This window comes from Aethalodelphis obliquidens, unplaced genomic scaffold, assembly GCF_003676395.1.
Source record: "Aethalodelphis obliquidens isolate GAN/ISIS:26980383/991018 unplaced genomic scaffold, ASM367639v1 scaffold21, whole genome shotgun sequence".
NCBI lineage: Eukaryota > Metazoa > Chordata > Mammalia > Artiodactyla > Delphinidae > Aethalodelphis > Aethalodelphis obliquidens.
In genome coordinates this window covers 20,582,292-20,726,470 of record NW_020837965.1, presented here as the reverse complement: position 1 = coordinate 20,726,470, position 144,179 = coordinate 20,582,292, and the positions used below count along the sequence as shown (strand labels likewise).

General features: G+C 41.0%; 1 protein-coding gene across 9 annotated transcripts; it reads right to left on the bottom strand.

Moving 5' to 3' along the window:
* Positions 1 to 50,991: 50,991 nt before the first annotated feature.
* Positions 50,992 to 129,017, bottom strand: VRK1 (VRK serine/threonine kinase 1). 9 transcript variants are annotated; one of them, XM_027120524.1, is made up of 15 exons: positions 128,917 to 129,000; positions 103,209 to 103,325; positions 101,792 to 101,962; positions 96,169 to 96,333; positions 91,338 to 91,393; positions 83,288 to 83,357; positions 82,272 to 82,359; positions 77,695 to 77,803; positions 77,483 to 77,575; positions 74,907 to 75,039; positions 73,993 to 74,113; positions 73,639 to 73,697; positions 69,693 to 69,871; positions 56,533 to 56,623; positions 50,996 to 51,433 (listed from the first exon to the last, which is right to left on the bottom strand). In XM_027120524.1, the coding sequence occupies exons 3-15, from the start codon at positions 101,793 to 101,795 to the stop codon at positions 51,402 to 51,404; spliced, it is 1,200 nt and encodes a 399-aa protein (XP_026976325.1). In that variant the 5' UTR covers positions 101,796 to 101,962; positions 103,209 to 103,325; positions 128,917 to 129,000; the 3' UTR covers positions 50,996 to 51,401. The 9 variants fall into 9 exon arrangements, with proteins under 9 accessions (XP_026976328.1, XP_026976325.1, XP_026976326.1 ...); XM_027120525.1 differs by lacking the exon at positions 128,917 to 129,000 and adding an exon at positions 122,816 to 122,915; XM_027120526.1 differs by lacking the exon at positions 101,792 to 101,962.
* Positions 129,018 to 144,179: the final 15,162 nt, after the last annotated feature.

Here is a 144,179-nt window from a genome sequence, read left to right as displayed (position 1 = left end):
TCAAGTCAGTGGGTGTGGAGGGGCGTCCCCTGGATGCCTGGTGCCTCTGACTTCCCCCAGCTCCTCCACTACCCCTGTGTACTCTGAGCCCCAAGCCTTGCTTCCTGCTGTTCCGGCTTCCCCCAAACACTGCAAGGCGTTTTCAGACACCTGTGTGCTCCTCCCGGTGCCTGCAGCCTCTTACTTGATGCAGCTTCCCGGAAAGGCCATCCTTCCCTTCTGCTGTGACCAGGCTCCCGTCGTGCCTTGCACTTCCCTGGCATCAGTCTCCTTCATCTGCGCCACTTCTCATGGCCATCAGCTCCTCTCACTTCTCAGCCCTTTCCCTGCAGCATCCCCAGCGCCCCACACGACACAGGTGCTCGGTAAAGAGGTGGTTATGATAGTTGAACTAGTGCCTTTTGCACAGGTGCACACATTGGGCTGCAGTGGCCTGATGCTACTGGACACGGATTTTCTGTAAATCCCTCACTTGTTTCCATGAGCACCAAGCGACCGACCGTCTGATGACGACCCCGCAGCTCTGGCGAGCTCTGCCCACGGAGAGAGAAAACCTCGGTCATCATTCAAGAATTCCGATCCACACATTTATAATCCTCACTGCAAACTAGCAACTTGGATTCTGGCCTCGTAGAAACTGAACCAAGTACTGAGTGACTCCCTTGCAGAAAATCTACATGTGTGCCTGCTACCACCCTGTCTCCCAGGACCAATACTGAAATGGTTCTTCCTTTGTCTCCTCCCATCCCCCAGAAAGGCAGGCAAGGCGGAAAGGAGAGAAAATCTGCACTAACCTTGCGTCTCGTTCTCATCTCTTTGTAAAAGGAAAGCAGGGTTTACTGGAAAATACCGCACAAAAGAATCTCTTCCCACAGGAAAAAAAAAGTAATCATCTCTTCAGGGGAAAAAAAAACAATACAGGTCCTTAAAAACCCAGCCATACCCCACATATGGTCTGTTTAAATGCATTTTGTTAAGATTTATACCATTTAATGATGACTTAAAGAATCGCTACATAAACAATACTATTTTAGTGTAAGAGGGTTAGAATATTTCTAATTCAAGCCAGTAAAAACTCACTCCTCAGTGATTTAGGGAACTTGAGTACATTGATGTGGCAGCATTCAATTAATGTCAGGCCGTATGGATTTCAATCTGGCTTGAAATATATTTAAACAAATGAAGTAGATACAAATGTTAGCTCTTTGGCCAGCCAGAGCTGAAAAATCCATTTTCTATCCCATTTATAATAAGAACTAATTTGAATGTCATTTATCTAAAGCACAATGTTTCCTAATTTTTACATGCAACCATTACTTATAGTTTAAGTAATAGTTATATCCATGGATCTTAGTGCAGTTAATTGAAAATGCATGTTATTAAAATGCAAGACTTAATCCTTCAAAAATAAAAGCATGATCCTAAAGAATAATTGAATACTCAGATGCAGAGCCAGAGAGAACAGGGAGGGAAAAGCTTTAAAAAAAAAAAAGCACCTCCCCTTTAAATACAGCACTTCTCTCTTTTTACGTGGTATTAGAATTATGTCAGAGTGAAATTAGCCACCCTCGACCCGTTATTTCAGTTCAGATTACGACTGCCTCTCATCCGGGTGTCAGACTTGGCACCGGAGTCAAATCCGTCTGCCGAGGAGTGACATGTCAAGGGTGACAGTGACAAATTGTCACTAAGTGAGGAATAACACATGACAGGGCATGTGTCCGTAATGAGGCATATGCATGCCAGGACGCCTCGGGACGCGTGGGGCTGAGGACAGAATGCTGGGAGCGCTCCTGATGCCGCGTTCTCATTAGGGCTCCGCGCCTCCTTGGATGGGGGTTTCCATCATTACAATAAATAAATAATAAATAAGATCCTAAATGAACAACACATGGACAAAGCTCTTTTCTGTTTGTATGGGTTTTTTTTTTTTAAAGGAGATCCAAATGTTTGTAATTTTTTTTGAGGGTTGAAAATAAAATAAGACCTTTCTCTGTGACCCCTTCTTCCACATTAATGATTGGTTTCTTTATTTCTTCCTTTAACTTCACCAAGATCAAGGAAACCCACACTCTGGAATGAAATGCTTCTACCTCTGTGTGTTGGTACAAATATTTCTGTGAGCACGTTGAGAGACAGCCCAATTTCCCAAGCAGAGGCCGTCACACAGACGTTTCACAAAAGCACAGAAAGAGGAGATTTCTTATTGGTCTCCAGTGCAAATGACTGTCTTCTGACCTCAAGCAAAATGCAAACTGTGAGAGGGAGAGAGACAGCAAGCAAGCAGGTAAGAGGTATCATTATGAAAAATTAGATCAAGAGGCCACAAAAATAGGAGGCATTAAGAAAGGAAGATAGAATCCCCTATCGTTTTGTTTCTTTTTGTTGTCTTTAACTTCCCATATGGCATCTCTGGAATTGTTTGTCCTTATGCACAGTGATGTTTTTATACCCAAGTCACAGGGATGCATAAAGAAGTGCTTTTGGATTTTTTTGGGTAGATGGATGGAGGAATGGATGGATAGCTGGAGGATGGATGGATGGATGGATGGGGGAATGGATGGATGGATGGATGGGGGAATGGATGGATGGGTAGATTGATGAATGGGTGGATAGATGGATAGTGAATGGATGGTTATGTGGATGGTTGGATGGGTAGGCACAGAGGTAAGACAGGAAGTGATGAATCCACAGGTGTGACTGGGGCAGCTCCTTGAGGGAATCAAATGTCATGTAGGAGCATGGACTGTCCAAGGTGGTGAATAATTATTGGAGGCTTTCAAGTTGGGAGTGACATGGCCAGGTCTGCGTGGTGGAGAGATCACTCTGGCTTCAGTGTGTGCAGTCAATGGGGGTAGATGAGAGCAGAGGCAGGGTGACCAGGGAGGAGGCTGCCGCAGTCTTCCAGGTATGAAATAGTGAACCCCAAGATAAAGTGCTGAAAGAGATTGGAAGAAGTAGACAGATATAAGGGATGTTAGAGAGAAATGATCAACAGAAACATGTTAACTGGTTGGATTTACAAAATGGAGATAGAAATTCTAGATGATTCCAAGGTCTCTGGTAGCATGATGGAACCAGTGACCATGACAGCAGCACAGAGAAAGAGCAAGTTTTAGAAGGAAGGAATAAACTGACCGTTTGGTAAATGTTGACATCATAGCAAAAAAAAAAGTAAAAACAACTGGATGTGGGAGCCCTCAGCACACTGGTGGGAATTGAAGCTGCAAGAGCAGAAGAGATAACTGTAATCAAAGACTGTATTTTCTCAAAATTGGAAAGGACCCAAGGGGCAACATTTGCACATTTCTATAGTACACACTCTCTACATACAGATCTACATTTTTTAAGTGGGATCATACTTTGTAATCTGCTTTATTTTTCTCAACAAAAGCATCATAGACATTTTCCTTTATCCTTTTTCTTTGATCTCATTGGTAATGGCTATTCCAACTTATGTCATAAATAACTGAATACAGCCCCTCATGTTGGGCATTTAGGTTATTTCTGTGTTTTCATGATTATAGACGACCTCCTGTCAATTTTGACTCTAATATACTGATCTTCTTTGCAAGGGTTCCCCAGAGCTCCACTGTGATAAAAGGAGACAAGAGAGGCGTGGAGAAATGCAGAAAGTCTGGATGCAGAAAGCCTGGTGAGGGTGCCTGGGGACAAGGGGTCTGGTGGTGAGAGGTGATTTGGGGATCACACACCATCTGGAGTGAGGGGAAAGATGCAGATACCAGGGAGGGTCTCCTAAGAATTCTTGTCTGCATCTGCAGTTCCACAAGTTCCATGGAGCCTCACCGGGAAATTTCTTGATCAACTATTCGTTTAAAAGTCACTTATGAAATTCAGTATCCAAATATCTATGCATTGATTCTCACTGTGAATCAGATAGGCCAAAGTAAACGACCTAAATGCCTTGTGACTGAATGCAACCAAGTTTACCTTTTGCTCCTGCAAAATGTCACCAAGTCCATCATGGATCTACAGGAGATTCTGCTCAGGGACCCAGGCTGACAGGAGTTTCACCATCTGGAACATTCTGCCTCTTCAGTCACCATGGTGAAGGGAAAGAGAGGAGAGGATCCCACGTGGGCTTTCCCCTGGCTGGAAGTCACACGCACTGCCTCTGTTCACAGTCCTTGGGACAGAACGAGTCATATGACCGTGCCTACCCACACGGGGGCTGGGACACGTGGAAAGAGAAATGGAATATCAGAGGCTTTACCATCTCTGCCATATCCTACCTGTGACGACAGAATAAGGTCACTCTTCCATTAAATGCCCACTGTGTCACAGCAAAAGATGCGAGACAGCCAAAGTGTCCTTCAGTAGGAAACTGATTAAATGGATCTTACACCCATCAGTAGAACATATTTTAATTAGAAAAAAAAAAGATAAGCACTGTGTACCAATAGGAAATAATCTCAAATATATTTTGAGGTAAAGGAATTAAAATGCAGAACAGAATGTATGGAATTGTGCCATTAGGTAGAAGGGGGAGATATACACCTACCTGCATGTGGATAAAATGTCTCTGACCCAGGAAGCTGGTAACACTGGCTGTCTTTAGGAAGAGAATGAATGGCTGAGTAGCAGGCAGGCAGGACAATCTCCCAGCTCCCCTTCCCTAGCTTTTGAATGTTGAGCCATGTAAATGCATGACCTACTCACAAAATTCCTAAATCATTTTGTAAAGACCTTCGTTGAAATTGACTTCCAGCATCCCCTACTCCTTCAGGAACTTGGGCACACACACACCCCATGAGCACAGCCCGGCTCTATGAAAAGCTCCGGGCTGCCATCTCATGCCTCTGTGGGTCGCATGTGAAGCCACCACGTCACAGCTGCCAGTAGTCCCCCTAAGGAGGTCACTTTCCTCTGAGCCTCTTCCTCACGTGGTCACTGCTCACGTGCCCTGCCCTCTGGCCTCGGGGTGGAGCTGCTGCCTTGATTCCATCTGACACAGCTGATTCCAGGCTTTCGGCTATTTCAAGATGTCAGGGAAGACTTGGGCGTAACAGAGAGAACTGAGCATCTGCTTCTAGATTTGGGGGCCTCGGGGACCACAGACGCTGCCGAATGCTGCTCCCACCTCCACACCAAGGAGCCGCTCAGCCCACACCATGGGGGTGCACCCTGCACCATTGCACCACCAAGTCCAGGCCTGGCCTCCGAGGAAGACCAGAGAGGGAATTCCTCAGTGGGAAGCCCACCTCTCCAGCCCTCACTTCCTCCCCAAGGTGGGCCTCTCCGTGGAGTAACTGACCATGGGTTTAGCCACTCCCTCTGGTGGCCTTGCCCCCTGGTCCCAGTAGGCCAGGAGCCCTGAAACCATCCAACAGCTGTGTGTCTGGCCGGTGTGCAAATGCACGAAGACTTACCTAGGAGGCTCTCTCCGACTCAGAGGAAGTGCAGCAAGGAGCAGGCAGACGCATGTGACAGACCAGGGCAGCAGGAGAAACCTTGGGACTCTTGCTGTAGGCTTGCCAAACCCAGCCTTGGCAGGGGTGAGACTCCCACTGAGAGAGAGTCTCTCGAAGACTCTGGTCCACCAAATTAATTTCAAGTGTTTGGGGAAATCAGAGAAAATTTGCTGAAGACAAATCCCAGACCTCCCATTGGGCAACTGCTCCCCTTACTCATTTCTCCCTTAAGTCTAGTTCTGATGCAGATGCACACCCTGCCAGCCCCTCTCCTCCTGCCAGCCACCCCCCAACCCCGTGCTCAATCTCCCCTCCCTGCCAGGAGCATCCCCTGGAGGAGGTCTCCCCTGCCAGGCCTCAGACGTGAAAAGCATGACGGCCCCAGGCTGCCACCCTCCCCACGGGCAACAAGTGAGTTCTCATATTTCCGTGGTGTGACCAGGTGTGGGATGGGTCTCCTTGGCCTGTGTGACTGCAGGGGTCCCAGCTAGGGGAGACAAATACTGACTGCGTGCTGGACACTGTTCTGGGCACTGGGAAAAGGGCAGTGAACAGGACAAAATCCTCCCTTGTCATGGGACTGGAAGAGGAGACACACCACAGAAAACAAGTAAACAAGCAAGACTGATGAAGAGAATAATGACAAACTGTAATTCACTGAACCCTGGAGTCGCTCAAGAGGAGGCAGTGGAGGGAGTGGGCCAGAGCCTGGTCAGGTGGTGTGAGCAGAGGGCTGTTCCTGGGAGGAGATGACCTGAGGGCAGAGGGAAGGGAGGGTATACACAGGTCAGAGATGAAAATGAGCTGGAATGTTCCAGAAACTGGAACAACCCAGAGTGCCTGAGGCAGAGTGAGCCAGGAGAGGAGCCCAAGAGGCTGGAGAGGTAGGGAGGGGCCAGGGTGGGATTGCACTCTGATGGCAGTGGGGAGCCTGTGCAGGGGGGTTAGCCCAGGGACAACCTGGCCATCGGGGCAAGTGTGGGTGGAGGAAACCCAAACGGCATTCGAACTTAAAATTTCCAGTCATCAAAAATGTGAAAAGACAGGGCTTCCCTGGTGGCGCAGTGGTTGAGAGTCCACCTGCCGATGCAGGGGACGCGGGTTTGTGCCCCGGTCCGGGAAGATCCCACATGCTGCGGAGCGGCTGGGCCCCGAGAGCCATGGCTGCTGGGCCTGCGCGTCCGGAGCCTGTGCTCCGCAACGGGAGAGGCCACAACAGTGAGAGGCCCGTGTACCGCAAAAAAAAACAAAATGTGAAAAGACAGACCACAGATATCTGCATGCACATAACCAGCCAAGGCAGGGCATGATATACAAAAAGGTCTACAAGTCAGTCAAAAACGAGAAAAAACAAAACAACAGAAACAATCCAAAGAAAAGACTGTGAACAGGCTTTTCACAGAGGAAGAGACACCAGGAGACCACAAACATATACAAAGCTGTTCTGCCTTGCAAATAACTGGGAGATGCAAATTTGATGCCCATGGGTTCCAGAAGTTGTGCAGGGCCTAAAGGAAGCACACATCCCATTAGCAATCAATTGCGGTTATTTAAGAATAAAATCAGAATATATTTTTTCAATTTGTATGTATTATTTCTTTCAGATGGCTACTAAGACGTTAGGACATAAATATGCATTAGGTCGTCTGGTCCTAATACTTAATGAACAGAAGTGTGAGGTGTTTCTTTTGGTTGAGAGGTGTGTGAGAAATTCCTGAGACACTAAGGGTGCCCTGAGCTGAGAAAGGGGACTCTGGGTTAGAGAAGGTGGACCTTCCTGGAAAAAGGCCATGAGGCTGACCCCCTAGGTAAAGAGAAGGCAGGACTCTGTGAGTCAGGAAGAGGGTTCTGCTAGGGGGTGTGATGGGAAAATTCCTTGGGGGCCATAATGGTTCCTGTAATGATTCCTGCAAATGGCATCCCACCCCTTCTTCAGGAAGGTGCAGGCACAGTGTGACTGGAGGTCTGACAGGCTCAGAGGCAACGGTCCAAGTCCTGTGTAGTGAGTTGAACGAAGTCCCCCCAGAAGATATGTTCCAGTCCTAACTTCCAAAACCTATGAATGGGACCTTACTTAGAATTGGGGGCCTTCACAGATAGAATTAAGTTGAGAATCTCCATATAAGGTCATCCTGGGTTTAGGGTGGGCCCCAAAATGCAGAAGGAGATCGAAGGCCCACAGAGGCCCAGGGGAGACGGATGACGTGCAGACTGAGATTAGAGTGATGCTACCACAAGCCAAGGAATGCCAGGAGCTGCCATTCACTGGAAGAGTCAAGGAAGGTCCTCCCCGAGAGCCTTCCGAGGCAACGCAGCCTTGATGACACCTTGATTTAGGACCTCTGGCCCCCCAGAACTGGGGGAAAACAAATTCCCATTGTTTTAAGCCGCCCAGCTGGTGGTAAGTTACTGTGGCAGCCCCAGGGAAATGAACACACCCTGTTGGGACACTGCAGAGGGTCAGCCAACACAGGACCCACCTACCAGCCAAAACTGGGGAATTCAGGATGGGGCTGTTGCATCATAACTACCAGCAAACCAACCAACCGGGTCCAGCCACGTCTCACGTACCATTAGCAACTCCGGCCTTGGCATAGCGGCCTTCCAATGTGGGTTCACTTATTATTATTATTATTATTACACACAGCCTTCCTAGGTATAAGGAGACAAAGAGCAGCAGGAGGGAGCCCTGTGCTGGTTCCCATCCTACCTTCACCATTCTGGGCTGTGTGGTCACGGATCTGTTGCTTCCCTCTCTGGGGGCCCATTGGCCCATGTGCCGGTGGCCTTGCAGAGAAATGAGTTAGCAATTAGACCCTTAAAATCCATCTGCGAAGGACCCTCGTATGTGCCTGTTAGCCACAGACCACCCTGAGTCTTGTTGCCATGGTGATGGCATCTCATCCCTGGGGGAGGCAGGGTGTTTCCAGCGTGTATCAGTCAGCTAGGGCTATTGCGTTGGCCAAAAAGTTCGTTTGGGTTTTTCCATAAGATGTTATACCAAAAGCCAAATGAACTTTTTGGCCAACCCAATACCACTCATTGAAGTAAACCAAGATGCATTGTCTCACAGCTCTGGAGGCCAGGGTCTTGTTTCCTTCCAAGGATGTGAGGGAAAATCTGTTTCTGCTTCTCTCCCAGCTTCTGGAAGCTTCAAGTATTCCTTGGCTTGTAGATGGTTTTCTCCCTGGGTCTTCTCATCGTTTTCCTTCTATGGGTGTCTCTGTGTCCAGATTTCCCCCTTTATATCAGGATGAGGGGACCACCCTAAGGACCTCATTTTAACTCAGTTACCTCTGTAATGACTATCTCCAAAGAAGGTCACACTCTGAGATACTGGGGGTTAGGACTTCAACATGTCTTTTTAGGGGTGGGGGGGGGAACACGAGTCAACCCATAACCCTGGGACAGCAACAACAATGTTAAAATGTGTTGATCTAGCTCCTCCTTACATCTAACCAACTAGAGGGTGCGGATCCTTCCAGAGGTCAGCCCACCATTTACCATGGGGGGTGGGACCGGAGTAAAGAGGACTCAAGGGTGGTATTTTCGGATCATCATGATGAGTGGTCAAGTGCACAGCCACACTGTCTGGGTTTGAATTCCAAGCTTCATCCTTAAATAGCTCAGCGAACACAGGCAACTTTCCTAAACCCTGTGAACCTCGGTTCCTTCTTCCGCCACATGAGAATTAGAGTTGTGGTCTCCGTCCTATAGGGTGACTATGAGAATCTAGAGGATGCTCTAAGTGCTCAGTGCTGTGCTGGCACATGCGGCCCCCTGGATGAACCGGAACTGTTATTACTGTTTGTGTCCCCAGTTTCTGGCATACTGGGGGGTTCCATTCGTGTGTGGGGAGTGCAAGAATCAGAGAATATATAAGAGTAAACCAATACATTGGCATAATTGTTTAAATTAATTTCTATTGGAGTATAGTTGCTTTACAATGTTGTGTTAGTTTCTGCTGTCCAGCAAAGTGAATCGAAGCAGCTATACGTATACATATATCCCCTCTTGCAGAGACATGGATGGACCTAGAGACTGTCATACAGAGTGAAGTCAGAAAGAGAAAAACAAATATCGTATAACATTGCTTATATGTGGAATCTAGAAAAATGATACAGATGAACTTATTTCCAAAGCAGAAATAGAGACATTGGCATAATTTTTACAGGCTTAGAAATGACCACTCACCTTGCTGATGGAAATAACAAATGTGCCTGGTGAGCTGGAAAGATCGCCAGTTGCCGGTGTGGGTTTCCACCAGGGGAGTCTTCCAAGGGAGACGCAGCTCCACGTTTCTCCCACTGTAGAGACTGGTAAATGTTTTATACTTATTTACAAGGCAGAGCAATTATGTATAATTATTCCATAATGCAAACACATTATGAATACTTACAGCGCCCCTTTTCCCCCTCCTCCTAAGGAATCTGGCTGAACTATGTGTGAAAGATATTTTGCGTAATTGAAATTTGGAACAGGTGTAGGAAGGAAAAAAGAGCCTTCCTGATGGAGGTGAAGGGAACTGCAATAAGATCTCTCGTTAAAATTAGAAAGCTATAGTAGGAAGGATTGGGGAGGGGCTCTGTCATGGAGGAATCCCACATATGAGAGCATCAAACACGATGGGCAGAGAAGTCGAGAGCTCCAAGGAAGATGTCCTCACGGCCCCAGGCACAGCATGGTCACTCCTGAAAGTATCTTCATTTGCTCCCTTGTCCGTGGCCCACCTGCCCCACTGGAAAGGGAGAATTAGGGGCCTTGTTCACCAGTGTGTCCCTATAGCCACAGCACCCCAAAGAGGGCCGGGTACATAGTAGGCACTCAATAAATGCCTGTTAAATAAGCAAGGAAGCCATGAATACATCACTCGCTGGAGGGAAGCGGAAGGGGGAAGGAATTAGCATTAAATGAGCACTTACTGTGTGGGGCAGTTGCACGATTGGGTTCGTTCCTCACACACACTCTTGGAGTTTGGGGTTTGACTCCCAGTGCACAGGGGAGGATCCTGGGGCTGGAAAACACTAAGATCACACAGGTACAAAGCCGTGGAGACAAGAGCCTCCCTCAGGTCTGGGCTCCGCCCGCTGCAACCCGGACCCGTCTCCTACAGCTAATACCAACACCCTGAATAAAGGGGGCGTGACGTCTGGGCGCCCAGAACATCATAAACCCCCAAATGAACAGCACCGCCATGATCAAAGGAGCAGTCAGAAACAAAAGCTGTTTTCAAAAAAGAAAAGGGGATCCGAGTAGCCAGGGGAGGCCGTTCGTCAGGGGAGCTCATTTTCCCGACAGCTGCGTGGAAACTTGAACTTTGGCCTCTCAACCTGAACTTCGACTTGGCCTAATTCTATATCAAGCAACAACAGTTTGCCATCTGTCCTGGGTCTGGCCGGCAGAGGACCTCAAAGGGCAGATTTCATCTCCCCTCGCTTGGCCTTGACATTCAAATCCTGTCTGTTCTTACTTAAGAAACAATAACGGCATTTATGTCCCAGCCCCTCACAGATGGCTGGACAGCCACCTGCTCCCTCGTCTGCCCCTCCATCTGAGAGAGTCGGGAAGGGACGGTCACTTTCAACTGAGGATGAAGCCGACAAAAGCCCTCGTAGACAGAGAGCATTTTAATTAGGACGTGACAGATGAAACTCATGCACCTTTGCCCTAAGCGTCAACTGGAAAAGCCCCATGGAGAGAACATGGACTTGGGAATCAGGCTATTGTTGGACCCTGGCTCCCTCCATACTAGCTGTGTGACCCTAGACAAGATAATTTACTTCTCTGTTCAGCTGTCTTAGCTACAAAAATAACTCCTTCCCTGGAGTTACTGAAGATTTAATTTAATGGGATAATGTATGTAAATCACCTCAGATCAGACACAGAAGGAGCTTCTTAAACAGTAGGTATTATTGTTAGTAGATTACTTAGGCTCTCAGCAAATGTGTCTTAAGCCAAAGAGGTCTCCAGGAACGCAGCTGCAAATCTTTTTCTTTGTTGACCTAAGCTCTTCCCAGAACTTGTCCAGAAAGTCAGTTCATCACAGGGTTGTGAGAGACCTTAGAAGCCAGTTGATCTGCCCACTTTACAGACAGGGAAACCAAGGACCAGAGAAAAGTCTTGGCCAGGACCACCCAGTGAGACAATGGCAGAGCCAGGAGTGGAACCCCAGATCCCTGAGTTTTCCATCTTCACTTCCCCAGCTCTTTACATTCTGTATCAGTTACTGTTGCTGCATAACAAATATCTCCCAAATTTAGTGACTTAAAACAACAACTGTGGTCTTATCTGTATTCATTTGCTGGGCTGCCAAAGCAAAATGCCACAGACTGGGTGGCTTAAACGACAGAGATTTATTTTGTCATAGTTCTGGAGGATGGAAGTCCAAGATCAAGGTGTCAACAAGTTTGTTTTCTCCTGAGGCCTCTCTCCTTGTCTTGCAGATAGCCACCTTCTCGCTGTGTCCCCTTGTGTTCTTTCCTCTGTGCACACACAGCCCTGGTGTCTCTTCCTCTTCTTATTAGGACACCAGTCATACTGGAATTAGGGCCCCACCCTTATGACCTCATTTAACCTTAATCACCTCTTTAAAGGCCTGATCTCCAAATACAATCGCATTCTAAGGTACTGGGGGTTAGGACTGTAGCATATAATTTGGAGGAGGTGGACACCATTTAGCCCATGGCAGTATCTCTCACTGTTTCTTCAGGTCAGGAGTTTGGGAGGGCCCAGAGGGCAGTTCTGCTAAGGGTTTCTCATGCTATAGCGGTGAGATGGTGGCTGAGATAGAATGTTGGGGACTGGAGTATGTGGGGACTGGCAGGCATTTCTTTCTCTTCACATAGTCTCAGGGATTCTCCAGAGGGTCTCTCCAGGGGGACTAGTTAGGGTTTCCCCAGGCAGCAGGATGGTTTACATGGCAGCACAGGGCTCTGACTCAAGTGACCAGCCAACAAGCTGGCAGGTGTGCAGTCAGGCAGGGCATCACTTCCGCCCCCTTCTGTGGGTCACACGTCATGAGCTGTACCGGGTTGGAGAGTGTCCCCTCAAATCCATGTATGCCCAGAACCTCAGCATGTCACTTTATTTGGACATAGGGTCTTTGCAGGTGGTTAAAATGAGGTCCTATTGGAGTAGGGTGGGCTGTCAGTCCAGTATGATGGGTGTCTTTACAAGGAGAGGGGGATTCAGATCCAGAAACACGGAGGAGACTCAAGGGGAAAAGACCACGTGAAGACAGAGGCAGAGACTGGAAGAATACAGCCCCAAGGAACTCCAAGGATGGCCGGCCGCCACCAGAAACTAGGAAGAGGCAAAGAAGGAGTCTCCCCTAGAGCCTTCAGCGGGAGCATGGCCCTGCCAACACCTTGAGCCGTTGATGTTCCTGAATAACCAACAGGGGAATAAATTCTTGTTGTTTTAAGCCACCCAGGTTGGGTAATTTGTTACGGCAGCCCCAGGAAACCAAAGACACAAGCCCACCCAGATTCAAAGGGAAGGGAATCCGACTCCACCTCTGGAGGGAAAGTGGTGAAGTTCTAGAAGATCACAGAACTTGTAGTGATCACCTTTCAACAGTACAATCTGCCCCAGACTCTGAGTCGATTAGATGACTGTGACTTAAGTCACGGGCCTCCAGACCCACCTGAGCCAATCCAAGCTCCCTGGGGTGGACCACTCCCAGCCTAAGGAGCTCCTGAACCATTAACAGGGTGGCAAGAATAGAGGCTGGCTCAGGTGGGCAGAGAAGCTGGGGAGGAATGGCCTCTGGACCAGCATGAAACAAGCCAACTCCGTTTGAAGCCTGAAAAGGGACATTTACCAGGCGATGCCAGGAGCTTAAGGAAGACCTCATCTTTCCAGGGCTGGCTGGGGCTAAAGAGGAGGGTCTTTCTGATTCTAGAGGTGCTCTGCCCACCTGGAGCTGTTCCAGGCTGCCAGCCCAAGCTGCTGTCCTGCCCTCTTACCACCACACCCTTCACTGGGTCCAGCAGGACCTGCATTTTGATCTCAAATGCCAACCTTTAGGTTTCGGTGGCGAGGGAGACCTCCAGCTTCCTAGGGCTATGTGCTGGGACCAGTGCCCAGCGGTCTCAGCAGTAAATCCTAACCATTCAATCAGCTGGGATGCTGAGGGCTGCAATAAACCAGAGCTCTCCCTTGAGCTGCCTCGATCTCAAAGGAAATGTTTCACTTCCTAAACGTGTAAGACCAGAAGTGGGGCAAACTTCAGCCATACTGTATTCGTTAAGGAAACCCTAGTGCAAGCAAAAGCAAACTCACAAGTGATTAATGGCTCCAGGTACCACAGAGGTTTATTTCTTATTCATGTAAAGCCCAAAGCAGGATCCTGACTGGCAGGTGTCTCTTCTTCAAGGTGTGATTCAGGGACCCAGGGTCCTTCCATCCCCTGGCTTCTGTATTTTAACATGTGGCCTCCATTATCACCACGCTCAACTGCATCACTCTTGCAGAAAGGGAAAAAGTCATAAATGATAAATGATGAGCTCAAGGGTAGGGAGTTGCTTACTTCCTGTCTCCCCAACAAGAATGCAGGCTCCATGAGGGCAGAAAGTTGAGTCTGTTTTATGCTCTAATGTATCACCAGTGCCATGCAGTGCTTGGAACATTGCAGACCATCAATAAGTCTGTGTTGGACAAATGAATAAAAGGGCTACTAGGGCAATCAGGACTGCATGTCTCCTGACTCACATCCAGCAGGACAAGGAGAAGGGATTTTAAAAATAATGTTCCTCCAGCCATGGAACATAGGTTTTCCTTTTCTGGCTCTTGAATCTGGCCAGGCCAGTTTAGGAGGCATGCTACCCCAAGACTAGGATCCACCACCCTCAGTGAGTTGGCTCTTGTTTTCAAGCTGATCCCTCATGGTTGCAAGATGGCTGCCACAGCCCCAAGCATTACAACTTCACACTATAGCATCCAAAGAAAGAAATAAAAAGGAGGATTCTAGCAAAAGGAGCTCCCCATATACACCTCTCTCTTCTTGCCAGAGAAGAAAATCTTTCCCAGAAGCTTTCCTGTGCACCTCATAATCCAGAATAGGAAGACGTGACCTTCCCTAGCTGCAAGGGAGCTGGGCAAAGGGAATATCAGGATTTTTGAGCCTCCAGCATGGAATGTGGGCAAGGGTGAGGGGTAGACAGCCAGTAGGGTTTGCCACACAGCCTTAATGCAAGACCAGCTCAAAGTGTGGCCCTGTAGAAGCTGCATGGAGGAGGTATCCAGGCTATCCTGGGACAGGTGTCAGGCAAGGTCAGAACCAGCACAAGCCACACAACATTCCTAGTTAATTAACTGGGAAAGAGATGGGTTCTGTGCCCGAGTCTCCACCGCCCAGCCCAGCATCCTCCCCCTAGCTCCAGTAAGCCCCACTCACTCCATGGGAAGTGAGCAGGAAGGTCCTGGGAACAGCCCATGAGCAGGCTCAGAGGTACACCCCTCCCATAAGAAGAAGCACAAGAATGGAGATAAAACACTTTGCTGCTTTTGATCAAACCCTGCACACTGTAATGGCTCCAAGGCAGAAACGCCAAACATCACTGCTCACACACCTCATGGTATCCCTATGTCCTCCTGAAGCTGTTTTCCTCCTATTTAATTTCTCCCTCTTGGGGCCACTATAATATACAGTACAATATATTTTTTCCTGGAAAGGACAGCTATTCTGTCAGCATTACAAAGGCACCTTCAATTCGAATTCAACTTGTAACCACAGCTGAGGACGATCTCACTTTTAGTCACTATTATGTGGAATGTTATTCATTACTTCTTCTTACTTCCAGCAATATATTTTCTATTAATGTATATCTTTTGTGACTCTTTTTCTTTTAACACGATTGAATTCTTCTCTACCGCACTATTACGTGAGGAGAACACAGGGGCTGAACTCCAGAGTGTCTTTGACTTCTTGGGAAAGAAAAAGCAAAACGTTATTGAATTGAGGCTCTTTTCCCTGGGCCCGTCCTCAGGACTGCCGAGACCCCGCTTCCTTCACCCCCTGACCTGCCTAATGAGTGCGGGGCTCCGAGGGGCCACAGGGCAGGGTTGGTCTTCCTGAGCGTCCCGAGCTTTGGGGCTCAGTGGGCCATGCAAGTACAAGTCTAAGACAGAGAGGAGTTTGGTGACCCTGGACACACCCCCATGGGAGGGATAGCCTGCTCTGGCCAAGGGAGCAGTTACAAGTGATGACAAGTGGAAGCTGCCTTGGCATGTGGGAGAGTCAGGCTGGGAGCAGAGCAGGAAAGCCACTGAGCCCAGGGAGCCCCCATGAGCCTCAGTGCTGGTCTCCTCAACGTGGGTTCATCCCCCAGGGCAGTGGGAAGGTCACAGTCTCCCCTGGTCACTGTGCATGGCCACCTCTGAAGGGCAGGGCTCTCTACCTGGGAGTCTTGGCTGGTCTTCAGAAGAAGCAGAACCTGCCAACAGGGGACGCTGCTCTCAGGACCTGATAGTTTGGGAAGGAAGAAAGGCAAGAAATGCCTCCTAACCTCAAGGCCTGGCCAATGCCACCTCCTCCAGGAAGCCTTCCTGATCCCTCCACCCCATCCCTGTTGCTCCTCTTACACTATGCACTGGGGGTCTGTGCGTCTCTGCCACACCCAAGCTTTTCTCATTCATCAGTGAAAGCCCAGAGCCTAATTTCTACCCAATGCTCAGAAAATACTAGCTGACTTGATTGAGACAGCCAGGGACGCAGACACAGGTAAACGTAAAGTTAAACAGCGCTGGCCTTGGCAGCAGCAAGTGGGTCTGGTGAGGGCTCCTTCAATACACAGCTCCTTGAAGAACTGATTTAGTGATTTAGAGGAAGGCAAGGCACATCAAGGGCCAGGTCATGGCCAAGTGGTCATTTGGAAAGCTGAATCCCATCATTTCCGCATCACATGGAGAGTCTGTAATTAACCAGCTCCTGGAAGGCACCTTGCCATTTACAAAGAGCTCTGGGGGACAGGAAGGAAAAATACATTTGAAATGCTTGTGCTAGCATTGGGTTAGTATCTAGAATGGGCACGAAACTCCTGCAAATCAGTAAGAAAAGGAGAGCAGACCTAATAGAAAAACGGACAAAAGAAACGAAACTGCAACATACAGAGGAAGAAAACGAAAGAACCAACAAGTAGGTGAAGACGTGCCCAGGCACGAGTTTCAGGGAGATGCTGCTTAAAACGAATCTCGCACGGCACACATAGTAGACTGGAAACAGCCAGAAAGCCGAGTTATGCCAAGTGTTGGCAATGATGTGGGCAATGGCAACAATTATTCAATTTAGATTTCTGAGACTCAAACAATCCCACTTCTGGGTTTACAGCCCCAAGGAATTCTTACCCTGACCCAGAAGGGACCTTGAGGGCGTTCACTGCAGCATTACAATGTTATTACAATGTTTCACTGAAACAAAGGCTCACTGAACCTTGAGAAGGACCAGTGTTTTATGTACATCCAAGAAAGGGAAAAAGATCTGCCAGTTAAACAAGGACAAAATGCTTTCTTAGCACTTAGAATTTTTATACTCATGAAAAGGGCTCTTTTTAGACTTGTTTAGATATAACTCTTCTTAAAAATTATTTTTCACTCTTAGGCACACGTAAAAAGGAAAACATACATGAAACTAATTGAATGAAGTCTTCCTAGCCTCCTTCGTGTCCAGAGCTCACCTATGACTCAGAGTTCTCGGTACCTGTCTCTTTCCAAACTGCGTTGCTTTCAGAGAACTGATCACCAAGCGTTTCTTAAATGAGTGCTCTGCTATTTTCTCCAGACTCTCTTCAGGCTTCAGTCACCCTTGCACGAGCTCCAGCTCTGGTCCTGAGGATGTTTGTGAGAGGCGAGCAGTGGCAACTACATCACACTGGCCAATAGCGAGTGCAAGAGACCACCCGATTTCAGAGACTTTAACTAAAAACGTGCATCTGAGAATCCCTGAAACTTGGTATCTGTGGACTTGGCAGTCATCTGGGAATGATGGGAGAGATGAGGTGGAGACTAGGCAGTGGCTAGAAGCACCGGGCAGGATGCACACACATGACTGTTTGTGTAAATCAAAACAATAATTCTCACTAAACCTATTGGGATGGTTGTCTACTGGAGGGAAAGATAAAGAAAGAGGGGCATGGGGAGAAAGTGGAGGAAGTAACTAAGTAATTAACAACAGGAACAACAGTGACAAAAACAAGAGAGGGGTCTTGAAAATATCAAAGAAAATATCAAATATCACATGTTCTGTTCATTTAATCCTCACAACTCTGACCACCTCCAGCTGGTGAAACTGAGGTTCTCAGAGAGTGGGATGGAGAAACAGGTCCAGGAAGAGGGAAAACTCCCATTTATTGGGCACCTATTGTATGCCAGGTGCTCATTTAGTCTCCTAACCATCTGCCCAGGTAGGCATGAATGTCCACACTCTATAGATGCAGAAACCGAGGTTCAGAGAGGGAAGCTTTCTTGCTTGGGGACATACAGCTCACAGGGACCAGGCTGAGATTTGAGCCTGGAGATGAGACTCCAAAACTTATGTCTCTCCGCAAGTTGCCTATTTCACTGCATGCCCATTAAAGGCTCAGGGCAGGAGAGGGAGGCAGAAAAAATACCGAGGAATTGGAGCCCAAGGCCACGTCTGCAGAGAGTAGAAGAGCTCTGCACATTGGAAGAGGACGGGGATGGGGAGCTCCAGCCAGCAGAGGAGACCAACCGCACATCACACTGTGAGACTACGAGGTCAGATGGCTTCACTCACAGGGGGTTAACATGCAGACACATATGTGTGGCTGTAGCCACAGAGCAGGCTTGGTGGACAGACCACCGTGGGCGTCTCTGCCACATCCACACTCTGCCCGGAACTCCAGGCAAGTCTCAGAGTATCTGAGCCCCGTGCATCCTTGCTTCCAGCCGCCTTACACACACTTTTGCGCCCAGTCTTGGAGGCAGGTGGGGAGACTGGCGCCCAAGGGACAGTTCCGATACAACGGGGTTAGTATTAAATTATGTGCAAGTTGAAAGTCAGGGGGGCTTCTTGGAAGAAGCGATCTTTGAGATGGTGGGAAAGAAGAGTGACAGCAGCTCGCCAAGGGATGTTGACGGAGAGTGAACACCAAACCCAAAGGGCTGTGCCAGCACTGTCCTTGCACAGCCGCCCTGTGCCACAGGGAAGGTGCTGCCTGCATCGCACTGGTGAGAGATTTGAGTCTCAGAGACACACAAGGACTCACTCTGTGTACCTCTAAACCCTGCGCCCTTCCTGCTGTATCCCAACGCCCTGCAGATATTCGAGGTAAAATAACCACTGGGGCACAGGTGCCCATCAAAAGGGAAGCAAGCTGGGGGGACCTCAAACAGCTGCCTGTAAGTGGAGCTGAAGGCTCCAATGGAGGCAGTGGTCATGAGATGGGTTGGGGGGGTGGCAGGAGGCTTTGTTCAAAGCTCTGACAAGTCCTCCCCAACCCCCGCACATAAAATGCAGCCCCCATCCCCATCCTAGCATCCTCATTCCATTTCCAGCCGGGGAGGGAGACAAATCCCAGCTCACACCATGCAATCACATTCCAGTCAGGCAGCCTCATGGCCCCTGGCCTTTCTTTCCTTCCAACGTACTAGCTAGTTTACTTATTTACTTGTACTGTTTCTCTCGCAGGAGAAGGGATTTGGGTCTGCTCTCTTCTTTGCCACATCTCCTGGATCTAGAACAACGTTTGCATATAGGCAGCCTCAGTAAAAGCTTTATTGAATGAATGAAATCATGCCCGTCTTACACACATGCTAAGGTATTACATAGTAGCTCCTTTCCCGAGGCCCCAGAGTGGCCAGTGGAGGGTCTGAGCAGGGCTGGGACATGCTCAGATCTGCAGGAGTGGGCAATGGTTAGCAGCCAGGCTGCCAGGGTGTGACTCTTACCCCTGCAACAGGCCAGCCTTGTAATTTTGTGCAGGTCACTGAATCTTAGCTTCCTCATGTGCAAAATGGGGATGAAAATAATATGTCCTTCAGGGTGTTCTGTGAGCAAGAAATGAGTTCATACACGTGATGTTCACAACAGTGCCTAGCACTTAGTAAATGTTATAGAAGTGTTAGCTATGTACTTAGTAAATGTTATAGAAGTTTTGGCTATGTATCAGTTAGTGTTTGCTGTGTAACAAACTACCCAAAGTAGTGACTTAAAACGGCAATCATTTATTTAACGCACGATTCTGTCCTTTGGCAATTTGGATGTTCCTCAACTGCAAGGTCCTTCTGCTGGCCTGACTGGGCTCACTGGTGTGTGTGCTGGCAATCAGTGACCTCACTCACATGTTGTGTAAAGGGTGACCTTGGTGTGTGTCTCACCTTCTGGCAGGCTTTTTCATGTGGTGTCTCAGGCTTTTTCATGTGGTGGCAGCCGTGGTGTTTCCAAGCTCCTGTTTGCATCATTTTGCTAATATCCTATTGGCCAAAGTATAGTCACCCCCGTTTCAAGTAGAGGAAGAGACTGTACCTCTTGATGGGAGGGCAGGGATTTGTGGCTGTTCTTGAAATCCACCGCTGCCCTTACTTGTTCAGAAAGGCCAAAGGCATGGAAAGGGAACTCAGAAAACCTCTGCCAACGGCCAGATTTGATAGAAGACCGGGAGCCCTCTGGGGTGTGAGAAATGGGAAAGCAGCCTGTCCTACTCCTTAAACTTACCTCCCAGTCCTCCGTCATAAAAACCAGTTATTTTTAGTGGTAAGTGAGCTAATGCCAGAAATTGATTTCTGCTCTGTCTCAAATGGTCCTTAAACTTTGGGGGATGGAGATGGGAATGGGGATGGGGATGGAGTGCAGGCTCAGAGCAGACCCTCTTTCAGGGGTGGTCCGCCTCTGCCTGAGCCATCCTTCTGAGGGCGGCGCTCTCATCCTCAGTCTGCACGATCCAGGCTGTAAAAGCCCAATCTCAGTGCCTTCTCAAACAATAATTTGGAATCAATGAATTCTGCTCTAACGTACTCCTCCCCCATGATTACTGAGCTCTAGACATGGGGAAACAGACATTTCTCCACTGAGCCCTCGGTCCGTGATTACCATTATTGCATAATTGGGGACATCAAAGGCAACAGAGGGCTGCAGGCTGCCAGGCCCAAGCTCCCGCTCAAATGACACCCTGAGCTCAGCTGCTGGGAGACGGGGAAATGTTGGTAATTGAGGCTAAAGACTGTTCTGTGTTGCTTTCTAATTTTCTACAGTTAGTTCTTTTTCATTCTGCAGTTGGATCCTTTTGGTAATTGACTTTCATATACTACTGGTTATGTATTGCACTTAAATGGGAGTGTTTCTGGCAGGGCTGAGCTGCATGATGAATCTAGAAGTGAATTTCATTAGGTGAGTCAGCTCTGCAGATCTGGCGACCCCCAACAGTGCCCGCCACACGCCAGTGCTCAAAAAACACGAGCCACCAGATACGTTCACACAATTATCAGTGGACAGAAATCATGGCATGATCCACATGTGCGTATAGCAACCATGCACGTGATCACAGAATCCCCACGTCTTTTCTCTCACTTTACAAGATCTGGTGAGCTTAGAAGGACAAGAGATAAGTGAGGAAACTGAGACTCAGTTTCAAAGTTGGATCAGTCCTTCCCAATGCACTTTCTTGCACACCTACTGTATGTCAAGCAGGAAATACAGCCACGAATAAGGAAAGGTGTTCACAGCATGGGGGTGGGGTGGGGAGAGAGAACAAGCAAACAAATTGTAGTCATGCATTGGGAAAGTCTACATGACAGAGATGTATAGAAATGCAAGATGGGGCAGAGAGGAGAGTAACTCTCCACGGGCACTGGGGAGGTAAAAGTCAAGTTAAGTCTTGAAGGATACCTAGGAATCAAGCTGGTGGAGAGGGAGTTAAGGCACCCCAGTTAGAGCAGCAAACAAATGTGCTGCCTATTTCAGGGAAGGGAAGAAATTCCCCAGGATGCATGTGCCACGAGCATGGCAGAGTGGACTGATCTCAAGTCCCTGGCCTTGACAACATCCTCAGTTTTTGTGGGCGTCTGCTACCCAACTGTTTTGCAAATATGTCACCCACTTCCGTGTTTACATGGAACCTTTCATGACACCCTCTTGGGAAGCCACCTACTCATTTCATTGGGGCTGTCATCACTCCAACCTCATTTGGAGTCTTATTTTAGAATTGCCACTGGAGTCCATTTGTAAGCCATATAACGATTTTGTTTATACAGCAATACAATGTTTTTGATCCCAAGTGCTATATTCCTCAGCTCAACTATCCATTTTTTGCTAGATTTGGCTCCAAAGAATTCGGAACTATCTCCAAACATGAAATCCAGCCTCAAAAGTTGAGCATGGCCTCTGAACTGTGCATGCTCAAAGAAATGGGCAGGGGACCTGGTGCCCAAAGGCTGATGATTAGGAGTGTCCATAAGTGTCTACATCATTCTGTGGGATTATTAAGTTGGCCCTGTCCCCACTCCCAACTTATTCACCCTTATCTAAACACACCCACTTTCACTTCCGATTCTTGTAGCTCAAGGTCAGCCAGAGGAACCAAAGACCCCAAGATTTGGATTGGGGGTTAAAGAGCTATAAGAGGTTATGCTTACTTTAGGAGAGAACATACCTATTAAGATACAAATAATATAGAATGTTTGTTTCCAAAAGTCTGATGAGTAATTAAAATCTACACCTCGTATGCAGACAATGCTGGGGAGGGTAGCAAAGCATTTTCCATTAAAAACGCTAGCAAAATCTGTTTCAAGGGCACACAGTCCTGAACCCAGATGCATGAACCCAGAGCCGTTTCTAGACCAACGTGAGAGTTGCAAGATTCCCCTCCTGTTGTCATGCAAGGGGGCGCCTCCCCACACCAGGCTGGTGTGTGAGCCCCCAGCCCAGAACCACCACCCCAGGAGCATACTGCAGTTCTAGGACGCCCACCTTGGCTCTCGGAATTACATGCTGTGAACTACTGAAAATAAAACCCTGGGACCACACAGAGCATCGGAAAGGAGGACTGGCATTTCCAGACTGGGAATTCCAGATCGAGGCGCCTGGGTGGGGTCTGTGGTCCCCGCTCCCGAGGGCAACCAGGGCGGCTGGCTGCCCTGCTTTCCACCGGGGCTGACGAGCAGGATGACGCCGTCATTCACCAGGAAAAGTTCACTTCCCAAAATACCACACGCTGCAGGTAAACGGAAGAAAGGTCAGAGTGATGTAGGTGTGCATGTTATAAACCATCTCGTACATAAAAATTGCCTAATTACTGGGAAGATATGGAAGAGCACATACTACTCTGAACAGCGAAGCTTCGGGGCTGTGCAGGAGGGGAGAGCATCTTGGGATGTTGAGAACTTTAGACTTCCTCCAGCCGCAGGGAAGATGCCAAAATTCTTTATGCCCCCACCCCACTCCCACATTATTACATATAAAGCAACCTCTGTACAAATAGCAGGGAAACGTCATGTATATTTGAATCTTTTGTATTCATTTCATACTTAAGTGATGTGACTAATCATTGCTTCTTACTCTTTGCTCTTGGATTTTCATTATGAAGATTCAAAAGGTATAAATTTCATATATTAGGTTTTGGAAGCATGTATAGCATGATACTTGGATGAATTACATTTTGTTGACTTCTGTCTATTTCAATCAGATTTTGAAATAAAATGGGTGAACACAGTGTTCCCCATCTCCTTTTATTTTGCTGGGTACCCAATCTCTCTGTGACCCAACTCAGCAAATATGGGTTCTTTACCATTCAATGATCAAATCCCTTCTGAAGCAATACAATTCTTCTTTTAAAAATAACTTCATAATTCATTTATCCCACCAAAAAATCATTTATTAAGTGTCTCTTATGTTCTAGACATTGGGCATCGTTCCAGTATTTCTGTGAACTTTTTGGAAAAAGACAACATATAGATACGTAATTATAAAAATAGTTGTTTATAAATGTAAACAGGGAGCAAATAGTAGGGACATCTAAGCCAGGTTGATGGGATCAGGAAAGGCTCCCTGGAGGAAGTGAAGCCAGACTCTTAAAGAATTAATAGGAATCAGTTAATTGCAAAAGACGAGAAAGGGCTTTGGGGGCAGCAGGAGTGTCCCATGCAAAGACACGGAGGTTAATGGCAGAGTAGAAGGACGTGCTCTCACTGCCTCTTGTGAGAACACCAGAATCACAACTAGCTGCTGGACAATCATCAACAGGAAGACACTGGAACTCACCAAAAGATACCCCACATCCAAAGACAAAGGAGAAGCCACAATGAGAGGGTAGGAGGAGCGCAATCACAGTAAAATCAAATCCCATAACTGCTGGGTGGGGGACTCACAGACTGGAGATCAATTATACCACAGAAGTCCACCCACTGGAGTGAAGGTTCTCAGCCCCACGTCAGACTTCCCAACTTAGGGGTCTGGCAATGGGAGGAGGAATTCCTAGAGAATCAGACTTTGAAGCCTAGTGGGATTTGATTGCAGGACTTTGACAGGACTGGGGGAAACAGAGACTCCACTCTTGGAGGGCACACACGAAGTAGTGTGTGCATTGGGACCCAGGGGAAGGAGCAGTGACCCCAGGGGAGACTGAACCAGACCTACCTGTTGGAGGGTCTCCTGCAGAGGCAAGAGGTGGCTGTGGCTCACTGTGGGAACAAGGACACTGGCAGCAGAAGTTCTGGGAAGTGCTCCTTGGCATGAGCCCTCCCAGAGTCTGTCATTAGCCCCACCAAAGAGCCCAGGCAGGCTCCAGTGTTGGGTCACCTCAGGCCAAACAACCAACAGGGAGGGAACCCAGACCCACCCATCAGCAGTCAAGCGGATTAAAGTTTTACTGAGCTCTGCCCACCAGAGCAACAGTCAGCTCTACCCACCACCAGTACCTCCCATCAAGCCTCTTAGATAGCCTCATCCACAAGAGGGCAGACAGCAGAAGCCAGAAGAACTACAATCCTGCAGCCTGTGGAACAAAAACCACATTCACAGAAAGACAGACAAGATGAAAAGGCAGAGGGCTATGTACCAGATGAAGGAAAAGATAAAACCCCAGAAAAACAACTAAATGAAGTGGAGATAGGAAACCTTCCAGAAAAATAATTCAGAATAATGATAGTAAAGATGATCCAGGACCTTGGAAAAAGAATGGAGGCAAAGATCGAGAAGATGCAAGTAATGTTTAACAAACACCTAGAAGAATTAAAGAACAAACAGAGATGAACAATACAATAACTGAAATGAAAACTACACTAGAAGGAATCAATAGGAGAATAACTGAGGCAGAAGAATGCATAAGTGACCTGGAAGACAGAAAGGTGGAATTCACTGCTGCGGAACAGACTAAAGAAAAAAGAATGAAAAGAAATGAGGACAGCCTAAGAGACCTTAAACGCAACAACAGTCACATTATAGGGGTCCCAGAAGGAGAAGAGAGAGAGAAAGGACCCGAAAAAATATTTGTAGAGATTATAGTTGAAAACTTCCCTAACATGGGAAAGGAAATAGCCACCCAAGTCCAGGAAGCACAGCGAGTCCCATACAGGATAAACCCTAGGAGAAACACGCTGAGACACATAGTAATCAAACTGGCAAAAATTAAAGACAAAGAAAAATTATTGAAAGCAGCAAGGGAAAAATGACAAATAACATATAAGGGAACTCCCATAAGGTTAACAGCTGATTTCTCAGCAGAAACTCTACAAGCCAGAAGGGAGTGGCATGATATACTTAAAGTGATGAAAGGGAAGAACCTACAACCAAGATTACTCTACCCGGCAAGGATCTCATTCAGATTTGATGGAGAAATCAAAAGCTTTACAGACAAGCAAAAGCTAAGAGAATTCAGCACCACCAAACCAGCTCTACAACAAATGCTAAAGGAATTCCTCTAAGTGGGAAACACAAGAGAAGAAAAGGACCTACAAAAACAAACCCAAAACAATTAAGAAAATGGTCATAGGAACATACATATCAATAATTACCTTAAACGTGAATGGATTAAATGCTCCAACCAAAAGACACAGGCTTGCTGAATGGATACAAAAACAAGACCCATATATATGCCTGTCTACAAGAGACCCACTTCAGACCTAGGGACACACACAGACTGAAAGTGAGGGGATGGAAAAAGATATTCCATGCAAATGGAAATCAAAAGAAACCTGGAGTAGCAATATTCACATCAGATAAAATAGACTTTAAAATAAAGAATGTTACAAGAGACAAAGAAGGACACTACATAATGATCAAGGGATCAATCCAAGAAAAAGATATAACAATTATAAATATATATGCACCCAACATAGGAGCACCTCAATACATAAGGCAACTACTAACAGCTATAAAAGAGGAAATCGATAGTAACACAATAATAGTGGGGGAATTTAACACCTCAATTACACCAATGGACAGATCATCCAAAATGAAAAAAAATAAGAAAACACAAGTTTTAAATGACAAAATAGACCAGATAGATTTAATTGATATTTATAGGACATTCCATCCAACAACAGCAGATTACACTTTCTTCTCAAGTGCGCACGGAACATTCTCCAGAATAGATCACATCTTGGGTCACAAATCAAGCCTCAGTAAATTTAAGAAAATTAAAATCATATCAAGCATCTTTTCTGACCACAACGATATGAGATTAAAAATGAATTACAGGGAAAAAAACGTAAAAAACACAAACACATGAAGGCTAAACAACACGTTCCTAAATAACCAAGAGATCACTGAAGAAATCAAAGAGGAAATCAGAAAATACCTAGAGACACATGACAATGAAAACACGACGATCCAAAACCTATGGGATGCGGCAAAAGCAGTTCTAAGAGGGAAGTTTATAGCTATACAAGCCTACCTCAGGAAACAAGAAAAATCTCAAATAAACAATCTAACCTTACACCTAAAGGAACTAGAGAAAGAAGAACAAACAAAACCCAACGTTAGCAGAAGGAAAGAAATCATAAAGATCAGAGCAGAAATAAATGAAATAGAAACAAAGAAAACAATAGCAAAGATCAATAAAACTAAAAGCTGGTTCTTTGAGAAGATAAACAAAATTGATAAACCTTTAGCCAGACTCATCAAGAAAAAGAGGGAGAGGACTCAAATCAATAAAATTAGAAATGAAAAAGGAGTAGTTACAACAGACACTGCAGAAATACAAAGCATCCTAAGAGACTACTACAAGCAACCCTATGCCACTAAAATGGACAACCTGGAAGAAATGGACAAATTCTTAGAAAGGCATAAGCTTCCAAGATTGAACCAGGCAGAAATAGAAGATATGAACAGACCAATCACAAGTAATGAAATTGAAACTGTGATTAAAATTCTTCCAACAAACTAAAGTCCAGGACCAGAATTCACAGGTGAATTCTATCAAACATTTAGAGAAGCGCTAACACCCATCCTTCTCAAACTCTTCCAAAAAATTTCAGAGGAAGGAACACTCCCAAACTCATCCTATGAGGCCACCATACCCTGATACCAAAACCAGACAAAGATACTACAAAAAAGGAAAATTACAGACCAATATCACTGATGAATATAAATGCAAAAATCCTGAACAAAATACTAGCAAACAGAATCCAACAACACATTAAAAGGATCATACACCATGATCAAGTGGGATTTATCCCAGGGATGCAAGGATTCTTCAATATATGCAAATCAATCAATGTGATACACCATATTAACAAATTGAAGAATAAAAGCCATATGATCATCTCAATAGATGCAGGAAAAGCTTTTGACAAAATTCACCACCATTTATGATAAAAACTCTCCAGAAAGTGGGCATAGAGGGAAACTACCTCAACATAATAAAGGCCATATACTACAAACCCACAGCAAACATCATTCTCAATGGTGAAAAACTGAAAGCATTTCCTCTAATATCAGGAACAAGACAAGGATGTCCACTCTCGCCACTATTATTCAACATAGTTTTGGAAGTCCTAGCCACAGCAATCAGAGAAGAAAAAGAAATAAAAGGAATACAAATTGGAAAAGAAGAAGTAAAACTGTAACTGTTTGCAGATGACATGGTACTATACATAGAGAATCCTAAGGATGCCACCAGAAAACTACTAGAGCTAATCAATGAATAGTAAAGTATCAGGATACAAAATTAATGCACAGAAATCTCTTCATTCCTATACACTAAGGATGAAAAATCTGAAAGAGAAATTAAGGAAACACTCCCATTTACCCCTGCAACAGAAAGAATAAAATATCTAGGAATAAACCTAGCTAGGGAGACAAAAGACCTGTATGCAGAAAACTATAAGACACTGATGAAAGAAATTAAAGATGATACCAACAGATGGAGAGATATACCATGTTCTTGGATTGGAAGAATCAATATTGTGAAAATGACTATACTACCCAAAGCAATCTACAGATTCAATGCAATCCCTATCAAATTACCAATGGCATTTTTTACAGAACTAGAACAAAAAATCTTAAAATTTGTATGGAGACACAAAAGACCCCGAATAGCCAAAGCAGTCTTGAGGGGAAAAAACAGAGTGGGAGGAATCAGACTCCCTGACTTCAGACTATACTACAAAGCTACAGTAATTAAGACAATATGGTACTGGCACAAAAACAGAAACATAGATCAATGGAACAAGATAGAAAGCCCAGAGATAAACCCATGCATCTATGGTGAACTAATCTATGACAAAGGAGGCAAGGATATACAATGTAGAAAAGATAGTCTCTTCAATAAGTGGTGCTGGGGAAACTGGACAGCTACATGTAAAAGAATGAAATTAGAACACTCCCTAACACCATACACAAAAATAAACTCAAAATGGATTCGAGACCTAAATTTAAGACTGGACACTGTAAAACTCTTAGAGGAAAACATATGAAGAACACTCTTTGACATAAATCACAGCAAGATCTTTTTTGATCTGCCTCCTAGAATAATGGAAATAAAAATAAACAAATGGGACCTAATGAAACTTAAAAGCTTTTGCACAGCAAAGGAAACCATAAACAAGACGAAAAGACAACCCTCAAAATGGGAGAAAATGTTTGCAAATGAGTCAACGGACAAAGGATTAATCTCCAAAATATATAAACAGCTCATGCAGCTCAATATTAAAGAAACAAACAACCCAATCCAAAAATTGGTAGAAGACCTAAATAGACATTTCCTCAAAGAAGACATACAGATGGCCAAGAAGCACATGAAAAGCTGCTCAACATCACTAATTATTAGAGAAATGCAAATCAAAACTACAATGAGGTATCACCTCACACAAGTTAGAATGGGAATCACCAGAAAATCTACAAACAACAAATGCTGGAGAGGGTGTGGAGAAAAGGGAACCCTCTTGCACCGTTGGTGGGAATGTAAATTGATACAGCCACTATGGAGAACAGTATGGAGGTTCCTTAAAAAACTAAAAATAGAATGGGCTTCCCTGGTGGCGCAGTGGTTGAGAGTCTGCCTGCCGATGCAGGGGACACGGGTTTGTGCCCCGGTCCGGGAAGATCCCACGTGCCGTGGAGCAGCTAGGCCCGTGACCCATGGCCGCTGAGCCTGCACGTCTGGAGCCTGTGCTCTGCAACGGGAGAGGCCACAACAGTGAGAGGCCCGCGTACTGCAAAAAAAAAAACAAAAAACAAAAAACAAAACTAAAAATATAATTACTATATAATCCAGCAATCCCACTACTGGGCATATACCCAGAGAAAACCATAATTCAAAAGGACACATGCACCCCAATGTTCATTGCAGCACTATTTACAATAGCCAGGTCATGGAAGCAACCTAAATGTCCATCGAGAGATGAATGGATAAAGAAGTTGTGGTACATATATACAATGGAATATTACCCAGCCATAAAAAGGAACAAAATTGGGTCATTTGTTGAGACGTGGATGGATTTAGAGACTGTCATACAAAGTGAAGTGAGTCAGAAAGAGAAAAACAAATATCGTATATTAACGCATGTATGTGGAACCTAGAAAAATGGTACAGATGAACCGGTTTGCAGGGCAGAAGTTGAGACACAGATGTAGAGAACAAACGTATGTACACCAAGCGGGGAAAGCCGCGGGGGCATGGGGATGGTGGTATGATGAATTGGGCGATTGGGATTGACATGTATACACTGATGTGTATAAAACTGATGACTAATAAGAACCTGTTGTATAAAAAAATAAAATTAAAAAAATTTTTAAAAAGACACGGATGTTAGATGGAGCAGCTCATTTGAAGAACTGCTAGCCATTTAAAATGCATGACATCACCATGAACTATGAGTGGGAAGCCCTTTCTGGTTAGTTTTTCCTGTGCAATAAATAGAGCTCCTTCTTGAGTCTTTTTTCTTCTTCCCCTCAGGGTGTGATGATGAATCAGTGTCAAAAGTCTATACCATTTTTTAGGAAATAGCCACTATTAGAGAGAATACATAAGCCAGGGTAACAGAGATTTCTAGGGAGATGGATGGGATTTAGAGGACAAAGGGAAATGGGAAGCTCTTGGAAGAAGGGCTGGTGAAATGAGAATCCAGAGGCCACAGGAAGCGACCCCCTGACCATCACAGGAAAAATGGCAGATGCGAAATCCACCATGAAAAGGAGCTGGGTTCTGTAATCCCATCTCCCCAACATGTGTGAACACACACACACACACACACATCTAGGGGTCACCTGGGATGGCTCTTGGGTCATTTGTTCAGGTAGAGGGTTGATTAGACCAGCAAAAGTGATTGTGTGCTTGGGGAAGGAACCCCAGAAATGAGGGCTACTCTGTCAGAAAGGAACACTTGCAGAGCAGAGACTGAGTTGTATACATGCCAGGACTCACCAGGATCCTAGTCACAGTATCAAGGGTATCCCCAAGATCCTATCTGTCCACTCAGGAATGAAAGTGTCGTGGCTATGGGTGAAGGGGACAACTTGACCTCTTGAGGACTTCTGGAAATGTTGACTCTATGTGATGCCCACCCACAGACCATGTCTTGCAAATACCATCCAAGGCTTTCCATTCACTGGAACTTCTTAACCTGGTGGTGACTTTGAGCTGTTTTCTTTTTTTTTAAATAAATTTATTTATTTTATTTTTATTTATTTTTGGCTGTGTTGGGTCTTTGTTGCTGCGCATGAGCTTTCTCTAGGTGCGGCAAGCTACTCTTCGTTGCAATGCGCAGGCTTCTCATTGCGGTGGCTTCTCTTGTTGCAGAGCATGGGCTCTAGAGCGCAGGCTCAGTAGTTGTGGCGCAGGGGCTTAGTTGCTCCGCGGCATGTGGGATCTTCCCGGACTAGGGCTCGAACCCGTGTCCCCTGCATTGGCAGACGGATTCTTAACCACTGCGCCACCAGGGAAGCCCTGAACTGTTTTCTTAATTTCTAATATTCCCATTTACCCAAAGCAAAGGGAAGTATCACAACCAGAACTCTTCTGAAAGGTCAATCTAGCCAAGGGAAATTCCTTATCAATTGTTATCAATTATGCCTACACTCCACTCAAACCATCTCTCTCAGTGATGAGTGCTGGCGATGCTGCCTGCTGTGCGGATCACAGGAGAAACAGAGGGCCTGGGTCTGGTGCAAATGAACTCATCATCCCGGGTGGGGAAATGGGCTTTCACATAGGAAACAGCAACACACAACACAATGCAGACAAGAGCCTGAGATGTGTGCTGAACTGGAGCCGTGGTCATCAGACCTTTACTGAAAGTTCAGTTGATCACTGGTTCATTCAACTCTCCATTATCTGATGTTTGCCAAGCATCTTCCAGGTGCCAAGAACCATGGGGGATGCAAGGGTGAAGCAGAGTGAACTGCTTCTTGCTGATGAGGGGCAACAAGTGAGAAGACTTGCCCACCCCGCAGGATGGGGGCTTAGGACAGCTGCACCCCCCATGCTGTGGAAACTTAGAGGAAGGAGAGCACCAGCCTGCCCGCACCCCAGGCAACCCACGTCTAATGACAGGGTGACACGGGGAAGGGCATACAGGGGAGCACAAAGGTTTGGGCCTCAGCCCCTTTGGGACTACCCTGCAGGGTAGGCCAGCTTCCCGGAGCTGCTGGGACCTTTGTGTGACCGCAGCATTGTCTAACCTTACCCTCCGCCTCGCCTGGTTCCTTCACTCCCCACGGGCGCTGATGTGCTGGGGCTGATCCTGGGCACCTCTTCCCAAGTCTGCATCCAGTCACATCAGGGCGACAGCTGGAAATCGGCCATGGGGGTAAATTTACACCATGGGAATTAGCAAGCTGCAGATCACGATCCCTTGCCACCAGAAAGTTGTGGTTAAACTTGTACCTGCACATGTGCCCGACTGTCAGCCCCCACTCAGTGAACTTCCTGCAGCAAGACCCCAGTTCAGCTCAGGATCCCTTCCCCAGAGACCCGGTTTAAGTCACCAGGTGACCTTAGGTGGGGCAGCTGTGCAACCCAAACCTGACTCAACACAGGGACTTCAGGCATTTCACCTAATCACACTGAGCCTTCTTTCTGCTTCTCCAATGAGAGGCTCGGCCTAGATGGGTGCGTTTTAGGCTGTGTTACATGGAGCACGGGATGCCCAGTGTGTCTGCAAGGCGGTGGAAAGGACACCTAATCCCAGCGAGGCCTACCCCTAAGCCCCAGCGTCCCCATCTAGTAAATGGGGACGAGGCCCTCGGGTTGTTACAACAAATGGAGAAGACCAGCGCCCAGCCCAGGAGCGTCTCCCTGCACAGGAATGAAAGGCTCCCGGACAGTGTTCCCATGAGGATGGAATTCGTTATTCTCCCAGAACCCAGTGGCTCAAAAACATGCCAAGTGAGATGAAATAGCCGAGGCCCCTTCTCTGCAATGCAGCCCACAGCATAGAGAGAAACGGTAACCAACCAGTCCAAACGCAAGACTTTCACTCCCAACTTTTTCTTCTCTGTTGCCACTGTAAACAGAAGACAGAATTCTAGGAGAGGCTTTTAATGGCCAAAGAGGTCAATAAAACCATCCCTTTAGAAACACTCTGGTTTGCTTCTCACTGTCAGGCTACTGGCTAGTGCAGTGGAAAGGCCTGTCTTGGGCTTTGGCAATCACACTCTTGCTTCGGAGAGGGGATTCGTTTTACCCCATTTATACGCATCCAGCTACAGTTGAGGGTTCATTGTTACCTTGCAGAGTGTTTGCTGCTGTGGTTCTCTTCCTGTGGAGGGTAATCAAGAGGATTTCTAGTAACCCAACACGCAGTATCAGGCCTTCCTTGGAAGCAGATGAAAGCCATTTGTCTTTGGCATTCCGTTGTGCACCTGATTCCCAAATGATGTGTTTGGGAAGATGGTCTGAGACGTTGCTTCCATGTGGCTGTTTGGCAGTGTGCCTTCCCAAGCTCTGTCTCACATAATTTGAAAATTAGCAGCAGTTGCATTTCAGGTGGGGTGTAGCAGAAACACAAGACACCCAGTTTCATTGGAACTTCAGATAAATAATGAATCATGTTTTTTGGAGAAGCACGTCCCAGGCAGTACTGGGGAGATATTTACACTAAGAAGTTATGTGTTATCTGAAATTCAAATATAACTGGGCATCTTGTATTTTATCTGGAAATCCTCATGTTAGGGAACTTTCAGAAATCAAAAAGAGTAAGAGAAATCTGTGAGGTTCAACTTGACACAGCTGCAGCCAGTTTTCTGATTCCAGGTTATGGAAGATGTGCTTCATGTCCATTGTCTCCCCTGGCCAACGCTAACTCCTTGTATGCAGTAGCTAGAGGAGGGCCATCTATGAGAGAAGGTGGAGCATGGCAACATTCTCATGACCTGAAATGAGAACCTCCTAACTTAGAAACATCATGAACTTTAGAGGTATTGCTGGAGTAGTAGGGAGAAAGCAGAGGAAAGAGTCCTCCAGACTCCACACACGTTGAACATGGCTTTGGCCATACGGAGTGTCTTCTAAGTGATTTTAATTACTGCCCTGTGAGCAATTCCCGCCACTCTGTCCATCATTGCCATGTTCTTCCGGAAACAGAGGGGAGCTATGAGTTAAGAACCTCTGCCCTTTTCTAAGTTGGTTTATTTCTGGATTTGGTACTTGATTTCGAAACAAGGACAGTGTACCACGTTATACCTGAGAAGTCAGCAGTGGGGTAGGGGGTGGGAGGAAGGGGTAGAGGAGAGTGAGAGCCAGAGCTAGAGAGATGGAGAGGGAAAGAGAGACAGAGGGGGGAGTGCAGAGAGAGATCTGAAACTGTGTGTAGCACAGGACTTGCCCTCAGCTATGGACAGAAGATGCTTGATGGATTCCCACCTGTATTCCTGGACCAACTACCAGAAGAGATGGCGGGGGGCATCCAAAAGCTTCTATACTTCTGTTGACTACAGAAGCAGTGCTATCGTGGCTCACTTCTGCCACCAAGCCTTGCACCCAAGGGAGTTAATGACTGAGGCCGTTCTTGCAGCCCATTGGTAATTATAAAATAACAAAATCACTTTCCATAAGCTACAAGGAAATTCAAGTCTCATTACTTAACATTGTTACCATTTAGGCCATGATCTGACACCAATAATTTGTTATTTTCAACTTCCTCCTGCTTAGGTATGAAAGCCATTCATGTTCCTCACCAAGTATTCCCAGTTCTTCTTCCCATTGCAACCTGGGTCATGGAACCTGGAAAAGAACAACAACAACAAAACTGTGGTTTTTAAGCCACTGAGATTTTAGAACTGTTTAGAGTTGTTTGTTACCTGGCCCACACTAACTGATACAATCAGGGTTGAAAATATTTTGGAGGTGTGAGGGCCAGGTTGCAATGGCTGAGCACAGCACCGAGTTACCCTCAGAGATTGTGGCCACAGGGTACAGTGGCAAAAAGGGTGGCTCGGGAGGCAGACAAGTTTGGGCTCATATCATGTTGTATAACTCATTAACTGTGTGACTTTAGGCAAGACATTTGACCTCTAAGCATCAGATTCCTGGAAAATCAGAGCAGCCTGATTTTCACTATGGTCACTTGTCACAAGGTCACTATGAAGATGAAATGAGATAATACATATAAAAGAGCACCATGCCTAGAACATAGTAAGCACTCAATAAATTAATAGTAAAATTTTATATTTATTATTACAAGATGGAGGCTCTAGGATAAGAACCCCACAACGATATTATTTAACAATCTCTCTCTCTCTCTCTTTTTGGCTGCAACTTACAGCTTGTGGGATCTTAGTTCCCTGAAGAGGGATCTAACCCAAGCCCCCTGAAGTGAAAGGGCCAAGTCCTAACCACTGGACCGCTAGGGAAGTCCCATATTTAGCAATCTCTGCTTGAAGCTTCCAGAGGCGAGGCGTTTACTGCCTCACTAGGGCTGCTGGCTCCCTTTGGATCTGAGAGCTATCAGTCGCTTCTCTGTGTGGTGCTGTCTCCCTTTAACTTCCACCTCATCTGGCCTGGTTCTGTCTTCTCCAGGGACTGCAGTGACTCTTATTCTTCTTCCACATGACAGATTTTCAAATATTTTAGACACCAACCTTCTCCACCACACTCCCCACACTCTTCTCCAAAATAAATCATCCCAGTTTTTTCAGTGTTTCCTGGTGTGACATGGTTTCTTAAGCATTCTCCACCCTTCCCACCCTCTTTGGAAGCACCTCACGTTGTCCAGGTCCATGCAAATGGGGCACCAAGATGTGGTCTGTTGTGTGCAGAGTGAATCAGCCGAGCAGCCTCGGTGTGGACATCACCTTCCTGGCCCAGAAGATGGTCATCAGCTCAAGCCTCCTTCCTTTCCCCATGACCTGCTGCTGGGCCATGTCTTCATCCTATTCTTGGGTAACTGATTTTTTTTCCCGAATATTAACACTTGGCGGATTAATTTCATTTCCCAGTTTTCCTCATCCTCTAGCCAGTCATTCATTCATTCAGCAAATATTTATCCCACATCAACCACGTGCCAGATGCTGCGCTTATTACTGAGGCTCAAAGACCAAGACAAGAGGTTCACAGGCTGCTGAGGGAGACTGATGATCAGAAAGACGACCAGACTCTCCTGACTCTTGCTATCATCCAAAATATAAGCTGCTACGGCTAGTAAATTATCTCATCTGTAGACATGATAAGCAGGTTTCTATGTCTTTATATAAAAGACAATGGAAATGTGGACAGAAGGACTGAGCATGACAGCAGGACAGAAGGGACTCCTCTGGGGGACCTCTGCCAGCCAGCTATGACTCCACCTGATTATACAATGCCCACCTTTTTTTTTTTTAACAGGAACATAAACATTTAATCATATATATACTACAGAGCTTTTTAGGATACCCATATATACAAATATTTACTTCAGATGTACCCTTTTCTTTTGGGAGTGTGAATAGGTAACACATTTCTTTTTCTTATATATGGCACGTATATATTTTTATGAATAACTAAACATATTCATAATCTTAGACCTAAATTGTATATATATATTTTTTAATTTTATTTATTTTTTATACAGCAGGTTCTTCTTAGTCATCCATTTTATACACATCAGTGTATACATGTCAATCCCAATTGCCCAATTCATCACACCGCCATCCCCACCCCCCAATGGCTTACCCCCCTTGGTATACATACGTTTGTTCTCTACATCTGTGTCTCAACTTCTACCCTGCAAACCGGTTCATCTGTACCATTTTTCTAGGTTCCACATATATGCGTTAATATACAATATTTGTTTTTCTCTTTCTGACTTACGTCACTCTGTATGAGTCTCTAGATCCATCCATGTCTCAACAAATGACCCAATTTTGTTCCATTTTATGGCTGAGTAATATTCCATTGTACATATGTACCACAACTTCTTTATCCATTCGTCTGTCAATGGACATTTAGGTTGCTTCCATGACCTGGCTATTGTAAATAGTGCTACAATGAACATCAGGGTGCATGTGTCTTTTTGAATTATGGTTTTCTCAGGGTATATGCCCAGTAGTGGGATTGCTGGGTCGTATGGTAATTCTATTTTTAGTTTTTTAAGGAACCTCCATACTGTTCTCCATAGTGGCTGTATCAATTTACATTCCCACCAACAATGCAAGAGGGTTCCCTTTTCTCCACACCCTCTCCAGCATTTGTTGTTTGTAGGTTTTCTGACGATGCCCATTCTAATTGGTGTGAGGTGATACCTCATTGTAGTTTTGATTTGCATTTCTCTAATAATTAGTGATGTTGAGAAGCTTTTCATGTGCTTCTTGAATGCCCACATTTCTGCACATTCTCCAGGACCCTTTGCCTTAAAATAAAGTTTCACTCTTTTTATTCCTTCTAACTATTGGCAAAGTAAATATACAAGGGAGGGAGGGAAGGGAGGAAGGAGGAGGAAGGAGGAGGAAGGAAAACTCAAAAATTAAAAAAAAAAAAGGTTTAGGTTAGCATCATTTGTTTAAATAACTAAATCCAGAATATGGTGACAAATATGACATTTGAAGATTTGCCCATTCCCGGTCACTGGCATTTTTTACTTTTTTCATGATTACTCAAAAATCGTTTCCACTACCCATGCCAGCACATTCTGGTGTCCCCTAGGGTGCAGGAGGTCAGTGCTTGGACACCTGGATTCATATGCCGTGTACAACTATTCCTCCCAACTCCACACTTCTCTTGAGCTTTGAGCATCCCTTAGAGAAGTATTTTTCCTTTAATAGTTCTGCTTGTCCTTTCATCTGCCAACACTTACACAGTGCCTGGCAGACAGTGGGTACCCACTGACCTAGCAGAGCAGAGGAAGCCCCTGAAGGGCTTCCCTGAGCAGCACAGGTTTCCAGGTTCCTTGGGGAACTGGAGAGAGAGCTGCAGGGGCTGAAAACAAGGTAGCCCACTTGGACCCTAGCCTTCCTTCCCCACTCAGCATGGCCTAAATCATTTAAAATCATCTCTAAAAATGTTTAAGGATAAAATGAAGGAAACATCCCCAAAACTGGGATGAAATACATAAAGAAAAAACAGGAGAGGTCCAACAAGTAACTGCTAAGAGGTCCAAAAACATAAAACAGAGAAATTGGAGGGAAGGACATAATCAAAGAATACTTCTCAGAACTGAGAAACAAAGTCTTCTGGTAGGAAAGGGGCACAGAGCCCAAGCCACATCATGTGAAAATCTGAAACAGCTTCCTCAGTGGTCACCGCTGGTTTCTACTCTTGTTCCTCTGCAGCCTGTTCTCCCAGAACAGCTCAGGTGGTCTTTTAAAAGGGGAAAGTGGAGCCTATCACTCCTCTGTGTGTAACTTTCCAAGCACTTCTCATTTCAAGTAGAATAAAATCCCGACTCCTTTCTATAGCCCTGTGTGATGTGGTATGGCTTCTGCTGAACTGTCCAACTTCATTTTTGCGTCTTTTGTCCACCACTCCAGCCACACTCTACCCCCTGCACCTCAGACGCACTGAGCTCAGGACCTTTACTCTTCCATTTGCCTCTATCTAGAACCGTCTTCTCCAGGTGGCCCCCTCCTTCTTGCCCTCCATGTCTCAGCTCTGACATCATCTCGTCAGAGGGATCTTCCCTGGTCACCCTGACTAACATAGCACCCGCTGTCCAACAGACTTTCTCCAAATTCATTTTTCTCTTGTATATTCTTCACTGTACTGTCATAATCTGAAATTATTGTAGTTATTTGTATATTTCTTATCTTTTTTTTTTCCCTACAAGATTATAAACTCTGGAAAACCTCATCTGTCTTATTCACGCAGAACCTTCAGAGTTTTGAACAGTGCCTGGAACAAACTGAATGTTCAATATTTGACAAATAATTGAGTTCCCAGTACAGCAAATGACAAGAAGCCTCGCCAAGGTATGAAATATTATAACGGCAAGGGGGGTAAAGAGAAGATCCTAAGAGTCTGAAAGAGAAAAGGGAATCAGAATTCATTGGAATTCCCCTAAGCAACACTAAATGCCAGGAGACAGTAGTGCAACATTTTAAAATATGGAAGGAAAAGACTTTTCAACCTAGGCTTCTATACCTAGCCAAACTATCAGATGTGAAGAGACATTAAAGGTATCTATTTTCAGACATGCAAGGATTAAAAAAATTAATAATAACCTCCATCACATGTTTTTAAAGAAGCTTCTGGAGGATGTACTAGTGCAAAGAGAGAAAATCAAGAAAGAAGCTATAGAAACCAGGAACAAGAGATTCAATACAACAAAGTGGTAGAGAAGTTCAGTATTACAATGAGGGGGAGCCCTAGGTGAAGAGCTCTGCAGGAACTCGGGGACTAACTAGTATTCAACGGAGCGAGAAGGAAGGCTCCAGGAGGCAGGCCTCTAATTAGAAAAAGAAAGAATTTGATAGATTTTTTTGATATGATTGAAATAAACAATACCTACCTAATTGAAATAATATAAACACTGACTACCAATTTATCTAAAAACATATAATTTTATTGAGATGATAGGAAAGAGTAGAAGAAAGCAAAGATCTCTCATTTTTTTAACCATAACAAGAACACAATACTTGAGTTTTAAAATTGATAACTAGTAAGTTCATTGATGTCACAAGATTCAAGATCAACACAAAAAACTTAATTACATTTCTTTATACTAACAATGAACCTGTGGAAACCAAAATTAAAAACACAACACCATTTACAATTGCTCCAGAGGAAATAAAATACTTAGGTATACACTTAACAAAATATGTAGAGGATCTGCATACTGAAACTTAAATACTGATGAAAGAAATCAAAGACCTAAATAAATGGAGAGACATACTGTGTTCACAGGTAGGACGACTCAACATAGTAAAGATGTTGATCCTCCCAAAATTAATCAAAGTTTTAATGTCACTTCTATTAAAATTCCAGCAAATTTTTTTCATAGACATGAGTTTATTCTAAAATTTATTATAGAAAGGCAAAGGTTCTAGAATAATTAAAACAACCTTGGGCTTCCCTGGTGGCGCAGTGGTTGAGAGTCCGCCTGCCGGTGCAGGGGACACGGGTTTGTGCCCCGGTCCAGGAGGATTCCACATGCTGCGGAGCGGCTGGGCCTGTGAGCCGTGGCCGCTGGGCCTGCGCGTCCAGAGCCTGTGCTCCATGGCGGGAGAGGCCACAACAGTGAGAGGCCCGTGTACCACAAAAAAAAAAAAAAAAAAAAAAATCTTAAAAATGCACAAAGTGGGAGGAATCATTCTACCTAACATTAAGGCTTACTATATCTTACAATAATCAAAACAGCACATTGTATTGACAGAAGGATGAACACAGAGATCAATGGAACAGAAAAGAAAATCCACAGATACACCCACTTAAAATATGTCCAACTAATTTTTGACAAAGGTGCAAAAGCAATTCAACAGAGGAGGGGCAGTCTTTTCAAGAAATGGTTCTGGAACAACTGGATATCTATAGGCAAAAAAACTGAATCTTGACTTAAAACTCAGACTTTACACAAAAATTAACTCAGAATGGATGACAGACAAATGTGAAACACAAAAATAAAACTTTAGGGAAAAGTAGAAAATCTAGGGCTAGGCTGAGTTCTTAGACTTGATACCAAAAGCACAATCCATACAAGGCAAAATCCACAGTGGATGGGTGTTATAGAATGTTTGCATTCCCCCAACTTCATTATGTTCAATTCATACCCTCAATATGATGGCATTAGGAGGTGGGACCTTGGGAAGGTAGTTAGGGTTAGATGAAGTCATGAGGATGGAGCCCTCATAAATAGGATTAGTGCCCTTATAAGAGTCCAAGGAAACTCACTTCCCCTCTCTGCTCTCCTCAATGTGAGGATAGAAGCAGCTGGTAGTCTGCAACCCAGAAGAGGGCCTTCATCAGAACCAGACCATGCTGGCACTCTGACCTCAGACTTCTAATCTATTTCTCCAGAACTCTGAGAAATAAGCCACCCAGTCTATGGTATCTTTATTATAAGCAGCCCAAGCTAAGACAATGGAGATCTCTTAAGTTTAGCATTCATAATTCAACTCTCTGGGCAAAAGAAACTTCTCTATGGAAATGGACTAGTCCAAGCAGAAAAAACCTTAGGGTAATCACATGGTAGTGCATTGCTTCAAATCCTCTCTCATTCCAGCCCAAGCTGCAGTGACAGACTCCACACAGGCTTCCACCAGCTCGTGAGTGTAACCTGATGGCCTCTCTTATATTTCCTTCTTTGGGATTTGTATGAGATGCCTGCCAGGAAGAGCGGACCTTCCACATGTGCAACTCAGAAGTGTGGGAAGCTTCACACCCAAAGGAAGAGAGATGGGTTGGAGATTGTGAGATGCATTGCAATGGGCTCTTTGGAAGGTTCTGCAGGATGTGAGTGTCAGTCACTCTCAGGCGTAGCCAACTTGATGATGCATCCCTGTAACTGTGCTCCCTCCTTCCCTGTTTCCATTCCCTTGTCCCTCACCTCTGCTCCCTGGGACCACATTCACAAATAAATTACCTTCACATAAGCCTTCATCTCAGGTGCAGTTTTCTGAAGGTCTCAGGGTAAGGATGGGGTTCTTCTAAAAATGGCCGATTCAAGTAGCTCTCCATGGAAGCCCCAAAATGCCAGCTCTAAGCCCCTCCCCCTCACACACACAGACTCGGAACTCCCATTCACCTTTTAATGGCTTGCACTTATATATAAATAGACAGCCAAGGAAGTGCCAGACATTCGAAGAAACCATCTAAAATAAAGTACAGGAACTTCCCTGGTGGTGCAGTGGTTGAGAATCCGCCTGCAAATGCAGGGCACACGGGTTCGAGCCCTGGTCCAGGAAGATCCTACATGCTGTTGAGCAACTAAGCCCATGTGCCACAACTACTGAGCCTGTGCTCTAGAGCCCATGAGTCACAACTACTGAGCCTGAGTGCCACAACTACTGAAGCCCGCATGCCTAGAGCCTGAGCTCTGCAACGAGAAGCCACCGCAATGAGAAACCCACACACCACAAGGAAGAGTAAGCTGCACTCACCGCAACTAGAGAAAGTCCTTGCGCAGCAACAAAGACCCAACAACAAAGACCCAATGTAGCCATAAATTAATTAAATAGATAAAATAAAGGACAAAGATCCAAACAAGATGGGGGAGTGGGAATGCAATTTGTAGAAACAGAGACTATGTAGGAACAAAAAAGCTTCCAAATACTCTAATGAAAATCCTCAGCCATATAAGGAGATCCTGCACGCATGAGAAAGGACACTTGGAGAACAAAAAGCTCTTGGAAATTAAAAATATGACAGCAGAAATTTTTAAAAATCCTAAGAGTTAGAAGAAAATATTGAGGAAACCTCCCAGGAAGTAGAGGGAAAAAGACAAAAGAGACAGAAAGTAAGTGGGGGGAGAAGGAAGAAAGCTTAGAAGATCAGCCTGTGATTCCCAATATCTGAACAGAAGCTCCAGAAAGAGAGAACAGAGTAGCTTCAAGTGCGCTCAACAGCAACTCTGGAACTAGAAGGTTATCAGAGTAATGCCTTCGAAACGTTGAAGAAAAATTATTTCCAATCCATAATTCTGTACAAGTCAAACTATCAGCCAAGAGGAAAGGTAGAACAAAGACATCCTCAGACATGCAAGAATTAAAAAAACTTACCTCCCACACACCTTTTTCTCAGGGAACTAATGGAGGATGTGCTCCTCCCGATAAGAGGGGTAAACCAAGGAGAAACACACTGGGCCAGGTAACAGGTGATCCAACACGAAAGAGATGCAAAGAGGAAACCCCAGGGTCAGCGGGGAAGAAGCGACCCAGGAAGACTGCTGCGCAGGTGGGTGAAGCTTTGAAAACCTGGGCCCCAGGCCTGCACTGGGTTCTAGAGCCAGCCAGCCACTTGCCTTCAGCATAGACAGGCAAAGCTGCAGTCTCTTCTACTGATGGAATCACTAAGAGATCTTCAAAAAGGATAATGTAAAACCGACTGAATAATGAGATGATATACGCCCATTGTGAGCAGTTACATTAAAATAGGTGTTTGACCTCATAGCTTGGCTAGAGCCTTTATCCCAATAAATTGCAATATAGAAAAAATAAGAGTTTGCATTCTTTCTTTCCCCTTCCCCATCCCGCCCCCCTCCATTAATGGATATGCAGATTGTGGCTTTGGAAGGCTATCCAAACCTGTAACAGTTTTTATTTCTGGGGCGGGAACCTAGGGCTACGGAAAAGGAAAGGTTCTTAATTTTTTTGTCATGGATTCTTTCAGTTTTTCATGAAACAAAAACAGGATTATCTTCTATCCAGATTCCTTGGTGGTCCATAATCTTAAATTTAAGACTTCACCATTTACCTTTTTTGAATGAAAGTACTTTTATATATTCTTGATGCTGGAAGTTAATTTTTAGCATATATATTTAATATATATAATAGGTTCCCATATGTGATATGGTATGCTATTTTAAAATTTCTGCCAATTACTTTCTTTTTTCCCATCATCCTCTCTAGTTTTTTTTTTTGCAGTTGATGTAAAATACTATATGTTACAGGTGTACAATATAATCACTATTTACCTTTGTTCCTACTGATTTTTGTATCATGTACCATACATGTATTACCTATGAGTATCTCCTAAAAATTAGTTTAAAATAAAGTATGGGTAGGTGAGGTCTAACATATATTGTAGACATTATCACTTAAAGCCCACAAAGGCCATCCATCAACAGCTAGAGGGTCCCCTGAAAAACCACGGTAGGGCTGTTCCTGCCTTCAGTCTTCATGGGAGAAACCACCAACCCTGACCTCTTAAGAGAGTCTGTGACCCGATTTTCACAGCCAGTTCTATCTTTATCAAAGGCCAACTCGTTACCTATACATTTTTAATAGTATATTAATTTCACTGCATATCATCTAACACTGGATAAAATGATCTTGACCTCTTCCATCAGCTTCTGACAGAGGACAAAAACCACCAGAGAGGCCCTCCAGCATTTCTGGTCCTTTGTTAAGACAGGTGAAGCTCTTCATCTCTGTCAAGGAGGCCACACTCTCACTGATGGCAACCCAGCCATTTAGCCAAAGGCTAGAGAAGCAAATCCAGACAAAAGATCATATGTGAATGTGAGCTACTAAACATATTTAAAATGGAAATATAATTATAACGAACCCTTGGGTTTCACTAGAATTTGTCTGCCAGGTGGCCTTCGGTAGGGAGGATAGCACCACCAAAGCTTACAGCTTGACAGCAGTTCTGAGTAAGAGAAAAGCTAACCAGAAGAATGGCCAGACACTGGGGCGTGGAAAGTATTCCAACCTGCCGCTTACTGCTTTAAAAATTAAGATTAAACTACAATTCCTAATATCTTCTGAATGGGGAAATAGAAAAAGCCACCATTTGGAGTTTAAGACAAAAAAAAAAAAAGCCTGTATATTTTTGAGGCAGATAAACTCTTCATTTTAAAAGAGGACATTGGCAAATTCAACAGACTGGGGGTGGAGACGTTCTTCAGAGGCACTCAGCTGAGTCAGGGTGACAGGACCTATTTGCCTAGTAGTTTCTCTCCACATCTTCATTCCCAGGGTCCTGATGATTCAGAGAAAAAACGTCAACTGAACGTGCCTGCACCAGTCTAATTTCTTTTGACAGCCTGCTTCACAAATTCTAAAAAATTTTGAAATCAAGGATCTTTGAAAATGGAAAACAGACCCACTGTCCCAATATGGAGGGAGTGGGCACTCAATGAAGAAAGTAAAGTCTTGGCAAACCAATTTGCAAAGGGTTGGGGTGGGTGTGCGTGTCAGAGTTAGAAATGATCTGAATTAAAAACCACGAACAATGGGGACTATCAGTTAGGCACGAGGTCTGAGCCTATGTGCTGGCTCGTCTACAAATTTTTTTTTTTTTTTAACGTCTGGCAGAATGTTTTACAGACTTAAACCCAGCAAGACTACAATTCCACCAGAAGGTGCCTCAGATGGTTTTGCTAATAATTTTGATCAGCTGAAATGGAGAAAAACATCATTTCAATTATTCACTTTTCAAACCCGTCAACTTTAAGTTGGAATATTAAATGCCCCTCTTCCTCCCTGTACCGCCATCAACCAAATAAAACCAAACCCCAAAGAACCCTCACGGAGAGGAAAAGGCTTGGCAGTGACAGTTTTGGATATGTTCATGTACTAAAAATCTTGTTGATGTTAATTTCTTGCCCCTCAGGAAGTTGAGTTCAGCTTATGTGTAACTTTGGGGAGAGAAAGTTCCTTTAGAGAACTAGGGGGGAGGCTGGCATTGCTCCTGCTGCAAAGATGCAAGTGCGAACCACCATATATTGGCTTTTGTTTTAATAGCCTTTTAACCAACTTTGTTAATGGACTGAGTGCAATTTAGATATGGAACTTGGCTAAAACGTAGCTTCAACTGGCTATTAAAATTTAAGAGCCAACTAAGATAGCTAATTACAAAAAAGCTCCAGTGATAATGCTAAGCAGAATTAGTAATAGCAAATGACAGTCTGTCTGGTCTTATTCCCATAGGGAAAGAAACTCTTAACTGAAGTCAACCAGACACTGTGCAGCCAACCTAATTGCATTACTGGTATTATGGGATACAAATCCGGCAGCTCGCTGGGACAAAACAGAGAGGGAAGTCTGTCAGGCTCGAGGCAGAAAGCAACTGACCCTCTTTTCCATACCAGTTACAGCAGGTTCCGGGAAATTTTATTTTTATTCACAGTTGATGGGGAAGTGTTCTTTCCTGAGGAAACTCCCTGTAAAACCCTAGGGAGGAGTGAGGACCGACAGGAAACAGACTCCAAAAAGCAGTTCAAAAGGAAAAGATCCTTCACCGACACAGGATGAGATTCTCCTGTTAGATATTTAGGTCTGAAAAAGACAACAATAAATATCAGACTGCTAAAAAGTTGAGCTTGTGGGGGGAAAATGTTTCACTTCTTTGCTTCATTACAGATACCCTCATTATGGCATCAGTGGAAGTGCAGGCTAGCTCTCCTGTGAAGATTTATCATGTGTGGTGGCCACTTTGAATCGGAGGTGCCGGAGTCTTTAACATTCCCTAGTCAAGTGTCTCCCTGCTGTGCCTGTAAATGTCAGTCCAGTTTTTTCACGGCTGTGCGCACAGATTAGAAACAGCAGGAGAGCTGGGGAGTATGACTACACCAGTCAGGACACTTGTCTTCGTGGCACTGCTCAAGTGATTCTTGGAATGCAGGACCCTGCTGTTTTCTAATATTTACACACAACTGGAGTCATCAAGAGCAGTAAATGCGGTCTAAAGGCATCTTGCTTCTTTTGTTAGGGACTATACATTCAAATAGGGATATCAACAATAATACCACAAAAAAAACCCCGCGGTTTTAGAAAGTTTCATATTCCTCCCCCCACCTCCAATTTTGCTGCTAAAAGACCAACCAGGTATCATGACTGTTCATTTAGCTCGTCTGTGTACATCACACAGTTCACTGGGAACAGCAGGGGTTCCGGATTCCTGACCTCAAATTGTGATTCTGCAGGCTGTGGCTCCTCTGACCTCCACAGGAACAGACAGGGCCTTGGGAACCATTTTGATATAATTTCAGCCACCTCTGCTTTCTGAACACTTTGCATGACAAATCAAAGACTTATTTTGGGCCTGTAGCACCTGGAATACAGATGACTTCTTTTTCAAAAGCATAGTTAGGAAGTTTAACAAAAGGTGTGTCGGTGGGAAGCCCACTGTGACTGCATGTGTATCTTAAGAAATGTCTAAATGATCCTTCCTATTTTTTTTTCTTTTTTTTGCGGTACGCGGGCCTCTCACTGCTGTGGCCTCTCCCGTTGCCGAGCACAGGCTCAGCGGCCATGGCTCACGGGCCCAGGCACTCCGCAGCACGCGGGATCCTCCCGGACCGGGGCACGAACCCGCGTCCCCTGCATCGGCAGGTGGACTCTCAACCACTGCGCCACCAGGGAAGCCCTAAATGATCCTTCTTTAAATTATAAATTATAGGGTAAGTTACATATTTGTTTTAAGTTCTTAAACATCTGCCAAGGACTTTTACAGAAATTTGAGGGGTGCTATTCACCTTATTAAACCTATACAGTGATGTTTGTCAATTATTTCTCAATAAAACTGGAAAAAAAAAAAACTTCAGGGGGCTGGTAGGAGGTGATGGGGTGTTACACAGGGACCACATCACACACCTTTGCAACCAGTGTTAAGCAGGTTAGGATGTGCACAATACTCCGGCTGGAGTGACTCATGCATCAGCCCCAAAATGTTCTACAAGAGTTAATGAAATAAACGAAGACAAAAAAACAAAAGCTCTTTTTTGGGGGGTTGGGGGGAGAACTAAAATGTTTAGAACATGAAAGTTTTCTTAAGGATCTTAAAGGCACATTCCTCTATCTAGAAAAGTTCAAGACGGAAACCATGACTCTCTTGGCCAGGCAATCTAACAGAATCAACATGTACTTCCAATTGTAACCTTCCCTGGACACATACTGCCCTAGAACTCTCCAGCGTTCAGGCTTAGCAGACCCTTCAGTCGTTCAGAACTCTTTTAAGTTCATATCCGACCCTTATAAGGAAAGTGTGAGGTATCTCTCACATCTGAGAATTATACCGAGAAGGCGCACCATGAACTTCTGTACTGCGCTTTTTATGTCAAGGTCAGAAAAAATATTAAATACAGCAATTTTTTAGTTATTAAACAACCTGTAGTCCAGGTGTTATAAGGTCTTCATTTACATCACTGTGATCACTTTTCACTTGCTTCTAAAAGATACCAGAAGCAGAAAGACAACCTACAGAAAAATGGAAACAGATTTCAGACTACTGTCCCACTTCCTCCCCAGCCCCCCACCCAAGGCGGGATCCATGCCTTTAATATTCCTTCCTGCCTCTGTACTCCAGGCACAAAGATTGTCTTATAGACCAACTCCACTGATAACTCAGACCCTTAAAAAACGGTTGACTTAACCAAGACAAAAAGAGGAAAGAGTGTTTTGAAGATCCTCTGCAGTGGTTCATAAATAAAACTGTACTTGCTTAATGGAGAAATTTTACAGGTAACTTCATGACGAGTCAAAATTACAAAAATTCAGGAACACTACTCATAAGTTGCAAAATACTACTGCTATAATAAAACTCACCAATATATGAATAACACATTCTTAGTACAATGAAAATAGTAAGCATTTTATTTGTAAAGTAACACCCAAGTGATAAAGAGAGCTACCTAAACCATCTGGTCAGCAGTATACTGCATAGAATCACTTCTTCAGTGCATCTTGTATTCTTTATACCAGTGGAGCTTAATGAATCAGGGGTATATACAGAATAAACTGTGGAACTTTAAAAGACACACACACACAAAAGTTCACCAATGCAACTATTACAACTAGGAAAAATTATGTAAGCATGAAACAGGACTGAAAAATAACACAGCCAAAGGACAAGCGTTTGATTTTTGTGGTGGTGGTGAGATCATAAATGAATTTTCTCTTTCATTTTGATTTCTGTTAATGTGGTTTGGGCAGTAAATAAGAATTAATAAGTTAAATGGCACTAATTAAATCAGTGTGGTGCTGGCATAAGAACAGACAGACAGATCAATGAAATTGAACTGACAGAAACAGACCCTGGTATAAGAACTTAATCTGTAATAAAACAGGCAACACAAACCAGGATGGAAAGGGGCTGAGGAAGAGAATTTATTTAACAAATGGTAATGGAGCTACTGGTTAGCTATTTGGAAAAAAATCCACTGTGATCCTTACTTCATGGCATACATACACCACATTAAATTTCATATGGATTAAAAATTCAGAAGCATTAAAACACAAATCCTAGAAAAAGCCCTGGTAAATATTTCTGATATCAGGATGGGAAATATTTTAAAACAGTAGCAGAAATTACAGTGAAAGAGATCAACAGATTAAAGCGATAAGAATTAAATCGTCAACAAAAAATAAACTGGAAGAAGTCAGCAGCAAACATGACAGAGGTTAAGATCATTACTATACAAACAGTACAAACACACACATCAAAAAGCAAATAGAATGATTTGTTTAAAAATAAAAAATTGCTCAGGTTCACTAGCAATTAAAAAAAATTTACCTTATCAAATTATAAAAATTAGTAGCACTCAAGGTTGACAAAAATGTAAGTTGAGCACTGATTTCTGGGTAAAGTGTTAACTGACGGAGTTTTGCAAAGCAAGTTGATAATGTGCACCAATAACCTTCCATTTTCATAGTCTTTCACCCAATGGTTCCCTTTTGAAAATCTAAGGAAATATTTGTACATGTAGACAAAGACTTATGCCCAATTTTATTCAAGAATATTGTTTATAATATCCCAATACTGAAAACAACTTAAACCTCCAACATTAGGTAAATGGTCATGAAAGTATCACGAATCCATAGGAAAAAATATTATAGAAACATAAAAACTATATTTATGAAGTATTTGTAATAACATGGAAAGTATTTAATGTTCACTTTAAAGAGCAGAATATAAAGCTTTTATAAAGTATGATATTTAAAGATAAAAATGCATAGAGAAGGCTGGAAAAAAACGTGTCAAAATGTTAACAGTGGTTGTCTGTGGGTGGTAGTAATATGGCTAGTGTGTCTTTTGACACTTTTCTGTATATTCTAAATTTTCTACAGTGATCAAGTACTATTGATACACTTTGATGACCAGATGAATATAGTTTTAAAGGATAAACAAGCACACATGCACACAAATACATATAATGTATTTATATTTCCACCACTAATTCATTGCTACACAACTTAGCTCTTGATATGCACATTTAAGTTAGTAATTCAAAGAAATAATTGGGGTTTTGTTACCCTGGCCTATTAGCGTTTGATTTGTCTTAAAAGATCACTATTGAAGAACACCCAGAAGATATTTTACATCAGGGCTTAGATGGTTATCAAAGATTTACCAGCTGCTGTCTAGAAAATATAGCACACATGTAGCTCCCATTGTCTGAAGGACAGGAGCCTGCACAGGGGTGGGTCCTTGACAGACTAGAAACCCTCACTAAGGTTTCTGTCACTAAGGACATAAGAAAATGGCAGAGAAGGCAGGACACATGGGGCCAGGAACACGTTCATAAGGATGTTGGATTGTGAAGGGAGAATAAAGAAAAGCAAACCCACTGGATGCAGGGATTGGAAAGAAAACAAAAACAACACAAGATAAAAAACAGTAAGTATGGAACTGAAAAAGGCAAGGGAAAAAGCATAACTCTGGCGGACAAGGAGGTTATTAAACCACTTCTTTGAAATAAGGGGGGGGGGTAAGAAAAACCAGAGTAAGGTAGGGAACAGAACAGCAGAACAAGGGGATAAGGGGATGCAGCCGATGAATCAAACTGGCTACTATGGCTATTAGTTTTTCATTTCTGCAGCCCTGCCAATAGAGCAACATTTGAGAAAATGCCAGCACTTATTAAAAACAATATGTGAGGAAATGTTTGTTTTCTTAATATTTAACCAACAGGTTTTGCTATGTTTTTGTGTTTTGAAAAATAAAAAAGGCTAAGGCACATACACAAAAACACACCACACACATTTTATCCTATTTTAAGCATCAATGTGTTTGAAACAGAACTTGAGAGTTGATTTAGATGTTACAAATAAACTTGGGACCATAACACTGATGAGGACTAAAATCCAACATTCTACAGAAAACAGGAGGAGGCTCTGCCCAAAATCTAGTTCTCTATTCTGTAAAGTCACAGTGCCCTAGAACTTCAGGAGGCATTTAAAAGATTAACCTTCAAAGGAAAGTCGGCAGATGTGCTTTGCGTTTTTCAGTATCCGACCACTGCAGTGATAAATGCTTCGTGTGACAACTAAATACCACATCAGAGAGCCAAAAGGTAAAGTGTGTTGGTTCAGAGTTGCTCAAAATTGGTACAACTCTGACAGTTTCTGACATGTCTACATCCACCTGTACTATTATTTACTTAGTATTTTCTTCAAATCAACTTGCTTTTCTAAAAACTGAAATACCTACTTTAGGCTTGTCCTAAGCAATAGAGAAATCACCAGTTTAATGTGCTATTTATATTCTAAATACATATTAAATAAATGCTTACATATTTAAATAAAAGTGTACCTATACACCATCTAAAAACATTGTACAGGCTACAAGTGGTAAGGTGTACCACCCCTAGAAAATCCAATCCAATCCCAATTTCTCTAACAAAGTAAATCTTGAAATTGTTCATGTTGAAATTCCAAGCTTTTGTTCCCAAGGCAACTATATAGTCTATATTTTAAAATTTCTAATCACTAAAACTCTAAAGTGCTTGGTTTACTGTACAAATATTATACCATACCAAAAAAAAAACTTGGAAGAAAAATAATCTCTTGTGAATGAATAAGCCAAATATATATATTTGACAGCATTTCCTTAAAGGAAGCCAGTCTAAAACAATCTTTGATCTGGCCACCACTTGATAATTGCCTGTTTTCTTACCATACAGCTTGCATACTTACATAATTCTCAAGTAATCTTTCAAATACATGTATTTCATCTCTCACAGATAAACTTACTACTCCATTTCTTCTTTCATAATCTTTTCTCTTCTTTGTACCTCTCATTTCCTAGACCAGGTGCTTAACAAATGCTTGTGGAACTGAGCAAAATCAATACAAAACAAATCTTATGCCCACAACAAATTTGTATCAAGCAAAAAGAGACCTTTATTTTAAGTTGTGTATTTCCTTAAAAGTAAGGATTTTGCCAAACATTTTATACACTGTAGGAAATATACAACGATTAGAAAAGTGCATGTCATAGTAATATTTCTTATATGTACCCCAGAACCTCAAACACACAGCATGGGACAGCTTCAAGGGTATAACCTTAATACTGTGAAATTTTATAAATTAGGCTTTAGTAAATTCTACAAAGTATTTAATAAAAAAAAGTCTGCTTTTCAAAGACATAGGTACTTCATTGTTTCCCCCACTCCACAAGACTCACATGAAAATAAAACACTTAATACAGAAAAAGAGGAAAAGTCAAATGAAAGAAGGAAAGAGTCAAATGAAAGGAAGAAAAGAAAAACTGGTTCACAGTATTTGATTTACTTCTGGACTCTCTTCCTGGTTCTTGAACCTTGAAGAGAAAACAAAGAGATTTAAATCACTAATCATTAACTTACAAAAGCAAAAGAACAGAAATATAAGTATTTCCATATATGGTTATTAATATTTAAAAATCTAATTGACTATGATGATTTGTGGAGACGAAACTGATACACAAGTTATAACTGTTAATACCCTAAAAATCTTAGGAAATTGTGTTAATTTTTTAGTGTGTCAAAAAATATGCTAACAAAGCCGACCTTCTAGTTTGAAGTTATACAGAATGCATCCACTGGTAAAAACATACCCCATTTACACTGGTCCTGAACTATTTCTCCCCCAAATTTTTATTGTACAATTAAAAACATTATCTCCTAATGTAAACTATAGCAACAAGATAGGTACTCCATAAGCAACAAGGACCTACTGTATAGCACAGGGAAGTCTGCTCAATATCATGGGAAAAATATTTGAAAAAGAATAGATATCTGTATATGTATATATACAGATCACTTTTCTGTACACCTGAAACTAACACAATGTTGTTAATTACACTCCAATATAAAATAAAAAGTTAAAACAAAAAAAGATAGGTATTCCTTGGGGGGAAGCACTGAGGATATGCATATTATGAAAAGCAAGGCATTTTTTCTAAATGTGTTGCTTTTTAAAGCCTGCTCCCTCTACTCTTTAGGCAGAAGAGCACTGGGCTAATCCAAAATGCAAAGTCTTGTCCACTAGGGATTAAACGGACCCCAGCTAAGTCGCCTTCTAGAAAAGTATCACATCTGATACTGGCCTAAGTGCCTTATGACAGTTCCTCTCCAACTATTCCTGCGCTGGAAGAATGCAGTGCTTCTCTACCGGGAGCATGTGGATCCGCCTCCCCAAGGAGACTTTGTCTCCCACCCCACCCCAGGCCACCTCCACCGCGAGCACAGCAGAGTCAGAAGGACAAGCTTAGGCCCGATCACAACTGCCTGTGGTGGCAAGAGGAGTGTGTCTTCCATGGCCTCGGGCTTCCCTCTGCCAGGAGAGAGCAATGGTACCACGGTGAGGGCAGCGTGGGGCCCACGATCAATCAATAAACACACTGAACAGAAAAGAGATCAGTACTTCTCTTCTGAAACATACAAAACATTCTTTGAATCTAGGACAAAATATCTACCACACATGTCTAATCATAAACAGTTTCTAAAGGCTTTCTGACTACAGGTTTATTTAGGTACTTAATTGGAAGATCAGTTTGTTTGTTATTTTTCCAAGTTCTAGTTTTTATTCAATTGCCATACATTTCAATTCATGCAAACTTCAAAGTTATATGAGTATCTTCTTTTCTCTGCCACTCATAGTGCATGGCCTACACTATGGTGAGTTTAAACTTTTGAGTTTTTTCTTCAATTTTTGTGATATAGCCTTCTTTTAAAAATATTCCATGGTAGATTTTTAGGTTTTTACTTCAACAATTTTGAAATTAATTTTCCATAGAAAACTGAGAACGCTGTGATTGTCTGAAATTGGAATAACAGGACATCGCAAGATCAAGGTCTATAATCAATACTATAGTACATCTCCCTTTCAATAAAATTCGAATCTATAGTCACATTAAAAAGGACACTAGGGCTTCCCTGGTGGCGCAGTGGTTGAGAGTCCTTCTGCCGATGCAGGGGACGTGAGTTCGTGCCCCGGTCCGGGAAGATCCCACATGCCGCGGAGCGGCTGGGCCCATGAGCCATGGCCGCTGAGCCTGCGCGTCCGGAGCCTGTGCTCCGCAACGGGAGAGGCCGCAACAGTGAGAGGCCCGCGTACCGCAAAAAAAAAAAAAAAAGAAAAAAAAAAGGACACTAAAGTCAACGATTATCGCTATATTCTCATTAATGTCCTAATTTGACATTTTACTCTTAGATTAAATTCCGTTACTGCTTATCCCCATTCAATCTAGATTTAAAGTTTTTCACTGCAACTAAGAATGCCATCACCACCTGCAACTTATTATATAATCATATTATGCAACTTAGAGACTTTATCAGTTCAGTATTTTTCCTAATAATCAATTCTGACTGTTGCAGAAAAAAATCTATTTCTCCTCCCATCCCATATATACTCATTTTCATAATACTTTACTAGTAAATATATACTCATTTTCATAATACTTTACTAGTGGTAAAAGGCCCAATCATAAGACTAATGTGTAAAACTTAATACTTGAAAAATAAAATATACAAGGTTGGGATACTCTTCTATGATTTTATAATGCAGAAGGAAAAAAACAAGTGGGAAATTTCTTTGTAGGGTGCCTTAAAAATATCTCTTTCTTGACTAGACCGCAACTATTCAAGGGGTAAACATAAGTCACGCTTTCCTCAAAGAATCCTCAAGAATGGTCCAAAATCCAAGGTACTTCAAAAACACCACCAAGAGTAGGCTGTTGAGTTCTGTCTGTTGTATGAACGGTAGGGACAAAGTATACTGGCCATAAATATCATGGCTGTATTAACTAATTTTTAGTACAGTTCTGAAATATTGGCCTGGTTTTGAAATGCCAGAATATGTGTAGTTTTTAAAGGTTTATCATTTTGTGGGGAAAAAATTACTTGGAGCAAATTACCAAATTTTCTCAATTGGTAAAAATCATGCCTTGCTTAAAACTACAAGGATTAGAGGCCTCTGTTCTTCTTGAAAACGACCCCTCACCCCTCTCTTTCTTTGAGAAAACCTACACAAGACACATTAGAAAGCTTTCAGAATGTGTTCTTACACAATAGACGCCCAGCTACTCAAAATGAGTTTAGGTGTATCGAGAAAATTATACACGTTTTTTAAATGGTCTAAATAGATATTAAAGGAAAGTTGTCCCCATTTTGCTAGGCACAGCACTCTGAGAGATCACACCGTGAGAAAAATCTCTTACCATATGTAAACTATAAATCGTGTTTGAAAATAAAATTGTTAATGAAGAAACTGACATTTCTAAAGCAGCTGTTAGAGGTGACCATTCTTGAAACATGTTTCTGACGCAAAATCTTAAAGCTCTAAAACACAGAATTCACTGAATTATATATTTCTTTAAAAAACTTCAAATGTAATAATGTGCCTTCTCATTCAGGTTAAACTGATGAATACATAAACATACATTTTCATGAACCCTTGGATCGCTTTAGTTTTCTTTGCTAGAAGCAATAACATTTTACTATCTCAGGTAATATTTCTCTCATTTATGAATATTTAGATAGTAAAATACCTTAACTAGCCTTATACTTTAGGGGGGGAAAAAGAATTACAATTGGAACAGTATTTAATTAAAGCAATTTAGAGTTTATATGAATAAAAGAGAATTTGATTATTTTTTATCTTCATTTTTTAATATCAAAAAGAAATCTGGATTATTCTCCTTAAATTAGTGATGGGGTCTACTCTCTTCTTTTGTCATTAATAAATAAAACAAAAATACGAATATATTTTCTCACAGTAAAAACCATCAGTATAAGCACCTTAAATTAAAATTTTAGGTATAAGAAACAGTTTTCGTAATTACAGTCAAATTTAAAATCACGTATGTATCAAAACAAATACCTCTGATGCTCACTAAGCAAAGTTCGGATAACAAATGACCTCTAGGCATGAGGAGACGCATGAGTCTTCCCTATGCACAGCTGGAAACTGGCTTTGGTCTAAATGGGTATCAACCTTACTATAACAACGTAAGCCCTTTCCTAAACTAAAATCTCCCGTTTTAAAATGTAAGGGATTTGAGTAAGAATATTACTCTATCTTCATAAGCGCTCCTTAACTTTGCTCCCACTCACTGCCACAGCCGCTGCTGCTGCCTCTGGCTGAGACATGCTTTGATGTGCTGCTCCTTGGGACTCCCCACCTCCTAGTAACAGAATGAACAAGACAGGGGAGGAAGGGGAAAAAAAACAAAAACAGGAGGGAATGGAAGATGGCAGCAGAAAAGTAAGAGGGACTATTTCAAAACCTTTAGCTTCCAGAGTGACGTTATACACTCGCTCTTCAGTTATCCCAAGGATTCTCTTGGGTAAATTCAGATAAACCTAAGGACGTACTATCCATAATATATAATGAAGAAAATGTTAATAAAAGCAGGGTGAAGATGATTCTCTTTGAAAGTCAATTTTTGCCTTCCGCAAACATGCATGGCTATCACTGTCAAAGGGAAGGTAAAAATACATCACTGGCCTAACTCTACTGGGCACTTACACTTTGATGAAATTTTTACCAAAAATAAGCCTCTTCTATTAGAAATCAGAAATATTTCAGTACCAATAAACTAATAAATAAATAAAAGGCAGACAGGTAGAAGAGATATCTGGCGGGGGGTGGAAGTGGTACTGTAGCCAGCTCTGAATCTCTCCTCACTGAGGCAAGTAAACCATCTCTCATGAAACCTGGAACACATTTTCCCATCTTCTGAGCCCCACAGGTGTGCCTACACACCACAGACTGGCCATTTATTAACCAGACCAAAGTCCAACCTAGTCCTGCCCTTTGCAGATGCTGCCTTTGCTAATGTCACTTCTGGAACTACTCCATACTAAAAGTGCCTTCAGCACCAGTACATAAGCCATTGAAGAAATGACTTTATACCTTGCTTTTTGCTTTAAGACCTTTGGGAAGTGATGATTCGAGGCTTTAATTCCTTGCATCCCAACTTGCTGAGAGAAAAGAAGAGTTGGCAGACTCTGCAGTAAGCCATGTACTAACCACCTGACTCCTGACATTCCCTCTCACGCCCAGAGTTCGGCGGTAAGTGTGGAGAACCAGAGAGACAGTAGCCTGAGAGGTAAGAGTTCTGGTCTCTACGTCTAACCCTTTCACAACAGTTCTGTCATTTAAATGCTCTGTGTCTTGGGCTCCATATCTGCAAAATGAGAGTAACTCCTGGTCTCAACTTCATGATTATAGACATGATTATAGTAAATAACACAATGTGAACAAAGGACATTGTGATACATACTGTATAGATATTAGATCTTCTCCTACATTTTTTAAATTATAAAATGAGAATGTTATGACCCAAATAGTTAACCCCTTATTCAGTGGGAGGAAATGAAATTTGTGTTTATTATATATAAGAAAAGAGCTAAGAGGCAAGACTGTTCAACTTACGGGTTTGTGTGGCCTCTTCTGTCTGTGTATCTGAGCATTCCATATCTTCGACACCAGGTTGTGTGCTCTGCTCTATTTCTTTCTTTCTCTTCTTACATATAAAAATTAAACAAAAAAAAAAAAAAGAAAAAGATGTGGCATGATGGTCAATTAAGAAAATATACAGGGCTTCCCAGGTGGTGCAGTGGTTGAGAGTCTGCCTGCCGATGTAGGGGACATGGGTTCGTGTCCTGGTCCGGGAAGATCCCACGTGCCGCGGAGCGGCTGGGCCCGTGAGCCATGGCCACTGAGCCTGCACATCCGGAGTCTGTGCTCCGCAACGGGAGAGGCCACAACAGTGAGAGGCCCGTGTACCGCAAAAAAAAAAAAAAGAAAATATACAAACTTATCAGATATTAGCATATATATATGAATCTATACAGGTGTGGGTATGTCAAAACATACAGGAAGAATACACACAACTTCCTGGTGGGGGTCACCTAAGGAAAGGGGCGGGGGGTGAAAGAAAAGGGGATTAAGGGAACCTTCAACTATACAGTTAGTCTGGAAGTGGGTATATTTCTTATATCCACCTCTAACTTTTTATGCCTCATATAATTTATTATTGAAAGCCATGTTTTAACCATCAGGACTGATCATACAGAAACTCTCTTTGAAAGCTGATACTTGCTCAGGCCAATGATACTTATCTTCCCCATTTTACGCTGCATGTGTGGGGTGGGGTAAATGTACTTGATAAATAGGAAAATATGTGCCTGGCCCATGTATCGCATCAGTGGTTATGCCCTCTAAACTGATGGGGAAATTCTGTGGATCAATAATGGCAAACTTCCAATAAATGTTTTATAATTTAAAGTTTAAGAGGGCCATAAACCTTACTGTAAAAGAAGAGTCTTAAAAGTACAAAGCGCTCCTAAAATCTCAAAAACAGGTTGGATTTTCCACCACTCTCTCAGGCCTTTCCTATTTTCTACATATTTTTCTAGTTGAGTGTTACTTAGGAGTTAATGCCTACGTTCTGTCACCATTCATTCTTCCCAAATGTTCATACAATGTCTTTTTCTTACTTTCTATCACTACATTTCCTAACTAGCTCAGTCCTGTGTAAAGTTTTAAAATACTTAACATCTCTATACGTAGGTATAACTATAGAAGGACATTAGTAAGGAATTGAAAACTTTGCACTTTTCATGCAACTTTATCCCATGTAATCTCAAATTTAAATGTGTTAAAATCTACATCAGAATTCATTACTTCTCTAGGTTGCCTAAAATAAGTCTGTAGCATTCAGGAAAGCATCTGATACTTCCCAAATTTCACAGATTCACGACACATCAGAATGTCCTCATTTATATTTTCCTAACAATATTAAGTTAAACTTTGCCTAAGAATTTTCCTCACTTCAGGCCATTTTGTGTACAGCTATAAAAGGGTATAATGTCTGCTGACAGGACATTTTTCTTTTGCCTAATGGCAACCATGGGTTCTGTTCCAAAGAGAACTACATGGGAAAGCACAACTCTACTCAAGCCGCATTATGTTAAAACCTCCGAATGGTCAGAACTGTTATTATCTATGTATTACAGTTAATCCCACTGTTTCAAAATATTCTTAACGGTGGCTGTGGAAAGATTAAACCTCAGAGATTCCCATCATGGTCCTGAAGAAAATGCTTCACATATATAAACATAACATCTTGACTAAACCTTAAAAAACTTTCAAAGGCATTCATTTAGCAGATTTGTACATGGAGGTATTACTTCTCAAAAATAGCTGGAAGAGTGGCTGTAACTTCATATAACTGATGAGAGAAGGGGAGAGTGCCTTACATCTTTCTTTTCCAAAGTGTTGCTTCATGATTACTATCTAAACCCTGCTGGGCTGAACAGATTGGTTCGATAATTACATACAATAACTGCAGTGGGCAGGTAACCCTCAGCTGGCACAGGGCAGCTCCCCTGTGAGAACTTCCATATGCAAACTGCACTGATGGAGTGCATTAGGTACATCTTTCCTGCCAGTGCACAGGCCTGATTAACGCCAGCCAAGACTCCAAGGTTAGCATGTCAGCAGATTTGTGATGCATTAGGCAGGAATAAACACAGACACTTTTGTTCGTTCGGACCAAAATTAAGGAGGAATATTTCAGTACTATATTGCTTTCCATACAGGAGAGAATGCATTTTCCAGCTTTAGGAGGGCAGATTTTTAAATGCTCATTATAAAGGGAGCTATCCAATATGTTCTACCTAAGAGCCTAGTGCATTCATCTTGTTTTCAAGCTTATTTAATAAAAAGGAGCTTTCTTAATCTCCGTGCAGGTAAATTACATAGGAATGAAAATCAGACAGTATTCAACCAACAAAAGAAACACCTGTATTTCAGCAGTATGTACTGGGGAAAGCACTGAATTTCATTAATCCACACTTCAACTGGGTATCTCTTGCCCAACTTTTCTGACAATGTATATATCAATAGTTTGGATAGAAAGGACCAACAGTCTACAGACTAAGATCAATTAACAACCACCTTCAAGTTAAAGAATATCTAAGTCTGTTATTCATTGCATAAGGCGATGAGTAAAATTCCAAACAATTTGCTGCCAGCTTCTTTCTACTGATATCACCAAATGCTTCATTTTGTTATTTGACAACTTCTTAGGCTTCAAATAGTACATAGTTTGGTTCTCTTTAAACAGAAAATGGCTTCACAAAGTGCATTAATCTCTGATTTTGTCATATGCCATACCAGGTCTCACAGGTGCCTTTATTTACATTTATAAATGAAATCAAAATATTGCATGACACACAAGAATAATTCATAAAGTTAGGACAGAGTTTTCTTTTAATTCAGCATGGCTAAAATATCTTTAAAAACTAGGTTTATTTTAAAGGGCATTAGTGTATATATTACACATTGTATTTTTGCAGTGCTCAGACTGCTAGGCTAAAACTTAGTTAAATTAGCAGCTTCTCACTTCCAATTTAGAAACAGGAAGACAAATCAGCGAGATGCATCGGAGATTAGTTATAGACTTAAAGCTGTTTTAATGGAAAAGAGAATAAAAGTCTTCAGAGACAAAAACCAAAGACAATTCTTTACATCCCAACTCAAACATCCAAAGATACCCTCTAAATGCTTTCAACAGCATCTAAGAGAAGCCAATCAGATTCATGCTTGCATCAAAGGAGATGGGTACTGAAGAACTGTTGTTGGTTTTTTCCCCCTTATTACAAAAGTCATGAATATTCATTATAGAAACTTAGAAGGTACAGCCTAAAATGTTTAAATGGTACTGCACGTGTGTGTGTCAAAGAACAAAGAACTCTAAACACAAACATGAGACTGCAATACGCAGTTAATCTTATTGGACTCATTTGATTAAGGCCACTGAAATCATCATGCAAATGTATACCCTTTAAAAATTACTATTACATTCCTTAATAGTAAGCAAAAATAGAATATGTTACTCAGTGTTAACTAAAAAGAAAAAGGACATATCTTCTATGAAGGTAAAGAAACGTATGTGCTACACCACAATATTTACAAAACCAATGGATTTTACTTAAACTTCCCTATATAGACAGAAAAAACTGAGGCTGGGGACAAAAGAAAGCTGGGAGAAGCCGCTCAGTGTTTCTAGCTGGTGGTGGTGAGAAGACAAGAGCTAAGGGTTCTTGGTTCTTATTAGAACTTCTTTCCACAGAACCACGCTGCCCCCCACGGGACTTTTCGGTGTGAAGTGGCAGTTTCCAGCCGTGGTGCTTTCGTTGTAACAGATCCCTTCCTAGAGAGCTAGCGCAAACATACATACGTGTGTACTTGGCAAGCCCAGGGTCACACTCTACTTTTCGTCTCTCCCACCCTGGACACTCCTGGAGGGCAAGCACTGGGGTTTTCCCCACACGCTATTATGTACCTTACACACACACAAATATCTAGGGGTCTGCACTGCTGAGCAACTAGTCCACTACTATTGTAGTAATAAAGAGCTGACTACGTGTTTTACCAAAAGCCCCTCAAAAACTGTGTAATGTTTAAATGGACATTAAGTAATTACAGAAATGTTTTGAGAAAAAGCAGGAAAAGGTCAGACACAACCGAAAAGAGAACAGATGAAAAGATGGGAAGTGGGTCAGAAAGTGAGTAAGTGACTTAAATGAGAGATGAATTTGAAGAATGGTCTAAAAAACTGTTATGATACACTGAAGTGATTTATTATTTTAAACAAGTTTCCATGGTAAAGGCTGCGATAAGAATAACGCACACTACAATTTCCTTCCGCAGTAACCCTGATTCTATCGGAAGAGAGGAATCCCATCATGTATTTTCTAAGCACCTACTGTGTGCTGGGCACTGTTTCAGGCTTCATTCTCATGGAGAAAAACAGACACTAACAAATCGTTAAAGCAAAAGAGTAATTTTAGCTTTTATAAAAACATTAAGCACACACAAGTTAAATTTCTAAAACTATTTGCATTTATGTAAGCCCTATAAGAAGTCATTTCAGAGTTCCGTAAATGAGTCTTTTTGAGTAAGCGACCAATGTAATCCCACACACATGGGATTTCACTCTGTGAAATATCAATCCATCTGTAAATGTAACACAGGCACGAGTGCATGGCCAAACCCTGATTTTGTTTTTTGTTTAAATTTAGATATCTCTCCTGTCCACATATTTAATTATCTATTCTGAAGGTAGTTAATAATTAACATATTACTCGAGCAATTTTATCATTTATTAGCAGGTCTGGGGGTTTAGCAAAAAAAAAAGCATGACTAACAAAATGTGGAATACCTGTGTCCTTCACTAGTTCAAGCTTTCCCACTCTTATGCCATGAAGAATGAAGAATTTGCTGTAATTATCTGAAAATGGTGCACCAAAGATTATTGCTAACTCACGAGTTAGCAAATGATACCGATGCATTTGTATACTCTGTCAGAATAGATAAACAAATGAAAAAACTGCACCTAGGTGGCAAGCAGAATTGACTGCTTGCTCCATGGGCAGCACACTTTTAGCAAAAGCACTGCTTTCACAAAGTACGCGTATTTGTCTACTTGCTTATCTGGAGCGAATGTGTGTCCCTTCTGAAGTTGGGCCTACTGAGGATCTAGAAACAAGCTGCTTCACAGCACTACCGTCACCCATCCTCCTAGAAAAAACACAGCCACTGAGGAGATAATGAGCTGAAAGAAAAGTTGAACCTGGTCACATGATCTTCAGGAGCACTACATGACTGAGAACTGACTCTCATCGAATTTTCATGTAATAATGGCAATCACAAACTGGAACGGTCTCCCAAAAGCACTTCTGAAAACAGTAAATCCACCTTCCAAAGTTGGCAACAATGGCCTTTCGTGACTCTAATATCATTCATATCACAAGGACCACAAAACTTCCAATACGATCAAACCTGTAGTCACTTAACAACTGAGAGATGTTTCCAGAGATTCAATAAACAAAGGTCTAAAGACTAATGGGTCACTGCATTCTCTTCTATGTTGGAATTAATATGACACTTCTTCATGCTTATTTTCCTCTGAAGGTTCCATGACCTGCACCATTAATATCAAACTTTTTAGCAAAGTTAAGGTATTTCAAGGGCAACTTATGGGGAGAGGCAAATGGGTAGCTAGTTATGGTTTAATTGTCTTTAATATTTTATACCTAAAATCACTAGGAGATTTTTAAGTGCCTTGAGCTCCTCTGAGGAAAAAAGCTATGTAAATGCGTAATAATAATTAATGGTTGCATGGCCCTGGACAAGTCATCTAACCTCTTCTGAATTTCACTTTCATCATTTGTAAGCAGATGTATCTCATTCAGTGCTGTAAAGTATATGTAAAATAATTTAATATTGACAGATTACAAAATACTATCAATACATAAATGTTCAATGATAACCTAAAGTTTAAAGGGTTGATATTCTATTACCAGCACCGAGCACCATCAAGTCCCCTGGAGAATTTTCAAACTTAAGAATTAAAAGCACAAGACTCTGAAGCTATAACACTGCAAAATGAAGAGGCCAATATTTATAAAACTACATATTTCAATGAAAACGAAACCCTATGTATGTACTAGTGGGGAATTAAATGCTCTCAAGTCACACTTGAGCAAGTTTCTTACAAAATAAACCAAGCTACATTAGAGTTCCTATTAAAAACAGACTGCCTGACCTCCCCCCAATAAGGCTATGTCCACAAAATACATACTTCCTAAACTCATAGGGAGAAAACAGCGAACACAGAATTCTCTGGCACTCAGAAGTCCTCTGCTTTATGTCAACTACCTATGGTCCTTTAGTATCAATCAACAGCTTCAATGAAAAAAGTTAACTTCAAACTCATTAATGTGATTTATCCATTTTTAATATGAGTAAGTTATGGAGCTGCATTTTGGAACCTTTATTTCACAGTAATTACCATCTTGTCTTTGTTGCAAAATCAACTTTTACCAATTCCCCATCATTTACTATTCAAAACAATCAATTTGAACACACATACTCACCAAGTGAATGTAAGCCAGTCTTCATTCACATCTGCCCAATATACTCTATTTCATAAACTGAATTTTTAAGGATGTATAATCTTAGTTCAAAAGATTCAAATGAAAATGTTCTGCTATTTTCTTGACATTAAGAAACCAGAAAGACTTGAGAAAATGTAAAGTCAGTGAAACAACAGCATTAACAATAATATTGCAGTTAACATTTACTGATTACTTATTATGTGTTCAGCACTGTTCTAAGCACTTTCTAAATCTCATTTAACCCACACAACAATCTTATGAGCAAGATAGATAACATTATTTCCACAGAAAGCTTTAAAAAAATGTATCCCTTATTAAACAGAAACTCACACAAATGTTTAACATAATTCCTAAAAACTAGTCATGATATCAAAGAAAAAGGGAATCCTGCTCTAATACTGTCCTTTGTGATCTAAGTTTTGAACATATCTTATAAGCATATCTTTTTGTTATGTCAAAAATAAATTCCCCTGGGTACCATTCAAGGCATTTATATGACGCCAAATTTCCTTCTATATCTCTTACAATAAAGATCGCAACATGGCATGTGTGAATAATTGCCTACATACATACATTGGTCATGTGGCTGATAAGTACTATTATTTAAAGTCTTTTAGACTTAAATGCCCAATATCTGCTTTGCCTATTTGCAAAAGGGTTGTTTTCTACATAGAAGCTAGAATTCCAAGGTAACTCAAATTTTGGTTTGCAGTGGTTCTCAACGATGTCTGTACAACGTAATCACCTAAAAATCCTGAGGCTCAGGTCCACCCCCAAAGTTTTTGATTTAATTGGTCTGGGGTGCAATCCAGACAATGGGATTTATGAAAGCTCCCAGGTGATTTTAATATGCAGCCAAGGATGCCGCCCCTGCCTTTCATCTACATTAGAATCACCTGAGGCACTTGTGGTATGGTGCCCTCCCAGATCATAACATGCAAAAAAGAGCTGAAGACTCCACTCTGAAAGAAAACACAGTCCTCCCCTCAAAAAGAAAATTTTATAAAATGCATTGGAGGCTTAAAAAAAAGATTTAAAAAATTGAGGAAATGAGAAATGATAATTTTTAAAAACCCAGAATAAACAAGGAAATGCAGAGCTAATAAATAGAAAAATAATCATTATAGAACTTACAAGTATATTAGAAACATTGAAAAACAGCAGACTGAGCTGACAACTAAATGACATGAAGGAAACGTGTGGGATGATTACAGATGATAAAAAGAAATTGACTAAGAATTAAGCAGTTAGACATGGAAGATGTATATGATCTCTATATAGTCAGAGACAACTACAAACATCACTGAGATAAATGAAAGAACCTATATAAATATAGGGGTATACCATATTCATGGAACAGAAAAGAATACTGTGAAGATGTCAGTTTTTCCCAAAACGACAGTCAGTACAATCTCAATCAAAATCCCAGAAGAATTTTTGTGGAAATTAATAAGCTGATTCTAAAATTTATATGTCAAGTCAAAGAGCCAAAAACAGCAAAGACAATCTTAAAGAAGAATAAAGTTGGAGAACTTATACTATCAAATATCATTATGAAGCCAGTAGTTCAAACAGTGCGGCACTGCCCCAAATACAGATGAGCAGGCCAATGGCACAGAACAGAGTCTCCAGAAACAGACCCGAACACATATGGTTACCTGAAAACCAGCTACATGCTGTGGGGACATTATAATCTTTTCAATAAATAGTTCAGATCAACTAGATATCCACAGGGGGTAAATAAACACCGACTCACACCATGCGCAAAATCAATTTCTGTTAAACTGTAGACCTAAATGAAAAAGATAAAATTTCTTGACAAAAGATTGTCTTCATGATCTTGAGGTAGACAAAATGTTCCTAAAATAGAATACACAAAGCACTAGCCATAAACAAACAAAAACCTAATAAATTATGATTAAAGTGAAGAACTTCTGTTCATCAAAAGATACCATACTAAGAGAGTGAAAAGATAAACCACAAGCTGTAAAAAAAATATGTGCAATACATATATTGCATATATATACAAAGTGCTTAACTCTGCAAATCAAAGGAAAGCAGACAACCCCAATTTTTTTTAATGGACAAAAGACTTGAAATGCACCTCACAAAAAAAGGATAATCAAGACTGACAGGCGGGCTTCCCTGGTGGCACAGTGGTTGAGAGTCCGCCTGCAGATGCATGGCACATGGGTTCGTGCCCCGGTCCGGGAAGATCCCACATGCCGCGGAGCAGCTGAGCCCGTGAGCCATGGCCGCTGAGCCTGCGCGTCCGGAGCCTGTGCTCCGCAACGGGAGAGGCCATAGCAGTGAGAGGCCCGCGTACCGCAAAAAAAAAAAAGACTGACAGGCTATGAAAAGGTGTTCAAAATCAATATTCTCAAGGAGATCAAATTAAAACCATAAAGAAATACTAGTAAACATCTACCAAAATAGATAAAGTTAAACATAATACAATAGCTAGTGTCAGTGAGCAACTGGAACTCTCATAAGCTGCTGTGGGAGAGTAAACTGGGCAAATTGCTTGGCGGTATCTACTAAAGCTACTAAGCATACGTAAACCCTACGCCCCAGGAATTCTACTATGTATACACCAAACTTGAAATAATTATATATGTTTCCCGAAAGAATTTATAAGAGTGTTCTTAACAGCATTATTGCAATCACCAAAAACTGGAAACAATGCAAACATCCATCCACCAAGAGCAGAAGGGATAAATGAATCATGATATAGTCATATAATGGAGTACTACACAAGAATAAAAAAACAAAAGACTTTTGTTACTTGTGACAGCAAGGAAATTCAGAAATGCAAGGCAGAAATAGAGACACAGATGTAGAGAACAAATGTATGGACACCAAGGGGGGAAAGCGGCGGGAGAGGGGGTGGTGGAGTGATGAATTGGGAGACTGGGATTGACATGTATACATCAATATTTATAAAATAGATAACTAATAAGAACCTCTTGTTTAAAAAAATAAAATTCAAAAAGAAAAAAAGAAATACAAATGAATGAAAGACAGACACAAAAGTGTACAAAACGTATGGTGCTACTACTATGTTTTTCTTTAATAGCAAAACTAGTTTATGGTGTTAGAAGTCATAAAATTGGTCACTCTTACTGAAGGGGTAATAGCTGGGAGTAGGGCATGAGAAAGGTTTCTGGGGTTTCTGCAATGATCCATATTTTGATTTGGGTGACGTCTAAATGCATACGTTCACTTTGTAAAGTTCAAATTCCGCAATTATTTGTGCACTTTTCTGTACATATGTCATAATCTCACTCAAAAATTTAGGGAAAAAATTACTTGACAAAATCCAACCAAATAAGACAAGATTCAAAATAAAGAACTCAATAATGGGGTATCTAAGGAAAGAAATTCTTAGTAAACACTGAATCCACTTAGATACAGAACTAAGGCTAAACTACCATTAAAAAACAGAAAGAAATGTATCAACTGCAACAATCTAAATTTACATAATTAAAATATAGTTTCTATCATTCTATAACACAAAAACAGCTAGATAGATCTTCACCAAATTTAGATGGTATATTTGGGGGCAATCTGACCTTAACTATAGGCTACATGGTATAAATTTAATACTACATTAGGTGTGATCATCTCAAAGAGATAGAAAGTTGTCCACCAGAGGAGCTGCAGGTCACTGATGTGCATTGGAAGACCTTTCTCTGCTCTTTTTTTTTGTTCTTTTTAAATTTTATTTTAGTTTTTTTTTTTTTTTAACATCTTTATTGGGGTATAATTGCTTTACAATGGTGTGTTAGTTTCTGCTTTATAACAAAGTGAATCAGTCACACATAAACACATGTTCCCATATGTCTTCCCTCCTGCGTCTCCCTCCCTCCCACCCTCCCCATCCCACCCCTTCTCTGCTCTTGTTCAACTCTTTGTACCATGTTCCAGGCTGAGTGCCAGCAGGAATTTATTTATTATTTACTTAATAATGATTTTTAAGGGCATGGTGATACTTAGTGTCTTTCTACTTCAGATTTATGTCATCCCCAAATTCTGTGCTTTAAATACCCCTCTTAGGTTATTGAGACTAAAACCAGTTCAAAGTGGATACATTCATATTTCAGGATAGTTTCCCAATTTACTATACCATAATCAAGCACGGCTAAAAAAAAAAGGATAGATGGCTTGCTTCATTCCACTGTCGATCAATTCTTATAGGTTTTTTACCATATCTCTTAGGAATATAAAGAGAAATATATATTGAATTGATTAAACTTATCCCTTTCAGAGATATGAGTGTCCTAAATACAAAGAACATATACTTTTAAAGTTTTAAAAAATTATGACAGAGGAAAAGAAGGAGCAAGTATGCAATTATAAGGATTAATACAGTTTCTATGATGAAGCATTATATTCAGCTCTGAACTTCCTAGTAACCAGAGCAAAAAAGAATCTCAACTACATACTCCTTCCTAAAAAAGAGAAGGAATACTAATTTCTCAAAGAAGAGAGCTTTCTCTTGTGGGAGCCCCCAAACTGAAAAGCTGGATGGAGCTCTGCTCTTACCTGTTTTAGCTGTGGTGTATTTACAATTTATTTGAAGAAAATGTTCTGATGCTTTAAAAAGAAAAAGAAAAAAAGCTTAAAAAAAAAAAACCTGCTCTGGTCCAACTCTTTCACTTTACAAACAAAAAACAAAAGGCCAACAAAATTAACAACTCACCTACAGTTACATGGTTATCAAGGAGCTTCATGATCTTACCTAATCTTAACTTTTATTAGTTTCTTTTTAATACAAAAACAATCCTATATCAGCTCTGAGGGGAAAAAAAGCAGCAAACTAATGAAGGAAATCTAACAGTTCAGCTTTTTATTCATTTCCTCCCCCTAAATGAAGCTTTATACATGTAGGGGATGATCTAACAAGAAATTTCCAGCTTTCTGAACTACCCAAGGACACAAGAGAATTATAAGGTCACAGATGTTAGCTCTGCAGCAGACTGACCTACTCAGCTGTAAAGTCAGCCAACCCGCAGAAACCAAATTTTCTCTAGCATGTAGGTACAACAACAGTGATTTGCAAAGGAAAGGGGAATGGTACTGGACAAGTTCTTACCTCAACAGAGATCTTTACTTTTCAATCGGCAAAATTTTAGAGAAAAACACTACAGAAGCCAGCTATAAATATTAACGTACAAAAATCTGTCCTGAGCAAGGAGATGCATGCTGTATGTTTATACGTGTATGCAAACTGTAAGTTTACCACCTTACTCAAAAATTCCACTCAGCCTTCCATTTATCCTCTTCACTTAAAGCTGGATATGGCTTTCCACACGGTTGTTGACCACAAAAACGGAGCAGATGAAATTAAGACAAAACTTATGAAAGCAAAAAGATGTATATATATATATGTATAATTTCAGATTCTGTGATGAAATTACAAAGACACCTACTATTAGCCAAAAAAGTCAAATTCATGATCCAATGTCAAAATTCCTATCTCCTTTGTAAGTTCTTTTAATATGCTGCTTCTTATTTTAAAGGGAGAAAATCTGTTTTTAACTCTTTATCTCATAGTTTGGAATATAAGATTTCCAAAGGAATCTACTGGAATTTACAGAGTTAACGACAATTAAAACAGTCAATAATGTAAAAAAATATTTTTCTTCTAAAAGCAGTTTTCCTTTCCCATGTAAAAGCAACTAGCACATTTTAGTAAACAATTTCAGATTGAAAAGGAAATTAAGGGCTTCCCTGGTGGTGCAGTGGTTGAGAGTCCGCCTGCCAATGCAGGGGACACAGGTTCGTGCCCCGGTCCAGGAAGATCTCACATGTCGCGGAGCGGCTGGGCCCGTGAGCCATGGCCGCTGAGCCTGCGTGTCCGGAGCCTGTGCTCCGCAACGGGAGAGGCCACAACAGTGAGAGGCCCGTGTACCGCAAAAAAAAAAAAAAAAAAAAAAGAAAAGGAAATTAAGTTGATCAATAATTATTAAAAATAACCAATAAGTTGATGTATACCTGCAAAATCTAAATTTTAAAGTGATACCAGGAGTTATTTACATGCCTGTGCAATATTTCTACCATAAAGTTTATTATTTAACATTTCTTTCCAAAAAATTAATTCCCTTATATACAGATACACAGCTTTACATAATGACATTTCTGTAAAGAGCAAAATAATGTTCAAATGGGAAACACAACACAACAACAAACAAGGAAACTTTCAAATGGTAATTTTTCAAAACCAATTTTCAAATAGTAAATACTTGGACCACACCAATGAACAAGGGAAAAGTGAAAGACAAGATCAACCCTAAGGGGTGACGTGGGAGAAAAGAACACACAGACTATGAATTGAGTGCCCCGCCCAAATCCCTCTGCCAGACATTAGTATCCTGAGTTAGAATCTCTTTAGGAATTTGCTACTGGACATAAGAAACACATAAATATTCATTTTTCTACCACCCTCTACATATTTTTCCATATCATAAAGAGTTTGCTTTTACATAATGATGAAAATATTTAATTGCGTAGCAATCTGTTATTATTTTCTTTACTGAGCTACTGGTTCTCTTACCTAAAATTAATACTTGTTGCAATTATAGTCACAGGACGCCCAAAGGAAAATTCAGCAACAAAACTCACCTTTGTTATTGTTTTTGCTTTCAAACTTCCATTCTCCACAACACTGAGGTCCAGCTTGCTGTCATCCTTACTTCCTATAGCTTTCAGCCCTTGCAAAAGAATATCTCGTAACTTTTGATAAAGAGGTTTTTCGGCATAATCCAGTAATTTCACTGTTTCCATGTACTTAGCAATTTCATCTAAAAGAATAACACAATTATTTTGTAATTTTTTGTCATAAATACAACATACTTTTCTAAGAAAATGATACGTGGTTATACTAAAATTAGAATGCAAATGTATAGCTTGTTAAACATGTTTTTTTCAATCACTTCTTCAATGGAAAGTATGCTTTTGAATTCAAGAATTGTCAGATAAGTCAAATAAAAAACGTATTTTGAGAAACAACGTAAAAAACATTTTTTAATTGTGAGATAGTAAGACAGAAGACATGCTTAACATTTAAATATATACAAAAAATAATTGCTGTAGTTTTAAAGCTATTTTTTTAAAAGGACCTAGAATAAAGATTATAAAGTAAAATGTGCTTAAGTATACAATAAATATCATAGCCAGTATTTTTTTTTGCCACAGAAGCCATTAGTTCTACAGAAGACAGCTGCATTCTTTGCGTAAATAAGAAATAAAACATATGAAAAACAGGTTGAAAAAAAGAAAAAGAAGCAAGGCCTGGTTTTCCCATAAGAGAAAAATCGACTTCTGAATGATGAAAGGTTTACTGTACACTGAGGCAGAACCAAACCCATAAAAAGAAATCTTACTAGTCAAGATCAACACTTTTCAACATCCATCTAAAAATCCATCTTTAGGCTAATGACTCATACATGTTATATCCCCAGCCCAGCCTTTCCACTGCTCTCCAGACTTGTATATCCACTGATTTCCACTGACTCATATCAAATCCCAACAAATGCAAATCCAAACTCCCGGCCAACCCCTAAAACCTGTTCTCCCTGTGGTTTTCCCTGTCTTGGTTACTGAAAATTCCATCCTTCCAGCACCTCAAGCCAAGAATCCTCTTCCCACACCCCACATCCAATAAATCAAGAGATCATGTCAGTGCTACACACGCACACGTATATACACATTCATTCATTCAGGTATTCATTAAGCACCCACCACATGCCAGGCATGTTTCTAAATACCTGGGTACATGAGAAAAAAGAAAAAAAAAATCCCTCCCTTCAACTTTCTTAATCTGAAAAAGGGGATCTATAGAAAACCTAAAGCAAACATTACCAAGTATGGTAAAATACTGAACACTTCCCTGATGAGAGAAGGAAATGGCAAGGAAGTCCACTTGCCCAGTTCCCATTCTGCCTGAAAGTCCTGTAGTTTTTAGCCAGTACAGTAAGGCAAGAAAAGAAACAGAAGGCATCACAAGTGGAATGGAAGATGTAAAACAGTTTATTCATGAACATGACAGTGGATGCAGAAAATCCTAAGGAATCTATAAGAAAACTTCTAGAACCAATATGTAAATTTAACAAGGTCACAGGATATAAGGTAAATATTTAGAAATCTATTTTACTTCTATATACTACCAACAAGCAATTAGAAAAATAGATTTTAATAAAAATATATCACTTAATAGCATCAAATACCTAGTAACAATTATAATGAAAGATGGGCAAGATTTTTTCCAGATTAAAACTATAAAACACAGGTAACACAGAAACTGAGACCAAATTAAACAGAAGACATAAAGTATCAATAGTATAAAGATGCCAATGCTCCCCAGTTAGTCCAGAGTCCATGCAATCCCACTCAGAATTCCAGCAAATTGCAGAGGGACAGGATGTGTGCAGAACTGACAAGGTGATTCTAAAATGTACACAGATATACAAATGATTAAGCAAAACAGAAAGTCAAGTATAAAGAAGAAACAGTGCTAGAGGACTTAAACTACCATGTATCAAGACTTAAGATAAAGCTACAGTAATTAAGACAGTGGGGCCCAAGAAGAGAAAAAAAGAACAATGAAAGAGCCCAGAAACAGACTCACAAATCCACACCTGATTTAACACAAAGGCGGCATCACAGGGAAAGGCTGGTCTTTTCAAGAAAGGCTGCTGTTAACTCTGTTAACTATGCAAGGTGATAGATGTGTTAAATTATGTCAATCTTGGTAATCATTCTCCCATGTGTATGTACAGACAGGCATACCTCAGAGACATTGCAGGTTCAGTTCCAGACCACCGCAATAAAGTATCACAATAAAGCAAGTCACTTAAATTTTTTTGTTCCCCAGTGCATATAAAAGTTATGTTTACACTATACTGTAGCCTATTAAGTGTGAAATAACATGATGTCTAAAAAAATGTAGGTACCTTAATTAAAAAAACACTTTATTGCTAAAAAAATGCCAACAATCGTCTGAGTTTCAGCGAGTCATAATTTTTTTGCAATGGTAACATCAAAGATCACTGATCACAAATCACCATAATAAATAGAATAATAATGAAACAGTTTGAAATATTGTGAGAATTACCCAAATGTGACACAGATAGGAAGTGAGCAAATGCTGCTGGAAAAATGGCACCAACAGACGCTCGACCCAGGGCTGTCACAAACCTTCAATGTGTAAAAAACACAGTATCGACAAAGTGTAATAAAGTGAACAGCTATAAAACGAGGTATGCCTGTATATCAAATCATCATGTTATACAATTATATTTTCAGTTATTCCTCAATAAAGTTAAAAAGTAAATAAAAACATCCAAAAAATGCAACAGTGGGAATTAATTTCACAAATGCAATACTGAGTGAAAGACAAAGAACTCCAATAGAAACCAGAACGTTAAAAATCCCTGCCCTCATGAAACTATCTATTTTGTTCACTCTATGATTCCATTTCTATATAGTTCAAAAACAAATCCTTAGTGTTGGAAGTTAGGCTAGTGATTCATTAGGCCAGTGGGAGAGGCTCATGATTGGCAGGAGGCACCAGGGCGTGTTTCTGAAAAAGCCTATAACATTCTATTTCTAGATGTGGTTGGTAGGTTGCAAGTTTAAAAGGCATAAGGTCAGGGTGGACCTCCTGAAAAGGAGATAACTGAGCAAAGGCTTGAAAAGACTTCTAAATATATCCACACCGACCACTGCTCACTACCTGCACTGCTACTTCCCTTGCTTGGATTATTGCAGTAGCCTCCTACCAGCTCCTGTTTATACCCGGCCTTGCTTCCCTAGCAGTCGATCTTCACAACAGGAGTTGGAGAGAGTTCCCTTAAAGACAGACAATTCACGTCCCTCTCCTCCAAACCTCACATGCTCCTGCTCAAAGTAAAAGCCAAAGCCCTATGATGGCTTAAAAGCAGGCATCCCTCAAGTACACCCGGCACTCACGTTCCTTCTGCCTGGAAACGCTCTTCCCCAGACTTCCCCAGAGCTCGCTCCCGATCTCCTTCCTACAACTATTCAATTGTCATCTCCTCAGTGAGGCCATCCCTGGCCACCCTATTTACAATTCCAATCCACCTCCTCGCTTCACTCCCCAACCCATCCCCACACCCCCTAACTCTACTCGCTGCTTTCTTCTTTCTGCCACAGTACTAACCGTGCAATATACTGTGAAATTCACTCATTTGTTTACTGTCTACCTTTCCCAACTAGAGCTTCATGAGGATAGGAAGTTTTATTTAATTTGTTCACTGGTGTATCCCTAGTGCCTAGAATGGTCCTTCTCACACAATAAAGCCTCAATAAAAAAAAATAGGTGAATTACTGAATGAAATTCGGTTCCATTACTGAAAGCACTGAATAATAACTGAAGAAGGCCCACCTGTGGAAAGGGAAGTACCTGTTTCAGGAGAGCAGGCTGCAGTGGAATGATTACACTTAACAATGCCTAAGCTCCTACATTAAGGGATATTCCACAGACCTCAAGACTTTTTTTCTTGCAGAAAACAAGATTCCTAGGAACATTCAAGAAGTCTTTTCTTACCTGGCTTGTTCTTCTCAGGAAAACATTTGTCCATCAAACCTGCAATATTTTCTCTGTATCTGTTAAAAATTAAAGGCTGAGTCACTGTTTGAAACTTGATGCCATGGAAAGTTATTAATATTTAATAACAGTAAAAAGCACATTAAGCAGCATTGTGCTACATCCTAAATACGCTTACGGACATTCTTCTAAAATAAATTCAACAAAAGACCAAGGAATCTCACTGTTTAACAAGTACTTTCTTATTTCTACACCAGTATCAGTTAAAACTATAGTACCCATCAAGAAGTTCTGACTAAACATCTGCCTTATCATGATTTTGCCCCAAATAATTTATTATCAGTTTTCCTTTACCTAATTTTGGAATCTCTAACATAGTTGGGATCTTTCAAATTGTCCTCCCAAGGAAGATGGCCACTAAGCCACTGGATCATGCAATAACCAAGGATTTCCAGGTCACCACGTCTTGATGGGGCTGTGAAACAAAAGAAGCAGACTCAGCACACTGAAACAATGTTTAAGGTAGAATTTCAGGTATATCTAAAGGAATAAGGTAAAAGGGTCAACTCTACAGTCTCGTTTTTCATCATCAAATCTTGACTCCATTTTGAAAAAAGCACCAAATACTGGGCAGTGTAAAAGAAATAATTTACCTCCAACTAATAATTTACTTTAAAACCCAAACTGGCAAACTCTACAGTTTCACACTGAGACTATTAGCCTAGGAAATAAATTATAAAACAATGACACGTTAAACAGTGCCCTTGGAAAATGTGAAGATATTAAAAACGCTGTAAGCTATCAAGAAGCCCAGAGAACTGGGGATTTTAGCTCCTCCACAGTGTTGGGTACAGAAGAAAAAGAAACGGACCGCTGCAGAAACAGGCCAACTTAATAGGTGACAAAATAAAAGTCTACCTGTTACAAAGTTGTAGCTGCATAAGAACCTTACAGACTTTTAGGGGGAAAAACCCCCAACATTCCAATTAAGCTAAATAAAAGCAAAAGAAAGCCTTATTGCAGCTGACTGAACTACCTCCTCTACTGAAACCCTGGTGATCTTTGAAGGGTGGGAGGAAGACAGGGAGGAGACACAGGTGCCCTCACATTGCACAAATGTAGGAGCCTAAGCTCTCCCTTCTTCCCCCATCCTATCCTGCCTCTTCAATTCTGATTTACTTGTCTAAGTGTTTACTGCAGAAGAACTGTGTAGGAATTCAGTTGAAAGCACTGGCAATGTATCTCTTGTTCAGGTGCCACTGACGTACCCACACCATTGTGCGCATCGATGCTGGTGAATTCAATCGTGCCATCGTGACATCTTTTGGGGTCTTCTTTGTATTCTTTATGAATTCCTTCTGGGCAGTACCGATAAGCAAGGCCATAATCTACCAAGTACACCTGTAAATGTCCAAACACCAAGACAAATTAAAGGCAAAATGACTACACATATACTCCCTTTAAAGCCCAGAAACAGAATACTGTCACTTGAGGGTAGATTCATCCACAAGGCCATACTATAGCACCCCAAACAAGTTAGATCCAACACGCAAACAACAGCAAGCACTTAATTCTGAAAGACTTTTTAAAGAAAAACGTTAAATGACCATGTAGCTATAGTGCAGATATCACCCGACTTCTTTAGACAAGTATGTGTTACACCTGTAAATAATCTTGTCTCCTCAATTTGAGCAAGGATTATAAATCTTATACTTTTCCTTCCAGCATCTAAAACAAAACTGAGCACAGAGTAAACCATCAATACTTGTTGCAACACAACTGCTACACGCTGACTGTAAGACTCCTAACTTAGTTGACACATGTTAGTTATTCCCCTCTGTCTTCACTTATAAAATAACCAAATATCAATTCACTTCATAAAGATATTTCACAGATTATAATAATGACCTGAAGACCTTTTAGATGAGGCTCTTAGCTACATTTAAATATTATATATTAAAGTCTTCATAATTAGAACTAAATTTTAGTATTACATATACACATATTTATGGGCAGGTATGTGTATATCTGATTAGCATACAAAGCTAATAAATTTGGCTTTCCTCTATTCCAGAGCCACATATTACATCTCTAATTCTGGGTGACTGTCTCACAGATGTATGTATCTGGTCACAGGAGGGAACTGAAGTAAAAATTTGGGGCTGGATCTAACACATACATCTAATACTAGAAAAATTATCCCATCCAAAACATATGCCCAAAGGATAACCAAGCTGCAAAAATACTTCCATCTAAACAAAAGGCAGCATGTTTCAGTCAACTGCAAATGGAAATAAATTATATCTGTATTTATTACACAAGTGTCGTCTACTTCAACTAACAGCATCCTTCCCACTCAGGTCTCTAAGCTATGCTTTGTTTGTCTGCTTGCTTGCTTGCTTATTTTTAACCTAAACACATCTACAACAAGTTGCCTGGAAATTCTGTGATTGCCTTTAGGATTTCTCCATTAGCCTGCTCTAGACCAGAAACTTTCTTCTGTTCTGCGTATACAGATTCCTTAGAGCTACTGTAACAGAGATGGGGAAGGGGAGGCAAATATATGAGATGACAGGAAAACAAAGGGGAGCCAAAGGAAAAAGGGAAAACTAAGCAAGAGGAAGTCAAAGTTAGGTCTGAGACAAAGAAGAATAAAGTACGGCATATCGACATACACAGTTAAAATGCTTAAATATTCCTTTCTTATACAAGATCAAGTAAGAAGTGAGAACACACATGAAATGGATTAAATACAGTGGCCCAACTATGTCAACGAAACCTTACTTTTACCAAAATCATGGAATCAGCTTCAAGAAAATTACAAATCCCTCTACTCCAACTAAACTGACCCAAATAAAGGTATAATAACATTAGCTTTTCTCCTTTCCTTAAAAAGTGAAAATTACAAAGTGAAGGTAATAGGCTTTAAAAATGCACATTTGAGGGCTTCCCTGGTGGCACAGTGGTTGAGAGTCCGCCTGCCGATGAAGGGGACACGGGTTTGTGCCCCGGTCCGGGAAGATCCCACAAGCCACGGAGCAGCTGGGCCCGTGAGCCGTAGCCGCTGGGCCTGCGCGTCCAGAGCCTGTGCTTCGCAACAGGAGAGGCCACAACGGTGAGGGGCCCACGTACCGAAAAAAAAAAAATGCACATTTGAATTCCAAACCCTACAAAATTTAGACAGCTAGGACATTTCCGTAAATCAACTGATTTCAATAATCAACATGTTAAAGACCAAATTCTCCAAGTAACAGAACACTTACATTTGATGGATTTCCTGAACAAAGGAAATTTTTAAAATGACAAAGCAGAAAGGCAAACATAATTCATTGGTGCACTATATAATTTTAAGCTTCCACCCTCAGATAGCTATTTGAAATTCATTTTGTATCACAAGTACTTCTTCTGAATATTATTTAGGGCAAAATAGCCAACTTGATAAAGTGCCAACAAATCGCATCAAAAATGTAGAATGTTAACTAGATAAAAGTGTCAAGAAGAAATATTATTATTACCATATCTACTTGAAAAAGTAAAACTTCTGCATGGGTTCAAAAGTTCATAGCGGGCTTCCCTGGTGGCGCAGTGGTTGAGAGTCCGCCTGCCGATGCAGAGGACACGGGTTCGTGCCCCGGTCCGGGAAGATCCCACATGCCGCGGAGCGGCTGGGCCCATGAGCCATGGCCGCTGGGCCTGCGTGTCTGGAGACTGTGCTCCGCAACGGAAGAGGCCACAACAGTGAGAGGCCCGCGCACCGCAAAAAAAAAAAAAAAAAGTTCATAGCAACCATATTTGTTTTCAAACAACAGGTTTTAAACAGTAAAAATTAAAGTTACAAAACTACCTGGTCAGGATTCTTGTAGCTGAGAAGAAGATTTGAGGCCTTGATATCTCCGTGTACGTACTCATGCTCGTGAATATATTCCAGAATATCCAGCTATAAAAGCATCATATAGAATAAATTAATGCAGTACCTAACACCAACCAGCAGAGGACCGAGCTTCAACACAACTAGCCTTTACTGGATTAAAAACAAGAAGAATGTAGCTCACATACAATTCTTAAGCTTAGCTGCAAGACAGTTTTCCGAGAAAACCTTTTGGCATTTGCTTCATATATTTTCTGAAGGTCACTCCCAAAGCGATCCATTATCATAAACCTGTAACTAAAGACAAACAAGAAAAGTCAATGAACAAAATGTAACTCAGGAAAACCTATTTTGCACTGAGTACTCTCCTTTCAAAGTAATTTTTTTCAAGGCAATGTTTACTAAGAAAGTAGAAAGACAAGGAAAGAAAGAAGGAAGGAAAGACAAACATTTGAAACAAGTTCTTCCAACTAGAAATCTCAAGAGCTGTGAGAGCTTTCCTGTCTTGACTTTTACTTTATGGGCCTCCTGGTCTCAGCAAGCTACATGAGACAATATTCAATGTAAGAAAACACCCACAGAGAAAAGACGACAGACACTTCAAGGTAAAGATAAAATAATCTGAGTAAGATTGATGTCACTAATTTTTGTCATAGTTAATGTTAATTTATGTTTCTGTATATTAGCTTCCCGCCTGTGACTGTTCTCTTTTTTTTTTTTTTTTTTTTTTGCGGTACGCGGGCCTCTCACTGTTGTGGCCTCTCCCGTTGCGGAGCACAGGCTCTGGAGGCGAAGGCTCAGTGGCCCTGGCTCATGGGCCCAGCCGCTCCGCGGCATGTGGGATCTTCCCGGACCGGGGCATGAACCCGTGTCCCCTGCGTCGGCAGGCGGACTCTCAACCACTGCGCCACCAGGGACGCCCTGTTCTCTATTTTTAAGGCACATTTTAGCAGTATTAACATTCTGTTAAAATCAGGACTGTCAAGAGAGGCTGTAACAGTAGCTAACTGCAATAGAACTGCTTAAATGGTATGAGAGAATTGTATACTAAGTGCTCAACAAGCAAGATTTGGGCAACAGTAAATATCCTGGAACAACACGAAGATTTTTGGTTTTGCCACAAACCAACTCTGTCACCTTGGCCAAGTCACGTTTCTTCTTTGGGCCCCAATTTCCATAGGTGTCAAATGAGAGGTAGGGCCTCATGCTTTCTAAGGTCTTTTCCAGCACCCAAATTCTAAGATTCAATAACCATGTGTTATATTTCAGTGTGTACTGAAAAACATCACCTAGTTGCAGTAACATGGTTCACCTTTTGCTCTGTGGACCACTTTTATCTTTATAGAGTTTTCCAGATTCTGAATTGTCTAGTTAAACCATTCAATAAATCAATAAAAACCAAGAACACATTCAAAATGTATCAAAATATCTTCTAATGGGGATAAGATTAATAACCATCATAACAACAACAGCTGGCATTTGCTGAAGCCTTGGTATGAGAACAGCACTATTCTAAGCACTTTAGATGTATCAGTGCATTTAAACCTCACATCACCCTTATGAGGTAGGAGGTCCCATGAGCCCCATTTTACAGCAGAAGAAAACTGATCATTAGTAGTTTGTCTTCTAGGAAGTGGTGGATCCATGCTTCTGACCACCACACCAAACACATCGAAATAAATGAACATAAGTAGGACCCAAAAACCCCATTTATATATTTTAGGTTTCTAAGATAAAAATACAATATGAAAAGTTCAGTAAGGAAGGAAGAGCTAACATTTAAAAGACAAACGCAAAATAAAAAATTCAAGATTCTACCTATTTTTGAAGTAGAAGAGAATTAGAGATCTGTCTAAACATCTTTTAATAAAATAATTAATGTCTATAGCAGTAAATTGATTTGTCCAAAGTCACAGAATTAGTCAGTGGCAAAATGTCTTCATTCTTGTACGATTTTCAGTACCCTGACCTCTAAAATATTAGAGGGAACAGTAATTTTGACTTCCTGATTTCCTCTGTACAACAGGTTTTGAGAGGTTGAGGGATGAGACCAAGGACAAATGTACACATTTGTTTTTACAAATAAGTGATGTGGTTGTGTAATTATTATGAAATAATATGTAGGTAACAAGAATACAATCTCTGCTGTTACTCTGAAAGGGAGCTAAAGCACACTTGGTTAATTCAACCAGAGATCTATTAATATATTACATGAAGTAGACCTTTGTTTTTATTCACAGATCACTCCACCACTGCTCTCAACAATCCCTTAATCGCCTCACCACGTCTAAATTATACACATCAAGTGAAGCATGATTCTGAATACTGCATATAAATTTTCACCACATTCTTCTGCAAGGATATGTCTACCACTGAGTACTAAAAGGAAAGCTACTTTTAAGTAACTTTTCTGAAGTAAAACCTTCGATGTATACTTTCCTGGGGACTTGGATAAAACAATGCAAATAATGGGAATATATAAATCAGTATAAATGATTTAATAATGATAGCAGCTAACATTTTTATGAGCCTAACACTGTTCTAAGCGCTTATATTCATATCACTTCAGATGAGTTAGAGGGGAAAGTAAGGATTTCTGGCAGGGGAGGGGGGCTGGAAGGACAATCTTACTTTCTATTTTTTTACTTTTGTAAGAACTTAAATGAGGGAATTCCCTGGCAGTCCAGTGGTCAGGTCTTGGCACTTTCACTCATGGGGCCCCAGGTTCAATCCCTGGTCGGGGAACTAAGATCCCACAAGATGTGCAGCACAGCCAAAAAAAAAAAGAACTAAGAGAACTAAAATGATTATTTTTAAGAGCTTCAACCTAAGAAGTAAATCAATATCTTATAGGTGATCAATGTTCCCGTTTAGGAAATACTTCTAGGCACTCTGTGTTACAGAAGACACAGGCTGAGTTGTAAGGTCACCACAAGTCAATGGTGAGTCAGCTGTACCTCGAGGGTGTCTGTCCCTTTGTTCAAACACGTGCCACGTGCAGTAGCTTCCAACTACCTACTGCACACAGGCCCCAAAGAGCCCTTTCCTCCCCATCTTCATTACCTACCTCAGCCTCTTTCTCCAAGTTATTTCCTTCTTTCTCATGTGTGTGCAAGTCCCCCCTTTCTTTGTTAAAGAAAGATGGCCAATTATGCATAAAATAATGTCATGTCTGAAAAAAAAATTCATTAAAAAAAAAAAGAAAGATGGCCAAGAGGCCAGCCAGCAGGCCAGAAGCCTATTACGACCCTATGTTCATGTTACTCCCGACTTGAGATGCTATTCCTTCTCTACAGTGATTTTTTAAACCAGCAGTTCTTAATATTTAAGGGATTAAAGACCCCTTTGAGAGTAAAAGCTAACACACATATTCTAAGAGCTTTGCATTTAATACCCCTTATTATGTGGATAGGTGTTACTCTATTTCACAGATGAGGAAACTGAGGCAAAAAGAAGTAACTTACCCAGTCACACACATCTTAAGGGGCAAAACACAGATTTGAAACCAAGTGTCTGCCTCTAGAATCCTTACTCTTAACTTAATCCTTGCTCTATACTATTTCTCCAGAAAATTTCTAAAAACTGTAGAAACTTGTCCCAGCAAAACCACATATAACAAAATGTTCTCTCGTCATTCCAGCGAGTTCCCACACTCCCTCAGAGGTGCCTGGGTTCCAGGATAAGAACTTCCTGGTGAACAACGCTGGCTGCCCCCCCAGCAGCTCCTCTGCTCTCCCTCTTCTCTGACAGAGCACCACTCTGGTTCAGGCTTTCCCCCCACTCATCACTGTGATCACTCTGCCCTTGCCAGTGGCTGGTTTAAGAATGAGCAGCGATAAAACTCTGACCAAGAAAACATGGGGGGAAGTCTGCCGCGAGACCCCTGGGAAAGGTTTCCCTGCCAGGAAAGTGAAACTCACAAGAAGCAATCCCATTTTCTGCTGTTGGGTACTGTGTCTGCAGGTGAAGCCTAGAAATGGGCAGCCACCTTGAGACCATACAATGGAGAATTAATAGACAACAAAGCCAAGAGGGCAAAAGGGCAAGATAAAGGAAGCTGGGCACTTGACAATTACTTAAGAGAGCTGAGTCAGTTTTATCTTTACCTGCAGCTGAAAGCATCCTAACCAATATACCCCAGTTCCAACTAAATCTACTCTTCAAATCTCAGCTACCAGCATTGCTGAATGATGCTCCATTCATTCATTTAAATATTTTTAAAGTGTCAATTATGCATCAAAAGCATTGGAGGTTTTCTCCAACTCAACTCTGCCAGCAATATTCTCTCCATTCTGAACTCCTAAGACATGTTAAGAGTCAGAATCACACAAGTTGGCACTGAACTGGCGTCTGGTTGTCTCATACAGCTTTGTTTTTTCTCTTCAGCTAGACTGAAACCTCACAAAGGTGGGCAGATTATGTATCTAACAGAAAATGCCAAATTGAAGCCTGTGGGCTCCCTTTTACATAAATAACAAGGAATTTTCTGTTTGTTTGCTTATTCATTTTTAAGGGAAAAAAATAATGCAGGCAAGTTGGCTTTGTTCCTACTTGTCAGCTGGGTTCCAGGCAGCTGCTTCCACTCGGTACAAGTCCCCCAGACGAGAGAGAACACCTTGTTCGTCTCTGTTGAATACATTCCACACAACCCAGGTGAAGGCCAAGCAGTACTGTAGGTAGGTGCTCAGTACATAATTGTTGACTAAACAACTGAACTGCGAATGCTCAAAAAGGGAGGAGAAACACAAAACATGCATATTTTTACCTTTTTCCATTTTTTTCATGTAGACCAGACCCCCAATACTTAGGGACACCCAGGTACTTCAGTTTATGGGTACGAATCCATTTCTGAACTACAAATTAAAACACATGCTTGTGATTTCAATTTTGTTATACATCAGCAATTTTTCTCAGAAAAATCAAGAACAGAACGCCTAAGATATACATGCAATAAGATTTCACCTTTATTCATAAAAAAAGAAAGTGAACAATACATTGTACCCAACAAATGAACAGTACTTTACAATCAAATCATTTTTATTAACCCACAAAATTGTGTTATCCTGTCCTAAACATTGTCTTTAAAATGAAAAACCTGCAGAAAACATTTTTTAAAAAGTCAAACCACATGCAATTACAATTAATATCTCCAATTATGTAAATGTTTACTTGTTTCCACAGAAAGACTTACTTTTTACACCTATCTAAATGTTTTTTTACCTCATTCTAAAATCCTCAACCAGGAAACCAAGTTCGAGGAGAGAGAGAAGCCCCTCGAGAGATTCCCAAGCCTGATACCATCCTACCAGGAGATTCCGTGGATTTTTAGAGGGGACGGAAGGTGAGAAGGGGACTGGAGGACAGGAGGACAAGGATAGCTAGAAGAGGTCCTGCTCTCTCCCTTGATAGTCTTCTAGTTCATAAGTGATGGAATCCCTGCAGGTTATGGTCTCCAGAATTTAGAAAAACACTCAAAAAAAGATTTGGAGACCCCTGAGGCATACTCATGGATTAGGGTTAATTCTCAACTTTTAACAATATTTCCTAAATCATATATTATTTATAAACTCTATATTATCAATATAAGTGAAATCTTATCATAATACACCTGTTAAGAGATCAAAATTCTTTCATACAAATCTCATTTAAATAGAATTTATCTGTGAAGTAAAAAGTAACAAAACATCATAATATAAGATCCAATGTTCTAGTCTTGGCTTAAACAAAACAAAACCAGTGGTCATTTTAAAAGCGCAAACGTATGTGTATTGTATTTCTTACTTTGTTCTGGTTTGGCAGCTCGCTGGTAGAACTTTAATTCAGTAAAAAGAGGTCCATTGTCACTGGGTTCCTTAAAACAAAAGAGTTCATTAGCACAAGCAGTAGTTAAAATTACTGAGTAATTTTCAATGAACCTTCAAAAAAGATTAATAAATCAATTTTCTTTCCAAACAGTACGATTTTGATACTTCAGTTTATAAAATACGTTTAAGATTAAGTAAAACTCTTCAAAAATATTTCAGATAGTCTCAGAAGAGTCCGTAAGTCTTATATTTCTCTCAAGTTCCATTTCTACATGTGATAAACTATACAAAATCAGATATACAGCTCAGTCTTTGCAGAAGTTTAAGAAAAACTGTTAACCTTATTTTCATCATTATTAAGCTTTCTCTTAAGTAAAGATCAGCAACCATGTTAACTGTTTCACCAAAGGGCTACAAGATATTTCTGAGATTTACTGAATAATAAAATTTCAATACCTGATTTAATCAATTAGTGGCAAAATCTCATTCCTTTCCTGTTTCTCGTTACAATTTTATCTATTATCAAAACTGGCAGAAAACCAACCTTATCACAAAGAAGAGTGTTCTGGAACTCCCAGAGCAAACAAGCACTGTCCATGTAACTGTATCCTTTCCTGACACGGATTCTCATGATTTTCAAACTAAGGAGCCCTACAATTTACTTCCCACATGATAATTTAAAGTCAAGAGGAAAATAAGGCTCAATAAGAATTGTTTTCCATCAACTTTACTAAACTACACTTGTTTCATATTCTTAAGGGATATTAACAGTTAAAATTATTTGCAAAGACTCTTATATTCACAAAAAGCTATTTGACAAGTGAGAAATATCAGCCTGTTGGGAGTTCTGCCTTGTTAAATAAATCTGGAGTGGTGAGAAAGATCTTATAATTTTGTGGACTTTTTATACAGCAAACTTTGTCTAAAACTGATTAATACTTGTTTGATATTTTATGCTGATATTATCTTGTTTATTGAGAATCTGAGAAAAATTTTGAAAAGTAGCAAAAACTCCAAATAAGGAAGCTAACATTTCTAAACTAATTTGGGGGCGGCTTTCCTTTTAGGAAGTACGGGAAGAAAGTTATTCTGGACAGAATATCGGTGTAACTGGAGTTCCAGGGTCAGTGATGCATTAGAAGTGATAAATGAGGTCTACTACCTTAACTGAGAGAAAATTTGTGAAAATATGTAGGCTTCTGCTACTGGAGATGCCTTTTGCAAATACATAAAATATGTTCACCTTTTTCTATTCAAGATACTCTCACTCTCATAGAAGTGAATTTTGCTCCTTAAGGTGTAAACAGAACTACTCTAAACGCACAGTTCTAATACCTCAGATTTCTTACAGTTCAGAAAAATAGGAATCCCTAGTTAAAGTACTTATAGGAAGATTGATTAGGCAATATGCAAAGAGTCAGGCCGCAGCCAGTTAAGAATACTGGACAGCAAAAGAGCAACGTATATAGCCCTGGGATCAGAACCTGAAAATAAGCTAGCCTTGTCTGTTACAAGTAAGTATACTTTACAGCCCAGCCTTGGAAGAGAATGGTATACAAGGGTTTGGCATGTCATTACCCCTTAAGAAGTAAAAACTAACCAATCTACTAAGGTATGCCAAATCTCTAATTTGTGGACTCATTACCTGGAGTTTCACCATAACCTGTGGTTCCTTTCCTTGCAGCAGTGGGAGCTAGACAGACACTTGTGAATGTTTAGAGCCCATGGCTGAGAACAGGCCTTCAGCAGGAGTAACAAACTCAGTGTAAGAATGAAAAAAGAAATGGAAATTCAGGAAAGGAATTTTGGTAAAGTTACTCTCCAAAGGCTAACTTTTAGAGTAGCTCATTAACACAATTCAGGTCTGAAAGGGGTTTTCTTAAGACTAATCCTGGCTTATTACCATCAGTATAAAAGTCTGATTTATTCAGTTTCAATCTATGTCATATCAACTTTAATTCTCAAGCTTTCCTTCAGGCAATAATTTATTAAACTTATAGTAATGAGAATCAACCTATATAAATCAGGCTATTATATTGAAAGCCCCATTACAATGAAGGCTCTTTGAGCTCATTTCATACTTTTTCTAATCCAATAAGATTCCATTATAACAAAATAAAGGAGCTACTTCCTTGGCATTGCACTCGAGCCAAAGCTAGCTATTTCTGTTAAAGAAAATACCTTAACTCATAACTAAAATTTTATTAACATATTTCAAATCTAAAATACTTTGCCAATTCTGTAATAGCCAAGATTTAGAAAAGAAATTGGGACTGACATTTTAACTGGAATATCACTAAACGTTTCTTTAAGACTTCTAAGTGTCAAAATGAAGATGACAACAGAAAAAAGATTAAAACGTGATATATTTCAATGGCACCATCTAAAAGCAACTGGCTGCCATTTAAAAATGAAGCTGTATAAAGTTTCTCCTTCCTACCAAAGAATTATGAGACATGAATTAAAAATTCAAGTCACTTCTCATAACATCAATGAGGGAAATTAAACATCAGTCTGCAAACTTTTTTCCAGAGAACTTCAGAACACAGATTTCTATCAGTACATGTTGGAAAAGGACTATGATATAAAGAACTGTTAGAATATAAGATCCAAAAGCCTGGCCTCCAATTCTGCTAGTAGCTCACTGGCATGACTGCAAAGGGTGATTGAAAGAACTAATTTATTATACAATCCATTAACCAGAAATCACAAGAGGAAATTTTTCTCCTTGCATTATCCAATATTATAATGATCAATTTACCATTTCTCTCTGCACATTTACTTTCCTGAACTAAAATACAGATAGTGTCTCCCAGTTATCCAGAGGCAGAGAATACAAGTTTGCCATCTCTTGTGACCCAGCACCACGACTCCAAGGCTGCTCCCGTAAAGCAGTAAGGATTAAGGCCCTAAACAAAACCAGACACAGTCATTCGGGAGGAGAGAAAATGTACTTAGTATGTACCGAAACACCTATCTTAAATATGTTAGTCTTAACTTCATTTCAAGACCAAATGTAAGAAATGTGTGGGTTAATATTTGGAGCTCTTTAACAGAGCAGATATCCGTATTAGAAGCAACCAAATGTTCTAACAAGTCTTCCACATTAACATGGAAGCCCTACCAGAAGCACAGGGTACTTGGTGCCGCTACTGAATAAAAGGATCCCCACACAAAGGTAAACATAAGCATGCGCACAGGAGTCCACTGAAAATAATTAAGGTGCTCTGTGCAACAGACTCTACCAGTGGTTCTCAACCTTGATGCACAAAAGAATCCCTTTAATGAGACTTTACTAAAAATACCAATAACCAGGCCCTGTACCAAGAGATTCTAATTATCCTGTAGAACCAGAGCTGAGAACCACTGTTTGATTTGATATGCTATTACACTATTAAGTCTAATTTCACATTAAAAATCAATTTGCCGGGGCTTCCCTGGTGGCGCAGTGGTTGAGAGTCCGCCTGCCGATGCAGGGGACGCGGGTTCGTGCCCCGGTCCGGGAGGATCACACACGCCGCGGAGCGGCTGGGCCTGTGAGCTATGGCCGCTGAGCCTGCGCATCCGGAGCCTGTGCTCCACAATGGGAGAGGCCACAACAGTGAAAGGCCCGCGTACCGCAAAAAAAAAAAAAATCAATTTGCCTTTGATTATTTCTTAAATAACATTTGCTGAGTTTTTTTCTTTCTCTAAAGATAAAATACGTGCTCACTTTAGAAAATATGAAAATATTTTGATATATTTTCTCCATATATAGCTATTTTATAAAATTACCTCTATACCATAAATAATTTTGTATCTTGCTTTTTTTTGGTAATTAATTATGAAATTTCCCCAAAGAGTAGTACATGTTCTTTGAAAACATGATATTTAATAGCTTCTGAGGTTAAAATGGCAAGTGTTTGTAAATAGTTCTGATTTTAATACTGGAAAGAAGTGATAATCATTTTATATATTTGGTGAACCATTTTGACTTTTAATACTACAAAGCTCTGAGAATATAAGAACTGCAGAATAGTAATGGACAGAGCTATGGCAATGCCTATCAGAAGCGAAGGTAAATCATGCATACAGGCCTGCACTAAAAGGCATAGACAAGAGGCAGAAGTAGGTGGCATCAGGAAGTTGCAAGGTGGTAAGCAATTATGCTTAAAAAGTTTTCAAAAGGATAACATAGGCATTAAGGGTGGCATAAAGAAAACAAAATTTAAAACAAGGTCCTTATCATCAAAAACTTAAAATCCAGGGCTTCCCTGGTGGCGCAGTGGTTGAGAGTCCGCCTGCCGATGCAGGGGACACGGGTTCATGCCCCGGTCCGGGACGACCCCACATGCCGCGGAGCGGCTGGGCCTGTGAGCCATGGCCGCTAAGCCTGCGCGTCCGGGGCCTGTGCTCCGCAACGGGAGAGGCCACAACAGTGAGAGGCCCGCATACTGCAAAAAAACAAAACAAAACAAAACAAAACAAAAACCTTAAAATCCAGTTAGGGAGATAAAATAAACACATAAACTGAAACAAGTAGTGGCCTGAAAGAATATTAGCAAGTGAAATTGTAAAATAAATGGAAATAGAATGAGTGCTACAGAGGTTTAAAGGAATTCAGAAAAGACAGGTATTAGGGAAGAAACAAGCAAACAGCAGTCACTAAACGGTCCCTTAGAGAGGAAAGAAAAAGTCAACATTGTTTTGTTTATGGCATTCTTCCAGGATCACAGACAAACCACAACCTTGAAAATGTTACTGAAATACTAAATGCAAAAGAGAAATCAACTGAATATTTATCATTGTCCTAATTACAAAGAGAAGGAGTAATATAGGCTAATGGAAACAGAACTAAATTAGGAGATGGGAGACACAGAGTACTGAACTAGGGTTGGTAACAACTGGTTTTAAACTTAGAAATGTAAAGTAATTTGCTACCTTAAGCAGTTAGGAAATACTTGTTTCTACCCATTCTCTTTCATAACTCTGTAAGTGAAAAAGATCGTAGAAGTAAAGCTACATACATTGAATAACAAATAAAACACTTAGGATTACTCATAATGAAGAAGAATATTGTCATTCTAAATAGAACACAATTTAAAGAAGCTCAGGTTATACAGAAGAAAAAAGACATGGTGACACAGCAGCCCCACCTATGAGGCACGGCTCAGGCACACTTTCCTTCCACGACACAGAAATGACCAGTGCAGGGGAAGAAGCTGCCGTGTGGTCAGAGGGAGCTGTGTTTTCTGAACCTCATGAAGGTGAGAAGTCATAAGGGGACTTGCTTTCTCCTCACAATGGACACTATTTAAAGATCCTAAAAAGAAACTAATCTTACCCATAGATTTTAATATTTTAATATTGTCATATCAAAGACAAATGCAGATAATATTCCATGCAAATTCCATGCAAATGACCCAATTTAATAGTAAGAACTTTTGTTCCTCTGATATAGCAGCAAACTAAATATTTCAAAAGGAATGTTATTCACTACTTCATGAAAAGGCATGAAGAAAAGTGAAATAGCAGGAGAAACAAACCAATAACCCGCCCCCCTAAAGTTACCAGCGTTACTTCTACCTACAGCCATGTGGAATAGCCGGCATCCAATTAGCCCTCCTACTGTAAACAAATACAAAAATTGGACAAAATATAGGAAATCACTATTCTCATACATTAGACAAAATAGGCAGTATAGGACTGCGACTTCTAAAGACAGGCAACAAGTGAGCCCCGTGACAGGACACTTATGATGCTGTGTGGCCAGAGGGGAGACCAAACCCAGTGCACCAAAAACCCTGACACCAACACCAAACAATGAGATGGGAAATGCTTTAATCTTCAGAATATTAGAAAAAAACTAAAGACCAATATCCCTCATGAACAAAAAATAACAATCCTTAACAAAATATTAGCAAATCAATTCCAGCATTATGTAAAAAGCATAGTACATCATAACTAAGTGGAGTGTATGTTAAGAATACAAAGTTAGTTCACCGCTCAGATATCAATCAATATAACTGCCACATTAACAGAATAAAGGAAGAACATCCTATGATCCACCTCAGTAGATGCAGAAAAAGTATTCAGAAAGTAAACAGGCAAACTACAAACTGGGAGAAACGATTTACAACATATATATCTAAGAAAGAACTTGTATCCAGAACAACTCTCTTACTACCAAATTATAAAAAGCAAAACAACCTAGTTATTAAAAAAAAAAAGGGGGGGGGTTGGCCACAAAAGACTGAAGAGGCACTCCACAAAGGAAAATATATGAATGGCCAATAAGCATGATGAAAAAGTGCTCAAAATCAGTCATTAAGTAAATATAAACTAAAACTATGAGACACTACTGTACTTCTGATATCATGGCTAAAACAAACACACCCGACAGCTCCAAGTGTTGAGGGGAACACGGAGCACCCAGAACTCTCATACGTTATGTAAAATGGTAAAAACCACTTTGGAAATCTGTCTGGTACTTCTTATAAATTTATAAGGTATTGATCCAAGAAAAACAAAAATACTTGTACAAGAATGTTTATAGAAGCTCTATTCATAACAGCCAAAAACTGGAAACAATCCATATGTCTATCAACAGGAGATGGAAAACAAACTCTAGTATGGCTATGATATAATATTACTGAGCAGTAGAACTGACCAAGCAATTGAAATGCCAACAATATAAATGAGCCTTCAAAACACTATGTTGAATGTAAGTAATCAGAGACAAAACAGTAATGTACTGTATAAATACCATTTATATGACATTCTAGAACAGGAGTAACTAATCCACAGCAAAACAAAAACAAAAAAAAACATAAAAAACCTCAGACAAACCGTTTCCTCCAAGGGTGTGGGAAATTAGGGGTTTGACCAGAAAAAGACAAAAGTAGTATTTTGGGGATGATGGAAATGCTCTATATTTTAATAGGGGTTGGGGTATACAGGTATATGCATTTGTCAAAAGTATTCAAATTGTGTTTATTTATTTCCTTGGAAAAACTATGCCTGAATAAAAAGTTGGTGAAAACAATCACTAAAACAATTCAGGCCCAAAAGAGTTATTAACTCATAAGAGATCAAATATATTCTTTTTTAAAAAGAGAGTAAAATAAAACAAATCAAACCAAAAGACCTTGGGGTGATTCTAATTCGAAAATCTGTAGCCTTTAGGAAAATAAAGCAGGGTGAGGGGACTTATGTGGTAATTTGCCCAAATAACAGACCCTGTTACCTCTTCTATTTAACAAAAACATGTTCTTCACATGTATTAAAGAACTTTGAAAGAGGGGACTTACAAATGTTGGCAAGCAAGAAGATGCATACTACCTTGCATCCTAACAAAAAAATAGTAGTTAAATTAACTACTAAAAATAGTAGTTAAAAAACATTAAAATGTTTAAATAGTAGTTAAAATATTTAGTGCACCAATATATAAATTGACCTGGCTATTCAGAGTATGCCTACGTTAGACAGGATACTGTCTACCTTCACTCATTACAAACTAATTTCAACGTCAGTATAGCAAAAAGAAGTTTCAAAGTGGCCACAAATAAATAATTTCATTTACTAAAATGAAAGGAGAGGAAAGATAATTGGAAATAAAAAGAAAAAATTGACCAAATGTAAGTTCAGAAGCAAATGCAAGATAAAATACAATAAAATTTCATTAAAGTAGTACAGTCTTGCAGGATATAAATATAAAAAGCATCTCATCTGTTGTAAATATAGCTGAAATAAAAAGAATGAGCTGAATATTTTTATTCCACATCTGCAAAACTCCAGGCTTTCATTCATTTTTTTCCACAGATACTAGTGCCACTCTAACTCAAAAGAGAGGGGAGAGAATTTTTGAACTCAAATTATTTAAAACTATAAAGCTACTTTTGTGTCTCATTTAGTATTTATGAAACATTACTAAAAATGTAGTAACTTATGGTTTAATTAATTCTAGTTATCAAAAAGAATGTTTTACAAAATAAATACTACAACTAAATCAACAGCAAAGAAAACAATCAGCTGAAATATTTCCTTACCACTTTTACAACACAGGGTGCATCGCTGCCCACCGATTTTGAAGAATTCACATCAGCTGTTTGAAAAAGTGACATATGTAATATCAGAACAAGAAGTCGCATTATTATAAATAGCCTGTTACTAACCCTTTATTAGTATTTAGATCTGTGTATCTATAACCTCTTAATAGAATAAATTTCAGTTCCCAAATGTGTGTCTCAGGATATCATTACTGTATATTTCATCAATTTTAAAATTTTTCACGATTTAATATGTCTGAAATTGGAAGGCACCTTACAATTGCTATCTTCAACATGATCAATTAAGTATGAAAAACTGAGTTAAAGACTTCTTTAATTCAAAAGTACTCATGGCCTTTGATATGCTAATGTATGCTGTGAATTCCCAAAAGGGTGATGACTGATACAATTTCTTAAATTTAACAAACTAGGGAATCCTTTTAAGGAGCATTAGGAAGGTAAGAAAAGAGGGAGCTAAAGCTCTAAAAAACATTCGTTTGGGAGAAAAAAATTCATCAAGATCAACAGTTCAGGATACTGGCACGAGAACTTTGAACTGCCATCCAGAATAATTTTAATGTGGTATCATTTTACTTCATGCAAATAAAGGAGCACAGTTGCCCTGAAATGCTGAGTTAGGAATATAAGGTTGCCCATATTCATTAAACACATATTTTTTACCAGATACCTACTACATGCCCGTTTCCAGGAAATGGATTTAGCAGTAAACAGGAAAAAACAATCTCTACCCTTATGAAACTAACATTTCAGTGGTAGGATACAGACAACAATTAAAATATAAAGTATGTTTGATGGGAGTAAGTGCTAGAGAGGAAAAATTAAGCAGGAAGGGAAGGTAGAGAGTGTTGCAAGTTAGTAAGAGAAACCTCACTGACAGGGTGTCATTGAAGCACTGGTCTGAAGACTGTGAGGGAATAAGCCACGTAAATATCTGCGAGAACATTCCAGGCCGACCAGCACAAAGGCCCTGATGTAGCTGGAGAAGAGTAAGTGAGGTGGAAAGTAACAGGGGTCAGAGATCAGAAAAGCAGCAGAGAACAAATACAATGAAATGGATAGGTGACCTAAAGCTGCTGCTATGAATGAGATGGCGAGTCTCTGGAAGGTTTTAAGAGAGGAATGGTAAGCTCAGACTTTGATTTTCTAAAGAATTCTCCAGGCGGCTTTGTGGAGAATGGAGGGTGGAGGGCAAGGGCAGAAGCAGGGAGATCAGTTAGGCTACTACAACACTCTGGGTGAGAAATGGTGGTGGCTTGAACCAGAGTGATAGCAGACAAGGCGGTGATAAGTGGTCAGATTGTGGATGTATTTTTAAAGGAGAGCCAACAAGAATTGCTCATGAATTAGTTATAGAGGATAAGAGGGGAAAAAAGAGATAAGGATGACTCCAAGTTTTTGGCCTGAGCAACTGGAAAGAAAAAGTTGCTACTTACTAAGACAGAGAAAATTGCAGGAGGAGCTGGTGCTTTGGGGTGCCTTAAGTTTGAGATGCTTATTAAACATCCAAGTTCAGGTGTTAAATAGGCAGCTGACATACAAGTCTTGAGTTCAGAAAAGTGGTCCAAGTTGGAGAAAGAAATTTGAGAGTCATCAAGATAGAAATGCTATTCATTTAAAGCCATGAAAATGGAAGAACCCCTAGGGAATGAGTGCAGACAGAGAAAAGAAGAAATCCTAGGACTGAGCCCTAAGGCATTCTCACATTAGAAGCTGAAGAGATGAAGAGGGACAGGCAAAGGAAACCAAGAAACCACCAATCAGCTGGGAAGCAGCAGTATTGTGAAAAGGCTGAAGCTAAAATACTTCAGACTACAGAGGGAACACCAAGTCATAAAAATGGCTAAATGGGCAAATGAGTAAGTCTGAGCTCCTTAAGGAACAGCCCCAAGGAACACATCACTTAGATACTGAATTAATAATAAAGCAAGGTTAAATTTTTTAAAATCAGCATTTAGTGCACAAAGTATTAAAATAAGTATAGCATCCCAATAATACTGCACAATTCGAATGAGAAAAGGGGGAAAAGGGAAGTTCAATAGTTCATTCAAACAACACATACTGCAAAATATGCCAGGCACTAGGAAAACAATAAAAAGAAGAACTGTCTCACTGCCAAGGAGGACATGTTTATCCTGGAAGAAAGAAAAGTAATTTCAGGGCAGCATGGAAAGTACTATGAAAGGGTTAACAGAGGGGTATTATACACAGATAGCACCTGCCCTAAGCTCAGCTTTGGAAAAATGAAGCAAAAGAAGAATCACACACAAAGATCAAGAGGCAAAGGGCAGCATGATAGTCAAAGAACAGATTTTTGAGGAAATAAAAGGAATGAAGAGAAAAGTTACATAGGGACCAAACTACGTGAAGGGTCTGGTATGCCATTCTCAAAGTTTGATACTTTATCCTAAGGGCATTGGGGAGCCATTAAAGAAGTTTAAAATAGACTAGATCACTCAAGCCACAGCGTGAATAATAGGATGCAAGGGGGCAAGGCTGAGCAGAGAAAATTCACAGCCATAGTGAGAATCCAGACAAGACATGAAAATGACCTGCACTAAGGCAGTATCAGCAGAGCTAGAGAGAAATCAATGGATCTGAGAAGTCAGACAGTTAAAGCAACAGGACCAGATGAAGTACTGGGAACACGAGTGAAGCAATACTTGAGAATGCCTTCCCAGTCTGGCTTGAGGGGTGTCATTCATTCAGATACTCCTCTCCTGATCATAAGAGAATCACGAGATGAAAGAGGATGATATAAATTTTAGACATGCCTGTGGGTCATCCAAATAGAGATTCCTTATAGGCCACTCACTGGCTATGGGCTTGGACTCAGGGGATCACGTCCTTAGCCACAGATAAAAGATCTGGAAATCAGCAGTAAAGAGACAGTAACATAAGCCAAGAGACTCGATGAGATCACTCGGAGAGACTAGACAGAAGGAAAAGTGAGCCAAGGAAGGAAAGCTGGAGAACACAGAAGTACTTATCAAGATGACTTAGCATAGCCAGAGAGGTAGGAGAAAAACAGAGGTGAAAGTATTGTTATCATGAAAGGCAATGGAAGCAACTTTTATGTGAAAGAAAGATGAACAGTATCAAATGCTGCAGAAAGTATCTAAACAAAATTCAGAAGCAACCTTTTAGCAGAAAATTATCATTAGAAATTGCTGATGATCTTGAATATGGCTGTTTTGGTGTCAGTGGGCAGAGAGATAAAGTGGAGGCAGCAGTATTAAAGCAAATCCCTTCTCCAGGTTGATCGATCCAGGTTTTAAAAAGCAAAGTTTTGCCACAGAAATTTGTCAAACCATTAGATTTAAAAAATATTATTAGGTGGCACTTTCTGATGATAAATACAAACACAAATACAACAGCTAGCACACATGCAAAGCAAGCTGCAAATCTGCCAAAGGTTACAAAAGCAAACTAACTAATAATACAAAATGAAGAATTTGCTTGCTTTAAGACAAGTTCCCATCCCTAATACAGGATGTCCTAAGTCCACACATTCTGTGGTAGGGAGAGCTTATATTATCTGCCATCTCTAAATCACAAGGTCAAAAATATATACCTGGCTAATATAGCCCTAACCTTTCATGATTTATGAGGGCTTTCGGCTTAAGTCAGATAGCCTTGTTCACTGGAATGGGTTTGGTTCCAAACAAAACTAAAGAATCAGCAACTATTTCCCCAAAGACAGGTGCCACTAACCTAGAGAGATTATAAAATACAGTAAAGTGCTGGTTTTTAAACTATGTTTCATGAACATACCTCTAGAGACTGCAGCTAACCAACTACAGCCCATTGGTCCCGGTTGAGTCAGACACCTCTTGAGTAAGAGCTGCTGCTCTTTCATCTATGTCAGTGGTTCTCAAACTTTCCCAGGCATTTGAATCCCCTGGAGGGCTTGTTCAATCACATTTCCTACAGGTGGGGATTTGTAGGTCTGGGGTGGGACCCGAAAATGTACAGCTCTACTAAGTTTTCACATGACGCTAATCTAGTATTAATATTAGTATTCTGAGTTAAGATGTTGCTTGAAAATAAAAAAGCGTTCACTGCTAAAATAAAATTTTATAAACCGCATGGCAGAAATCAAACAATTAAATCAAGATTAGAGGTGGAGTAAGAATATATAACGGAAAAGTTAGAAAGAAATATCAAAAGCAATCATGAAATGCACTGTATCACTACTAACATTCCTGGTGAAGCAGACAGCTTTAGAAGTCATCATGTAAAATATTTTTTAAATCAACCAATTAGTTAACTTACAGAATCCCAGGGTTCCACAATGGGTCCCCCCAGATTTCAGGGTAAGTATGCTAATTAAATAGCACATTTCAGGCCTAATATGCAACTTCTAGGTCATTCTCCTAAATTCCACTATGATGACTATTAGGGTTGCATCAAAAGAGAAGGTAAATCCACACCTATTAAAGATCTGAAAATCTCCAAATTAAACCAAAACAAAGGGAATACATCCTAATTGGGTGGAGGTGGGGAAAGAAAGGTATGGCTTTCTTTGGGTCTCAAAGGAGATTAATATTATATAGAATATCTTAAAAATCTAAAGCCATATGCTCACTAATGACAATATTACAGATATTTTATCCTGTTTCTACTGTGATTAAATCAACTGTCTTCTCCACTCCCAGGTCACAGATGCATTTTTGCCTAATTATACAATATTTTGTTGACTGTAGATTATTAGAAACATCCTGTAAAAGTCTGCAACTAAGAAACTATCAATATTTTGATAACAAAGCATATACATCTTCGGACTGACAATTAGAAGTAGTCATACACTTACCAAGATATATACAACCAAAGCCACCTTGGCCAATGGATGATCCTAGTTTCCATTCCTTTTTGTTCATGTCAGTGATTATCTCCCCGGCTGCAAAATGTTCTGCAAGACGCCTCTTTGCAGGGCCCTGTCTTCCAGCTTGAGCTGCTTTTACACGAGGCATTTTCACTATAATACAAAACAAAGCAACATTCAATATTATAATCCTAGAAGTGCGAAAAACCTTTTCACTAAGGAAAGCTTCTGTGCAACAAAGATGCTATTCAAATTCCTACTTACTCCAAAACTTAAATAAAGGACATCTGTTAATTACAATTTATACGTGCTCAATCCTTTTGATTATCTCTTAACTTAGGAGAGGAAGCAATAAATAAAATGATCCATGCAATTACTTTCAAGAAAATATTTAAAGTTCCAGTGGTATAATATCATCTATGACTAAAAATGCTATTTAGCAACAACAAAAGAATTGCTCTATGAAGCTGAGGGGGAAAGGTACATCCAAGTAGAATGCACACTCTATACAAATGCAATGAGGAGTTTACAAAGGTCAATGTTGATGGGATAAGAACACAACAGACACTGAAAACACAAGACAGTTAACATGAGAGGGAAGGGAAAGAGTATTTATGGCAAGATAGTAGATGCTTTACACATAGGCTTCCATCCATCCTCACGACTCCATGAAGATTACATTATCATCCCCATTTTACAGATGACAAAATTAAGGCTCAGCCAAGTTAAGCAACCTGTCCAAGGTCATATACCTACTAAGTGGCTGAACAACAGAAATCTGCACTGAGGATTCCCTGGCTCCAAAGCCTCACCAACATGACCCACAATTACAAAAGTCACCATAATGAAGGAGTGACCAGGAGAAATTACGGCTGTTTAGTCATTTGGGTTCACAGAAAAGGCAAAGCTGGTGATATCCAGCATTTGTATGTTTCCCTTCTCACCAACTATCCTTTTGGAGATGAATTCCTATTTACTTTACTTACTAACAGACAAGCTTAGCATAGCATTCATGGAGAGCAGTGTTTTACCGCGAAAAGAGCACAGGTCTATAACGAAAAGACCCAGATTCGAGTGTAGGTATGAGGCCAGTTTTGGGTGATCTTGATCAAGTCACTTCTCTCTGGGCTTTAAGTGCCCTTAGACATAACTTACTTCACTGAGTGAAGGAAGGGTGGGTCAGGAATGGTGACCAGCAAGGCTAGCAAGCTGTAGAGTAAGGGCCAAGTTCCTGGGCAAGGGTATGAACTCAGTGGCCCAGAAAAAAAGGAAGTAACACACTTAAGACTGAAGAAAAGAAAGCATGGACCAGACTGTGTGTATGTGTGGTGTGTGTGATTTCAAACTCTCAGATTAATCTATTTTAATCTATTAATTGAAAAAGATTTAAAACAAATAGTTTTTAGGATCCTATAGTTCCCTAAAACTGTATTAGAGATACAGTAAAGAGGGTGATAAGAGCTGTAAGGTAGTCTGCAACATTTGAAATGGCTATTCAGCTGAAAGATGTCTGTTAAGATCCGACAATTTACATAAGTAGTTTGGTTTTGAGCCTAGATATTCTAAATACATACGTACTACATTAGATTGGAAATTGTTTTAGCAAATATCCACCCATATCACTCCACATACACAAACTCCGTTTATGCAAATGCTCTTTATTAATTTATTGGGGATTTTTAAATTTAACTTTTTCCTACAGAATACTGATGCATCTTCATTGTCTAAATCTTCTCTAAGTTAACAAGAGAATCTTCAAAATGAGTGTGTCCATTATTTCTTCATATCAACTAATTCTCTTAATATGTTTGTAATCATTATAAAACTTTCCTGAATGGAATTTCAGCTGTAACCATGACAGCCCAGACTCAAAACACCAAAAAAGGTGACTTTTAGAGCTACAGTAGATTGAGTAAAAGAAATAACTAAGCCACACAGTACTTCCAAATACTAAAATGAATGCCTTCTAAATTTTATCCAGCTTTATCAAATCATCAGAGTAATGTCCTATTTGATGAGTTCCTTATTGTAAGAAGGAACTGTCTTCCTTATTAAGACAGTTTAAATGCTTTAATTCAAAAAGACTTTCCTGAACTTACAAAAAAAAAAAGTGAAACCCCAAAGTGAAAGATCACACCACATACTAATCAACCCAGAATGACCAACACTAAGACGCAGCCTAGTCTAGTAAAATTACTGAACTTAATAGTAAAAGAAAATATTCTTTGTGCATGCAGGCCAAAAAACGATAGTTTATAAGGAAAGTAAAATCATATTGTCATCACTTTGACAGCGACATTTTATGCCAGAAAAAAAAAAGGAATAACATACTTAAGACTCAAGGAAAGAAAACCTGAACCAAAGAGTCTATACTCAGTTAAATTTCAAATCTAAAGACTTCAGAGTGTTATCAACACAGAAATGGGAAAAGGGAATAAGAATCTACTAGAGAACAAGCCTCAGATATCTAAAATCACTAAAGAAAAGCCACTATAAGAGCTGACAGTGAGCAGTAAATACTTATTTGTAGAACTGAGTTTCAACAAGAGTTATAAAGGAGAGGCTAGAATAGATAATGGGTATATGTTCTGACAATGTGGACATAGTACAATCGCAAAAAAATGGGAAAACATGCAAAAAAAATCAACTTTCCAGTAATCATATTGTGGTGATACTTAGTTTTGTTAACTACAGCTATTGTGGTCACAGATGTGGAATAACGCAAATGAATAATTATGTGATGTTTTAATTCTATCATCACTGTGTCCTTAAAAATCAGGATTCAAATATGGAAGAAAAAGGATGCAGCTGAAAGAAGAGGTAGGATTATATTTGGAAGTATTTTTTTAATTCAGAAGGTACTTTATCTTTTACAGAAAGTATATACACACACACCTTTGTATTTCCTAGCCCCATTCACAAAAAAAAGCTTAGAAACAATAAGCAACCCAATAGCAATGAGCATCCCTAGTACACAAACGGTATTCCTGAAATACCATTTCCTGTTAAAAGAAACCAGGTTCCTTGAAGAAATGACTGATTCCAGGTCTGGAGCTGGAAATGTACAAGATAAACCTGGAACACCTCATCATTTCTAGATGTCAAGGAAGCTATCAAAAACTACTAGAGTTATGTCAAATATGTCTAAGGAGTCAACTTGAAAGATGTTCCCACTACCAAAGATGAGCCAATTTGAGTCAATAAATATAACCATAATGGACTGAAACACACAAAATGGGTAAAACCAAGAGTTCATAATAGTAAGAAAACTTAAGTGGTCATCTCTAGAGGATAACAGGAAACCACTCAATTTTGAAAACCAGTAAATAAAGGGAAAGAATCCAGCATCTATCCTTTCTTTCTTACATGAATTGTACCACTGGGTAACCAAATAGAAGATGAAGAGAAATTTCTCCTTACAGAAAAATTTCAGCTAATAAGTGAATAAGAATGGTTTTAGCTTAACACCAATTCCACCTCCTAATACATTAATGGATCCAGACATTGAGCAATGATAGCTACTAACATCAAAATATGAGCTATCCAGACATTATATGCCTCCTGATAAAAAAACACGCCACTACCCATAAAGTAATCTTGCGAAATAAGAAATAAAAAATAAACGGACCCTGAATATGATTTAGCCTATCAAGTCACTGGATATGAAGGGAACAGAAGAATATGATAAACACAGGAATGCAATCAGCAAAATCCTAACTGCGGGAAGCCCTACAGTGCATATAACACCATTTCTTCAACAAATAAAGGGGGGAAAAGAAGAGATGAGGGAGAAGAAAACTAGATTTAAAAAGACTTCAAACAGGGCTTCCCTGGTGGCGCAGTGGTTGAGAGTCCGCCTGCCGATGCAGGGGACACGGGTTCATGCCCCGGTCCGGGAGGATCCCACATGCCGCGGAGCGGCTGGGCCCGTGAGCCATGGCTGCTGAGCCTGCACGTCCGGAGCCTGTGCTCCGCAACGGGAGAGGCCACGACAGTGAGAGGCCCGCGTACCGCAAAAAAAAAAAGACTTAAAAACAACATATCTAACAAAATCTGGCAAATCTAAACCACAGCGTTTAGGGATGCATATCTGAGTGCTAAAACTATAAAGAAAACGATTACCATAAAAGCTAGAACTTACTTTGGGGGAGCATAAGAAAGTTGTGATTAGGATGGGGCACATGGTGGGCTCAGTAATATCCCTTGACATAGGTGGTGGTTATAAAAGTACCTTCTAATTCATTCGGTCTATATTTGTTTAATAAGGTTTTCTGTATTGTGAAATATTTTATGGTTTTTAAACATTAAAAAATTACTGCTCCTATAATTAACAATCCCCAAAGGATCAAAACTGGAAATCTTTTCATACTCCATGAGCTTGTCCAATCACACACATCCAAAAAAAAAGAAAGAAAGAAAAGTCTCCAATGTAAAATCTGTACTTCATTTCCTGTGAACTATTAATAGCCTTTTGCTTTTTTATTTATAGGCACTTCTTATATATTCTATATATATTAAAGAAATTAGCTCTTTACATTGCAAATACTTCTTCCAATTTATTTATCTTTTAATACTGTTTATTTTTAGCTTTTGGGTTTTATGTCATCCTTAAAAGACCTCTCCCAGTCAAATTTCTTTTTTCAAACATCTCCATGTTTTCCTTTAGTTATTTTACGGTTTCATAAAATTTCTCAGTAAATTTTTTATCCGTCTACACTTATACTGGTATAAGACATGAGGTCGGAATCCAGCTTTTTTTCCTTTTAGTCAGCCTTCCATACACATTAGGGAGATCCACAAGTGTTTGAGGAACTTAAATATATCAAACCAACCCAAGTAAACTAAGTACAGAAAAAGTTCATATAAACTTGTACAATGTAGGTCCTAGATTACGTTTCTTTGGAATGGAATGGAATGAAATGGACTGTTGGTTTACTAATTACTACTTGAAACTAACTTTATGCTTGGGTTAAAACTTCCCTCACACTTCTATCTACTCCACATGAACGCGAAGAAGTCATTGAAATATACTCTGCTGCTCTGGTAGAAAGGGGCCGCTACAACACAAAATTTTCTTTAAAATGCCCCTAAATGAAACTCCCTTCCTCCCTTTGCACAAGTGGCTTCTTGTGGAAAAAAGATGCGGAGGCCTCCCTTCTGCCAGCCCTACAATCTTAGGCTGGCCACAGACAACCGACAGCTCAGAGGCTGGCTTCTGCTGGATGCAAGGGGGTGGCAATGGCAGTGGATTAATAAATAAGCATTTGGTCAATAACTCATCTTTTAAAATGTAGAGAGACACAAAAGACTTAAACAAATGCAGCTGGAACACCACATAGTTATGCAGGGCAATTTACCATGATAACCACCCTTTAAAAAAACATACTACCTAATTAAGGTTATGATTCTTAGAGTGTGCTGCTGGATTCTATTTACTAATATTTTATTTAGGAACAAAATTGATATTCATAAGTAAGACTGGTCTGTAGTTTTCTTTTTTCTAACATATTTATTTGTTTTGATATCAATATTATGCTCACTTCATAAAAACACTTTTGAAGTTTTTCTTCTCTTACCAAAATATAAAGAGTTTACACAGCATTGGAATTACCCATCCCCTAGAAGTTGTGAAGATCTCAAGCCCGAGAGGCTGACGCACTGAGCGCTGGTAAGGGGGTGGAGCAAGTGGAGTTCTCACACATGGGCCAGTGCTTCAGCCATTCTGAAATCTGTTCTGCAGCAGCTGCTACCTGACCCAACAATTCCTCTTCTATATATATACCTGAGAGAAATGAAAACATGTCCACCAAAAGGATAACAGCACCTTTACTCAAAATAGCGAAACACTGGAAACCCACATGTCCATCAACAGGAAAATGGATATAATAAAATAGATGAACCTCCCAATGCTAAGTTCAAAAAAAGAAGCCAGACACAAGACGAGACACTCATGATTCCATTGCACTAATCTGTGACGAAAGAAGTCAAACAGCAGAAACCACTGGGAGGAGGAAATGACTATGAGTTGGAAGAAGAAGGTTTCTGGGGATCTGGTCATGTTCCATACCCCAGTCTGGGTGATATCTGAACTGTATGTTCACGTCATTAAAATTAATCAAGTTATACACTTATGATTTATTTCATTCTATTTTTTCAGTTATGTAAAATTAACATGGTAAATTACACAAACATTAAGTGTTGTAACAGGGTCCAATCAGGAGAAAAAGAAAATGCACAAGTAACTTAAACAAGAACGCTTAATATAAAAAACTATTAATTTCTAAAAGGTGGTTGACTACTAAAAGGAGAACTCTAAGGAATAGAAAAGGGAGGGAGCAGATACTATCTACAAGGTTAAGGGAGAGAACACAGAAATGAACTCTTCACTGGAAAGGCTGTATACAGCCCACCGGGTGGCAGAGTTCTCTGGGGTGCCAGCTGGTCCATAGGAATCCACCCGCTGGGGTCCTGGTGGAAGCAAGATACTGCCTACCAGGGTACTAAAGAAAAGTCACAGAGAGTAAGCATGCTGGCATCCATACCTTAAGAGAGGAAAAAAAAAAAAAGCACACTACAACAGCAAGAGAAGCCCCTTCCCCACTCTGCCTGGCAGTGTCTGTCCCTCACCCTCTACTGACTAACCTAACCTTGTGCTGGAGAAGAAAACATGTTTACAGGGTCTAGTTCAAGTATCACCAACAGAGCAAAAACAAGTGTATTTGGAGTTGAGAAGCAATAAATTGATAACCTGCACAAATGTATACACAGGTTGACAAACGTTTGCACATGCATACACACTTGAGAACCAACCACCCTGATCAAGATACAGAACATTTCATCATGCCATCAAGTGTCCTAGGGCCCTTTTCTGCCAACACCCATTCCTGTTCTTCCCAACAAAGGCCAGTGGTTGTGCCCCTCGGGGTGGGCCACTTCCTTTGGAGAACCCTGCTCTGCCAGTTTTGTCTGAGATGGGTCTCAGACCTGAGAGGGCCACCTTTCAACATCCTCCCACAACCCCATCTGACCTTCACTGCACTTGGCAGCCCCTCTTATTTTCTGGTCCAGAGTAAAAGAAGTCTCCGAGTTTCAGAGAATATGAAATCGATGTGTCTCAAATCTCCTTGTTCCTTTTCAGAGGATTTCTGAAAAGAAGAAAGGAGAATTATTTAAAACCAGAAGTCCTTGCTCAAAAACTGTAATAAATAACATGACCATAAACATTTACCTCAGTAAAGAACTTAAAATACTCATTGGAATTAAACAATTGCTTTAGTACATTATAGGTTTCTCCTAATAATGAAACCAATACCTACATTAAGGTTTCTATTAAAGAATAAAACGGAGGGCACAAACCTCTACCAAATTACATCTTTCTGCATAATTTCTGCCCACCTGGAGCAAAGCAGGTTATGACGGCCAATCCAACAGAGAGATTTCAAAGAAAAGAAAGTTTACCGTCACTGACCATTACATAAACTGACCACTTCTTTTCTCACTGATATTAAATGAAATTCAGATGCAAGTGAAAAGCACATGAAAATGCAAATCAACACTGCCCTTTACTGAAATCACTTGCTGGTATATCCCATATTAGCATATTCACCAAAATTTAATTGTAAACAGAGTAATTATGGTACTGAAGTTATTAAATACACAAAGCAAGCTTGGAACTATACATATTCAAATAGAATTTCAGTGGCAGATCAACTTTTATATCTGAAACAATACCCTAATTAATAGTCAGCTCTGGTAATAAAATGGTCCTCTGTTTTTCAGATAACATTCCAGAAAAAGTTCTGCTGTGAATATTAAAAGTTTTGTGAAAAGAGTCTTAAAATTCCAATAGCTATATTTATCACAATATGGTACTGTATTTAGACAACTGGCATTTTCCAAGTCCTGGATTCAAGTTTGGAATATTTTTTTTAATCTGCTGAGGAGAGAAAAAAGCTTGAATGAATCAAATAATTCCACTTACACTTAATGAGCTCTATGAATTCATCATACCCAACCTGGGAAATTACAATGCTGTATAAATCCTGTCACATACTGGATGACTCGTCATAAATTTTCCCTAAAACAGGTATGAACGTAAGTTCCTTTGAGGGGGTCATATATTTTTATGAAATTTTCTTTAAAGTCATAAGCTTCTCTGATGTTTTAAAACTGTACAGAGACACAGTGATTCAAGGATAATTTTCACCATGCCATTAACATGGTACCAGCATATCCTCAGCTCCACTCTTTGTAGTAGAAAGCACTTTCTCACCCTCCCCTATCTACACTTGGTGAAATCTTTTCCATATGCAAAGATCTAGCTCTTTTTTTTTTTAACATCTTTATTGGAGTATAATTGCTTTACAATGGTGTATTAGTTTCTGCTTTATAATGAAGTGAATCAGTTATACATATACATATGTCCTCCTATCTCTTCCCTCTTGCATCTCTCTCCCTCCCACCCTCCCTATCCCACCCCTCTAGGTTGTCACAAAGCACCGAGCTGATCTCCCTGTGCTATGTGGCTGCTTCCCCCCAAAAAATGGTCATGAAGAACCTAGGGGCAAGATGGGAATAAAGATGCAGACCTACTAGAGAATGGACTTGAGGATACGGGGAGAGGGAAGGGTAAGCTGGGACAAAGTGAGAGAGTGGCACGGACATATATACACTACCAAACGTAAGATCCAGCTCTTCTGCAGTCAGATATGACCTCTGAAGCTTCAGCACTGTTCTTACCTCTTATTGCATTTGATAAATGTTCCCTTAAGTTTATGAACTCACTAGGTAAGAGAGCTGTCTTACAATACACTGCACTTGGTAGGATTTCAATAAAAGCGTAAAATTATACAGCAGAAAGGTTAAGTTTCTTTTCCTCAAGTACCTGACATCTAACTTTATCCTTAATATATAATGCCATTCCTTTTAAAAGCCCAGCAATTGAAATCCATGTTGAACCCTATTTATTCTCCTCAAAACTGTAATTCCCCCTCATAACTCTCAACAGATGACCTCATCTGCTGCTTTAGAGAAAAAAGCCACAAACTTCAAGTGGAAATTCCTTTTATCTTGCCAAGACTCAAACCTACAAACCACCTGCACCCACTTCAGGCCTAACTTTACATCCATCCTATCCTCCTTCTGTGATCACAATTTATGGAAGCCCTCCTCCTCCATCAAACATCAGCTCCTTCTTCACCTGCATCCCATCCCCTCCGACGTCCTGACATAAACTATTAATTAACACCTCTGTCAAATGTTCAACATCTCCCTCAACTAGATCCTTCCCATCAGCTTTTAAATATGCTCATGGCTTGCCCATTGGGGGAAAAAAATGTTTTTTAACCCCCCTGCACTATCATCCTAACTCTCTCCTCCCTTTCAGCACAAAACCTGTACTTATGAACACGTCCTTTCTCCTCACCCTCCCCACAACTCACTCCATCCGGACTCTCCCTTCACAAGCCCACTCAAACTACTCTTGCTCAGGGCACTGAACCCGATGACTTGAGGAATCATCTCATTTGTTCCGCTCATTACCCAGCAGTGCTCAACACTGTTGTTAATTCTTTCTTTCTTGAAACGTTCTTTCCTTTTGCTTTCACAACACAACACTCTACTGGTTTTCACTCTACTGTTTCCGGCCACTCACAGTCTAGGTATTTTGGGAGACACAACAGTGAGTAACACCTCATTCTTTCAAGGATTTTGTTCCACTTTTTGATGTATAGTTTTCCAGGATTGTATCATGCTAAAAAAGCAGACCACTGTACATGGTCTTACACCAAATACATCAAAATACAGATCCTATAAGAATAAATTACATAAAATAAAAACATGCCATTAAATAAAATTAAGACCTCTGGAAATACAATTAATAGCTTTAAAATTAAGATGGAGGCATATACAAAAAATATAATTGATTGATATGAATATTCTTTAAGCTAACAGATCTGAAAAGAGTTGATAGTGTCGAAGAGATATCTGCACACCCATGTTCAGAGCAGCACTATTCACAACCACCAAAATGTGGAAGCAACCTAGGTGTCCGCCCACAGGCAAATGGATAAACAAAATGTGGTACAGATGTACAACACAGTATTATGCAGCCTTTAAAAAGGAAGGAAATTCTGACTCATAACATGGAGGTACAAATATAAGTGGTATTATTTCAAAGACTGTTCTTATACATGCTAATTACATAAATCTACTTGTTTTCACAGCAGTAAATAAAGGTTAACTGTGAATTATGTGAACTTATGAAGAAGAGTAATGATTTGTTCATACATTCACTCAACAAACATTTATTGATAATCTGCCACAGGCCAAGCACTTGTTCTAGGCACCTGTTATACTTCAAGGAACAAAACAAAGGTCCTACCATTTGACACTTATATTCTAGAAAAGACAGATAATAAAAGCTAACATAACGGGTAAGTTTTAGAGAATGGGTAATATTTTAGAGAATGCATATGCTATATTTCAAAAAAGAATAAAGTAGAGCAGGTTGGGGGGAGGGGATAGAGGACGGGGAGTGCAAGGTGACCGGGGGCAGCGTGCAGTATTAACGGAGGGGTCATGGTCAGCCCCACTGAGGAGGTGAGATCCGAGCAAAGATGGGAAGGAGGCCACGTGAGTATCTGGGGCAGATATCCTAGGCAGAGGGATGAGTGGTGCAAAGACCCTAAGTTAGGAGCCTGTCCCGCAACCAGAGAAGAGTAAGGATGCCAGTGTGACTGATGTGGACTGAGCAAGGGGAAAGAAGGAGGAGAAGTCAGAGAGGGAACACGGGAGCAACAGATCGAATGGAGCCCCGGGAGCCACCGTAAGGACTCTGACTTTAGCAAAAGGGTAAACATAATATTTGGAACGGGTTTATACTTGCATTTTAATTCACAGTCCTTCAAATGAGTCAAAATAAAGTCAAAATGAATCAAAATGAAAATCATACTCTGAACACTCAAGAAGAATTCTCCCACTGACCAATTTCTCACCAAAATTTTTACTTTTTTTTTATATTTCTGGCTAACGTGTATTATTCCATCCTCAAAATCCATTTCATCTGTAGGCTAAACTTGATATCATGACTACCAAAATCTTAAGTGCCATTGTCACTAAAGTCACCTCAAGGTAGGAATGGTTTTATAATGGATCAACTTCCATTTCTCAAAAGTACGGGATAGGACTAGGCCCTATTCTCCCTTTAACTTAAACTAAGTTATTTGGTAGTGCTACTTGAGTAGATGGTTGCAACTTTTTGACAAGAAATATAAAACTTTTACCATTCTATGCCTCCTTTAAAATTTAAAATAAAAATAACACTCAAGGGCTTCCCTGGTGGTGCAGTGGTTGAGAGTCCGCCTGCTGATGCTGGGGACACGGGTTCGTGCCCTGGGCCGGGAAGATCCCACATGCCGCGGAGCGGCTGGGCCCGTGAGCCATGGACGCTGGGCCTGCGCGTCCGGAGCCTGTGCTCCGCAACGGGAGAGGCCACAACATTGAGAGGCCCATGTACCGCAAAAAAAAATAATAAATAGTAGTAATACTCAAACCCACAGAATTCTATATTATTACAAGTCATAGTGTCTGCTTCATTAACTCATTTACTCAACAAATATTTATTGAGCACATACTCTGTGCCAGGAACTGTCTAGAAGATGGGAATAAAGCAGTGAACAAATCAGACAAAAATCTCTGCCCTCGTTGAGCTAATATTTTGTTTAGGAGAGACAGATAATTTTTTTCAAAATTAAAACATGAGCTACATCCAATGGTAATAAGTGCTAAAGGAAAAAAATAAAGCAGGGACATGGTCGGGGGCGGGGGGGGCAGAGATGAAACCGAAAAGATGATCTGGTAAAGCGTCACAAGAAAGTGACATTTAAGCAAAGACCTGTAAATAAAGTGAGTGAAGTCAGTCATGCAGTGATCTAGAGGAAGAGCACCCCACACTGAGGGAGCAGCAAGTGCAAAGGCCTAAGGCCAGGACATGCCCAGCCTGTCCTAGCAGCAGCAAGGTGGCTGGTGCATCTGGCAGAGAATGAGCTCAGGGAGAACACTAGCTGGTGTCAGAGACATAAAAGGGCAAGGTGTGGCCATCACGTCCAACATGGAGGCCCCTGTAAGGACACTGACTTTGAATCTAAGCCAGATGGGAAATCACGGGAAGGTCTGGAGCAGAGAAGTGGCATGCTCTGACTTAGGTTTTCAAAGGATCACTCTGGTTGATGCGTCAAACAGACTGGAAGGGGGCAAGGCAGAACACCTACCAGTTATTACAATGGCGTTGCTACTGGAATAACCGCTGACTGCATTCATCCTTACTGAATAGTAAGGATGTCAACTTTTTACAAACTGACCTGATTTTAAGCCGCTAAAGAGAGGGGTACAGAAGAACGTAAGAGGTTTTTTAAACGTTTTTTAACTTTACACAAGCTACCCACCCCCAGAAAAACAAGTCTACAGTACCAAGTAGAAACAATCAATATTAGTGACAGATGGTCTAGGAAACATGCTAATCATCTCATATTCTAGATTTTCTAAGTTCTACCTTTATGGCAATTTAGTTCACCAGGAAATTAAACATTTGAACTCATTTATTCCAAAGGCATTTATAAAACACCTCCAGAATATGTGCTGGAAACTGTGCTAGGGACTGGAAATATAAAACCAAATAAAATGCAACCTTTGGCTTCAAGAAGCTGCACTTAGCTTCATGCAAAAACACCATCACACAGTTATGATTTAATATTACACCATCAGCTTCAAACAAGGATCAATAAAAAGCCCTCCAGGTAAAGAATGTTTCTGAATCCTTTGATAAAACTATTTATTAAAGACAGTGAGCAGTTGTACACATCAACTCTGTTAGTTTCAGGGTGGGAAAAAAGTGCCTCTTCCAGTGATGCAAGTTTTTAAGATATTAAGAGCTATGAAACTCCTGTTTCCCCTTTTTCAGTGGGTGCCTGGAAGTTCAGAGCAAAAGTATAAACTCGATTACATAACTATCCATTGTCTGAGGCAGTAATTCTCAATCCTGGCTATACAACCTGGTTACCAGTGGAACTCTGAAACAGTAAAGGCCCTACTCCACAAGAGCCCCAGCATCTTCTGTTTTAATCCTGCACAGGCGGTTGTGATGCACAGACTGGACCACTGGTCTAGATATAGTCACCCCTCAGTATCCTCAGGGGACTGGTTCCTAGATCCCCTTGGACACCAAAATCCACTCAAGTCCCTTATATAAAATGGCACAGTATTTGCATATATTCTACGCACATCCTTCCATATACTTTAAATACTACCTAGATTACTTATAATACCTAACACAATGTAAATGCTATGTAAATAATTGTCCATGTCGCAAATACAAGTTTTGCTTTGGGGAATTTTCTGGAAATTTTTTCTCAAGTATTTTTTTTTTTTTTTGCCGTACGCGGGCCTCTCACTGTTGTGGCCTCTCCCGTTGCGGAGCACAGGCTCCAGACGCGCAGGCTCAGTGGCCATGGCTCACGGGCCCAGTCGCTCCGCGGCACGTGGGATCTTCCCGGACCGGGGCACGAACCCGTGTCCCCTGCATCGGCAGGCGGACTCTCAACCACTGCGCCACCAGGGAAGCCCTCAAGTATTTCTGATCTGCAGTCAGCTGAATTCACAGTTGATTGAACCTGTGGATGCAGAACCCACAGATATAGAGGCCAACTGTATTCTGGTACATCTTCCTTTCTTCATTAAGTCATTCATTTTCAATGTAAGGGCTCTATTACATACAACTCTATTGTATTAGAGGATTTTAGAAGTTGGGTAAAAAATATAAAATAGTGAATGAACGATTCAGAAGGAGCCTCCCCAAAAAACACCCTTTTCCCATCCCATCATATCCCAGGCCAAAAACATTTATCCATATTTCAAACTTATTTGAAATTAAGAAGTAATTACAGGGCTTCCCTGGTGGCAGAGTGGTTAAGAATCCACCTGCCAATGCAGGGGACATGGGTTCGAGCCCTGGTCCGGGAAGATCCCACTTGCCACGGAGCAACTAAGTCCGTGCGCCACAACCACTGAGCCTGTGCTCTAGAGCCCGCGAGCCACAACTACTGAGCCCACGTGCCACAACTACTGAAGCCCGCGTGCCTAGAGCTCGTGCTCTGCAACAAGAGAAGCCACTGCAATGAGAAGCCCACACACCGCAACGAACAGTAGCCCCCGCTCGTCACAACTAGAGAAAAGCCTGCATGCAGCAACGAAGACCCAACGCAGCCAAAATTAAATAAATTAAATAAATTTTAAAAAAAGAATTACATATTTTGGTGTAAATGGCTTCCTGCCAATCTACAGTAAGTCAAAGAATAAAATCAAATAGGAGATAATCAGTCAATAAAGAACTTCATCACCTCTTTTGCTAAATTACATTGTGACCAATTTGAAAGCAATACATCTAAGGACAGTCCTCTTACAAATGAGCCAGTTAATCAGAAGTGGATTAATGCATTGGTTTAGTGCTAAGAAATCATATGCAAAATAAAATACAGAATCTTGAGTTTTTATAGCCCCTTCACAACAATACACAGGGTCTTCTTCATATATTTACTTTTGTCCCCACAAATCCTACAGTTGAGACAGAACTATAAGGATGACCACAGGAATAAAAGTAGAGTTACTACCAATACCATTTAACACAAACAACTGAGACACAGGAAGGTTAACTCAGTTCTGTTAGGGACACCCAATCAGTCCCCTGGTTTCACTCAGAGAACCAGGCATATCAATAAAAGTATGAAAAACATTCACAGCTGTATGGTACCCTTAGTAACACTAACAAAATAAGAGTCAAATGTAACACAATGAGAATTTAGAAGTGAACCTCCAGAGATAATGATCCCATCAATTCATAGATTTATTTCTGAAAAACATTAAGCTAAACTCAAACTGTGATACAATCTTTAGAAGCAATTGTCACACTAGTCATGTTTTCACACTTAAGCTGGAAAGAACTAGGTGAAGACTCGAACTTCTAACTTGGAAAAATAAAGTAGATATCTTCACAGGAGAAAAATTTCTTCCTAGTCAGATTTTTTAAACTTGTAATAAAAAAATGATTAACATTAGATTATAAAAAGTTTTGGTATAGTGAATAAAATGTTTAAAATACAGTATCAAATGTACTTCTTCAACTTTTATTTCCTTTAAATGATTTCCAAAAGTTCTAAAAGAGGAAGACTAACTGCAGAATTACTTTTTAACTGAGAACATGTAGTATGGTACAATTTCAAACACAATCCCGAGATACCTCACTGCCACCACTTGCCCCCAAAAAGGAACGATGTCATGAAGTTTTTGCTGTGCACTTCTTCTGACTTTTGATGCAGTGATTAAAAGATCCATCCATGGAGTCCTAACAGGTCTCCACGAACCAACCATGAAGAAGACACTACAGTAATATTTAGAAAACTTCCTGCTCTGCCCAGGCAAAGGCAACAAATCTAAGAGAAGAACAAGCTTGAAGATGCCAACCTCAAAGGGAGGTGGGTGCCTAGCTCCTTGACCCATAAGCCCTACAAAAAGAGCTGAAAGGAACGCTTTTTTTTTAAATTAAATTTATTTATTTTTGGCTGCGCTGGGTCTTTGTTGCTGCCATGCAGGCTTTCTCTAGTTGCGATGAGCGGAGGCTACTCTTCATTGCGGTGCACAGGCTTCTCATTGCAGTGGCTTCTCTTGTTGCGGAGCACGGGCTCTAGGCACGCAGCCTCAGTAGTTGTGGCCTGCAGGCTCTACAGCGCAGGCTCACTAGTTGTGGCGCACAGGCTTAGTTGCTCCGCGGCATGTGGGATCTTCCTGGACCAGGGCTCAAACCCGTGTCCCCTGCACTGGCAGGCGGATTCTTAACCACTGCGCCACCAGGGAAGTCCCAGAACACTTCTTTATGTAAAGCAATCACAGGAACTTTTCTAAAATTAGAAATTTTGAACTATATTGCTAATATTTTTTATAACATTTAGCACACTTTGCCAATCCTGTAAATGACAGCTTTCCCATTAGTTCTCCTATTTTGGGGGCGGGGGGGGGTTGCAAAATTAACTACCAAACGTTGCTCATGGTTAATTCTCCGGGTGTTCAGTATTAAATCTCTGCAAGATAGCTGCTGAACAACATCTTTCCTTATATATTCTTGCAGCAGGGCTCAAAGGAAGACTATTTCTAAATACTCTAAAGGAAATTAGGATGACCAAATAATCGAAGCAAATCAGAAGAGTACTATAGACATAAAAAATTCTGCATAAAAACAAAAGAACTTTGCAGAATCTCAGAAACAAGAAGGGTTTTCTAAGCAACACATGAAATAAAACACATAAGGCCTAAAGAAAACTGATAAATTTGACAAAAATTCTCCACAGGTTAAAAAATACCATAAACAAATTCAAAAGACAAATAAAAAATACCTACAAGACCTATGACAAAAGGCTAATTTTCTCAGTACATATTCAAGAATCCTTTAAATTATAAGAAACAAAAGACAGAAGCACAACAGAAAAATGGGAAAGTGACATAGAGAGGCAAATTCATGGAAAAAGAAATACAAATGACCTAAAAAAAGACCTTATTAGAGGAATTTTCAAATGCATACAAAGTAGAGATGTGATATAATGAACTCCCATGTACACGTCACCCAGTTTCAACAATTATCCACACATCGCCAGTTTGTTTCCTCTGTATAAACAATCCACTAGCCCCTCCCAAGACTAGTTTAAAGCTCACTTCAAACATCATATAATTTCATATGTAAATTTTTCTAACAGGGACTTTTTAAAAATACACTCACCATATATCATTGTCACACCTAATAAAATTAACAATTCCTTAATATCACCTAATAAGTGTTCAAATCTCCCCAACTTTTTTTTTTTTAAAAAGTCTTAGAGTTGATTTTTTAGTCACTGTAACTGGCTGATGTGTCTTTGAATCTCTTTAAGGGACAAGTGCCACCTCTCTCTTTAATTTTTTTTCCTTCCCCTTGTCATTTGTCCTGTAAAATTTCCCACACTTTGAATTTTGCTGATTATCTTAAAATTGTCACGTAACCTTTTCTCCTATATTTTTTGTTATTGCAGTTGCTCAAAGTGTCCTATCTGTGGTGTCTGCCTTTCAGCAATAAACCACCAGGAACAAACCTGTAGTTAAATAAATTGGGAGAACACACACCACAGGAACAGTGGGGCATCTCATAAAAGAATGTTGTAAAGAATCTATGATAGGATTTGGGCTTTGGTTGGGTAATTTGGGGGAGGGCTAGGGAAGCAGGAATTTCTCTAGTTTCTTCTGGATGCGGTTAGAAAATGGGGTAATTCTATGTTGGGTATCTCAATAAATCTTATCTGAGGGGAGACTAGAACCAAGATACAGCAGTAATTGGTAAAGAAGCTGCGGTCACTCATTCTGGCCAAGTATTTTGTGGGTGGCAGCAACCTTGCTCTTGTTTGTGCTCTGTCTCATTTTTCCGTGCTCTCAGAGAAACTTTGAGGCATTCTGTGAGATTGTTTATGTTTAAATGGAGAACAGCATGGTCTAGCGGTGACACCAGGCCAGCTTCTGAGTGCCAGGGCCGCTCTTCTCCTTTTTCTTTTGCACTAGACAATGAAGCCCTTCAAGCTGACCACCGTGTCCCTCTTACTCGACCCCAATAGTGCTGGGTATTTTCCTTGCCTCACAACCATTGACAGGTAAGTTAACAGGGCCAAGATTCAAAAAATATGTATGGCAAGTGTAATTTTTGCAAAAATGCCTTTTTTGCTAATTAACTTCGAAGTACTGAGAGTGTGCATACTGCAGAATCATTTGCAAAATGAAACGTCTTAAAGTGGTAAAATATTTGCTTTAATGACTAATAATGTAAATGTCATAAAAAGAGTATAAAAGACAAAACAGAAACATATTCAATGTTACTATAAATACACAGCCTAACTATTAAATAAAAAGAAGGATGACTTCCAGTGATCAACAGGACAAAATAATGAAATAAATAACTGATGTAAAGCTCTTCAGAAAAAAGTTTTTAGTTCTTGTTTTACTAATACAAAACGTTGACAAAAATTCAGTTGAAAAACCTTGATGTGATAAACTACTGCAGAATATATGAAAAAATAGTTAAGAAAATAATGTATAAAAATAGTACCATTATGAGACTACAAAAGGATCTATTCCAATAACGAGCAGATGTACATTTTCCCGTCTAAGGTATTCCACGGTTACATATTTTGCCAATGGAGGCTGTTGCCAAGAGAATGCAAAAGGGCTTGAGAGCACTCTCAACCCTCCTGCTCATTATAGAAAGAATGAATGGTCCCTGAACAAAATGGAAAAAAAAAAAAAGGAAGGAAAACCAAGGAAAAACATGTTTCTAGTTGAAAATAAATCAAAGTGAACATTAAAAGGTTAATGAACTCAATAATAAAAAGGCAACCCAATTTAAAAACGGACAAAGGATCTGAACAGACACTTCTCAAAACAGATAAACAACTGGCCGATAAGCACACAAAAATATGCTCGACCTCACTGGTCATTAAGAGAAATAGAGATCAAAACCGCAAAGAGATACCACTTCACACACACTACCATGGGTATAAACAAAAAGACAGAAAATCACAAGTACTGGTGAAGATTTGGAGAGATCTTCATTGCTACTGAAAATGCAAAATGGTGCAGCCACTTTGGAAAACAGTTTGGCAGTTCCTAAAGAAAAGTTAAACACAGAGTTACCACATGACCCAGCAATTCCACTGGTACGTATATACTCAAGAGAAATGAAAACATATGTCCACACAAAAACTTGTGCATAAATGTTCACAGATAGCAGCATTACTCATAATAGTCCAAAAGTGGAAACAACTCAAATGTCCTTCAAAGGATGAATGGATAAATAAAATGTGACATACCCATACACTGGGATTTTAGTCAGCAATAAAAAGAAATGAAGCACTGATTCATGCTACAACATGGATGAACCTTAAAAACATACTAAGTGAAAGAAGCTAGTCACAAAAGACCACATATTGTATGACTCCAATTATGTAAAATTTCGAGAATAGGTAAATTTATAGAGACAAAAGCAGATAAGTGGTTTCTTAGGGCTCTGGGGGCCGGGCGGCAGTGGGTGATGGCAGAAAATGGAGAGTGACTGCTACTTGGTAGGGGAGTTCTCTTAGGGTTGATGAAAATATTCTAAAATTAGATTATGGTTACAGTCCTGTGAAAATACAAACACTGAACAATACCTTTTAAATGAGTGAATTGTATGATAACTGAACTGTATCTCAATGAAGCTTACTTTTTAAAAAAAGATTAATGAGAGGGAAAATGTGATACCAATGACAAAGGAAGGAACAATAGCTATCCTGAAGTTATGACATTCTGTGTAAAGAAACTATACCTTCTGAAAGAGGGGTAGATATCACCCCAACGCAGGCTACTAAGAACACAGAGGAGCCAGCAAAGGGTACACTTTGTTATGTCACCAGTGTGGTTCACTGACTACTCCATTGAAGAGCACAAGTATAGTATGCAGCTATTCGGAGGATATGCCACCTTCCAGAGCACACATGCAACATGAGAGAGAGAATTCACTGAGACCAGAACTCATTTGATCATGAATGACTTCTGCTGATTCCTGAAACTCTGCATTGTTATCTGTGATTCTCAGAAGTTCAAGTAGGAAACTGAAGGAAAGGACAAGCGAAATGAATAGTATATGTATATGACATTCAAAAATGGAATTGGCGTCCTGAGCCATGGCTTACTAAAACAGAATGATGAGCTCCTGGCAAGGGACAGAGAATAACAACAAGATCAGAAGAACAGGTGCGGGGGCGAGGACTTACCACCGTGATCAAGAAAGCTCTTTCCTCAGTAGCTTAGATGACAATCTAGATGGCATACTCATCATAACTGGTGATAACATAAAGCTGGGAGATATCAAGAACACATCAGATAACAGAAACGAGTTCCAAGAATATTCTGATAGGCCTAAATAAAACTGTAAACTAGGGAGAATAATCTAGCAAACTACAGCCAGGATGAAAATCAGAAAACATTTCATTCAAATCCTTCATTTTGCAGGTGAAGCTGAGGCCACAAGGGTTTAATAACATGCCCAAATTCAGAAGGTGCATTAAAGGTAGATTAAGGCTGAGAATACAGGAACCCTAACTCCCAGACTGGTGTTCACCTGACCCAATGCTACCTGCTACTACTCATATAGATTAGCATATAGGGAAAAAGAGAACCTTGACCCTTACCTCACAACACACAAAAATCAACTCCTGAAAACTGAGACCTAAATGTGAAAGGTAAGATGATAAAACGTCTTGAAGATAACATAGGAAAATATCTTCATGACCACAGAGTAGCAAAAACTTTTTAAACAAGACACAGAAAACACTAGCCATAAAGGAAAAGATGGGTAAACTGAAATTGATTAAAATTTAGAATTTCAGTTCATCAACAAGACACAAGAGTGAAATGGCAAGTCATAGATGGAAAGGGATTTTTACAATTCATATTTTCAACAAAGGATTCATATCCAGAATATACAAAACTCCAACATTTCAATAAGAAAAAAGACAACCCAGTTTGTTAAAAATTGGTAAAAGCCTTGGAACAGGCACTTTACAACACAGGATACCTAAAAGGCTAATAGCATATGAAAAGGTGCTCAAGTCACTAGTTATCAGGGAAATGCCAATTAAACCACAATGAAATCAACACAACCACAGAATGGTTAAAAAAATTTTTTTAATGTTTAAATGACAGTACCAAGTGGAAGTGAAGTTGCAGAGCAATGGGAACTCTCAGTTTGCTGGTAGGAGTATGAATTGGTACAATCATTTTGGACAACTGTTTGGGAGTAACTACCTATTAAAGCTAAAGATACATATGCCCTATGACTAGCAACTCTACTCTTAGATCTACACTCAACTAAAATGAATATACATATGAAGCAAGAAATATGAACAAGAATGTTTACAACAGCATTATTCATCAATTGCTCCAAAGTAGAAACTATTCAAATATCCATCTACAACAGAATGGATCAATTGTGGTCTATAATTTGAGGTAGTTTTAAAAAATGGTCACAAATTTTCTGACACACCTTCCATAAAGATGTGAGGTCTAAGTTCCCTCCCCTTGAATCCAGGCAGGGTTGTGTCTATTTCAACCAACAGAGTATAGTGGAAGTGATGTTATGTGACTTCCAAGGATAAGTCACTCTCAGGAAGCTTCCTCTGGGAACCCAGCCAACGTGTTTGAAGAGCCAAAGCCTCGTGGAGAATCTGCAACCAGGGCACACCCACCTTTATAGCAACCACCATACTAGTGATAAGGTGATAAAACTTAGTCCCAAAACAGAAGAGGAAGAATATGCACTGAAGAAAATAAATGTAACACCAACCTAAGCCCCTACACATGCAATGTCCAATTTAAGCTTGGTTTCTTATTACAAGGGCCCAGAATGAGGATGCAGGAGCTCATCTCCAAATTGCTGTGATTTTATCCAATACCAGAGAGACTGTGCTCGCTGGATATTTCCTAAATCTCCTCTCCTTCTCAAAGGAATCTCTGCTTCTGGAAACAAACATTGACCTTCCTCTTGTTATATATGATCATCAACCCCACTACAGCCTTTTCAGCAGCAAAATCTGAACACTATCCAAAGAGTACACCACGGACTCAAAAGTTGCAAAGAAGCAAAGCAAGTTTCAAGTAGAAGTTTCTGACTCCATTCAAACTGTTTTAGATATACCGCTGGAAAAATAGCCACTTTCAAAAAAAAAAAAACAACAAATTAGGTGCTCTGATCAACAATCCCAGATGAGGATTTCTCTGGTGGCGCAGTGGTTAAGAGTCCGCCTGCCAATGCAGGTGACACAGGTTCAAGCCCTGGTCCGGGAAGATCCCACATGCTGTGGAGCAACTAAGCCCATGCGTCACAACTACTGAGCCTGTGCTCTAGAGCCCGCAAGCCACAACTACTGAGCCCACGTGCCGCAACTACTGAAGCCTGCTCGCCTAGAGCCCGTGCTCCACAAGAGAAGCCACCGCAATGAGAAGCCCGTGCAGCAACGAAGAGCCAACGCAGTCAAAAATAAACAAATAAATTTATAAAAAATAAAAAATTAATATGGTTGTTGTTTAACCCCAACTAAGTTTGGAGTGCTGTGTTATGTAGTAATCGATAACCAAAACTAATGTATTATGCAATAACAGATAACCAGAACTACCGAGCTATTAAAAAAAAAACACAACATACTATATATGCAACAACATGGATGAATCTCAGATACAATGTTGAATAAAAGAAGCCTGGTTAAAAGGAGTACGTAATATAATTCCATGTACATATAAGTTCAAAACCAGGCAAAACTAAGCTATAGTTATAGAAGTCAGAAGAGTGGTTACCAGGGTGGGAATAATTACTAGAAAGGGACACAACAGAGACTTCTGGAGTGCTAGAATAGCAAATGTCTTGATCTTGGTGGTAATTATAGTGTGTTCACTATGTTAAAAAAAAAAGAAAAAAAATCATTGCGCTAGCTAAGATTTATGCACTCTTCCCACTATGTATTGTTTTGAATCAGTAGAACTTGGTAACCTAACAGTTAAGGGTATGAAGGCAAAATAAAGAATGACTCTAAGTTTTCAGGCATAATTGACTAGGTAATGCCATTAACTGAACAGTTAAACCATGGGGCAAATAAAAACAGAAGCAGAAAGCAGAGACAATGTCCTATTCATTTTGTATTCAAGTACCTACCCCAGTACTCAATACACAGTCACTCTGGCTTCCAAGATACTCTTCTCATTTCTATCCTACCTTTCTGCCCACCCCTTCTTGGTCTCCTTTGTTGCCTCCTTTGTGTCCAGCTGCCTCTTAATATTGGGATTCCTCAGCCTTCCGTCCCCAATTCCCCTTTCACAGACGTGCACACGCACAAACGCACACACCTTTCTCCTGTATTTTCAATTTCAGTTGACAGCATCATCATCACCTACTTGTTCTTTTGAACTAGAAACTTCAGAGTTGACCAAGAATTGGGATTGCAGTTAGCTAAATTAAAAAAGAAAAATTTAACAGGATAAACGTAAGTTCTCATGCTTGAGCACCAAAACCAATGCAGAAAAACAGAATGAAGAAGATATGGCTTAAACAGATCTAGGGGTTTAATTCAACTCTAGGTTCAACCATGATGTGGTTATCAAAAAGATATAGCTGATAATAAAAATGTAGTATGTAGAAGAAAGGCAATATTTTTTCCTAGCCTAATAGAAGAAAAGTGTTGTGTCTAAAACCAGAGATGCAACTCAATTTTTTACTAATCAAGCCCTGCCTGGAGTACTGTATTCAATTTTAAGCAGTACAGTTTAAACAGGGGATTAAATCAAAGGAAAGTCACCAATGTGGTGAAGTGACATGAAATCATGCCTTGTAAGGAACAGTTAATGAACTAGATGGAGGTGTTTCAACTCAAAAAGACTGAGGAGACTAGATGACGGTCTTTGAGTATTTGAAAAACCATTACGTGGAACAGGAATTCAGCTTGTCCTACATGTCTCCAAAAGACAGAATTGGGTGGGAGAAATAAGAAAGTAGACTTCCACTCAATCTAAGAAAGAATTTACTAACAGTCAAAACTTTATGAAAAACAGGGACAATTTTGCCTCCCTGGCCAGGGATGCTAAACACCCAACAATTCAGAGAACAATCCCCTACAACAAAGAGCGACCCATCTAAATGTCACCAGTCACATGGTTGAAAAACCCTGTTCTAGAAGTAGTGAGCTCCCTGCCATCGGAGGCATTCCATTATAGACCAGACAATGTGATGATATCCAATACATGACTTTCAAGAATGGTGGGAAATGAGTGGAATAAAGATTTTCTGTTTCGATAACTCTCCAGAGAAAAATACCCTCAGGCATGTTACAGTGATGATGATATGGTGATGATGATAAACACTTACTGAACACATACAGTGGACCAGACATGATACCAAGTGATTCATTGTACATATTTCACAGGTCATTCTCAAAACCACCTATGAAATAGCTACTATTTCACCTTGATGTGATGGTAAAATTAGGTTGCCCTGATATCATACAGCTGTCAATCTTGGAACTCAGATCTACCTGACTCCAACTATGTACATCACTGTCCCAACCATAAATACTAATGACTTCAAAGCTTTCGTACTCTAGAAAACAAATGAAACAGCACGTATTCTAGAAGTATCGGGACAATGTCTGAACAGGTTTGTACTCACTGCAAACCTAGTTGGCTGGGAGAAAGAGTAAAGGATTATTTGAAGTAGTCCAGTGATGAAGGAGAGATCAATTATACTGACTGTCCCCAACTGCCTACTTTTGTAAGAGCCAAGAAGCTCTTATATACCCATGGAATCTCAGTCAGAAGCTGAGATTAATGATGACATCCCTTTATCCATAGGCGTGAAAGCTCAGGATGGACAGACGTTTGAACATCCCCGACTGGGAATCCTGCCCTTAACAAATACACTAGATGCAGATACATGGTTTCTTGGCTGCCTCTACGCAAGCCCATCTGTCAGGATGGCAGTGTGCCTGCTCACATGTTGGTCAAACTGTCACTAGGGCATAGGTGCCAAGCAATGATAGTTTTAAATGGGCAGCTTGCATAGCACTGTAAGAGCTTGCTCTTCTGCAGGGGAAAAAAAAAACAAAAAACAAAAAACTCCGCTTTAATACTGAAGGGTTGCAATCACAAGTAAAACAGTCTTGGTCAATCTGAACATTTCAGTGGAAAAAAGATCCAGACTTGTGGAAAAGAGTCAGACTAAGGAAATTAAATCAAACAGAAAAAGTGCTTTGAAGGCAAATAAGTGATTGCACTAAAGCTTTTCACATTGCCAACCTTTCATTAATACACGTCACGGTAATCTCTTATGCAGTAAAATCCCTTGCTCAACAAGTCATCATCGATGTTTTATAAAAATGGAATGATATGGCTTCCCATGTTCTAATTAAAAAGTAGAAATGCATATGGATATTTAGCAGTTTGACATTAAATAAGTTCTATTTGTTAAGTGGCTATTTTTTAAATGACAGAAGTTTAATCCACATCCAAGATAATCTTTTAAATGCACAAAAGAAGGCAGAAACCAAATGAGTTTCCCAAAGGTGAACAGAAAAAGAAATATAATTTCTTCGGGGAAAGAATCAAGAACGGGAAGTGGATGTTAAAACAGAAACTGAGTATTTTGGGTCACAAATTAATAAATTAGGACTCGGGGGCTGTCACGTATCACATCCCCCTAACTATAAGGGGGATAGAATAGGTTTAGAGATAGAATAGGTTCCTATTCTATCTCTAAAGATCCTTTGGATCACTGGCATGAAGTATCTAACATTCTTATTGCTTGGAAATTCTTCCCTCAGACTAAAACTCTAATGCTGCAGTTTGAGCTGTGTGTCCTTGTTCAGTCCTCGGTGATTTTGAAGAACAGCTGGTCATCATCATTCTCCATGTGGTTCTTCATATACAAGTATCAGGACATACTGATTAAATAACCCCTAAGTCTCCTCTTAGCCATGATAAATAAAAGTGATTCCATTAACTTTTCCTCACTGGACCAATTTATCAACTCTTTACGTTTTTATCATTTCAGTTGCTCACCCCTTGGACCCTTTTTAGGTCTGATAAGAAATGTCACCCACATCAACAATGAGCCAACATGTACAATTTACTAAAAGAAGCATTAAAATGAAGGAGTTTGAAAGTCCAGCAGAGTTCCCAGTATCCATCACTGAGGACAGTGGCAAAAGTCTGAAATCTACTATTATTCTTCTAGGAAATACAAAGGACATTGTTATAAAGTGACACCACTGTTTTGGCTTTGTGGTAGACGTGTGTAACACAAAGTACTAAGTCAAGTTCAGGGTCCTGGCTATAACCTGTTCTTCCTACCAACCTATTACTGTACTGCTATACGTGCCCCTAAAACAACTTCTCTTGAAGACCATCTCTCCCATATCATTTTTCCTGCTCAAGAACCCACAGTACATTCTAGTGGCCAATGAAACTGATTATAAACTGGCCAGCAGTTTTCTAGACTCATGAACCAACTATCCTCCCCTTCACTCCCATGACTCCCCAGAACAGCCAGTTCTTACCTATTTCCTCTAGGACCTAACTTTGCTCATGCTATTCTCTAAAATGTGTTCCCACTTCCTCTCAAATCTATACATAAATTTTTTTCAAGACGTAAGGCATGAGTCTCCATACCTTCATACACCTTCATAAATCTGTATTAATTTTCAACCTTACTTGCTTACTCATTTCCTCCTATCTTCATTTTGTATGCAGTTTACAGTGTACAGCCAGCTGATTTTTGATAAAGGTTAAAAAAAATGATTCAATGGAGAAAGGGTAGTCTTTTCAACAAATGGTTTGTCACAGTTGGACATCCATAGACAAAAGAAAAAAAAAAAAAAAAAAGAACCAAGACCTAAACGTCAAACCCTCTGCAAAAATTAACCCAAAACGAATTCATTGATCAAAATGTAAGACATAAAATTGTAAAACAGAAGAAAACTTGGAACATCTACTTGACCTAGGGTTTGGTAAAGCGTTCTGAGACATGCATGACACCAAAAACGATCCATACATTGGTAAGTTGGACTTCATCAAAATTAAAAACTTTTGTGCTGCAGGAGACACCGTAAGAGAATGAAAAAACAAGCCACAGACTGAGAGAATATATATGCAAATCACATATCTGGCAAAGGACTTGTATTCAGAATATATAAAGGATACTCTAACCTCAACAATAAGAAAACAAATTAGAAAATGGGCAAAAGATTTCAACAGACAAATCACCAAATGAGATATGAATGTGTGGGAGTGAAAAAAAATTTTTCCACTACTCTTCTAGGTTCTTTTGGCTGGTATATTAATTAAATTGACATATGACAGATTAGCAGGAGAAAAACAAATTTAATTACCTCCATAAAAATATGGGACCCAAGGGTAAGTTGGGCAGTTGAGGCTAATATACCATCCTGAGCTAAGGAAGGGGACAGGGGCCTGGGACTTCAAAGGGGAGGAAGGTAACTCAGACAATAAGATCAGATGTTTTGTTATTAGATGCCAAACAGAGAGGGCTTTCAGATAAAAGTTAGCTCTGGTAATAGCTCTCTCTGAGCCAGGCTCCCTATCTAAATTCATTTGGCAGTTGAAGTGGAGGTAAAAAGCTCTTGAGTCTTGGGTCTCCACTGTCTTTGGCTTAAGGTAATCTGCATGCCATAACGGCACATTTGGGGGAGGCTTTTTCTGAAACCCTTCAAATGGCAAATAAGCACATGTAAAGATGTTCAACATCATTAGCCATTAGGAAAATGCAAATTAAAGCCATTATGGAATACCAATACACACCTATTAAAATGGCTAACATAAAAAATACTGCTAACACCAAATGCTGGTAAAGATGTGGAGAAATTGATCTCTCTTGTAGTGATGATAAGACTGTAAAATGGTACACCTCTGGGAAAGTTTGCAGTTTAAACACACACTTACCCCTACAACCCAACAGTTGCACTGGAGTATTTATCCTAGAAAAGTGAAAACTTATATTCATACTAAAACCAGTACATAAGTGCTCATAGCAGCTTTATTTGTAATAGCCAAAAACTAGACAAACCACAACCTTCAATGGATGAATATTATGTGGCAAAGCCATACAAAGGATGAGCATAATACAATGATCAAAACTAGGAAACTGACATTGATAGTGTTAGTAATAAAAGTACTTACTCAAATTTTAGTTTTTACACTGTGTGTGTGTGTGTGTGTGTGTGTGTGAGTGCACATACACACACGTGTATGGTCCTGTGACATTTCATCACCTATAGAGATTCTTATAACGGTCACAATAAACAGGACATACAACTGTTCAATCACCCCAAAGAAACTGCCTCATGCTCCCCCTCTATAGTCACACCATACCCCAAGCCCTCACCTTAGCAAAACTGATCTCTTCTCCATTTCTATAATTTTATCATTTTGAGAATACTATATAATGGAATTCTAATCACACAACCTTTTGAGGTTGGCTTTTTTCACTCAGTACTATGCCCTTAAGCTCTATCCAAATTGTTGCTTGTGTCAATAGTTTGCTCCTTTTTGTTATGAGTAGTGCTCCGTTATATGGCTATACCACATTTTATTTGACCATTTACCCACCTAAGGACGGAAGGACGCGTTGGGTTGTCTCTGAGTTTTGGCTATTATAAACAAAGCCGCTAGGAACATTCACATACAGGTCTTTGTATGAACATAAGTTTCTATTTTCCGAGGATAAAGGCCCAGGGGTGCAACTGCTGGGTCATGTGTTTGAAGTATATTTAACTTTTTAAGACACTGCCAAACGAATTCCCAGAGTGGCTGTACCATTTCACATGGGCAGCAACATATGAGGTAATGAAAATTTGAAAGTCACAATTTCTACAATGCTTTCTAAGAGCCTGTAAAACAAGTAAGATTAAGTCTCTTAAATGTTATAATCTGACCTTAGTATTTTTTAAATGGATTTTTAAAACTTTTTTCCTGATTCCCACAAAAAGACTTCTTCTTTATTACCGCTAATGAAGAATGTATAATCAGATATAATCTGTATGTTGACAGCTCTGTTGCTGTATTATATAAGCTGCAATAAGAAGTGGAACAAAAGCAACATTGCCAACAGAAACAGCAAGTTTGTTTCTCTGTGTTCCTGACGCAGTCTATGAAGACTAAAGGCCTAACAGCACTTTCTAACACACAATGTGATCACAATCCATTTATACACAGTATCAACAACGGCAGTTTGTTCAGCTGTTACTTGGTAAGACAATTTGAGGAAAGCAACTAATTTGAAATAAGGCTGTAGTTATCTTAGCTATAAGATTCCTAACTTCATGACTTTTTAAAAAATTTTGGATATAATTGACAATTAGATAGCTAATGGAGTCTCTCTGGGATTCCTGAAACAAGGAGCTAGATCTGAAGCAGACATATCTATCCCAAATGTAAACAGCAATAAGTCTGCCAGTCTGCAGAGAAAACAAAATAAATGCACAGAAAGAAACTACAAAGCCGTGAAAAGAGTGGGATGGTGCTGCCCTTGTGCCCACTGACTTTCCAGTTCTCATCAGTCCCTTTCACGACCAACTATGTAATTCTGGATATTGAGCTCCAAGACAAATGTGTCCTTACAATATGACAGAACGTTGTCAAATCTCAAATTAATAACCTTGCAACTTAATTACATGACTTCCATCTAGTGTATCTTCCCACTTAATATATGTGGCTTATTGATAAACATTTTAGTATGTATATATATTTAATATTCATCCTAAATATTGGCCAGTGTGGACAGCATCTATATAATTTTCAAATCTGAGAGTACTGGCTTCTATCCCTTGGAGAGAGAGGAGTTATTGCAAAGAATCATCAAAATCCATGTACCTACACTAAGACTAAATAAATAATACAATTCAAACCAAGCTGACAAAAATGTTGTGGCTAATAAAATTCCCTTTTTTTTTTTTTGGCCTCACCGCACAGCATGCAGAACTTCCCTGACCAGGGATCGAACCTGTGCCCCCTGCATTGGAAACATGGAGTCTTAACCACTGGACCACCAGGGAAGTCCCTAAAATTCTTAATAAATTTACTCACCGATATTACTAGAAGTAGTTTCTTGTCATTAGTATATACTGGTGAATATTAAAAATCAAATTCTAATTATGGGGGGAAGGGCAGACTTAATACCTCTCCAGACTCTCTAGAGAGCTTTTCTTTCATCAAGTGTCCATATGTCATCCAGAAAAGAAGAGCAGAATGTGCTTGAGTTTGAGTGCAAAGATTTAAGATGACATTGGGAGAGATGGAGCAGGAATAATTGGGCAAGTGCATGAAATTATTTCCAAACAACCACCTCATAATGTTAGGTAATTAAATATCATTCAGAAGCTAAGGGGACAAGATATTAAAGGGCACAGCCCTCTTTATAGCTTTATAATGGCAAGTACGAACATATTCACAGGAATTCGGGTCAAAAGGGCCAAACATGCCCTAGAGTATAAACACATCTTGGTTACACCACCTAGCTAAATGCTTTGTCAGGATTCTATCACCTTTCTAAATTAATACTACACCCTTATTCCATATTTTCTACATTTTATCACTAAGAGTATAGTTTTCCAAATGTGCCATACACATTTGACTCCTTGTGTGGTGGTGGCTAGACAACCAAAGTCAAAAAGAATGACCTCTATTAATCTAAAAGAACACTTGCTTCGACAAAACACGATAGCAAGAAGAGACTCTGCACCCAGCACAATTCCTGACATACAGTAGCCACATGACATCTGGTGAATAAATGAGTCCACCTCTGCTTACTCTGAAAAATAACCTTGGCAAACATGTAAAACGTCCTACCAGTCTGAAAAATATTCTCCAGGCCTATTCAGTTACCCATCATTCTTAAAACCCATCAAGACCAATTTCCATGAAAGCCTCACTCACACACAGAGGCAGCATTTACTTTCCATTAGGTTCAGTGCCTGATACATGGAGATATCAACATTTGCACACTTGCATAAATTCAGGAGTCATCCTTCTTCTTCATTTGATATAAGGTAAATTTTTAAGCTTTGCCTCATTTCCAGTAAGTTTTATTTACCAAATCAAAAATACTTTCAAAGTTTCATTTTTTAAATCAAAATTCTATTCATAGCACATTATATCTTCTTAGGAATGGTTTTAAGGGGAAAAAAACCATATAGCTGTCAAAATAAAAATCTTGTTTTTCTTTCCTAGACATCTGGGACATTCACTTATGTATTTATTATTATTTCACATTAGTTCTCAAATTTAAAAAAAAAAGCTGGCTTATTTAAGAAATTTAATTTTAGGATCTGTCAACATTTTGAATGCACTACTGTTATTTTTAAAATATACACTTGCATCCTGGAATAAAACTTAGCATAAGCTTTCCATATAACCATTTCCTGGGCACTAACTAACTTACTATATGCCAGGTTCTGTGCTTGACACATTCCTCCATTTTCTCATTTGTTTAACAAATATCCTCTCGCGTTTTTTGCAGCGCTGAACATTAAGAACCCATTATACTCTAAACCTGATATTTGCACTAGATACTAGTACTAAACGGACAGTAATGCTTAACACAAGTTTACTGTCATTGGATTCAAGTTGTGTTACCATATTAACTCAGAATCTGATCAGCAATGATGAGATGCACAGAGAATAGCACCTGTGGCAGCTTCGGCAGAAGCTAGCGTTAAGTGACAACTTAAGTTGCATTCCCTTCCACAGGTAGCTGATCAACATCACCTTACCCACCCAGAAATTTAATTCCAATTGCTACAGGCCATTTTGAACAGCACAAACATAATCTGAATAAAATGATTATATAAAGAACCCCTGCCCCCCCCTCTGAAACTACTTTAAAATAGTAGATTAAATTCTCCCCAGAAGTAACACACTCAGCATGTCATGGAAAATAAGGGGCCTTTATTCTGAACTCTTAAAAACAAATGCTGCCCTACATTTTTTTAAAACTCTTGCAAATTTCAGACTCCACAGATGGGCAACTGCAGTTTAAAAAAAAGAAAAGAAAAAATAATAATTAATGAGACTCTTTGACAGTTCCCTGAAACCGCCACCCTCCCAAGAACAAAACTGGTATTTCCAAGTTGTTCCAAGAAGGCGAGACGGGGGAGGGAAAGGAAGAGTCAATACAAAGCAACGGGGGGAAAAAATGGGTGACTTGATAGAAAACAAGTTAGAAAAATGGGTGGCCTCAGTAGGAACCCAGTGGCTGCTTCCCCTTCCTCTCTCAACCCAGCGACGCTGGTGCTGTTCGGCGAATTTAAATAAATCACCTGAGTTTTAAGACCGGAGCCAAAAATTATTTCGACAGAAGGAAAAACTATTTGCTGCCCTTGAATACAGCTGCATCAGCAAAGGGAGCCAGTCTGCAGCTACGGAGAGACAACAAAGGACAACCGTCAGAAGGATGCGAAAATCCCTCGTATAACTCCCCACGGAGCTCCACCGCCTTGAACCCTGCGGTTAAGTGCAAGCTCTCACCCGGCCTCAGTCGGATTCTGCCAGGTTAGAAAGGCCTGGAACGCTATCCTCCGGGGAGCGGGCTCCTTCCCCCAACTCGGATCTCAAGACCAACGTCACCTCTCCTGAGATGCCCTCCCTCAACCCCACCACTGTGGCCCACAGTCGCCTGTCCTCATTTTAAGGGAGCTTTTCAGCATCTGCAAAATGTCATATTTGCTTCCATTCAGTTTCCTCTGAAAAGGGTGAGCTCCAAGACGGCGTAGGGAGCCCGGCGGTCTAGGCTGGCCTACTGAGGTCATCTCCCAGACCCAGCCCGAGCAACCAGGATGCGGTGCAAGTATGACCAGCCTACATGCCGTCCAGAACCGGGAACTGAGCCTGGGAGACCGGCCTGGCCGGTGCAGGCAGCCCAGGGCCGCAGCGGGGCCTGAGGGAGCCCCGGCGGGAGAGGACGCCAGCGGCGCGCCGTCCGCAGCCCACTGCGCCGCCCAAGGTCACGGCCGCCCGGCCGCCCCGCGCCGGCCCAGTCCCCGGCCTCCCCCTCCACGGCGCCCGCTCGGCGCACGGCCGCCCTACCCCGAGCTGCAGACCCGTTGCCTTCCGCTCAATACGAACTTCCCGCCGGTTTCGCCGACTCGCAACTCTTCAGCTGTTCCGGCCCCTTCACACCCCGCAGTATGCGGCCTTCCCATTGGCTCAGGCGAGCGTGAGAGGCGGGGCGAGCGGGAACGCGCGGAGCGGGGCGGAGCCCGATATGGCCCCGCCCCCTCCCCAGAAACGCCTGGAGCCGCGGGCCGGCGCTACCACTGCATGCTGGGAAATGGAGTCTTTTACTGGCAAAGCGAGATCCCGGTCCCTCTGCCCCCGTGGGCTTCTGGGAAATGTGGTCTACAGCCTCGGAGTCCGTCCTTCTGGTCAGATGCTGTACCCGGCAATGCTGTAGGAACTGAAATAATTGTTGCCAGTGTTCGCAGTAGCTTTATTTATTAAATTATAATAAGTGTGTTGACAAAGAGTTGGATGTAAAAGAAGTCCTACGTTCTCCTTTGGCCGAGTGTCTCCTCTGCCTACAGGCGCTTGCGTTTTCCCACCTTCTGGTCCACACCCTGAAGCTCATCCCACAGCAGCTTGGTTCAGTATGCTGTGGCCTGGCTCTGGAAGCAAACAGCTCGCGATCAGATCCTAGCTCTTCCACTCTGTAGCTTTGTGACCTAAATGACTTAACCTCTGTGAGTCTCATTTTCCTGTTTCTGTCGTGATTAAATGAGTGCCTTGTACGTAGAGACAGTGCTTTGTATGTAGTAGATGCCCAATAAATCGTAGAGTATTAATATTATTCTGTCCATTCACAGCCATGAGTCTAAATCCTACCTGTCTGTCAAAGCCTATGTCAATGCCTACCTAACCTTCTGTAGTATTCCACCTGTAATTCTCTTATGTCACAGTTTGCTTTGTAATTCTAATCAGTTGTCCACGCCTCCATTACCCATGAGACTGTAAGCTTATTGAGGGCTGGGATGCTGTTCTAGGTCAGAATCACCAAAGCCATAGGCAGAGGGAGATTTACAATGAAACTACAGTAATGAAGTTTAAGCACAGGTCTCTTCCAAAGCCTTCTGTTAATAGCTTTGGGGTTTTTTTATTTGCCAAGGTAAGATATTTTTGTATGATTTTCTTTGAGTGGACCCCAAAATTGTGTGACCTCTGTCCATTGGACAGTGCAGTATTTTGCCTGATGACCCACATTTGCCCCTCCAGATACCCCCACGTGCTCCAGATGCTCCTCCAGCCTGCCCTCAACCCCAGGAGGCTGAGCTGTACAAACCACTTCCAGGTTCCTGTGCCCCTGGCTTCTGGTGGATTTGGCCAGTAGAGAACCCCACAGAGAAGTGGAAGGGAAGAGAGTAGTTGCTGAAGGTAAGGATTTCCCTGGATCCTTGTTGGCAAGGTCACCTCCAGTTGGCTGGGGCCCTCGGCTGAAGGCCACTGCTGCCTGGCCCTCCCCTCCAGCTTGCAAGGACAGCTCCCTCCCTTCGTGCCTCAGACCTGCAACTGATAACACCACAGCTGCTGCTGAGACAAGGTTACTGCCCCATCCCCGTGGTTCCCACCCTCACACTTTGGCAATACTCTCATTACAAATAAACTCTCTTCAAATAAACCCTGTTTCAAACATGTCGTCTGCTTCTTGTTGAGACCCTGATGGAAACACATGCACAAGGCGAGCACCCGATGATTAATTGTCGGCAAAGAGGTCTCAAGGTTCACACATCTCACAGGTGTGGATCCCCCAGCAAGAATCTGTGGCCAGAATCCATTGAGAGAAAGATATTCTTCTCACACACACACACACACACACTAAGAAGACTTGGAACAAGACTTATCTGTCGCATAGTGACCATGTTCCCCTAACTTCACCATACACATGCAGAAGAAATGTCCCTGACTCCACACTGGGTTGACAATTGGCTGGCTTTGAAAGACACTTAAATCAACAACAGTGTCTGAGGTTTTCCAAGGTGAGAATGGAATGTATTGATTCTGGAACTCATGGCTCCCTCATCCTAACTCAGATGACTTACTGTTAAACGATGCTTAAATGCAACCATGTCCCAAGGCAATTGCCAACTTCTCTGGCACCATGCACACGTGCTGAGATGTCCTACCAGTGCAGAGCATGGCAGGACATTATTCCAAGCTGCTGTCACAGAGACTGTGTATCTGAGGTGCTGTAGGTGGGGATAAAGTGCTGGGACACAGGAGGCCCTCGATGAATGTTTATGAGTTGATAGCTTGGTATCAACATCAGGATTCTGCAGAAGATTGACCCGTGAGGACTTGCTGGGGCTGGGCTTTAGAATTTAAGAATTGAACTTGGGAGGAAATATTCACGAGTCCTGCCATATATTCAAAAATATCTATAGTCCTGCCATATATTCAAAAATATCTATACAGTCCAAACAAATGTTTACTGAGCACTTACTGTGAGCCAGGGATTGGGCTAACCTCTGGGAAATCTGGGGGTTCTGGTTTAACGAACGTTTAAGGAGGCCTTGCTATGTATTACACACTGTGCTTTTTCACATATGATATCTCAGTTCTTAAACAGGAAAAAAATTCAAAATGTTTAAATGATTCCAGGCCCTCAAATCTACTTCCAAATGTTGTTTTTACTGGCTCTTTATGCACAGCCTCAGTACGTGAGGATACTTAGAGCGTAATAATGTCAATACTGTGATAGAGATTTGTGCAAGAGGCTGGCATAGTCAGGTAAAGGGATTCTGTGACAAAGGATTATCATGGATAAAGCAGTGTGGACCATGACTGGGTTCAGCCCAATTAATAAATATTGTTCCTGCTGCCCATCAAGGGCAGACCAGCTGAGGATCTATGCATGGGATCTGTATTGATCTGCCACATAGGCCCCGGAGTGTCCTCTTTTACTTCCAGGAACTCTCCAACCCGAGTATAAAGGCACAGAATGGGAACTGTAATACAGGGCACTTTGGAAAAGGGAGAGGAGGTTGGTAGTAGCTAGACCATGGCAGAAACTCAGTCTGGGAAATTCAAACAAGCACGATAGTCACTAGGAAGCGACACTGCCCAGGCAGTCTTCAGCAGACGCTGGATCTACCAGTGAGTCAGTTCATGAGTCCTTGTCCTTTTCATCTGTAGAATGGGCGCAGTCATCCTGGGCCAACAAGTTCTGCACCTCCCAAGGCTGATGGGAGGTAGATGAGGTCGTGTCTGAGAAGGGCTTTGCTCCTCCTGGAACAAGGCTGCTAGGGTATCGTTGCTCAGTGTACGCATCCTAACAACAACCCAAGGAATTATTACCTCTTGGGAGGAGGGGAGAGAGAGAGGAATGAGGAACAGAATACGTTCAGAAGTCTTCTGGGTACGCTGATCCTGGTTCCTACTCATCCATTCCCTTTTGATGTCTCATCTCATTCCAGGGGTCCAGAGCCCCTATTTCCACTTTAGCAAGGGCTTTTGAGCACTTATTATGTGCCAGTCACAGTGTCCTTACGGATTCATCATCCAGTGGGAGAGCCAGACGTGTTCACAAATTCTAGTAACTATGATTTTTATGAGCATTTATTTATTATGTGTTGGGAAAGCTATTTCACGTAACCCTGAGAGGTGGGTAATATAATCCCCAGTGTCCAGATGAGGATACAAAATCCCAGAGAAGTGAAATGATTTGCTCAAGGTCGTACTGCTAGTGGCGGCCGATGGAGCTGGCTGACTGCAAATCCATCCTGATATCAATCACAGCTGCTGACTCTTGGAAAATGTAATGAGATAATACGGTAGCACTTAGACTCCGTGCAGTGAGAATGCAGGAAGCAGAACAAATTGTTCTGCCAGGCCTCATAGACAAGGTAACACTGACCTAGTTACTCTGCTGAACTTATCTAGTGGCTTCCACAATAGTAGAGATAGGTTCTTTTGGATTTAATGATACAATAATTAATGATTATAGATTGTTCTGAGGTCAGAAGTAGATGAAAGAGGTTTTAAAGTCCTAGGCAAATGTTTCCTGCTTGTCCTTTTCTTTGTCCTGATGATGATGATGATGATGGTGATGATGACAGCTTTCATTTATTAAGTTTTAAGCACTTTTCAGGAATTTACTAATAATTTGCAAACAACATTTCAAGAAATCTTCACAATAACCCTTGGCATTTGATATTATCCCTCTCCTGACTACAGAGATAAGGAAATTGAAGCTCAGAGAAGGTAAGTAACTGATCCAAGTCACATAGCTACTAAGTGATACATTTGGGCTTTAAGTCAAGGTTTAGGCTAATTCAGAAGACCAAACACTTAACCACTCTCCATGCAGTGCACCAACCATTCATTTCATGTGTTTATATCTCCTGAGCATGTTTTCAGGATGCCACGGTTATTTGTCTTCCCCAAGATTTGAGAGATTAATGGTACAGAAAAATTTAATGTGCGAGCCTCCAAGAATGACTGAAATGTTTCACAGTGTACTGGTGAAACTCCCTGAGCTGAGGAGGATGTGAGCTGCCAGCGGATGGGTTGCTTTCTGCCCACTTGTCGAGAGGAGTGGCAGATACGGTCTACTGACACTCACACACATTTCTACTGCCTTCTATTGTCATTTCCTGCTGCAGAGGCTACAAAGCTAAAACCTGCATTTGCCAGGTACCCTAATGCTTAGGACTCTGGATGCAAATTAGGTTCCACCAGTGAGATTCCTCAAGGAAGATTTGGAGGCAAAGTGAGGTGTCAACACAGTAATGAAGGCTTGGGATTTTTCTGCAGCAGTGTTCCAGTGCCATTTGTCTACTGCCATCAGTGTCAGAAAGCAGTTGTGTTGGTGGCAGTAGGAGCTTCCTGATCCCTGGGTGGCACGTACAGTTGTGAGTTTGTGTAGTAAAGAATTTAACCTTGCCCAAGAAGGGCTCTGGTCTTCGTTCTCAGCAAGGTGATCTCCAAGACCTTGGAGTGTCAGGTAGGAGTGTCTTTGTTTCCAACAATATGACACAGGGTAGACGCTGGCCGTGCTGGAAGGACCAACAATGCAATTTATGATCGGTGCTTTGGGTCACACAGTATAAGTCAAACTCCACAGGGACTAGAGACTGAGATCAGCATGTGGGCGATGAATCATACTTTTGCAGTGGAGTCCCAGTAAAAACGCTAGACACTGAGGCTTAAGTGACTGGTTGACAATTGCTCCACATGTATTGTCACAGACTGATGCTGGGAAAGTAGCACTGTCCTAACTCCATGGGCAGAGGAGCTCCACATTCTAAGCCCTCCTGGCCTCTGCTTCTGCCCTTGCAATTTTAATCTGCATCCTTTCCCCATAATAAAATATATCCATGGGTATAACAGCTTTCAGTGAGTTCTGTGAGTTCTTCTAGCAAGTTGTCAAAACTGAGGGTGGTTTGGGGAACCCTCTACTAAATCTGCAATTGGTGTCAGAAGTGAGAGTGGTGGTCTGTGTTCCCTCTAACTGTGCAAGTGACGAGAATTCCTAACCTCTCTAGTCCCAACGGCAGTCTCCTCATTTCTTCCCCCTTTTGATTGTGGCAGAGCTAGTGGCTTCCTAGGTAAGGCAGTTCTGTGTTGCTCTCACTAGTGCCTGCTAGTCTAGCCCTTCAGTGACTTTACAAGTACCTAACTCCCTATATTAAATCCCTTTGTACTTAAAATAGCTAGAACGGTCATTGTGTCCTGCATTAAACTTCAGCTAATACAGGAGAGGACCTGGCCTTGCTAAATGACATAGCAATTCGAACATGCAAGCTTTTTCACATTTTAATGTCTCTGAAATCAGAGTATGTCTTACAACCAATGCCAGTTGTAATTGGTGGTGATTTTATTTTTTCTTTATTAGTAGCACATAAAATAATGGGGCATCTTACAACTGATGGAGTCTTAGAATTTATTAAATTCTAGGATACCTGGTGCTTGCTTCCTCAGAACTTCTCTCTGGATCAACTCTCCTCTTCATTCCACTCCCCACATTGCACACTGGATCTGACCCTCTCAAACACCCAAGGATGTGGAGCCTTCCTCCTTTTTCCCACTCCACACTTTTTGAAAGTGAAGACAAACGTCCTTAGAGAAAGAGGGAAGCAGTGTGGTAATGTGAGAGGAGGAGACAGACCTGAGTCTGGAACCTCCCTCTGCCATTTAATTGCTGTGTGACCTTGGATAAATTATTAACCTCACTGAGCTTCCGCCCTCATCAGTAAAGGCTAGCAGTTGTTGGGATTGAATGTATCTCATGTGTGAAATTCCTGGCCCCTGGTAGGCACTCAGTAAAGGTTTTGCCTCCCCCTTCCGTTCATCCCTTTCTTATTTTCCTCCTTCCAAACACCATGAGGTCCACTTCTCATGTCACTCCGTCTCCAGGAGCCAAGCTACAAGCAGCTGTCATCATGTATTGTCAGTGGTTTGCCATAGACCCAGGTCAAATACACATACGTGTTCACAACCAGCTGCCAGGTTGTGAACTACGAAAAGAAGGAGAGCTTCTCCAAAAACAAAAGCAAATTGTTGCTTTTATCTTTGCAAGCATCCAACTCGTGTTATGTTTTGATTTCAGGGCTGCTCCAAGATTCTGGGACAAAAGACACTATATATAAGCATTATTATGAGACTCAAAGGGGCTCTGAGCAAAACAGAATCCTTTTATCACAAGAGAATTGGAGAGAATTGTTGCCAAATATAGTCACTGTGTGGAAGATGCATTTTCCCTTTATTCCACACATCCTCACCGTCACTAACTCCTTGCTTTAACTAAACCCATAGCCTATCAATTAGTCTATAGGCAAATATTTTAAAATAATAGCAACCAACATATTTTGGCAGTTACCATGGGCCAGACATGGTCCCAAGTTCTTTACATCTAGAATCTCCTTTGGTTTTCCCGGCCGCTCTATGAGGTACGTACCGTCATTAGCTCATTTTACAGGTGAGGAAATTAAGTCTTAGGGAACTTAGGCAACTTGCCCAAAATCATATAGCCAGTAAGTGGTGGAGGCAGGATTTGAACTCAGCTCTATGAAGTCAATGATTATGGTCTTCCTTGATGTCAAAAGGAATGTGGGATGTTACACAGTGAAGAATGCATATGGCCCCAGATCTTCAGAAATCTGGGATCTGATCATGACATAAGTGTCGAGCTCAAGTGTAGATTAACAGAATTCCTAGAAAATAGCAAAAGGGGACTGGAATGAAAAAGCAAATCTATTATGGGAAGGCTTGAGAGGACAGTGACTTATTTAATCCTCATTATCAACCCCGAAAGGCAGGTCTGATTATCGTTACCTAACAGGTGAGAACAGGAGATTTAACTGTGGTTGTGACTGTTAGTGACAGAATGCGGTTTTATACCCAGGACTGTCTGACTCCAAAGCCATGATAACTCCACACTGCCTACTAAAACTAGATCAGTGGACGTTTTTTACCCTCTTTTTCTGCCTATTTGTCTCTGGTGAATACCTTGAGAGAGAATGAATAATCAGGCTGTTGATAAATTATACGCACGTCAAGCAAATAAGTCAATTGTTTTGCCTCTAACAGGTGTGTCTTGATTGCAAACCATTAGTGACCATTAATAAAAGAAACCCAGGTTGTAATTTCCCAGGATTTGCATTTCACACCAGGGAGCTGAGCTCAGCCAATATTTTCATAAGCTAACACCTGCAGCAGAGGCAGAAAGCATGACCTGAGGTAACATTTATCTTTGAGAATTAAAATGTAAGCCACAGGACAATTTGTGAACTTGATCATTCTTTCCCCTGACTGTCATTGGTCTTAGCTTAGCATAGAGATAAGGCCTCAGGTATTTAAAAAATCTGTTAAGCAGCTTTGAGAGGATTCAGGACCTAGTGCAGAGCCCTTCGAGGCATCCGCTAGTTTAAACTGAAGTTTATTCATTTACTGTTTAACAAAGGTTTACTGAACACCTACTAAGGCCCGGGCTCTGCGCTAGGTTCTCAGGATAGGAATAAACAAGACAAGATTTCTGTTCCACCGTTGCCCATTCTCTCTCCTTAAAGCACTTTCTCCTCCTGGCCTCTATAACACTATTCTGCCCAAGGTTGTCTTTCCTCTTCTGAATGCTCCTTTGCGGTGCTTCCTGCCAGCACTTCTTCTTTGGCTCCAACTTCTAGGTCTTCAAGGCCCTTTTCTCTACCTTTATGTTCACATCTACACAGATTTCAGAGGGTGGAGAGAAAAGCTCGGGAATCATCAGCATATAGTCAGCTTGTTGTTAGAAATGAGAATGGATTATCCAAGAGACAGATGAACTAACCCAAGGACCAAGCGTGGACTAAAAAAAGAAATCAGAGCATTCTGGTGGTGATGGTGGAATTGCTTATTCATACTCACCTCCCACAGGACAGTAGCCAACAGCAGGCAGAAACTGAAGGGGATTTGAGCCTTGAAAACAGGGAGCCACCCTGCAGGAGATCCATGTTTATCTGACTTTTCCACTGAGGACACTCCCCAGGCCACAGGCCACAGGGTGGCTAGAACTCAAAAAGAAAGCCACAGTCCTTTTAGCCTGAAGAGTCAGAGGGTGGAGTCTGAACAAACTGGAAATTGGGGAGGGGCCGAGGATCTCAGAATGGAGAGCGCCACAGGGCAGCCCTAAAGCTTCTATATAAACACCCCTAAAATCTTTGGCTGATCAATGGATCGCACCTGCACGAGCAAAACTCCAAGGCTGCCCAAAAGGGAAACAATCATTGGAAGGTTAGAAGAGCAGGCGGAGATTTCAGCTGCTAACCGCTGCAAGGGAGTTTGGAGTCTGAGCCCTACCAAGTCAGAGGAGGTTGGTTAATTTCTAGTTAATTTCAGGCTGTCCAATGAAACCCAAAATGTACCAGGCCTGAAGAAGAGGGCTATGTCTAAGGATTAGGGAACTAAGAAAGGGAGACCCAACAATGTCAGTAGCTTATTTTAGGCATACAGGTAATGAGTGGCAGTGCTGGGATTCAAATCCAAGGGCTCTGCCTCCAGAGCCCATGCCCTCAACCACTGCATTCAAATTCGCCTCTCTCAGCGCCCTGCATCCTTCGTTTAAAGCACTCACCACCAAAGTCAACAACCAACGTCATTGCACATTCAGCTGTTTGTCTCCCGCACTAGAAAGATTCCTAAGAGCAGAGGGCTTGCACAGTGCCTGGTACACAGTCCAATAAAAATTTGTTGAATGAACAAATGAATCATTTGGGATGGCTGACTCACCAAAGTCTATGCGTGTATAATTTATTAATATATTTTCTATTAGTAAACGTATATCATTAAATATGCGTTCCTGCCATATAACTTCACCCCCTGTTATCCTGGATGGAATTAAGTCACCAATAATCACTCCAGTTTGTAGTTGGGTTTATTTGTACATATCTGTTACTGACTGTTTTTAAGCACGATCAGGAATTTCTAAGTGTAATATGAATGACTCAGTATTTTGATTAATCAGCTCAGTAGGGGAAATTTCCATGGTTAATCAGACTGAACATAAAGATAGGGCACATGCTGAGAATGAATAGAGGGGAGGGGAAAGACAGAGAGAGAGAAAGACAGAGATGAGAATTTTCTTGTAGTCAGAAAGGCAGTTTGGGGCTTCCCTGGTGGTGCGGTGATTGAGAGTCTGCCTGCCGATGCAGGGGACGCGGGTTCGTGCCCCGGTCCGGGAAGATCCCACATGCCGCGGAGCGGCTGGGCCCGTGAGCCATGGCCGCTGAGCCTGTGTGTCCGGAGCCTGTGCTCCGCAACGGGAGAGGCCGCAACAGTGAGAGGCCCGTGTACCGCAAAAAGAAAAAAAAAAAAAAAAAAAAAAAAGAAAGGCAGTTTGAGTCAACACCACAGGACTTACAAAGTTTCTGTTTTCTCATAAACTTTGGTTGGTAGCTGTATTAGTTTCCTGTGGCTGCCACAACAAATTGCCACAAATTGTGACTTAAAAGAACAGAAATGTATTCGCTCATAGGTCTGAAGACCAGAAGTCCAAAATCGAAGTGTCAGCAGGGTCAGAAACTAGGGGAGAATCTTTCCTTGCCTCTTCCAGCTTCTGGTGGCTCCAGGCATTTCTTTTTTTTGTTTGTTTTGTTTTGTTTTGCGGTACGTGGACCTCTCACTGTTGTGGCCTCTCCCGTTGCAGAGCACAGGCTCCGGACGCACAGGCTCAGCGGCCATGGCTCACGGCCCCAGCCGCTCTGCGGCATGTGGGATCTTCCCGGTCCGGGGCACGAACCCGCGTCCCCTGCATCGGCAGGCGGACTCTCAACCACTGTGCCACCAGGGAAGCCCTCCAGGCACTTCTTGGTGCTCCTTGGCTTGTGGCAGCATCACTCTAATCTCTGCCTCTGTCTTCACATGGCCTTCTTTGTGTGCATCAAGTTTCCCTCTCCTTTCTCTTTTAAGGACACCAGTCATTGGATTTAGGCCCCACCCTAAATGATCTCATCTCAAAATCTTCAACTTGATTACAGCTGCAAAGACCCTATTTCCAAATAATGTTACATTCGCAGGTATGGGGGTTAGGACTTGGACATATCTTGTTGGGGACAGGATTCAGCCCACAACACCAGAGATAGCAACGTCACTGTTGTAATTTCCTCTGATACGATACAGAGAGGGGGCTGTGCCGACAATTTCCCACTGACCCCAGGTGTTGCTGGGCATGTCCCCTGCTGTCACGTGCCCTCCCAAATTGGAGCCTGCTCTGGCCCAAGCACAGCCACTCTGAACGATCCCCACTCTCCAGAGATGGAAACAGAGGCTGAAAACATTAGACCAGCTGCTCAAGGTCACACACACGGAGGAGTCAAGATCTGAACCCAGGTGTGTCTTCTCCAGAGCCAGACATGTGGCCATCCCACACTGCCTGAAACACTCCCATTATTAGAGAGCCACTGTACTCTTTAAACTCCTTTGTTAAAATACAAACTCTTCCTGAGGGGGGTTAGCCAAGCCTTCACGGAAACCCTGATTTTGGAGGAATGTATTAGATGACCTTCTAGAACACAAGAGATCCCAGGGGTATCTATGGGGAGAGAAGCAATAAGGAGGAACTTGATATCAGGGTAAATTCACACATTGAGAAATCAGTGCCCAGAGAGGTTAAGTGATCTGACCAAGAGTACACAGCAAATCAGTAGCATAATCAGAAATCACACCTGAGATTCCTGACTCTGCATAAGGAAACTTGGAAGGTATCAGTCACCCTGAAATATCCTAAATTGGCTGGGCCAAAGGGTTGCTGTCAGCGGAAGCAAGTATAAACAGCAAAGCCCTAACCAGACATTGAGAAGAGGCTCCCTTGGGTCAACCCTTCCCAGGAGGCCTCCCTAGCTGCATAGTTCGAAGAGGAGAGTTCAAGAGCATGGAGCTGAGGGTAAGAGACCTGAATTTTTGTGGTAGGCCTGCTACTGAAGACTCAGGAGACCTTGAGGAAGTCACTTCTCCCCTCTGAGCCCCCGTGTCTTTAACTTGAAGGAAAAACATTGGATTTAATCATCACAAAAGTGCCTCTGGCACTAAGCATTTATTATTCATACGCTTCTAGAGTTTGAGCAAGCCTCAGGGCCAGCTAGAACTAGTTCTAACCCCAAACGGATATCTGTTGTTTCCTCTGCCCGACATCCTCTCCCCCTTCCTCTATCAGCAGCTTCCCACAATTCCAAAGGGAACCATCCTCTATAACTTTTACTTCACAGTTGGAAGGCGCTGACACCACTCCCTGCTTCTGCTCTAGGTTGTCATGTAACCCAGGCCTGGCCAATTAGTGTAGCTGTACCTGAAAACTGTGATTGGCTCAGGAATAGACACGTGATCCAATCCTAGCCTAATGAGATTCAATCCAGGGGCTTTGGTTGGAAATTCTGGGAGAAAGTTCTCCTCCTACTGACTTGGCCAAGCCGCCAGAATGTGAACCTGGGGCAAAGGGAGGGAGCATGACTGACCCCAACGTCAAGAGACAGAGGGGAACCAAGTCCTGGTAACTTTGCTGGATACACCCATGCCTGAACCTAGAACACTCCTGAGATTCGTAGTGACGTGAGCCAAAACAGTCACTTTTTTTTTTTTTTTTTTTTTTGCTTAAGCCACTTTGAGTTCTCACTTGCAACTAAAAGTTTCCTGATTGATTCAAAAGCCCTCATTTTAATGATGAGGGAATGGAAACCAAGAGTGGGAAAATGGCTTTTCCATGTAATCTGACAGCAGGAAGCACCTTGGAGCCCATCAAGTCCAATTCTTACTATTTACGGGTAAGGAAACTGGTGTCCAAAATGAGATGGAACTTCTTATGTGTATACAACACATACACACACACACACAGAGCAGTGTGAGTTGTCTTACTGCAGTGCTGACAAACTCTGTTTATCATCAAACATTTCATACATCCTATTACACGTGAGAGAATAATTATCTAGCCTGGTGCCGTGAAATGCTTTTTCCCATAATGGAATTTTACTCTGGAAGTGTATTTTGGTATTAAAAGGTTCCACTTTATAATGTCGATGGTTCAATCTGTGATCTAAAAGGCACTTAAATGCTTTGAACAAGAGGCATAAAAAGCTTTTATTGCAAAAGCCTTGCTGGATCTACCAATTTTGCCATTGATCCTTTTCCCCAGAAGCCTTCTCTGGAAGCAGCCCAGGCAACAGCTAATCCCACGGTGGGGCTGGACCTCCAGCTAGTGAGTAAGACATGTTTCAGAGGGCTGCACTTTCCATACACCCATTTGCAGATATTGAAACCATTTCTGGTTGGACTGCAACAAGCCTCTTCAGGCATGTAACTCAAGCAAAGACACCCAAGCCATCCAGAATTTAGAATGAAGCCCAAGGAGCTTAATTCTAACTCCCTTTGTTACTCCCAGTGTGGGTCCTTGGTTGTACTTCAACAAAGTACAACCCTGGTTGTACTTCATCTGTGACATAAGTTCCATAATATTAGTTCCCAGTGTTCTTGGGAGTGGCTGACTTATTACAGTTGCCAAGAAGCCTAATACATGGAGGTGCTCGGTGAACACAGGTTCCCTGTCCCTGGTTGACCAGATTCTTCAATAACTGAGGGATTTGGGTCCCACTGAGAGCAGTGGAGCAGTGGAAGAAGCCCACACTTAGAGCACAGAGACCACTGATCTCTCGGCTTTACCCTGGGCAAGGCATTCACTTCTTGAACTCTCCACTTCCTCATCGTAAAGGGACATTTGAATACGTCACAGAACTGTCATGGTAAGATGCTCAACATCGCTACGCATCAGGGAAATGCAGATCAAAACCACAATGAGATATCACCTCACACTTGTCAGAATGGCTATCCTCAAAAAGAACACAAATAACGAATATTGGTGAGGTTGTGGAGAAAGAGGAACCCTCCTACACCATTGGTGGGAATGTAAGTTGGTGCAGCCACTATGGAGAACAGTATGGAGGTTGCTCAAAAAACTAAAAATAGAATTACCAAATGATCCAGCAATCCCACTCCTGGGTATATATCTGAAAAAACGAATTTGAAAAGATACCTGCACCCCAATATTCATAGCAACATTATTTACAATTGCCAAGATAGGTAAGCAACCTAAGTGTCCATCAACAGATGAATGGATAAAGAAGAAGTGGTCTATATACATAATGGAATACTACTTAGCCATAAAAAGAAGAAAATGTTGCCATTTACAGCAACATGAATGGACTTAGAGAGTATTATGCTAAGAGAAATAAGTCAGACAAGAGAAAGACAAATACTGTATATCTCTTATATGTGGAATCTAGAAAATACAACAAACTAGTGAACATAACAAAAAAAGAAGAAGACTTACAGACATAGAGAACAAACCAGTGGTTACCAGTGGGGAGGGGGGAGGAAGAGTACAGAGGTAGGGGATTAAGAAGTACAAACTATTGTGTATAAAATAAGCTACAAGGATATATTGAACAGCATGGGGACTGCAGCCAATATTTTATAATAACCATAAATGAAGTATAACCTTTAAAAATTATGAACCACTATATTGTACACCTGTAACTTATGTAATATAGTTCATCACTATACTTCAATTTTTTAAAACGGGGAAAAAAAGAACTGTCACGGTCACTTATGTTGTGCTTGAACCCATATGATTGCCTCCATCCCCAATTCCATGTGACCTTGCAGCTCAGTCACCTGCCGTGGAAAAGAGCATATCATGGGCACCTCTTGGTAACTGACAATTGCCAATAGCTGGGTCCTGGGACATTTGGTCCCTTGCCGGGTGGTCAGGAGCTAAATGCAGGAGTATCCCCTGAAAAGGGCTGTGGCAGAGCATCAATGGGAAGCTGGGATAAGAAAACAAACTTCCCAGAGTGTGTACCATGGACCAGTGGTCCTAGTAGGGTTCCAGAGTAAAGTAAGTTTGGGAAACATGGCATCATGTACTTTCTGTTAGGAGGTTTTCAATGCCCATCAGCACATTTTATTCAAACTTGGGCTTCCCAAACTTATTCCACCACTGAACATCTTTCCCACAAGCAGCATCTATCCTCATTCCACGCCACTAGTGGGAGGCAGAACACACTTGGAAAGCAGGGCTCCAAGATTCCAGAGGCTGAAACAGACTTTTCAGCTATTTCTTAGCTCTGATGCTTCATATGCTATCACTCTGAACTTCTAACGTGAAGCCATTCCTCAGGCCACACCATCCACCTGTTCTCAAAGCATTAATTCCTACACCCATTCCACATTCACAGAATGCACACTGCTTCCAGGTCCTCTCCCAGGCAAAGACAACCCCCTCAGAAATACGGCTCCTGATTGCAAGGAGCTCATCATCTAAAAGGGAGGAAGGACGCCTGAACAGATGGTTACCATGCAGAGTGACAAGGTGCATAAGATAAAGGTGTACCTTGTAGGGTGGGATGGGGTGGGGCGGATGTCAGAGAAGCTTTGTCTGAAAGATGAGTTGCTGCCAGAGGAAATCGACCGAGGAGCAGGCATGGTACGGAGGCAGCACATGCAAAGGCCCTGAAGGAAGCCAAGGGGATTTCTGGGATTACAAGTACACTTGGCCCTTTGTATCTGCAGGTTCCAAGATGATTGAATTCGTGGATCTAGAACCCATGGATATGGAGGGCCGACTGCACTAGGCCATTATATACAAGGGCCTTGAGCATGTGAGGATTTGGTATTCACAGTGAGCGTGGGGGCCTAGGACCAATTCCCCCTGTGGATATGGAAGGACCAGTGTAATTAAATCAGGATGGAGAACAGGGGTTGAGGGAGAGGAGTAGAAAGGTAAGTAGAAACCAGGTCATGCAGAACTTACAGAGCCATGAGTGCCAAGAGCTTAGGTA

Bases quoted from the DNA above. Each gene is read 5' to 3' on its own strand.
- VRK1 (XM_027120518.1), bottom strand. From the start codon at position 122,867: ATGGATCGTTTTTGGTGTCATGCATGTCTCAGAACGCTTTACCAAACC. The intron at 83,358-91,337 runs GTAAGGAAATAT...TTTTGTTTTAAG, and splicing joins CACCCTGTGTTGTAAAAGTG to GAACCCAGTGACAATGGACC. The intron at 51,434-56,532 runs GTAAGTTGAACA...TTTCTCTTCAAG, and splicing joins AGAAGAGGCCACACAAACCC to GTTCAAGAACCAGGAAGAGA.